The 144,179-nt window shown below is 40.1% G+C and overlaps 1 protein-coding gene across 3 annotated transcripts; it reads left to right on the top strand.

Annotated features, from left to right (window-relative positions):
• The first annotated feature begins 16,679 nt into the window (after positions 1-16,679).
• LOC127419116 (nociceptin receptor-like) lies at positions 16,680-102,600 on the top strand. Of its 3 annotated transcripts, XM_051660254.1 has the most exons (5): positions 16,680-16,791; positions 84,502-84,826; positions 88,085-88,109; positions 88,821-88,826; positions 101,744-102,600. In XM_051660254.1, exons 1-5 carry the CDS (start codon positions 16,733-16,735, stop codon positions 102,265-102,267), a joined length of 939 nt encoding a protein of 312 aa, XP_051516214.1. In that variant the 5' UTR covers positions 16,680-16,732; the 3' UTR covers positions 102,268-102,600. The 3 variants fall into 3 exon arrangements, with proteins under 3 accessions (XP_051516214.1, XP_051516213.1, XP_051516215.1); XM_051660253.1 differs by lacking the exons at positions 88,085-88,109; positions 88,821-88,826 and having other exon boundaries at positions 84,502-84,854; XM_051660255.1 differs by lacking the exons at positions 88,085-88,109; positions 88,821-88,826 and having other exon boundaries at positions 16,694-16,776; positions 84,502-84,854.
• Positions 102,601-144,179: the final 41,579 nt, after the last annotated feature.

The raw sequence follows: 144,179 nt of genomic DNA on the forward strand, positions 1-144,179 counted from the left end.
GAGCCCGTGACGTAGCTCCCTAGGGACGTCACTTAAGCGATATCAGCCAAAAAATTGGTGTTATTGTATAAGGGCTTCAGACCACGTGACTCTCAGACATGTCCCATAGCGATTACGCAGCATCTCGTTCCCACTCAGGGAACCAGGGTTACGTTCCACGGAACCGAGACATTTTGTTCTATTGTGTTTGAAGGAAATAAATGCATTTTGACAGGAAATAAGTATATAGAGAATCAAATTTCAGCACTTTTAATATCTGAGATTAATCACAATTAACTATGAAAAATCATTAGATTAATCGCGATTACATTTTTGTTATCTATTGACAGCACTAATATATATACTGTATGTGGTGGGAAAGACCGTTGTCTCCCTGTATAGTTCTCCCAGAGTGTTTGTTTTACTACACCCTTTTAGTATTAGGTTGGTTTGGGTACCCAATCCGCATGCACCGTGGGTGTATTAGGGCGTTTACTTGCTACCTGGAAACGTGTCACTGTCCGATTACCGGTGCCGCTTTCTGGTATCACATGTTTCCACACTAAAGGTATGTTGTGTTAGGCTGACTTTCTTCCCTCTGTGTGTACATGTATGTATATTCATGTGTGGTTAACGTTAGCTTCTCTGTTATAGTAGAATTCATTCATGCATATGTTGCATTGTAGTAGCTGAGTGCCATCAGTTGACTGCTGCCTTCCTCCAGGGTGTTTCTGCTACCCATGTTGTGTGTTTGTAGATGAACTAATGACTGCATCTCCGCCATTTCGGTATGTATAATTTACTGGGGTGATTTGAGAGGTTTGTGATTTCAGCCTTTGGCATTTTGTAATGTCTGTTTGTCTTATTTTAGGCAAATAAACCTGCTGCTGGTGTTGTGTTTATGGATGAATTAATGACTGCATCTCCATCTCTGCAAATAAACCTGTTGCCTTCTTCCAGCTCATTTATGTTGTTCATGCTGTGTGTTTTGCTGATGCACTAATGAATACGTCTCAGTTTTCTCTGCAAATACACCTGTATTCCAGTGTGTATCTGTGGCACTAAAGCTTCAGGGCTGACCCTGTAATGCTGCTGTTTTGTTTCTTCCCATTTTTTTATCTTTTTGTTTGTTTTTGAAATTGCTGCTTGAGTTGCATTTTTGAATTTAGCGTTTTCATTACTCTGTCGCTGCCTGTGCTTTGTTTTCTTTGTTTTTGTTTTTATCTTGCTTTATTATTTCTGTTTGGCCTAAAATGTATATTGGTTTGGCTTAACAATGTTTTGGAGTAAGTCTCTTGCCTGTTTTTTTTTTTTTTTTTTAAACAGGATAGTCTCAATCTTTTCCTTCCCAATACTAATATTTGAGTGTTTATGATCTTAAGTTGAAGGTTTGTGTGTCTTGTCGTTTTTTGGTTCTGATCCATTTTACTGTGGCCAGCGCTTTGTTTATTATTGGAGTTTTCCTTTTTGTTATAGTTTTTTATTAATTTGTTTCTTTTGTGTTTAGTTTTTTTGTGTGTGTGTTTCTTTAGGAGCCCCAGGCCAAAAGTGTGGGGGGGGGGGGGGGGGGGTTTAGCTGTTCCTGTTTACGTTGGTGGTTCCCCCTGTCACCAGGCTTGGAGAGTAACATATTACTTGTAACAGCATTAGGTAATCAGGATACAAACGTTAGGTAACTGTAATCCGTTACAGTTACATAAAAAAACATCATAATCAGATTGCGGTTACATAAAAAAAAATTGGGATTACTGTCAGGATTACAAGTTTTAATTTAATTTCTGACAAAAGACATAAAGTGATACAGACAGCTGTTTGATTAGAGAGAGAGATGTTTAGATGTGCGTTCTCTTCGGGTTCTCTCTCATGACTCACTTGATTCAGGAGCGTCTCCAACTGTCGCATGCGCAAATAACACCTGTCTCACATCAGCACTCTACTCTCAAGGCAAACAGCTGCTTCATTGCGATGGCCACAGAAGAACATGCATTATGTTCTTGGAAATTTCGACATTATTCACTCTTTAAAAGAGAAAAGCGAAACAAAATTAAAGTTCAACGGAATTTTTGCCTTCCAGCTGTGAAGATGCTCTCATTATCCAAAGACCTGAGAATTTGAAGGTAATAAGAGCCACACAGAAATCACATTAGTTAGGTTAGCTAAAATGTGTTACTATTTAAATATGTTAAAATGAATTAGCCTTAGTGCTCAAAGAAATCCGTGGCCCTCATCATTTGGCGGGAGCAGGAATAGCTGCCAATAATGACACGATTTGCGCATCATTGCTGGTGCAGCATAGAGATCCTCTGGTTTGCATGGTTGCAAATGTGAACTGTACTATATTAGCCAGGACGTCCTGTATGTTGTTCTGTTCCATATTGAACTGAAAAACAACCCCTGGGCCAGGTGAATGGTACTTAAACCTTCATTATTTAAGAAAAAAAAAGTTTTGAATACAACACCAATACAAAAATCAACTGAAAAAATACCCCTGGTAAACCTTTCTCTCCTTTTTCACCTCTCATGATTTTGCATCCCTGATCATTATTAACAAATCCAAATTGTACATATAAATGCCAAATTAATTGAAAATGTGTTTTAAGTTCTTAGGAAACAAAGTTAAATGACGAATTTATCTGATTTTGGTAAATTATTGTTGAGAACATTTCAAATGTCTGGGTGAGGGAGACATTCTGGCAAATGTAACATGTTCAACTCTTATAGTAATTAGGAATACGTAATTGAAAAGATGCACTAAAAGTTTAAATCTGTTAAGATCTATTCTTTAAAACTAGATTTTGTTTTCAAAATCACCTTCTATTTCACTTGTGTTCATGTGTGCGAGTGTGGTGATTGCATATTTTTTCAGGGGGAACATTTAGCTTGTAGCTAGCTTGCCCACTACTGGTAAGCCTTGGCCCCTTTAATATAATTTGTTTTGGTTATATTTTGTAATAATTTGTAGCGTGCCATTCAGCTGCTTCTGGCCAGTTGTTCCAACACATACCCTGTGGGTTGGTTGTATTTTTAACTAACTTTACATGTGCCTTTTTTCTGATATATTTACTGCCTTGTGTAAGCTAATAAATAATTATTTATTTTGTATCCACACCTCCTGCCTTTTGTTGTTGGGAAAACTTGAACCTGTGTGCCTTTTTTTGGGTTAACATTTTCCAGTATGGCATAGTCTGCTTCCATTTTATTAAATAAATCTCAAAGATTTGTGTTGTGACTTCTATATCCCTTGTTACCTCTGGCTAAATTTGGCGTAGTCAGCAAGATTTTCCCACACCTGGGTTGAGGTGTGGATGTACAGTAAGTATATTTTCTTGTTTGTATAGTGGATGCAGGCCAGTAATTGCATTGTGGTGTTTGTGTGTTTTTTCTCTCTTTAAATTCTTTCATTTTTTGTGTGTGTGTTTGGTGTTAGAAACAAAATAGCAGCGTACTTCCGTGGGCATGGAAAGCCTGTGTACCCCCCCTGGATCACTCTTGTGGTGGCCTCCTCACTAGGTGGTACGTCCCGCTACGTTTTGTGGTTTATGGAGGAGGAATTACAGGAATTGAGGGATATTGTAATTCAGCTAAGGGCAGATAATGATAAGATGCGGCAAGAACAAGCACGAGTTGGTTCGCCAGGTCCTACAGCAGGTCTGGCTAGTGCCCCTTCGGTAGTTTACGCATGTGTGTTGACTACCGTCAGTTGAATGCCAAAACCAGAAAAGATGCATTCCCTTTGCCCCGTATTGATGTGTTGCTGGACGCATTGACGGGGGCCCGCTGGTTTTCCACTGTGGATTTTGCCAGTTGGTATAATCAGGTCTCCGACCGCTTTTTGCATCCCATTCAGCCTATTCGAATGGAATTGGATGATGTTTAGGCTCTGCAATGCCACCTCTACATACCATCGACTGATGGAACAGTTGTTTGGTGACCAGCAGTGCCAGTCACTTCTCCTGTATTGGATTATATTGTTGTGTTTTCATCTTCAAAAGTGCAGCATTTGGAGAGGTTGGAGTTTGTCTTGAGCTGTATGGAGTGGGTTGAGGGGGGGGGCCTTGAGGCTAAATTGGAAAAATTAGCATTTGTCCGGCCAGCCGAAGGCAGCGAGCTGGGCAGCCCAACACAGCTCTGTGGTGCCGAGCTTTGCGGAAGTCAGATGATGGAGGGGATTATTGTCTGTAAATACCACTCACTTATTACCCAACAGGTACTGCCTAAACTTCTCAGTCATTTTCATGGAACTATAGTTGGAGGTGAGATACAGTATCTGGGCCATATTATCTCATCCAACGGTGTTGCAACAGACCCTAGCAAAATTGAGGCTTCAGTGGTGTCTTCCCTCCACTGTCACAGAGTTACATTCCTTTCTCGGCTTTGTCAGCTACTACCGGTGCTTTGTGGAGGGATTTGCCAAATTGGCTGCCCCTCTGCATCTGCAAGTGTTTGCTGGTGATAAATCTAAGATGAAGAAGTGAACGGGGGTGAGTTTTGCCCATGCCAGAAGAGTTTTGAGGGGTTTATGGGGAAGCATGCCACTGCCCTGGTACTCGCCTATGCCAATTTCACCAAGCCTTTTGTCCTGGGGGTGGACGCGAGCCACAGAGGATTGGGTGCAGTCCTCTCCCAGGAGCAGGAGGGTGTGACCGGTTGCATATGCTAGTCACAGTCTTAGGCCCACTGAGCACAATATGTCCAAGTATAGTTCCATGAAAATTACTGAGAAGTTTAGGGAGTACCTGTTGGGGAATAAGTCAGTGGTATTTACAGACAATAATCTCCTCTTTCATCTGACTTCCGCAAAGCTCGGTGCCACATAGAAGCATTGGGCTGCCCAGCTCACTGCCTTCAACTTCAAGATCAGGTACCACTCAGGGAGGAGCAAAAGAAATGCAGATGCACTCTTGTGATGGGATCCACATGACCCAGTTGAAATGGAGGGTCTGGTTCCAAACACTGCATTTCCTGTGCCCTTTCAGCAGTTGGTAGGGGTGGACCCCATAGTACAAGTGACTCAGTGTGAGGTCACCATGTTGCCTGGTTATTCTGTTGGTGAGTTGGGTTTGTTGCAGCCAGCTGACCCTGTCATTAATGAAGTTCTGGTGTTTTGGAGGTGGAAGACCCGACCAGAGCCAGATGAATGATGGCAGATGTCTAGGTCAGCCTTGACGCTGCTCCGCCAGTGGGATTGTCTGGTAGAGAGAGATGAAACTCTTTACCATAGAGTCTTGCGTCCCAATGGGAAAGAGAAGGTTTTTCAGTTGGTATTGCCTGCTGAGCGCACCACTGAGCTGGTTCAGCAGCAGTGCTATTGGCCAGGCTTGTCGTTGAAAATGGTGCCAACAGTTGTGCCAACAGGTGTCAGCCACAGATACGCAGCCACTTGCTCGAGGGTTTATGGACAATCTGCTGGCTTCAAGGCCGGACGAGATCTTGGCCATTGATTTTACAGTGTTGGAACATTCTAGCTCTGGTGTTGAAAATGTGATTGTGATGACTGATGTTTTCAGCAAATATACTCTTGCTGTTCCAACTCGGGACCAGTGAGCAGAGACCGTGACATAGATTCTGGTGATGGAATGGTTTTATAATTGTTGCATGCCAGGCTATATATATCTATATCTATATCTATATCTATCATATATATATATATATATATATATATATATATATATATATATATATATATATATATATAGTACTGTGCAAAAGTTTTAGGCACTTGGGAAAAATGTTGCATAGTGAGGATGTCTTCAAAAATAATGCCATAAATAGTTTTCATTTATCAATTAACATCAAAAAATGTCCAGTAAACAATATTTGGTGTGACCACCTTTGCCTTCAAAACAGCACCAATTCTCCTAGCTACACCTGGATACAGTTTTCTTGGTTTTTGGCAGATAGGATGTTCCAAGCTTCTTGGAGAATTTGCCCCAGTTCTGTTTCGGCCGTCTCTTCTTGCAATCCCAGACTGACTCAGTATTCAGTGGGGTGCTCTGTGGAGACCATTCTTCTATTCTATTTTATTCTATTCTATTCTATTCTATTCTATTCTATTTGCAAAAGAAATGTTAGGGAGTCTAAAATGTATATTTCCTATTGACACACTAAAGCTGAAAATGTAAATAACCATCTTAAGACAAATGTTTTTGTGAAGCATCTTATGTGCCTAAAACTTTTACACAGTACTATATATATATATATATACAGGGTTGGGGAGTAACGGAATACATGTAATGGGATTACGTATTTAAAATACAAAATATAAGTAACTGTATTCCACTAAAGTTACAATTGAAATCATTGATAATTAGAATACAGTTACATTCAAAAAGTATTTTGATTACTGAAGAGATTATTTTGCATTTTATTGTCATTTGTTTCATTTAATATTTTGTTCTTTATATGTATAAAAATGTATACATATAAATGATGCGATCCAAAGTGCATTTGAACAGCGGTGAAACACTTTCTTATGATGTGTTACATTCATACGAGCAGACAAAGAAGTAAGTTTGAAGTAAGTTCGGAGCAGAAGAAATAGAAATAAACCTTGTGTAAATTGTCAGCTTTACGCTAAGCTAAAATGTTATTTCTAGCCATTTTACATGCACATGTTAACAGGCACGATCATATTTTTTTATCAAGAAAATTCAAGTTGGATCATAATTTCTTTTTTTCTAGTAAGAGCTTTGATATTAGGGCAAAAATTGCATTCTTGATAATAATTTTTGTATTGTTTTCCTATAAAAATATAAAGAAATCCTAAAAACAAGTTCAATTTGATTTATCTTCTTTTAGAAACAACACTGCATTAGATATTTAGGTTTTTCAGATAATGTACTTTGTTTTTATAGTCAAAACAAGTGAAAAAAATCTACCAGTGCTGAAGAAGTAATCCAAAGTATTTAGGATACGTTACTGACCTTGAGTAATCTAACGGAATACGTTACAAATTATATTTTACAGAATGTATTCTGTAATCTGTAGTGAAAAAGTAACCCTCCCAACCCTGTATGTATATATATATATATATATATATATATATATATATATATATATATATATATATATATATATATATTACACTGCTGCCAAAAGTTTGGAAAAATGTACAGATTTTGCTCTTATGTAATGAAATTGGTACTTTTATTCACCAAAGTGGCGTTCAACTGATCACAATATATAGAAAAATATACAATTGAAAAAAAAAATAATCAGAACTTCTTAAACTACTTCAAAGAGTTCTCCTAAAAAATCCTCCACATGCAGCAATGACAGCTTTGCAGATCCTTGGCATTCTAGCTGTCAGTTTGTCCAAATACTCAGGTGACATTTCACCCCACGCTTCCTGTAGCACTTGCCATAGATGTGGCTGTCTTGTCGGGCACTTCTCACGCACCTTACAGTCTAGCTGATCCCACAAAAGCTCAATGGGGTTAAGATCCATAACACTCTTTTCCAATTATCTGTTGTCCAATGTCTGTGTTTCTTTGCCCACTCTAACCTTTTCTTTTTGTTTTTCTGTTTCAAAAGTGGCTTTTTCTTTGCAATTCTTCCCATAAGGCCTGCACCCCTGAGTCTTCTCTTTACTGTTGTACATGAAACTGTTGTTGAGCAGGTAGAATTCAATGAAGCTGTCAGTTGAGGACATTTGAGGCATCTATTTCTCAAACTAGAGACTCTGATGCATTTATCCTCTTGTTTAGTTGTACATCTGGCCTTCCACATCTCTTTCTGTCCTTGTTAGAGCCAGTTGTCCTTTGTCTTTGAAGACTGTAGTGTACACCTTTGTATGAAATCTTCAGTTTTTTGGCAATTTCAAGCATTGTTTCATTCCTCAAACAATGATTGACTAATGAGTTTCTAGAGAAAGCTGTTTCTTTTTTTGCCATTTTTGACCTAATATTGACCTTAAAACATGCCAGTCTATTGCATATTGTGGTAACTCAAAAACAAACACAAATTCAATGTTAAGCCTCATTTAACGAACCAATTCGCTTTCAACTGTGTTTGGTATAATGGAAAGTGATTTTTTTCTAGTACCAAACTTAGCATGATTACTCAAGGTTAAGGTGTGGGAGTGATGGCTACTGGAAATGAGGCCTGTCTAGATTTGATCAAAAATTACTTTTTTCAAATAGTGATTGTGCTGTTTTTTACATCAGTAATGTCCTGACTATACTTTGTGATCAGTTGAATGCCACTTTGGTGAATTATAGTACCAATTTCTTTCTAAATCAGCAAAATCTGCTGACTTTTAGCTGGCAGTATGTGTGTGTGTGTGTTATTAATATATATATATATATATATATATATATATATATATATATATATATATATATATATATATATTAATAACACGCGCACACACACATAATCACGCACACATACATACATTTATAATTATTTGAATATTTTTGTATTGTTTATATTGAATTATCTTTATCTGGGGGCCTTTCTCTGCAAATAAATGTGATTAAATAAATTATTTATCCAGCGTCATGTAATAAATTTGATTACAAATTGTGATTGATTGACAGCCCTACTATTCATATATATATTATAGAGACCTATGGGTTTGAAATGACATGAGGGAGAAAAACTAACCAGTTTAAAACACTTTCTCAAAACACCAAAAACACCTATATGTAAGCCATGTTTTGGTTGAGTCACCTGAAAATGCGAAAACTGCAAACATTGTGGCTGTGTGGCACTTTCAAATTCACATTGCTCTGTTTGTTTGAGCTTCCTAACGCTCTATACACAGCAAAATTGGTTCAACCAATGGCGTGCGTTTGGGTTGTCACAACTGTACCTGTGTTCTGACCAAGGCAAAACCTGTTTGAAAACAGTCTTTATTTCTGCAATTACGTTTGCAGAACTTCTTGAAGGACATTGAGTATCAAGTTAATTTGCTCCGGAGGGGGAAAAAAATCATGTTATCGCTATTTATATCTTCTTCTGCCTTAAATTATTCATCTATCAGAAGCGGCATCTTTAATTCTAGCTGTATAAATTATATAAAAGACCGATAAGGGCATGAATTAATTATGAAGTGAATTCTCAAACCTTAACTTTATCGGTTAATAGATCTGAATAGTCTCGAGATATTGTTTTGTTGCTGCTAAGGGATTTTATCACATAGATTGTCAGTACAATTGAGAGAGAGAAGATGAAAAAGAGAATGAAACAAAGAGAGAGGATTGATCTTTTGAAGGCTGAGATAAAATGTTCCTCTGTCTTTGAGGATGGAGGGTTGAAGGAGATGACTCTCCATCTCCATTTCAGAGTCCCTATTTCTCCATTAATTACTCTTGCCTTTTTCTAGCTTCTGTAGGCACTCCATACCACCATCCCTTCCCTTATCCCCCCAATTACCATAAACTGCTGACATACTTGTGTACATCTCCATTCCAAAGCATTTTCTTCAGTTCTTTTAGAAATGACCAGACAGCAGTAATGCATTTCTGGAAAATAGTGGTCTATGGGTGCATCTCAATAAGCTCCCTAGTTCAGTGGTCAGGACACTGACCAGGAAGTCTGTCATTTCTAGTGCTGTCTCAATCGCAAAATCGTTCCTGTGCACTGAAATATTTGCTCCTAAAAATTCCCAGAATGCACCGTAAAAACCAGGGAGCATAGTTACTCACTATGTTCCCCTTACCAGAAACGTCATCATGTCTTCTGAAGTGTTTCAATGAAGATGAGCACAAGTTTAAAACTGTAAAGTCAAAGCCTTAATTTCTCTTTAAAAGTTATGTTGTTTGTATATATTGCACCCTAATACCATGACATGGAAAGCATTAGATTGTGTTAAATGTTCAACCTCGTAATCATGTCGCAGATATTGAGTCATCAGTGTCAATGTTCAGTGGATGAACACCCTTGCCATTGCCCAAATGCAGGTTTCACGACATAGGGAGCTAGGGAGATTGAGACTCACCCTAAGACTTCTTAAAGTCAACATTAAATCAAAATTGACCCTGTTTACTCTTTTAATATATGTTCCTTTTCTTATTTTAAATGATTCATTGGTGCATGCAATTCAAAATGAAACAAATTTGCTCCTCTAAAATGACTTTCCTTTTCAGGTGACATCACCAAGCCCTTGTTTTTCATATACTCCCCTCTAAGCACCTGCCATATAGATTCTGTTTCAAAATCTAGTGAGCTGCCTCTGGAGGCAGCACTTTAAAGCTTCTAATGCGAAGGCTGTTCCAAAAGGTAGATCTCTTAATTATGCTGCCTCCTAAAATATCTCATTTTGGCCAAATTCTAAGGTATCTTCATATGTATCCTTCTCCAAGTACTTGATCCCAGAAAGTACCGTGATGAGCTTGGTGAGAGAATCTTAATTTCACTTAAGATGCTGCCATAGAAGGTAGCTGCATATGTAGGCAGGAGACAGCAAAGCAGCTCACCTATGGAGACCATTTTTCACCATCCAATCAATTCCCTTTTCAGCTGAATATTGCGTTTCACTCATTATTATTCTGATTTTCTTTAATACGCTTCAGGACCAAGGACAGCGACCAACCAGACAGTTATTCAGTCACTTTTATTTATTTATTATTATTATTATTATTATTATACACAAGCAGTGGATGAAAAAAAAAAAAAAAGCACGTCAAAGTACAACATTTTAGAGAGCAGACCAGTCTCTTAGACATTGCTTTCTTTTATAGTGCTTTACTTATTTCTTTAACACAACTCGCCATTGTGCGAGAAACAGCTTAAGAAAGAAATAATTCACGTTAATGCGACGACATTAATGCACCAAGTACTCTGAGCCTCCGACGCATGTTTCCGTTGGACATAATAAAACAAGAACGAGCCAAGGCGTACGTCCCTGGTGAGCGTGACGCTTTGTGTTCAAGTAACAACGCTGTGATTTATCACCGGTGCATGATACCTGAGCACCAGCACCCCCTGTAGCCAGCACTCCCACTCATACCCACGTTTAAACACTGTTTACTCAGTACTGCAACACGACTGAAACATTTAAGTATCACTGACTTTCAGCTGAGAATGCATTTGTGCTGTAGCTGATGGTGAGATGAGAAAACAAGTCTGCATGCTGAGCTGCATATCATTGACATATAGGCACGCGATTTTACCTTCAAACAGTAGCAGATTTCCGTGACAGATCAGAAATCTGTAGCACTGTGAAGTATTTTTGAAAATAATTATCAGAAATGACACTTGATCACAGAGACCAAATCGCCATATTTCACAGAGTTTAAAGAGACATTTTTCAAGTGTCATCCAAAAGTTGAACATACAGTCACTCTCCATTACTGACACCTGTTCAGACGCGCGCACACCACTGACACCTACGCGCGCCACCGCTGCGTAACGTTTGGGTAAGGAGAGGGAGGGATGGAGGGAGAGAGATAGATAGATTGCACCCTTAATTACCATGAAAGGGAAAGAATTAGATTTGTTAAAAGAAGGTTAAAAATGCACTCCTTTATATTTTTATTTCTTTATGTCATTTATCTTGCATAATAACACTGTACGTTTGAATATCGAATTGAAAATGAACACAGCGATGTTGCTGATGAATACCAGCTGTGTTTAAATGTTCAACCTCGTAATCATGTCGCAGATATTGAGTCATCAGTGTCAATGTTCAGTGGATGAACACCCTTGCCATTGCCCAAATGCAGGTTTCACGACATAGGGAGCTAGGGAGATTGAGACTCACCCTAAGACTTCTTAAAGTCAACATTAAATCAAAATTGACCCTGTTTACTCTTTTAATATATGTTCCTTTTCTTATTTTAAATGATTCATTGGTGCATGCAATTCAAAATGAAACAAATTTGCTCCTCTAAAATGACTTTCCTTTTCAGGTGACATCACCAAGCCCTTGTTTTTCATATACTCCCCTCTAAGCACCTGCCATATAGATTCTGTTTCAAAATCTAGTGAGCTGCCTCTGGAGGCAGCACTTTAAAGCTTCTAATGCGAAGGCTGTTCCAAAAGGTAGATCTCTTAATTATGCTGCCTCCTAAAATATCTCATTTTGGCCAAATTCTAAGGTATCTTCATATGTATCCTTCTCCAAGTACTTGATCCCAGAAAGTACCGTGATGAGCTTGGTGAGAGAATCTTAATTTCACTTAAGATGCTGCCATAGAAGGTAGCTGCATATGTAGGCAGGAGACAGCAAAGCAGCTCACCTATGGAGACCATTTTTCACCATCCAATCAATTCCCTTTTCAGCTGAATATTGCGTTTCACTCAGAATCATGTCACAGTTTTTTTGAAGCCATGTCACAGAAGACAGTGCATTGGTGACAAATCAACTTTTCTATCCAATAAAGGTAAAACACCAACAAATAGCATAAAAAAATAAACGATGACATAAAATCACTCTTAATGTTCCAGGTTCAATACAAGTCAAGCTCAATCGACAGCATTTGCAGCATAGTGTTGATTACCACAAAAGTTATTTTCCGTCCCTTCTTTTCTTAAAAAAAAATAAAATTAAAAAATTAAAAATAAAAAAGCAAAAATTGAGGTTACAGTGAAGCACTTACAATGGAAATGAATGGGGACAATGAAAGTGAATGTGGCCAATTTTTGGAGGGTTTAAACACAGAAATGTGAATCTTATAATCTGATAAAAGGTCTTGCATAATCACACCCTTGCACCATCGCTCTCTCAACATTCCCATAACGTTCCTCTTTCTCCATCTTTCAGCATCTTTGCACCCTGTTTTTAGAGATATGTTGTAGCACTTAACCTGCACTGTTTCCTCACATACATTATTGGTCATTTTTTTGTTCTCACTGTGTCACTCCCAGCCATTACTCTTATCAGTCATCTTCTCTCCACAGACTTCCTCTCTCTACCTCTCATTTCAACTCCTCAATGCTCCATCACCTTCTCTTCACCCCTACACACCCCATAATTCTTTCTCTGTTTCTGATTTTTAGGCATCCCACTAAACCCATGCTTCTCGCTTCACAATTAAGAGCCATACATAAAATTGTCCTGAAAATATTTGGAAATTTAAGTTATAGTTACAAATTTATAAATGTAATTGCATTAGATTACAAAACATCACACCAAATGGCAACTATTTGAAGGAAATATGGCACAGTCACACTTTACAAGAAGAACATTTCACAAAAAAAATACTTTCGTAGGTATAAAAGGACAAGTAGAAGTATTCAGACACTTTTTGGTTTGTCGAATGTTAGTGGAACATATCCATAGTTAATGTGAATAATGACACCTGTTTGAACTTGAGGAGAACAGACTTCATACAGGTGCATCCACTAAAAATCACCTTGGGACCAGTTGGTTTAAAAGTATTTAATGAAGTTAATTTTGAGTAAAGGTCTAGTATCGGTCACTTGACACTTGGTTTGATATTTTGTTATTTAATCAATGACATTCAGACAAGTCTGACTTAAGTGTCCAAATACTGTTTAGGGCCACTGTACATACATTGACAAACAGGTGTTGGACAATACCTGAAATATGGGCTCAATTTGTCAAGTGGCACACAAAGGTCTCTGTTATGTTTTTATTTTTATTTTTTATTTTTTATTTTTATTATTGTTTTTTTGTTTTTTGAGAATTGTTATACTGTATATTGCATGTAAAGATAAAAAAAAAAATAAATAAAAAAAAAATATCCACCTTTGTTATTACTTTAATAAAAGTGTCTCATATTGCAGAATATTGCAGCTTTTGCAAAGTTTCAGCTAAAAGTTGGCATGGTAACCAAAGGCTTGCAATGCATATATTGCATTTCTCTGTGTTTTTGTTTCAAACTACAAATAATAAACCACTACATATTGGTTATCTAATATATTGTATGAAGGGAAAACACTGAAATCTTCTTACAGCTAAGTCTGCAAATAAGGTCAGCAAGTATGGGTTAACTAAAGGTTAACTCGACTATTTAAAAGTGTGAATGGGACATGGAAACATGGTTCCCTGTGGAGAAGAATAACTTTACAGTGCAACTGTATGATGCACTACAGTACATGAGTACAGCAATATGGCTGCTTTTTAATAAAGAGCCTTGTGCAAGAGAATGTGTGGTGAAAATAATTTATTGATTAAGGAGTTACAAAAGCTGTGTGTAAAGGGATATATAGCTTATCTGAAACCTATTAAGTGAATCTTTATCATATTTAGGGGGACTGATTCAACATTGGGCCTGATGCCTAAGTGTACACAAGTGAGAAGAACAAAAGATATAATAGCACATGATACCATGCCAGGTTTTGCCGGACAGATTTCATTAACATTTGAATGATGCAACATTTTTACATTATTATTCATGTATATATTCAAAGTGACATTTATAAATCAAACACCATTTGCTATATATAAGAAGATAACAGTGATCAAATAAATCCAAGCAGATCATGCTGCTAATTTCCTGGCTTGTAAATGCATAGCAGGCTATTTCACATCTAGCAGGTCTCATCAACAGGGATTCCATAATGTGTGAAGCATTGCAATATTGGTAGTCTAAGAATATAGGCTGGGTTATTTCCATGAGCTAACATAGTAAATCGAGGTCTAGAGTCACAGTTTTATCCTTGGTTTAATAATCTGACATTATTTGGCCTTTTTGAGATGGTTAGAAATTGACAATAACTATTCTACCATTAGCCTTGGCAATGTATAATGCACTATTATTTGTATATGTTTGTCAAAATACATTTGATATGCTTGTGGATTTCAAATATTTATATTAATTTGATTTATTTTTATACACAAAGTTATTTTTTTTATTTTTTTATTTTTTGTAATAAAAGGTTTCCTGCAATTGCTGAATCAGCCTGAATACTAATATAAATATGAATAAATAATGTTTATAGTATTCATTAATCAATATTAAATAATTATTATTTAATTATATGTTTGACTTCAGTAACTTTTGACTTGAGATAGTTTGTCTGATTTTCTTTAATACGCTTCAGGACCAAGGACAGCGACCAACCAGACAGTTATTCAGTCACTTTTATTTATTTATTATTATTATTATTATTATTATACACAAGCAGTGGATGAAAAAAAAAAAAAAAGCACGTCAAAGTACAACATTTTAGAGAGCAGACCAGTCTCTTAGACATTGCTTTCTTTTATAGTGCTTTACTTATTTCTTTAACACAACTCGCCATTGTGCGAGAAACAGCTTAAGAAAGAAATAATTCACGTTAATGCGACGACATTAATGCACCAAGTACTCTGAGCCTCCGACGCATGTTTCCGTTGGACATAATAAAACAAGAACGAGCCAAGGCGTACGTCCCTGGTGAGCGTGACGCTTTGTGTTCAAGTAACAACGCTGTGATTTATCACCGGTGCATGATACCTGAGCACCAGCACCCCCTGTAGCCAGCACTCCCACTCATACCCACGTTTAAACACTGTTTACTCAGTACTGCAACACGACTGAAACATTTAAGTATCACTGACTTTCAGCTGAGAATGCATTTGTGCTGTAGCTGATGGTGAGATGAGAAAACAAGTCTGCATGCTGAGCTGCATATCATTGACATATAGGCACGCGATTTTACCTTCAAACAGTAGCAGATTTCCGTGACAGATCAGAAATCTGTAGCACTGTGAAGTATTTTTGAAAATAATTATCAGAAATGACACTTGATCACAGAGACCAAATCGCCATATTTCACAGAGTTTAAAGAGACATTTTTCAAGTGTCATCCAAAAGTTGAACATACAGTCACTCTCCATTACTGACACCTGTTCAGACGCGCGCACACCACTGACACCTACGCGCGCCACCGCTGCGTAACGTTTGGGTAAGGAGAGGGAGGGATGGAGGGAGAGAGATAGATAGATAGAGAGAGAGAGAGAGAGAGAGAGAGAGAGAGAGAGAGAGAGAGAGAGAGAGAGAGAGAGAGAGAGATGTAAGTTGCTACTGAAGATTTGCAACAACAGGCAAGTCCTTTACCGCAACTCCCCCTCCCATTGCGCTCCCACAGAATAGAAAAAAGCACATTTCTCTTCTGCCTGAGATATACAGTAATCTGAATATCTCTCAGCTGTCGGAAACACTGTGCTCTGAGCCTGTTTTAAACAGAAAAGAACATTGGCAACAGAGAATTCCTCGCTCGCTCACAGCAGTCGGACGCGGCACTGCAAACACACAGAAGCGACCGACCGGGATTTGGAGAATTTCTCCGAACAGCGGTATGTGATGCTCTATTTGAACGCGTTTGCTGCAGCTCAGGTAGAGATGATTGTTTACTTTTTTGCCTTGCCCGGTGTGGTCATTCAGTACTAAGTAATTTGTAAATGTTTTCTGCATAGCCAAACTGTCAGATGTTTTTCATGCGCAAACTGTTGACAGTACAGTAGATGATTTAGTATGCGCGTGAGATTTTGCTCGCACGCTACTTAGCACTGAAATCCAACATTTGCATCATCAAGTGTATCTGCAAATTTGCATTTATGTGACATTTATTCTCGAGATGAAACCTGTAGTCAGTGGAATTAATATTTTCTGGACTGCCTGTTGTCATTTGAGTTACACCGCATGTAGAGTGGACTACGCGTTTGTTTACGTGTTGTTGTTGTGTTTGTTTTTCGGTAGTTGTAATCATGGAGTTCCCAAATGATTCCGCCGGCTTTGCTGACCCTGGACACTTCCGTCTGTACAACGAGTCCCTGTTCCAGAGCAACTTGAGCGCCACTGACGGGACCGACAGCTTCTTCCCCCAGGGCGTCAAGATCACCATAGTCGTGGTCTACATGATTGTCTGCGTGGTAGGGCTTGTGGGAAACTGCTTGGTCATGTACGTCATCATCAGGTAAGATCACCTGGCAAGTTAAACATGATGGAATGGTATTATTTAGCAATAAAGCAAATGTTTGTAGAGTCTATGTGTTCAGAATAGGACCCTGCACTACTGTGGATGTCTTTTTGAGGCCCATGAGGAAGACTCTTCACATGGTAACATGCCACACAATGCAGTTCGACAGAAGACCGCTGGGTCATGACCTTGGGGCACAGTGACTGAAGTGTTTATTTACAACAGTGAACAATTCAGTTCCCAAAGTGTTTTTTCTTTTCTTTTCTTTTGTTTACACTGTTGTCCTGATTTGGAGAGAAAACTGGATGAATAACATGCCTTAAGAAACCTTAATATATTATTATAAGTCATTCCATATAAAGTTAAGGCTAAACTGTATGTTTTCTGTCTGCTATCACACTTTACTACTTAAATGGCAGAAGAAAGTTACAATCAAATTATTAGCACAATGTGGGAGCACATTTAATGTGATCATCATATTCTTGCAATTGTAACGGGAGCCAGCTGGTATGTGATAGCTGTATGGTATGTGTAAACCTCACTCCCCTGGCCTCAAGAGGCGCACTAGCGACTGACACTAGAAGCTGTATCCTTAAGTCTCCTCATTAGTGCGCCCGCCTCCCATGCCGGAGACGCCGGTTTGGATCCGGTTCAGAGCGGGTCGAGCAGGACTGGCTACACAATGACTAGCAGGCAGGGTCAGAGATTTAGGGGGACTCTGGGCAAAATATGGCACTAAAAATGTAAAAAAGAAAAAATATTCCCCAGAAATTCAAAATGTGGGTGAAAAAATGTCCTTGTTATGATTTTTTTTTTTTTACATTTTTTTATTTTTTTTATTTTTTTACATCTGATATAGTTCTTAATTTCCTAATATAGTCTTAGTTGTACATACTGGGGCATAAAATATGAATTGATGTTGATTTAATTCTTAGGGTAAGAGGTAATAACAATAATTTGTACTATTTGTAATAAAGAATAGGTTAAATTGAAGTATTTCACATAAACGGATGAGATACAGTTTATTTTAAATGGTTAGAAAAAATCTCCCCCAATAAAGGTAAAAAAAGGTAAATATTTGCCTCAAATATATTGGGGGCAAATATTGCCCCTTTATGTAAAAGTTAATTTCACTGCTAGCAGGTGAAATGTGTCATTTAAACATGTTTATCTTATTGTACCTTAAAGGCATAGTTCACCCAAAATGGAAAATTATCTCATTATTTACTTACCCTCATGATGCTTCAAACCCATATAACATTCTTGCTAAAATAGAACACAGAAAAATTCAGTCACCATTCACTTTCTTTGAAAAAATAAATAAAAAAAATAAAATAAAGATGCAATGAAAGTGAACAGTGACTGAGACTAAGTAGCATACTGCTTAGCATCTTTTGTGTTCCTCAGAAGATTTAGGGCCACTGTATCATATGGGTTTCATTTTTAGGTGAACTATCCATTAAATAAACCATTTATAGGTTGAGTATACTTTCAACATTTCAACACTGGGTTGACCAATCAGCAGCAGTCACCAGCAAACCCCCAATGTACTACCACACAGCACACTTTGATCACTATCGACTGTGCATTCTCACTCTTTCTGTTTGTTTTCATGATTTCACTCAATTAACTCTTCTGTACCTTATCATAACCCCATCCCACCAGTTTGTTTCTTAATTTATGTCTTTTATACCAAAACACATGCCCACCCCCACTTCAGTTTAATTGTGTGAGAAGAGACAATAGTGGTAGATCTTTTAAACTAATTGTGGCATATTGTCTCTGTTTTCCAAAGTTAATGCTTTTCTGTTCCCCCCATTTTCTCACTTCATGTGTCATCTGTAACTGTCAAGACTATTCATTCCATCATCCCTTCATATTATCTATCCCAATACCTACTCAGTTTTTGAACCATGGAGGCCATTGCAAGTTTGTAACTTAGTAATTCTTAATGATGGCTTCAAACACTCAGAACCAAAATGATTTAGTTGTATGTCTAATAATCACATTTAATGTGAGCCGAAACTTTGCTAAACTGTTAACAGGCAGAATACAAACATCTGCCCAAAAATCATTTATGCAAGGTCACATGTAGCCAAATTATTTAAGTCCAATAGTTTTTGTTTAGTAATTCCATATACAGTATTTAATTGCCTTGCTCAGACAGTCGGTGACTTAGAATGCTTTGTTAAGCACCATAACATCACAGATAATAATCTGAGAGAGTTTTAGAAATTAAGTTAAAATTTAATGGATACAATGCTTATTTATGTAGAAATTTAATCATAAGTAAAAAAATAAATAAATAAAAATAAAAATAATAATAATAAAATGGACATTTAAAAATGCATTAACGTTCAAATGCTGTATCAGAAGCCATTTATATTCTTTAAAACAACTGCCTAACTGCACACAGAGGATTGTAATATGAGCAGCAAAAAGGTTGCAACTTTGTTGCCTTCAAAAATCAACCAGATGAAGGCATCTTAGTAGACAAGATGTTATGCAAACATTAAATTCAGACATGCTTTGATTCTGTCTGCAATTGTCACATTAAGGAGCCAGGGCCGTAACCACAATAGACATTTCGAATTGAAATTGTGTAATGCACAGTGTGTGATTTGTAATGTCTTTTGAATTTGTGCATGTAAAACATTAATGGAGCAGTTTTTGGATGCGTGCATATTGTTAATTAATTGAATGAATGTGGCTATCTAGCTTTTAGAAAATTCACATGACAAACAGTAGAAAGTGATCCATAAAGCTCAAAGTAGGAGCATTATCACCCTCAGATGTGAACTAGAACACGGTAGGACCTGTGGCTTTGACTCTATTCTGTTTATAGATTGTGGCAAGGACAGTGTCCTATATTTTAACGAAAATATTTTTGCAAATAATTTACAATAAATTTGAGCTTTTATAGTTTCTAAACTTTTCTTAACAAATTGCTTTATAATGTTTTGTTAATAATGACTTTTGGATAACAATCTCCTAAGAGTTTTCTTTCAAAAGAGACCAGGGTTCATGGACTTTGGGAATGTCCTTGTGAGGTCTGTGCTCAAAAAGGGAGCCACCAGTTAAAAGAGTATTTCACCTAAAAATAGAAAATTCTGTAATTTACTTAGCCATATGTTATTCCAAATCATATGCTTTTATTTATTTTTCTTGGAACAGAGATATTTTACACTCTATTACATAGAATAACACTTTATAGTGTGTAGAAGCTGCCAAGCTTAAAAAAGGACAAATACTATAAAGCACTACTAGTAAAGGTGCAGTGTAAATACACCATAAAAGTAGTTCATATGACTTGTGCACTAGATATTTAAAGTTTTCTGAGGCCATACAGCAGCTTTGAGTTGTACGGAGTACTTTTATTATGTTTGTTGTTGTTGTTAACAGTTTTTATTTATTCCAAATAGCAAAATAAATAGACATGACAGAATATACGGAATCAAGTTATATGGGATTATAACCCTTCCCCCGAACATCCAGTGGTCAATTATTAATTTACAATGACACAATAGACAATAAATCAACTGAAAATATTTAGAAACATAAAAAAAAAAAACATAAAAAGTATACCTTCAAATACAAAAAACAATAAGGTTGGAACCTATACATTCAAAACTACATGTCTCTCTTCACTTCCCCTCCCTGAGAGCCTTCTAAAAATGCTAAAAAGCTGCCTCATTTCTTGTTAAACAAAACCATGTTGCCTAGCCTTCTATCTGACATCTCCTCAAATGCCGCTACCCTGCCCATCTCCATGCACCACTCCCGAAATGAGGGTGCACCAGCCATCTTCCATCCCCTCAGAATGATCTGTCTACCAACCATGACACTGGTTAGGACCCAATTTCTTATGTATTTATCCCTTATACTAACAACCGCCTCATCGCCTAAAATACAGAGTCTGGGGAAAAATTAAATTTGAGTGACAATACGTCACACATAAACTCTGAACCCTTAACCAGAATTCTTGGATCTTAACACACCACCAAAAAACACGAGTTGTGTCCCCATCTTCTGATTGGCATCACCATCAGGTGGGTGTGTCTTTAAGACCAAGCCTATACAATCTAGAAGGGGTCCAATAGAATCGATGTAGAATCTTGAATTGCATAAAGCGCACCCTTGCATCTCTAGATGCAAACTTGATGTTTTTTTAGAATCCTAGCCCTCACTCCTTCCTCCAATACCAAGTTTAAATCTTTCTCCCATAATCTCTTGAGAAAAGTTAAAGCTCCGTCCCCCAGACACTGAATTAGCAGGGAGTAATACACTGATGCCTCATGGCCTTTTCCAAAAGCAGTAATCACCACCACCAGAGTATCTGCCACTCTAGGGGGGTGTATACTACACTAAAAAATAGTACAAAGCAGGTGGCGCAGCTGTATGTACCTGAAGAATTGACACCTGGGAATCCCAAAATGCTAAACCATATTTTCAAAGGATCTCAACACTCCATTCTCATATAGGTCACCGAGCATATTAATCTCCCTCACAATCCATTCTGTCCAGCAGAAAGGGGACTTATTAATACATAATTTGGGGTTCAGCCATATGCTTGAAGCACCATTTAAATAAATGTCTGAATTAAATACTCTGGACACTTTTGTCCATATCGCGTACAAATGCGAGATAACAGGGAGAAACTTAACTTCTCCGGTTAGTTTGATAAAAATGGCTTTACAATAGCGAAATAGGGGCAAGAACTTCCTGTTCAATACGAAACCAGGGAGGGGCTCTCTCAGGTGGAAGCGACCGATGAGCCAAATGTCTGAGACCGAATGCATAATAATAAAACAAAATCTTGGGTAGGCCTAGCCCACCTTTGTCAATTGGCCTATGTAACTTATTGAAGTGTAATCTGGGACATTTACCATTCTAAATGAAAGATTTCGCTATGCCATCAAAGTGCTTGAAATAAGAGAGGGGGACATCTATAGGGAGAGATTGTAGCAGGTAGTTGAATTTTGGAATACAATTAATTTTAATAACATTAACCTTCCCAGTCATAGATAAATGTAATGGGGGAACAAACAGTTATGATAGATGTTGCCACATGAAGTAAATTTATTTTTTAGTTTAATATTTCCTCAGTGTACCTCTGTATACTGCCTAAGAAGGCATCAGCTTTCGGGACACAGCCTTAAACTGTCCATCTGTTTGTGCCTGATTGTCCAGTAATGATGCTGTTATGCACATTGCACTCAGTGATGTACAAGAGAGTAATCATTCTTCAGCATCAGCTTCCTGCTCTGTCCTGAGTCTTCAGGCCTTCACCCACTCAGGCCCAGCTCACCCACCTTCTCCATCTGCCAGCATGTGTGTAGGCCACAAATGTGTTTACTGTCCCTCCCTCACCAAATGGAAGTGTATGATTATGAACCCAATGTATGATTGCTTGTGCTTGGATGACTGCCTTCCTATTTGATGATTTTTAGCAGTGAAGGTTGAGCTCTGTTCTCTCCTTTCCTTTTATTGCTTTGTCCTCCACTTGCATGTTCTGTAGTGTGTGAATCAATCATGTGCATGTGTTTGTGTGTAGGAATGTGGATGTAAGTGGTTTACTACAGTAATGCTAGACCTGCGTTTTTACCAATGTAGCCAATCAGAACAATCGACCCATTGTGGGTGGAAGGGAAACAGTACAGTGTATCCATCATTCTAATAAGTTTGTGTTGTATTGGCCTAAATGCTGCTTCTCTGTAGATCAGCTCCACTTTCTAAACTTCATCATTCCTGAAGAGGTTGTGATTATACACATGTTCTTCTTATGGTTGTCTGATTTCAATAAGTTCCATGTTTCAGCTCTGTTTATGTTCAGGTGGAGCATGATCAACATTGTCTGATATGAGGTCATGGTTAAGATAGATTAGACATCTAGCCATCTAGACATAGGTTTTGGGTGTAACTGGAGAAAGTAGCTGGATGGCTGGTTATTTCCATTACAAGTCAGTGATTCCAAACCATGAGTATACGTAGCACGTTCCAGGGTTTACTTGGCAAGATTTAGACTTCGCTAACATAGTCTTCTGACATGTTGCAAGAATATATTGTATATGAGATGGCACAAGCGTTAAGCTTGGCTTAAACAAAAAGGTACAACTTTTGTTCCAATAGAGACCAACTAGTCAACAAACAAAATGTCAGAATTCAATCAAGCTCAAATGAAAGTGAGAGGAAGCTACTCTGAGAATAAATTATTTACTCACAATATAGATGTTTTTTTTTATTTTAATTTTTTTTATTTTATTTATTTATTTAAAGTGAATCATTGAAAAAATAGACACTGTAAGAATATTAATGACAATGCTAAAGATATCCAATATAATATTAGTTAAAAGTAACACATTTCTGTTATGGTGTTAAGAATAGTGTGCTTATGAATGGGCATTAGAAGAGAGTTCTCTTCCAGTTGACTCAGCTTAGGCCTGTCAGATCGATACAGCAACTATAATGAATTCATGCACGCTCACTGGACTGAGGACAGTACATTAAAAGAAAGAATTAATATGAAGCTGCATAACAGCATTAGCACTGCCCTGCTGATGCTTGCACAATTATTACTTGACTGTTGGGATGCTTTGTGGCTTATGTCAAGTCACCCTGAGCATGAGGGCTCTGGTTTTGGTGTCAGGCCCTCTGTGTTTTGTGTGCCATTTCTTTCTGCATAAAATGATTCTAATATAATCGGACTGCCCTCTATGAGATCAAATATTTATGCAATTTCACCATTATCCCGAGCCACGAAAGAAGGAGCCCATGATACAAATGAAAGAAAATGGCTCACACTGCATTCGGACAGGGAATCACATACAACAGATCAAATGGGAGGAGCCCTTGGCATGATTGTGTTGGAGGAGTCTGCAATGCCCTACCACAGGGGTCACCCCCGCAGTCTGACAGGATTGATCCGAATGGATGTGACCGGGTGCCCCGTAAGACGCAATGTGGGGGGCCTCACTGCATCCGAAACCGGGGAGTACTCGCTGCGCTTCCAAGGGGGAGCCCATGATACGAATAAACATGAGTTAGCTAGCATGCATTCAAACGGGAGAACCCCCAGAGAGTGTTTAGGTGATGAAATTCGCTTGCGGAGGCAGCCTCGCACAGGGAATGGAGTAGGCAAGATTAAAATGGTAGAAGGGAGGGGGATAAAGTGAAGAAGGGAATGGGTCTGGAGTGGGGATCTCCAGTGAAGGCAGCCTCACGTGGGAATCCGCTGTAGTGGCCCGTGGATGGGAAGGAGTAGTGGGATGGATTTTGGCAGAGAGAATAGGTTGCGTTGAAAAACTAAGGCATCTGGAACATATGTGAGGCAATGTCAGGATATGTGCTTGCATGGGCATTTGTGATATGTGCGGGCTGAATCATTGGGCGCGGGACCGCACAGCTTTCACGTTCTTCGTGCATACCGCCACCTACTGTTTGGGGCTGGTCAAAAGTGGAGATTTATTGTAAAAAATGACTTAAATATTGATCTGGTGAGTAAATGATGACAGAATTTTCATTTCTGGATGAACAATATCTCTTATATGCAGAGACAACTGTAAGTAAGGCATTAGGTTGATTTCACAAACTCTGTGACACTATCAAAACATTTTTCTGTCTGTTTGCCCATCCAGTCTCAAACAGCAACATTGGCTCAACCAGTTGTGTGAGATTTGTGTGGGACTTTTTCCAGCCAAGCACTGATTGTTTTTGTGATTTACCTTTTTCTGGACCCTAAAGTCTTTTATCTCTTTTGTCTATACAGTATGTGATAGTTTCAGAGATTCTCATTTGCTACATAAATCTTTAAAAAAAAATAAAAAAAATAAAAATAAAAAAAATTAAATGGTAGATCAAAACTCAATACCTGAAACTTGATATTTTATCTACACACAATGTAGAAACAACAACATTATATTTCATATATAATCTGGCCATATTTAGGTTCAAATCATGCCCGTTACTTTATGCTTGGGAAGACAGTAGCTATTAAAAGGTCTTTAATAAAAAGTTTTACTGTGAGTCTAAAAATGTCTTTATTTGACATCACTGACTGTCTCTTAACCAAAAAACAAAAAACATCTGATTTGTTAAGCCCAGAGACATTTACGGTGCTCTGATCAGTTGTCTTGGGTCTCAGAACATTTATTAAGTTTGTTTTCATGCAGATATACCCTGCTAGAATACATTCAAAAAGTCTTAATTGAATAGTAGAACATTTTTCTAAGACATTTAATGTCTTTAATTCAGATTAAGTCAGTTTCATTGAGCCAACATAATTTAGATGGATTAGGCCAAATTTAATATAGTAGTTTTAACTCAACTTTGTTAGGTTCGTCAAACTCAATTTACTATGGATTATTTAATACAATCTCTAAAAAAAAAAAAATTTTTTTTTTTTTTTGAATCATTAGTATATAATAGCTATATAATAGCAACTTCTTATGGAGCTAAGCAGCAAATGAATCAAGTGTCACTCAATGAAAGTGTAAATCCATCCTTAACCTAAGCACAAGCGCCATTCTTCACCACAAAACTCCAGCATAACAGACTCTCTTTTTAAATACCAATATAACAGAACATGAAATCTCTTCCTATTCATATCTTGATCAAAATGCATAAAATAACACTTAATTTTAACACCTTTTCTACCTATCCAGTCTCATGCAAAATATGCTGGGAGATGGAAATCTCCTGCCCAGTTTCATTAATGCTGCAATTAACACCTGCAAAAGTATTCACCTAGTAATAATGGATTAAGTAGCTTCATATTAAACGCACTGAAATCAAGATGTGACAATATGTTTGAGAATTGTGTTGCTTTAGTTCATTTTTATTAAGTTGATTAAACAAGCAGCTTTTTTTTTTTTTTTTTTTTTTTTTAGGGTACAATGATAATCTGCATTAAAGGCAGTTTAATTTAAGTTCTGCCAGTTCATGAAATTCATTCGATGCCACACATGAAAGGCCATCAGTGCAGCCATGTCAGTGAATTTCACCTACATCCATGAATTTGAATTAATTTCCTGAATTTGGCTGAAAATTCAGCAAGTCAAGTTACTATAGATACTGTTAAGATACTGTTAAACTGTGTTTGCATTAGCTTAAGTGAGTGGACAGAGCCATGGGTCTTGGCTCAGACGTTCAGTTCAGACCAATTCAGTGCAAGCGGTTCAAGTTGAATGCACAGCACCATGCTCCTTGCACGATCTGTGTCCTTGAGTTAGCTGATTCTATAGAATCTAAACACCTCACAGTCACTGAGGTCATCATTATGTTAAAGATGCTGAGAAACACATCTATGCATGTGTGCCTAACCCTCTCAACCATGGCAATGCTATACATGAAGATCAATATAAAGGATTCAGGTCCTTCAAAAGTTTCAGTTCACATTACCTCAGCTCTGGTAATGGTGAAACTACACATTTGACCTTGTGAATTCCCAGTTGAATATAAAATGATTCTGCTGGTGTAGGAGGTCTTGAGTGGCTTGGGTACTGCTCACATTTTCTGCATTCCCATGATGTGTGGCTGCTCCTCAGCTTCTTATGGCCCCAGAATCTCATGCATGGTGCTGAATACCAAAGATACTGTATGCAGTGCTTTGAAGCCCTGAGGAGTGACCTAAAACTCCACCAGTGGACCTCCCCCAAAGAAGTCCTAATATCTGGAGAGAGGTATCCATCAGCATTCCCATTTGTCTTTGCTAATGGGGTCTCAGCTCTGGACAAGTTGTTGCCAATCACCTGAGCCACAAATGCCATAAAAAACAATTAATCTGGAGTCCCAGGAAAATGATGGCCTGACAGTGCTGACTGGCTGATGCAATCAGAAGAACACACACAGCACCAAGGATTTCATTAGTTCAGGATAGTTTATCCTGTGTGAAGTACATATGCCTCCACCATTACAATAACCAAACCAAATTCTACATCTCTCTTTTAATCCATGTCTGCATTAAACAGCCTATTATAATTTTTTTAATAAAAATTTGAAAGGTAAAACAATAATGAGGCACAAAACAGTCATAAATATACACACAACAAAAATGTAAAAGGTAAAATTCAAAAATATCAAAACATTGTTAAGGCCAATAATATTGTTAAATTGTATAGATTTACAACATTTAAAACAGATGTGACTACACAGCAAAATATTGCAGGGAGATATGTCACCATGAGTGTTAAAATGAACACTTTCCAGATGAACATACAGGTCCATCTTTGATAATGTTCAATGAACACTGTATTAGTATAAAACTGAAACACTCCAGGTGTTGAAAAATTTATATTTGTATGTGTAAACATTAAAATTCAGTGGTGTTCCATCGTAAACACACAGGGTATTGATTTTAATGCTGTTGATATGTAAATATTGTACATATTTTTTCTCTTAATATTGAAACAGTAACGTAGATGATATTTCAAATGTAAACCAAGTGAATTATCAACAAGGACAAAAGTGACAATCAGAATGAGAATGACTTGAGAATGGCATTTATTAAACAATACATGTCTTCCTTTAAGTCTCCATTGACATCTTAACATCTTAAAATAAAAAATAAAAACATTTTAAATGCTGCAACAATTTAACGTGTCATCCTTCAAATCACCCATAACATTAAAACATTGTATGGTTTGAAAATACACATTAATACTGATAAAGCATACAGTGTCCTTTGAACTCATCAATAAAACATCTCTGTTAAGTACAGAAAAACTAAACTTTTCAAACAAGTTAATTTTTTGTAACTATGTATAAAAAAATCCAATTGGATCCAAAATCTATTGGATGTCTGTATATCAAATACAAAAACATTTCTTAATTTGTCCTTGTTCACTATCCATACATTTTGAGATGGTTTGTCATTTAATGTGAATGCATGGACATGTTCAATAAAATTTGACTCAACAATTTCAACAATATTAGAGCACACAATAAGACCAACCCTGTACTCTACTCCAGAGCATTTAACCCACTTTGTATGTCAGATTTCAGTTTGAGCATCAAGCAGAATTCTGAAATCTCCTCAAAATGTTCCAAACACAGAAGCTTGTGCACCTTCACTGGTCCAGATTCCATAGATTTGTAACTCAAACATTCCCAGTGATATGCCACAGCAATTTTTTTTTTTTTTTTTTTTTTTTTGCCAGAGATACAGTCAAATTCTTAAAGATCTTTACACAGTTCTTGAAGAATTTATGTTTGGCCTCGAACCTCATTGACCAAACATGTAACAAGGGACCAATTCTTCGAATACAGTGAGGATAATGTAACATAAAATGATGCTTTGGAATTAAGTTTTTTGATGGGTAGAGCTCATTAAACAGCTGGTGATGATCTTTAATAAGGTGTTTCAAATACACAGTCATACCCTCTGTGACTGATTGTGAAAACACTATATTAATTATCTGCAAAAGCAACAGTAACAAGTACCAATGCAGGTTTCCCTGAGGGATAAAATCAACAAACATCAACGGTATGTTTGTGATAAAACAAAGAGTCTGGGTAGCATTTAATCCAATCCCGTTACCATCACAGTCCAAGTTTATTTTCGTTGGCCGATTAGCTCGCTCCATGTAGCCATAGTTAAAGGCATAGACTATTAAGCAGGCTTTCTTTTGAAATTAAATTGCTTTGCACAATGTAATCAAAAAGAAGTTTAATTTCATATTGACCCACACCCTCTAAAATATCATGCATAATATTGAAAGCAAAGCTTTTTTGATATATTAAAATATGAGAGTGTATTAAGTATGCTGTTGCACTTAACTCCATGTGAAGATGTCAGTATTGGTTCCGCTAAAAGCTCAGCATAATGTTCCTCATTTAGAATCTTTGTTCTCAATGTCAACCATGGATCACCTTCTGAAAAAACTTCTCAGACAAAACTTTGTCTATCAAACATTAAAGCAAATGGCAGAAGTAGTTTGCACTAAATGACTCAAAACCAAGAACTGTGTGCATTCCCAAATTATCACCGGTGACTTGTGCAAGCGTACCCCTTACAGGCATCTCACAGAAAGGAACAATCATTCCTGCGGTCTCTAAAATTGTAACATTGTCCACTAAAGATTTCAGTATGGCATCTATGGCATACTTTTTTCTTGTGAATGAAACAAACACACTAGATGAATCGAGTCAAATTTACCTTTGGGGGAAGGTTTCTAAGAATGAACTTCATACACCCAAGTTTATGAATGCCTTGCTTTGGCACTAAGGGGTCAGCGGTTTCAAAGTCATCGGAATAAAGCTGAATTTGTAGAGCAAATCTTTGACTGGAAAACAAAGGGTGATTTTTAAAATAGGCCCCATCACAGAAATTTTCAAGCATGTCACTTTGAGTACAGTCCTGGATGAAATTGCATACATCAGAGTTCTTACAAATAAACTCTAAAGTTTTCAATATTGGAATGTACAGTATATGAATTTATCATTAACTGGGATTTGTTCATATGTTCCTGTGTGTCTGTCCCTCTTTGTGTCATACCTGATGCATAAAGGCACCTCAACCGGCTGCAGATCAGAATCAGAATTAGCTTTAATGTCAAGTGTGCTCACGTACACAAGGATATACAGGTGCATCTCAATAAATTAGAATGTCGTGGAAAAGTTCATTTATTTCAGTAATTCAACTCAAATTGTGAAACTCGTGTATTAAATAAATTCAATGCACACAGACTGAAGTAGTTTAAGTCTTTGGTTCTTTTAATTGTGATGATTTTGGCTCACATTTAACAAAAACCCACCAATTCACTATCTCAAAAAATTAGAATATGGTGATATGCCAATCAGCTAATCAACTCAAAACACCTACAAAGGTTTCCTGAGCCTTCAAAATGGTCTCTCAGTTTGGTTCACTAGGCTACACAATCATGGGGAAGACTGCTGATCTGACAGTTATCCAGAAGACAATCATTGACACCCTTCACAAGGAGGGTAAGCCACAAACATTCATTGCCAAAGAAGCTGGCTGTTCACAGAGTGCTGTATCCAAGCATGTTAACAGAAAGTTGAGTGGAAGGAAAAAGTGTGGAAGAAAAAGATGCACAACCAACCGAGAGAACCGCAGCCTTATGAGGATTGTCAAGCAAAATCGATTCAAGAATTTGGGTGAACTTCACAAGGAATGGACTGAGGCTGGGGTCAAGGCATCAAGAGCCACCACACACAGACGTGTCAAGGAATTTGGCTACAGTTGTCGTATTCCTCTTGTTAAGCCACTCCTGAACCACAGACAACGTCAGAGGCGTCTTACCTGGGCTAAGGAGAAGAAGAACTGGACTGTTGCCCAGTGGTCCAAAGTCCTCTTTTCAGATCAGAGCAAGTTTTGTATTTCATTTGGAAACCAAGGTCCTAGAGTCTGGAGGAAGGGTGGAGAAGCTCATAGCCCAAGTTGCTTGAAGTCCAGTGTTAAGTTTCCACAGTCTGTGATGATTTGGGGTGCAATGTCATCTGCTGGTGTTGGTCCATTGTGTTTTTTGAAAACCAAAGTCACTGCACCCGTTTACCAAGACATTTTGGAGCACTTCATGCTTCCTTCTGCTGACCAGCTTTTTAAAGATGCTGATTTCATTTTCCAGCAGGATTTGGCACCTGCCCACACTGCCAAAAGCACCAAAAGTTGGTTAAATGACCATGGTGTTGGTGTGCTTGACTGGCCAGCAATCTCACCAGACCTGAACCCCATAGAGAATCTATGGGGTATTGTCAAGAGGAAAATGAGAAACAAGAGACCAAAAAATGCAGATGAGCTGAAGGCCACTTTCAAAGAAACCTGGGCTTCCATAGCACCTCAGCAGTGCCACAAACTGATCACCTCCATGCCACGCCGAATTGAGGCAGTAATTAAAGCAAAAAGGAGCCCCTACCAAGTATTGAGTACATAATGAACATACTTTCCAGAAGGCCAACAATTCACTAAAAATGTTAGTTTTTATTGGTCTTATGATGTATTCTAATTTTTTGAGATAGTGAATTGGTGGGTTTTTGTTAAATGTGAGCCAAAATCATCACAATTAAAAGAACCAAAGACTTAAACTACTTCAGTCTGTGTGCACTGAATTTATTTAATACACAAGTTTCACAATTTGAGTTGAAATACTGAAATAAATGAACTTTTCCACGACATTCTAATTTATTGAGATGCACCTGTATATTTATAAAAATAATGGTAGGGTGTGTGGGGTCCAGAGTGATTCTACCTGCACGTTTCCTCACTCTGGAGATGTTCAGGTCTTGGAGGGTGGGCAGGGGGGCACCAGTTATCCTCTCAGCAGTCCTAACTGTCCGTTGTAGTTTCCTTCTGTCTGATTTGGTGGCTGAACCAAACCAGACAGTTATATATATACACAGGACAGACTCAGCGACGGCTGAGTAGAACTGAGTCAGCAGCTCCAGTGGCAGGTTGAACCTATACCCCACTTGCTATTGAAATACTTCTTTAATTTCCTGTCTGTATTTAGATCACTGAATGGATTATTAACATTTTCAAACACATTTTCCAAACTTGCTCTGAAAGGATTGTCTTTTGGAACGATGCTCAGGACTCTGTCCTTGAAGTTACACTGCAAATCAGTTGTGAAATCTTCTAGGCTTTCTATTGTTGAAGAAATGACAATATTTGGGACGTTGCTTGCCAGTAACTTTGAAACAATTGATGCACACATATCCAGGCTTTGAAATTAGGTTGTAGGTTGTTGTGGGCTATCAGATGTCTCATATATATGGTCAACATTTGCCACATCTGTAAAAGGAAACTCTGGAGCCAGTGCCTGATGGCTTGGTACTGCATCCTCATCTGTCTTATCCTCATCTCCACAATAAATATTATTTAAGTGCTTCCGAAAACCAGAATAGGTCCTAAACTGCAGCGACTTGCAAACAAAACATCTCATCATCGTGGACTTGTTACACTCAATAACAGTTTAACAGTTTTGCTCTTAACTCTCTGACTTGTGATTGGCTGGATGTGCTAGGATGGATTTTGTAGACTGTTGTCTGGATAAAGGTGAACATGTTACTGAGAGATGAGTCATATTCTGCACCGAAGACAAAAAAAGCTAATCAAATGCTCCAAGTGAAGTACTTGCTTGACAGGGTATGAGATTCTTGTTGACCACAATGTAGTTCTTGAGCACACCTGTTTTGGTCTGTCCAGTGGCCAGAAGAAAGGGCTGCCTGTCTTCCACCTCTGAGAGATGGTCCTCCAAACTTCTGCAGGACCAAACAATCAAACAACTTTTTTTTTTTCTTTCTTAAATGCCATGAAAAATTCTGTCATGCAACATTTAGTACCATTACATAATGACGTTTGCCACCAATGTAAAACTTTAAGGCCTACATTTTTGGAAGAACAAATGAAGACTTTAAAACTTGAAAAAAACTTGAAAAATAAAATAAAATAAAAACAAAATACAATAAAAATATAACAACAACCTGTGATTGTGTTAGGCAGGCCTCTCTGATACTACACACACAATCCCCCTTTTGGGTATACAGTAAATCACGTTTTTGTATCATTCACATATTATTTAAAAGAGGAACTGATCATAAGTGAAACTTTTCAAACTTCAGAAGGCGACCAACAGCATCTCTCACACTGATCTTAGCTGCTCTCTTTCTTCTAGAGGGTTGGGGTGCAAGGAGGTGCAACAGTAGAAGCAGGGAGGCTATGTCACCATCCCATCCTATATTGACAGGACACATTAAACAGATAAAAAAAAAAAAAAAAACCTTCAGTATTCATACATATGTGACAAATTAAATTGATAGCACTATTATAGCACATTCATGAGCAGTGTCAAGCACCTTGAACTTCGTTATCACTGTCAGTGTTGTTTTTCTCAGCAGATTTTAGCAGCTGTAGCAGGAATGCTGATGGAGTTAGAGTTTTTGCCTCCCTAATCACATTCTCTTTGAAGGAAATACTCCACAAACCTGGATGATGTTTCCAGGCCAGATATCAAAGCAAAGTCTTGCTGGATCTAAAGAAAATAAAAACAGCTTTCAGGAAAATGTTTTGTGCCAACATGATTAAGTTGGGTACCAAATGATGACAGAAGAAATTAGCACTGGTAACATTTAGATCCAAAATACTTTAAAAAATGTAGAGTCAGTTTTGTTTCCACAGTAAAATCACACAAATAAAAGAAGATAAAAGCTGTTGTAAATCCCTCTCTGACACTCTGAAGGGGATGTCAAATCTTCTTTTCTGTCTGGCTGTCTATTCTAAGCAAGGGCTATTCTACATTACGTGAAGGTTGCAGCAGAGAAGCTAAGATCCAATAGCTTGGTTAATGAAGTCAGCTTGCATGAATACTCACCAGTCCCTAGGTGTCCAGGAATCGAGGGAATATTTGGAAGATGGATGTAGACTTATTTGGGTCCTTCACAAACTCCTGATGGTACTGAAAGGTTTCTTTCATCTTCCAGAAGATGATGTCATGATCAGTGCTGTGTTTTAACAGTGAGATCACCTCCTGGCAATCATCGCCTTAGCTGAAATGTAAGGCAGACAGTTTCTTCCGTAGAAGGACCACGACTCGCTTCCTTTGACCTAGAGAGTGTTTTACAACTGATGTGCCTTTGAACTGTTTTCAGATGATTCATAATGAAACCCATGCCCTTCTGTGCATCATAGTATTGTTCCTGTTAAAGAGACGATTTTGGGTAAAATTAATTAATACGTGATTCAAATTTAAGTACCCTTTTAGATAAAAATAAAATAAAATTTGAAAATAGATTCAGGCTACTTTTTTTTTGTTGTTGTTGCTTCTATTGTGGTGTGATGTGATAATAGATGCAGTTCAGCTCCAACCTACCCTAAACCACTTGATCAACATCTAAGCAGAAATACTTACATAGCCTGTCTTCCTTTCATGGTCTTTCAAGTTCAGAAATAGTGTTACAATGCCAAGGGCATACATTAAATCTTTCTTGTTGATCTGAGTGGTATCCTTCTGCAATAATAACAAAATCCACCATGAAACTAAAAAACTACTTAAAGCAATTCTCAAAAATTATAATTCTCTCATAATTTACTCCCTTATGCAGTCTCAAATTCTATATGACTTTCTTTCTTATAGAGAACACAAACTAATCTATTTTTAAAGATGTATGATGCATTTATATATATACAATGCAAGACAATAGGGTCCAAAACTTTCAAGCACCAAAAAGGGCATAAAAGTATTAAAAGTAATAAAAGCATAAAGGTAATCCATACGAATAAAGTGGCTCTGGGCATGTACAGCACTCTGCGCATGCATAAAGTTTACAGAAGAGTAATTGAGCTTCTCTCGTGCACATGCCAAGAAGACTGTAGATATCAAGATTTACAGTGAATAAGAAGCAACATTTTGGTCTGTTTCTCACCCCAAACTGATTGAATAGCTTCATTTTGGTCTGTTTCTCACCCCAAACTGATTGGATAGCTTCAGAAGACATTGGTTAATCCCCTGGAGTATGGATTTCTTTTATGCTGCCTTTATATGCTTTGGAGCTTGAAAATTTTGAACTGTATGACTTGCATTGTATGGACATAAATGCATCATTCATCTATAAAAAAAAAATTCTTCTTTATGTTCTGCAAATTAAAGAAAGTCATCCAAATGTGTTGACATAACAGTGATTAAATTAGAGAATCGTCATTTTTGGGTGAACTATTCCTTTAACATTGGTTGAACAGATTGCTAAACATCATGATCTTAAGAAAACCAACTGTAACATTATAGAGGAATATGGACCTAAAATGTTTTTACATTAAAGCACACTATATTGACACAGCTTACTCTTCTTGTTCAGTCATGTGTGCAACCAAAATATTAATCATGACCTTCCTTTTGGATGTCGACGGATTATCAGTGTCTTTATACTGCTGCATCACTTCTATAACTCCAGGTTTGAACTTTAGGATGTCTTTAATCGTCAAAATAGTGTTGTCAATACCAAAATGTTAGCTATGGTTATAGAACAGCATTAATTGTTAAACACCACAACATTTTCCTTAACAAATCATGGCTAGATGTATTCAAAACATTTTAACCCGTAACCTTAAAATAAATACATTGAATTTTCTTCCATTTAAAGGTGAACACTTAAAAGTGCATTAAAGAATAGAAATTATATGAATAGTACTTCTAAAAAATTTATTTAAAATTATGTATACTCACACATGAAAAGTACAGTCATATCAGCAGCTTTATAAAAGCTTTGTTTTATTTTGTATGAAGCTGGGCTGCCTCGTGGGGGCCACTTTATGGTTTAAGCTAACAGCTAAAGAACACACACATTAACTTATTTATATTATTTCAAATGGAACCAACTGGGTTACTGTATATCCCTTGTCCTAACAACCTCTTTTGCACGCGCCGGGTCTCTTTGAAGGGCAGGAATTAGTTTTGTTGTATTTATTGCATTCAATAAAGGTTGAAAACTTGCTGACAAACTTTCCATCAGTCAGAATATGGGGACAGCTGATGTGCAGATGATGCATATATATATATAAAAATATGTCACTCACAACCAAACACCTGTGCATTCAAACAAAACTGCAATTTTAAAATAAAGATCAAATAAGTGTCAATATAATTATCATCATTAGTATGTATTGTAGTAAAACACATGCCCTTTTCAGCAACAAGCTCAGGAAATACATCCACATCCACCTCTGTAGATGTGTCATCTATTTCTGTAACAGGTGTCCATTCTGAAATGGCAAATTTTTTGCTGTAAAACAATAATTTTATTACTACTGCATTCTAAAAACAAGTATGTATCTACAAAAATTGTAATTAACCTTGATGACTGTGACATCAAGAAAGTATATTGGTACAACTATAATGACTTCTTCACAAAGCCAAATAATAATGTCACTTTATGTACTGTTAGGGTTAAGAAGTATCTTTTATGAGCATGTAAAATAGTACTATGTTGCTCTAATGTAACAGAGCTATATATTCAAAGTAATTTGTGCATTTACTATACTGTATAGCCTCAAACACAGACTTACCTACGGTGACAAACTTCATAAAGCATGACTCCTTGAGTTGTATATATTTTCTTGTGTCTCTGTATTGTGTTCTTGCATTCACAGTCCAACCTGTGAAAATTAAACTAACCTGAATGGCATTAAATTGAATAAAAAGGACACATAAAAACAAATTAGACAAATACATAAACATTATAATTACTTAAAACACATAGGCTTACTGTGTTGTTGTTGTGGCGAGCAGGGTGGGGCTGAGCAGTGTCTGGGCAGAGTGAGGCTGGGTAGATAAGTGGTGAATGAGTTCCACCTGTGTGCCACACCGGTCTTGCGTTCCAGTGAGGGGCAGCAGGAGTATTTAAGGAGAGGAGACAGTGGCAGACGGAGAGAGAGAGAGACGCATGAAGCTGTGTGTGTGTGTGTTCGGCATGTCTGCGGGGAAGCAGCACGTGAAGTTGTTTTATGTTATGTTTAAGAAATAAATGTCTATGTGTTTGTCAAGCCGGTCCCAGCTTCCTCCTTTCCCATGCATTCCTTGAATCATTACACTGGTGCCGAAACCCGGGAAGGAGGAAGGATACGCTGTCGTGGAGTCCTCGCTGCTGCCATACGCCGGGAAGCAGAGGAGCCGCTGCCGTCCACCAGGAGAAGGAGGAGCCATTGCCATCCACCAGGGGACAGAGGAGTCGCTGCCATCTGCCAGGAACCAGAGGAACCACTGCCATCCGCTAGGAAGTGGAGGAGCCGTTGCCGTCAGCCAGGGGACAGAGGAATCGCTGCTGTCTGCCGGGAGGTGGAGGAACTTGTGAGTGGAATTGCAAAAGATGAATGGAGAGGTTGTCGGCTGTCCCTTATTTTTGCCGAAATGAAGACGTCCCAGTACAGGGAGGCCTATTTACCCATATTTAATGGCGAAATGCAAGAGCGGGAACTGATTGTGTCACATATTGAAGCGGCCAAATGATTAAGCTTTTTATAAAAGTTGGGAACCCTATTAAAGATTATTACTTCAAAGGACAATTGAGCTAAAATATTAACTCTCCAAATCCCATCTTGTCCTCCCACATAGTAACGCATAATGTCAGTCTCAGAATTTAACACATCATAATCTCATAAACATGATTGAAAAAAAAAAAAACAATGGAAAAAAGGAACAAGTTGGGCACTTACGTCTGACATCTCCGTCGTCCTCCATTAAATAATTGAGCAGCCATATCGCCATAGTTCCATTTATGTTATTCCATAGTTTTGATGACTTTGCTATTATTCTAAAATGTCAAAAAAATAAAAATAAAATAAAAATATATAATAAAGAATGAGTAAGTGTTTCAAAACTTTTGACCAGTAGTGAGTATATATATATATATATATATATATATATATATATATATATATATATATATATATATATATATATTTATTTATTTATTTATACCACAGGTCTGTTGAATGCTTGATTCTGATTGGTTGACGGACATTCTAAGGTGTCCAATTATTTTCCAGTAAACACACGACTGTGAAGTAGTTCCAGGTCTTGACCACATAACAGTTCCATATCACTTCGCCAAATGATTTCAGTTATTTCAATGAGCCCTACAGGCTTCCACAACAACAAAAAAAAACAAAAACAATTACAACAAAGACATTGGTTAAGTACATCGGATAAGAATGACAAATAATATCCATAATATCCTAAATTTATTTCAATTTCAATTGAAAAGCGTCCTTGGGCTCCCTCTCTCTCTCCCTCTCTCTCTCTCCCTCTCTCACTATCTCTCTCTCTCTCTCTCTCTCTCTCTTTCGCTCTCGTCTCACCCACACGCACATATACACCATACATACTACCACAGCAAAATAACAAATAATGCCATATAAACAAAGACATTGGTTAAAGTAAATTGGTTAAGAACGTCAAACAATGTCTATTATATCCTGCTACATTTATTTCAATTTTGGTTGAAAAGCTCCCTCGTCTCCCCCAAACTTACACACGCTCACACACATACATACGCACACACACACACACACACACACACACACACACACACACACACACAGACTCGTGTCCTGACCAACAAATAGAGCCACACCCCCCGCAACTTGATCAATACAACAGTTTCTATTATCCGAAATAACTTTTAATGTGTGAAACTTTTTATGTTTAAATTTATTTCAACCTAATCAGCCTCACATAGCTATAGCTATAATGGAAAGCACCGTGCTACCCCTCCCCCTCTCTCTCAGTCAAACACACACACACACGCCGAAAAGCAGTGCATCCTTCGTTGCTAGTTCTAAAGTGACGTTTTCGAACTAGCAACGAAGGCTTGAGCTGTATCAAAGCTAGCGCATTGTGACCACATTACCATCTCGGTTACCACAACGCATGTGATTAATTTAAAATGTTTAATGCGTTAATTTTTCTTAATTGTATGCTTGCCAAGGCATGTACCAATTTGACATTAGATTTATTCAGCTCGGTGTGAGTTTTAAACACTGTTAGAGGGCGGCGCCTTTGCGATGTGTTTAGTGAGGACATTACACTCGTATGCACACTAAAAACAAACACACATCAGCGAGTCCGTGCCAATGATCAAGTGCTGGAGAAATTTCTTTTATTAAACTGATACCGAAGGGACTTCGCGGGACTTCACTGAAGTCCTTCACATGTTTATGTAAGTCAGCATTTTTCACATAAGCATGTCAGTTCTTACAAGCCTGCTGTGCAGCTAGTTTTTCTCCCTGTTGACGCTCCACTCATATTTAATTTAATTTCAATTTTGTACCCATTGCCGCCAAGCTTTTGAAGTGTCAGCTACTGATCACCGGACAGTTGATGATTATCTTTATATTGGAAGTACCATCGCTAAATATAGTTAGAGGATAGTGAAAATTTACTTTGGAGGGTAGAATTCACAAATTTATTCTAATTTAAAACTTTATGATTAGTGCTGTTTTCTGACCTCTTTCTCTGTCTATGTTCGTCTCATTGTCTATTACTTAATTAGAGTTATGCATGGGCAGACATAAATAATACCAACCTTTTCATTATGATTAAAAAGAGACTTTCTTCTCTATCAGTATGTAGTTACTTTGTATTTTGCAGACACTTTTATCTAAACTGTCTTCTGCTTTTCAGTGCAAGGTGGATGGTATTTTCAAAGGACGTATACAGTTGGCATTATTAGTTTTGCATGATTGCTTCTAGTAAATCAAACTTGCACATTTGATTTACTGTGTAATATGCATGTTCTGATTTAAAAAGTTTAATTTCAAGTCATGGTTTTGTGGATTGTTTCAATTGAATTGTGAATTCCTTTGCACAACAATTCATTAGCTGTGATCAAAGTGGCTCGGCTAAAAAAAGAAAAAAAATATACATATATATATATATATATATATATATATATATATATATATATATATATATATATATACATATCATTATTTACTCACCCTTTTGTGTTTTCATATCTGCATGACCTTCGAATGTGGAAGTGAATTGCAAGTAACATATTGGTGAGATGGTGAGACTAACATTATGCCTAACATAATCTTTTGTGTTCCATGGAAGAAAGAAAGTCATAGGGGTTTAGAACAAAATTAAGCTGATTACATGATGATAGAATTTTATTTTTGGGTGAACTATTCCTGTAAGCCATTTGCTTGATTCTGAATATTTACGTAGGTTAATGTATAATAATTGTGAAAGTTTAAACAATAACACTCACCCTGGCTGAAACTATATAAATAAATGACAGAGCAGTGGTAAGTCATTTGTTCCAAAAAGAAAAAGGCAAGTCACTTAACATCTGCTCCATCACTGATTCATCCTTCTAGAAAGGAGACAGAACAGACAGAACAAATTGTGGGCAAAGTGGCGTGCATGAAGGGAGATGACTGCTGCATGACTTGTAGCAGATGAGGATGAAAGTGTTAGTTGCTTAACAAAAACTGTGATGTGTTTGGCCTTAAACTTAACCACTCTTATGCAGCCATGTATTGCCCACAGACCAAGCCTCGGGTGTTAATGGATGCGTAAATGTGTTGCTATATAGGAATTTACATTGGCAGTAAATGTAAAAATTGTTCACTAGCTGATATGTAACTTTAAAGGAATAGTTCATCCAAAAATGTTTCTGTCATAATTTACATTATGTCCCTCATGTTGTTCCAAACCTGTATGGTTTTCTTTATTTCATGTTTGGCAGAAAGTCAAAGCTGTTATTTTCCATTCAATGAAAGCATGCAATATTCAACAGAGTAGCCCAAATGACTCATGCACTATTTTCACAGTCTTCTGAAGCCATATCATAACAGATCCGGATATGTGCAAATCTGAATGATACTTGAGATCTAAGGTGGAGGGGGAAGATTTTTAGCAAATATCGACTTGGCTTCAGGCTATCGTATGGCTTCAGAAGACTTAATAAAAAAGAATATTATAATATATTTTCTTATCAAAAAGAATATACAGGTGCATCTCAATAAATTAGAATGTCCTGGAAAAGTTCATTTATTTCAGTAATTCAACTCAAATTGTGAAACTTGTGTATTAAATAAATTCAGTGCACACAGACTGAAATAGTTTAAGTCTTTGGTTCTTTTAATTGTGATGATTTTGGCTCACATTTAACAAAAACCCACCAATTCACTATCTCAAAAAATTAGAATACATCATAAGACCAATAAAAACTAACATTTTTAGTGAATTGTTGGCCTTCTGGAAAGTATGTTCATTTACTGTTTATGTACTCAATACTTGGTAGGGGCTCCTTTTGCTTTAATTACTGCCTCAATTCGGCGTGGCATGGAGGTGATCAGTTTGTGGCACTGCTAAGGTGGTATGGAAGCCCAGGTTTCTTTGACAGTGGCCTTCAGCTCATCTGCATTTTTTTGGTCTCTTGTTTCTCATTTTCCTCTTGACAATACCCCATAGATTCTCTATGGGGTTCAGGTCTGGTGAGTTTGCTGGCCAGTCAAGCACACCAACACCATGGTCATTTAACCAACTTTTGGTGCTTTTGGCAGTGTGGGCAGGTGCCAAATCCTGCTGGAAAATGAAATCAGCATCTTTAAAAAGCTGGTCAGCAGAAGGAAGCATGAAGTGCTCCAAAATGTCTTGGTAAACGGGTGCAGTGACTTTGGTTTTCAAAAAACACAATGGACCAACACCAGCAGATGACATTGCACCCCAAATCATCACAGACTGTGGAAACTTAACACTGGACTTCAAGCAACTTGGGCTATGAGCTTCTCCACCCTTCCTCCAGACTCTAGGACCTTGGTTTCCAAATGAAATACAAAACTTGCTCTGATCTGAAAAGAGGACTTTGGACCACTGGGCAACAGTCCAGTTCTTCTTCTCCTTAGCCCAGGTAAGACGCCTCTGACGTTGTCTGTGGTTCAGGAGTGTCTTAACAAGAGGAATATGACAGCTGTAGCCAAATTCCTTGACATGTCTGTGTGTGGTGGCTCTTGATGCCTTGACCCCAGCCTCAGTCCATTCCTTGTGAAGTTCACCCAAATTCTTGAATCGATTTTGCTTGACAATCCTCATAAGGCTGCGGTTCTCTCGGTTGGTTGTGCATCTTTTTCTTCCACACTTTTTCCTTCCACTCAACTTTCTGTTAACATGCTTGGATACAGCACTCTGTGAACAGCCAGCTTCTTTGGCAATGAATGTTTGTGGCTTACCCTCCTTGTGAAGGGTGTCAATGATTGTCTTCTGGACAACTGTCAGATCAGCAGTCTTCCCCATGATTGTGTAGCCTAGTGAACCAAACTGAGAGACCATTTTGAAGGCTCAGGAAACCTTTGCAGGTGTTTTGAGTTGATTAGCTGATTGGTATGTCACCATATTCTAATTTTTTGAGATAGTGAATTGGTGGGTTTTTGTTAAATGTGAGCCAAAATCATCACAATTAAAAGAACCAAAGACTTAAACTACTTCAGTCTGTGTGCATTGAATTTATTTAATACACGAGTTTCACAATTTGAGTTGAATTACTGAAATAAATGAACTTTTCCACGACATTCTAATTTATTGAGATGCACCTGTAGTGCGTGAGTCATATGGACTAATTCTGTTGTACATTTCTGGTGCTTTTTCATCCTTTTTGGAGCTTGACAAGTCACTGCATGCTTTCTTAAAAGAGCAACTTGGACATCTTGCCAAACAAGTTTTGTATTCCGTGAAAGAAAGAAAATCTTACAGGTTTGGAACAATATGGGGTGAGTACATTTATTTTTTTTGGTGAACCATTCTTTGAATTGTACAATACTCTTCAACCGAATGCCACGTCTAACCATGGCACTCTCTTTTGGTTGGATAATCTGTTCATACCGTATAGTAAGAAAGAATGTTATGTTGTGACATTTTAAGTAATACCAAGATATAGAAAGTCTGATTTTTTTTTTTTTTTCATTATGTATCCAGGAGTGTTGATTATTCATGTTTTTGAGATGTTATAGACATTACAGCTGATTTTTTCATACAGCTGAATAAATAATTCTGATTAAAAGTAATGGCCATCACTGCCAATTATGTTAAAATAAAATTTTGCATTATAAAATTCTGAATTTATGTACTGATTGTCATTGTTCCATGTCTGCCAAAATGGTGAGTGGTCCAAACATCATCTACAGCCTGAAAATGAACTTTTGGTCAGAGATAGGAGTAAATGCACTTGGCTGCATAGAAAGCTATAGGATGCACCCTTGCTCCCTTGCTCCCTATTTAGTAAATGATGTAACCTCCAGTATGCTGTCTGTCTGCACTGGTCTCAGAACAGTTTGAAATGCACCATATTTTCATCCTAACTCCATATAAAGCTTCTGAAAGCAACATATTGCAGCTTTTGCATGAATACATATATTCCCAATGTGAAAATGTAAAGTAAATATATAGGAATGCATTTACTAATGTTAATGAATAGAACTATATTGTATAGTGATAACAAAATAAAATATAACTAAATTTATATTAAAATGAGATGAAATGACCCACAGATTTTATTAATTTAAATTATGCATTGCGCATAGCAAATCTAAAATAGCGAGTCCTCACATGAGGCCACAGGGTCGTACGAGCTTAAGATGGCTACATTTACTTTCTTCAATTAGAATTTCCCTATGTCAAACCTGAATCAAAAGCACGGCACTTTTATAGTCTTTTATAATTGTTTCTGCCTAATTCCCCCCATGCTTTTTTTAGCATACGGACAGAATGCTGGAAATGCCTTCATACAGGTGTATGAACTGATAATGCAGAGTTTGCCAGAAATGCAGAGGCAATCACACAAACACTTTAATGTGCTTGGCAGACAGCAAGTTGTGATTCACAGGTTCTTGCCAAATGAGAGATGTGTAGAATTACGCAATCATGCTGTTGTTCTGTTTAGAAGTGTAAATAATTAATTATGAACAGGCAGGGCATAATTCAATTTACTCCCCTCTGCGTTTCTTTAGAGCTGTGCATTCATATTTTCCAGGCTGTTTGTTTTTTTAATTCACTGGATGTGTTTTGCTTGTATTAAAGATGCCACAGGTTAACTGCTTGTGCATAGTCCTTAGGCAATTATTCTGAAATCAAAACTCAGTGAAACTCACTCCTGCAGACTAAATGAACAGCCCCTTTTTACATTGATAAAGCCTGGGTGTAAGGAATCCCAAATCTATTAGGGGATAAAAACGTATGATGTCTTTTACTGTTATTCATTTTTGACATTTCTATGTTATTTATTAAAGCAATAATCCTCGAGATACCATGCATTTCAGTGATTGTTCCATGATTTAGGGGTGTTACACCATATTGATTATGCCCATACAGTTTTAATTGAGTTGTTTGTGTTGCTCCATTCTCATGTCCTTTTCCATGGATAATCCTCTCTGGGCCTGCTGGGTATTAGCTGAACCACTGGCAGAGACTGACAAAAAAAAAAAAATAATAATAATAATTGTTTTGTTTTTGATGATATTTAATCAAAGCAGAAGATTTACAAAAGCAGTGATGAGATTCACCCAGCAGTACACAAAATGTGTAAGGACACAACAAATGTGCTAACTCCTAGTTGTCATTACCATGCTAAAGACACCATTCAAACAGTGTGCTTTGCTTAATGTAATGTTCCAACTGAATTGAGCTGACAGTCATTGTGTGAATGTGATATCTCTCCAGTTCATGTATGGCACTTTTCCACTGCACGTTACGGTTCGACTCGAATCGACTCTGCTCGCTTTACTTTTCTGAGCTTGCTTTTCCACTGCAGTTTAGTGCAGCCTCAATTTGGGTGGGATTATAGGCTGATCGTCATAGTTGCGTCGCTCCATCCAACTCTCGTTGGATCCTTTCCTCGGCCACTAACGAGAGGAACGTCTGCACCTCCTTTATTGACCATGGCGTGGTTTTGCGTACAGCCATTACTTTTTACAATTCGAAATTCACATGGACAAATGATACTTCTATCTCTGTTGCTAACTTTAAAACGAGCGGGTTGATGTCCCGTGTCGCAAATCTAGTGACGCGGGTAGTGACAATTCTCTCTGACCAATCAGTGATCTGCAGGGTTTTGACATCACATTTAGTATCGGCTCGGCTTGCTTGGAACCTTGACTGAGGTGGAACTAAAAAAAGTACCAGATAACAGGTACTATCCACAGTGGAAAACCCCCAAAAAGCAAGCAGAGTCGAGTCGAGTCGAGCCATACCGTGCAGTGGAAAAGCCCCATTAGTCTGGACTGAGATGATTAATGGGGTCCTCAAAGACTGTCTCTCATGTGGCCTGATGAGGGCTCAGACTATTACCCAGGTTAAATGCCTTGATATATTTATAATAGGGCAGTCAATCGTTTACATTTTTAAATCAAATTAATCACAATTAATCACATATAATAAATATTTGCTGAATTTAAAAAAAAAGATTCTGCAATTTAATGATGCTGTGTCAAGTTAAATGTAGTTTGAAACTTAAAAAAAAGGGGTCTCGAGACCCCTGCATTCTGCTTCGCCCAGCTGTCTTTTGCTATGTTCACACCGCAGCTGAATGTGGCCCAAATCAGATTTTTTTCACTCACATGTGACATAGATCTTTTAATTGGATGACAATGTGAACAGCCACAAGCACTTTGAATCTGACATTCAGCCAGGTCAGATTTAATGTGAATCTTTACATCAATATAACCCAGATTCATCACTTGCACGTGCAATATGCATGTTCTGATTTTAAAAGTTTAATTTCATTTACTTCTTCATGTTTGAGAATGAATTAGGAAGTATTACGAAATGCAAAATTCGACCTTCTGAAGTGTCAGACCACTGTCTATTAGAACTAGTAGTAAATATAGGAATAGAAAGAAGAAAATCATTGTGGAGATTTAATAATTAATTATTAGATGACAGAGACAATAAAGAGAAAATAAGGAAAATTATAAAACAATATATTGAAATAAACGATAATGGGGAAGTAATCCCCATGATCATTTGGGAAGGGGCTAAGGCAGTTATACATGGTGAAAATATAGCAATTACAGCATATAAAAAGAAACAGAGAGATAAAGCAATAATGCAAATAGAAAAAAACACTAGATGTTTAGAATTTAGACATAAGACAAGTGGAAATGAGACAATATTGAAAAGATTAAAAGAAGAAATGAGCAAATTAGATCAATTATTATCTGAGAGAATCTACAAAACCTTGATATTTACTAAATCAGAATCATGATAGTGGTCCAAAAGCCCAAAAGTTACTAGCATACAAATTAAGAAAGCAAATAAAAAAGGCAACCGTAGTAAGAGTTAAAAATGAGAATGGGGAAAGTATTGTTAAATAAGAGTTAGTGGTGGAGGAATTTGTTAATTATTATAAAACATTACACACACCGGAAAATTAAAAATTTATTTACCTGAAATGACAGGTGAACAAAATAGAGAGCCTATTAAACCAATAACAGAATAAGAATTAAAATTAGCCGTAATGAATTTGAAAAATGGAAAATGTCTGGGTAGTGATGGCTTTACAAATGAATATTATAAAGAGTTTATGCAAGATCTTATACTGAGTCTTTGTAAAGCCTTTAATTGGGCATTAGAAAATTATGAATATGCTATTTACAATAATACATAAGGAAGGAAACAATCCAGAAGAATGTGCATACAGCCCAATATCTTTATAAAACACATATCAAAAGTTGTTCACATCAATTATCGCTAGCAGACTGAACAATGTAATAGCATATTTTATTAATCCAGACCAGTCAGGATATGTGACCAATAGGTTATTGAAGGATAATGTGAGACGTACTCTAAATATTCAATCAATCAATCAATTTATTTTTATATAGCACATTTAAAAACAACTTTGTTGACCAAAGTGCTTCACAATCAAGAATCTAGAAACAGTTAATAGATTAAGAATGATGGAAACATCTCCACACATAACATACATATAAACAATATAAATGCAACAGAAAAAAACTATATATTAAGAAGGACAGTGTGTGTGCATATAACTCCAGCTTAAGATTCCCTAAATTCAAAAGCAAGAGAAAAGAGATCAGTTCCCTGTCTGTCACTCACTCGATGTTGTGTCGATGTAGTGACACTAGGGGTTCGATCTTGAGAGCCCCAATCACCTTTGCTTAAAATAGAAAAGACCAATGAAAATTGGCGAGTGGAATTTGTGTGCCACTCTCCGCCCCGGACATACGGGTATAAAAGGAGATGGTGTGCATCACTCATTCAGATTTTTTCTTCGGAACCGAATGCATGTATTGTGTTCGTCCTCTCACCATTTGCTTACGCTGCTGGATTTTACAGCGCATATCAGTGGTCACCCTCGCACGGTCAAGTGTTGTGCTTCTCCTGGGCGCTTCGGTGGCTGAGACCGCGGGTGCTAAAAGAGTATATTCAAAAGCATATATTTCCTTCTAAAAGAGCTCGCGCAAACGCTTGCCGTCTTTTTAAAGATGTCCTTCCGTGTTTGCGCTACTGGATGTGGCCGTTATCTCTCCCCTCCGGACAGCCATGAAATCTGTCTCAGGTGCTTGGGGCACCAGCACGCCGGGGCAGATTGCGAGTACATGCCCATCAGAACGTTGCGGTCGTGGCTCACTTCCTTCTTCTTGATGCAAGGAGCCACCGCGGCTGCTCCCCAACCCGCTCCGTCCTGGGCTAATGCTCAGCCGGCCGGGTCGGCAAGCACCGCGGTTGATCTGGATGTGGATATGGGAGCGTTTTCACTGGCTCAACCCCATGGACCTCCCATCCCCCAGCATGCTCGTTCTATCTGGAAGAGCTGTCAAGCGATACAGACGGTCCACCTCAGGGCAGATTTAATGTGTCGTTCGTGGCTCGCGACGAGGATGAGCTTTTGGTTGCAGCATCAGAGGGTGGGCTTCTGCTATTGAAGCGGGCGAATCTTCTGAGCTCAGGATGAGGCAGACACTGAGATGGCAGCCGTGCTTGCTCGGGCGGCTGCGAATATCAGGCTGAAGTGGAGCCCTCCACCCTGCCCTGAGCGTTTGCGGCTGGATGATTAGTTTCTGGGCCTTTCTTCCCGGAAGTGCACGAGGAGCTAACGAAATCGTGGAAGGCACCTTTAAAAAAAAAAAGCTACCTGGACATGCTTCATGGGCTCGTCCATCCTAACTACCCTCGGAGTGGCTAAGGGATATGTCGAGCTCCCTCAGGTGGAGTGCGCCATGGCGGTGCATTTATGCCCGCAGGGCAGAGCCACCTGGTGCGACAACCAAGGCTACCTTCCAAGGCCTGTAAGTTCTCTTCCTCATTAATAACGAAGGCTTACAAGCCTGCAGGTTAAGCCGCTTCTGCCCTGCACGCCATGGCCATCCTGCAGGTCCACCAGGCCAAGGCACTGAAAGATCTGCTCGAGGGTAGAACTGACCCAGGGCTGATGCAGGAACTCTGTACTGTGACCGACCTTGTCTTCCGGGCGACGAAAGTCATGGCGTGCGCCCTGGGCTGGACGATCTCCACGTCTGGCTCCTGGATGGGATGCGGAATACCTAGCGGGTCTTCTGCCAGCGGTGGTAAGCACGATCACTCAGGCCATAGCCCCCTCTACGAGGCGGCTGTATGCCTTGAAGTGCCGTCTTTTCACTAACTGGTGTTCTTCCCGTGGGGAAGACCCACAGAGATGCACTGTCGGGTCTGTGCTGTCTTTTCTTCAGGAAGGGCTGGAGAGACGGCTGTCTCCCTCTACCCTAAAAGTGTACGTGGCTGCCATAGCAGCTCACCACGATACACTGGACAGCAGTCCCTCACGACAGTGTGACCTGATCAACAGGTTACTCAAAGGCATGAGGAGATTGAATCCTCCTAGTATCCCCTCTTGGGATCTCTCTGTGGTCCTACCTGCCCTACAGGGAGCTCTGTTTGAGCCCCTGGAGCAGGCCAAGCTCAGCACTCCATCTGAAGATGGCCCTCCTGGAGGCGCTCACTTCCATCAAGAGGGTGGGGGACCTGCAGGCGCTCTCTGTTACCAGCGAATTCCTGGATTTAGGGCCGGCACACTCTCACACGATCTTGAGACCCCTGCCCGGTTACATGCCCAAAGTTCCCACCACTCCTTTTCGGGACCAGGTGGTGAACCTGCCAACACTCCCTTCAGAGGAGAAAGACCCGGCCTTGTCATTGCTGTGTCCAGTTTGTGCCCTGCGCATCTATCTGGACCGCACGCAGAGCTTTAGATGCTCGTAGCAGCTCTTTGTCTGTTTTGGAGGACAGCAGAAGAGGAAAGCTGTCTCCAAGCAGAGGTTTGTCCATCGGATTGTGGATGCCATTTCTCTCTTATACCAGTCTCAGGACTTGCCATGCCCCTTGGGAGTCTGGGCGCACTCCACTAGAGGCGTTGCATCGTCCTGGGCACTGGCAAGGGGGGCCTCTCTAGCAGACATATGCAGAGCTGCGGGTTGGGCTACACCCAATACCTTTGCGAGGTTTTATAACCTATACATAGACCCAGTTTCGACACAAGTGTTACGCGGTAACAGCAGGTAGACCGGGCGGCCAGTTGGGTGTATCGCTTGCATTGTGCCTTTCCTCTTTTTCAAAGGTGATAATGTGTGCCTTTTGTCCACAACAGTTCCCCGTACTGGTGAACTCCGAACGCCTCTTTAATACTGTCCAGTGATGAACTCGGCAGAGGAGTAACGCCACCAGGCCCAGTACTCGTGGTATTCCCCTTTTCAGGTGAGCCCGTGTGCTTGGGCTCAGTGCTCCATGCGTGGTGATTCCCCATTGGTAATCCCATGTGATGAGTTTCCACTGTTCGGTTTCCCCATTAGGTGAAACCTGTGTCTCCCCTCGTCAGAGCTTTCTCTGTCTCGGCCACTGTGCTGTGTACCCTCTCTGTAGATAGGGTCCTCCTGTGGTATCATTCCATATGTGTACTTCCCCGTTGGTTCCTGGAGAGGGAAGAGCACTTCCCAGCGCTATTCTAGAAAGTGCTCGGCGGGAGAATGCTTAACAGCAAATTTAGAAAGGCACCGCCGGTAGCCTACTTGGGTTAGTGCCCTCTCCCCCCTTAACAGGACTAGGGAGACGCCTTACCTAACTTGCTGGAAGATCATGACATGGTTGAGCGCTCACTGCGAGGGAGGGAACAAGACGTTGTGTCCCTCCTGCCGTGGCGCTGAACCGGCCGCTGACATGGCCGGGACTCTCTATTGGCTCCTCAGCATAAATCTGAATGAGTGATGCACACCATCTCCTTTAATACCGTATGTCTGTGGCGGAGAGTGGCATGCAAATTCCACTTGCCAATTTTCATTGGCCTTTTCTTTTTTAAGCAAAGGTGATTGGGGCTCTCAAGATCGAACCCCTAGTGTCACTACATCGACACAACGTCTCGTTCCCTCCATCAGGGAACAGAGGTTACAACAGTAACCAAGACGTTTTCAATTGAGACTTGAAGACCTCAACAGATTTGATAGAATATTATAGAACACGCATGTAAAACTCAGGAACAAGTATTGTTATTGACTTTAGATGCGGAAAAAGCCTTTGATAGGCTTGCATGGCCATTTATTTTTGAAACGTGTCGAAAATCTGGCTTTCTTGAAAAGTTTGTGGGTTGGTTAAAAATTATGTTTAACAAACCAGAAGCAAGAATAAGAGTCAATGGGACTATATCAAATGTGTTTAATTCATATAGAGGGACTCGGCAGGGAGACCCATTGTCGCCCATGATCTTTATTTTATGTATGGAGCCTTAGCTAAATTAATTATAAGTGATAAGCAAATAAAAGGAGTAGTTATAGACGTGACAAATATAAATCAATCTCTTATTAATAATAGACATTATTCGGCAATATAGTACAGTGTCAGGATATAAATTAGATTAACCAAAATCAGAGAGTATGATTTTGGCCAGAGATAAATTAAAATGGGATAAAAAAAGAAATAAAGTATCTTGGTATAAGTATACTACAAAGTCTATCAGAATTATACAAATATAAATATGAAGTAGTAGAAAATCAACTTAAGGAAGATTTAAAACGATGGCGTTTAATTCCCCTGACCCTTACAAAACAAATAGAAACTGTAAAAATGTATATCCTCCCTAGGTTTATTTTCCTTTTTCAAAATCTACCAGCTAGCATATCAAAACCCATTTTTAAACAATGGGATAAACTAATTTGTAAATATGTATGGGATAATAGGAAACATAGAATTAGTCTTAAAATTCTTAAGTTATCATAAAAGGCTTGGAGGTCTCAGACTCCCAAATTTAACCCTAATCTTCTGTTTGGATATTTTTTGACCCCTTTTGAACTTTGCTTCTTTAAAAAAAAAAAAAAAAAAAACATGGTTCCCTTCATCTCAGTGGGATGAGGTTTGATGACTTTTCCTACATTTACTATCTATACACACACACACACACACACACACACACACACACACAATCTGGCCTAGATTCTGTTGGTGTAGTGGTGTGAAAAAAAGTAACACTAACGGTGTTCGGGATCAAATTTGACCCCCTAATGGAAATGAATGGGTGAGATGATAAAACCGTGATTTATTTTTTATTTTGTATTATTTGTCAAATAAAATCAATAAATCAGCCACAATGCAGAACACACACACACAAATGAAGGGGTGATACTATAAAACATCCAGAATGCAGAACTCACATGCTCACACACACTCTCTCTCTCTCTCTCTCTCTCTCTCTCTCACACACACACACACACACACAGGAATGAAAAGGTGAGACTATAACAGATAGCATTTTGCATAGAATTTTTCAAATAAAATCATCCACAAATGCAAAACACACACAGAAATGAAGGGTTGGGACCATAACACATCCACAGTGAAGAAAACACACACATACACATGTTGGTGCGGCTATACTTATGAGGACTTTCCATAGACATAATGATTTTTATACTGTACGAACTATATATTCTATCCCCTAACCCTACCCCTAAACCTAACCCTCACAAAACTTTTTGCATTTTTACATTAAAAAAAAACTACAAAAAAAAACCATTGTTTAGTATGTTTTTTAAGCGATTTGAATAATGGAGACACTAGAAATGTCCGTATAAACCACATTTATAGCATAATACCATTGTAATTACCAGTTTGTAACCTAAAAAAATGTCCTCGTAAACCACCCAAACCCGCTCACACACACAGACAGAAATGAAAGCATGAGACCAATACACATCCACAATGAAGAACACACACACACACACACACACACACACACACACACACACACACACACACACACACACACACACACGTTTATTGCTGTTGGCTTTATTGAACTTTTTTTTATTAATTTCTTCTGTTGAGTTATTGAATTGGAATGTTTGAAATAAATAATAGGTAAATAAAATGTAATGTAGCATCACTGCAAAAACTGACACTTCAAAACCAAAAAAAAAAAAAAAAAAAAAAAAAAAAAGCTAAACTTTGACAAAAATTATGATTTTTTTTAAATGTCTTTGATATTGTCTAAACATATATCTAAATGCAAAACTAGTCATAAGATCTGAAAACAAAAATTTGTTTGCTACAATTTGCTACAGGCAAATGAGTCCATCCAACTGCATCCAACTGCTGGTTGTATGTTGTAATTTCATGTCTAAAGTTTTTTCTTTTTCTTTTTTCTCTCCAACAGATGGCAGTAATCTGCCCCAATGCATGACAATACAGTGGCATGCAAAAATTTGGGCACCCCTAATCAAAATTTCTGTTGCTGTGAATAGCTAAGCGAGCAAAAGATGGCCTGATTTCCAAAAGGCTTAAAGTTAAAGATGACATTTTTCTTTAATATTTTAAGCATTTTTACTTTTTTACAGTTTCAAAATAAAAAAAAAAAATAAAAAAAGGAAAAGGGCCCGAAGCAAAAGTTTGGGCACCTTGCATGGTCAGTACTTATTAATACCCCCTGGCAAGTATCACAGCTTGTAAAAGCTTTTTGTAGCCAGCTAAGTGTCTTTCAGTTTTTGTTTGGGGGATTTTCGCCCATTCTTCCTTGCAAAAGGCTTCTAGTTCTTTGAGATTCTTGGGCCGTCTTGCATGCACTGCTCTTTTGAGGTCTATCCACAGATTTTCGATGATGTGTAGGTCAGGGGACTCTGAGGGCCATGGCAAAACCTTCAGCTTGCGCCTCTTGAGGTAGTCCATTGTGGATTTTGAAGTGTGTTTAGGATCATTATCCTGTTGTAGAAGCAATCCTCTTTTCATCTTCAGCTTTTTTACAGATGGTGTGATGTTTGCTTCCAGAATTTGCTGGTATTTAATTGAATCCATTCTTTCCTCTACCAGTGAAATGTTCCCCTGTGCCACTGGCATCAACACAAGCCCAAAGCATGATCTGTCCACCCCCGTGCTTAACAGTTGGAGAGGTGTTCATTTAATGAAATTCTGAACCCTTTTTTCTCCAAACATACCTTTGCTCATTGCGGCCAAAAAGTTATATTTTAACTTCATCAGTCTGCAGGACTTGTTTCCAAAATGCATCAGGCTTGTTTAGATGTTCATTTGCAAACTTCTGACACTGAAATTTGTGGTGAGGATGCAGGAAAGGTTTTCTTCTCATGACTCTTCCATGAAGGTCATATTTGTGCAGGTGTCGCTGCACAGTAGAACAGTGTACCACTACTCCAGAGTCTGCTAAATCTTCCTTAATGTCTTTTGCAGTCAAACAGGGATTTTGATTTGCCTTTCTAGCAATCCTACGAGGAGTTCTCTCTGAAAGTTTTCTTGGTCTTCCAGACCTCAACTTGAACTCCACCATTCCTGTTAACTGCCATTTCTTAATTACATTACGAACTGAGGAAACGGCTACCGGAAAACACTTTGCTATCTTCTTATAGCCTTCTCCTGCTTTGTGGGCATCAACTATTTTAATTTTCAGAGTGCTAGGCAGCTGCTTAGAGGAGCCCATGGCTGCTGATTGTTGGGACAAGATTTGAGGAGTCAGAGTATGTATAAAGCTTTGAAATTTGCATCACCTAGCCTTTCCAAACGATGATTGTGAACAAGCCATAGCCCTAACAAGCTAATTAAGGTCTGAGGCCTTGGTAAAAGTTATCTGAGAGCTCAAATCTCTTGGGGTGCCCAAAATTTTGCATGGTGCTCCTTTCCTTTTTTCACTCTAAAATTGTACAAAATAAAAATAATACACTAATATTGCTTAAAATGTTGAAAAGAATGTTTCATCTTTAACTTTATGCCATTTGGAGATCAGTTCATCTTCTACTCACTTAACTATTCACAGCAACAGAAATTTTGACCTGGGGTGCCCAAATTATGCATGACACTGTATGTCCCTGAATAAAATTGTGACGTATTTAAAGTGTTAAAGTAAATTTAAAACCAAAAGTTCTTATTGTATATAAAGATTAATTGTGTTGTTTAGTAATTTAGAGGTAAATAAGGTAAAAACAAAATACCACAAACCCCCTCAAAAACTTCACAACTTACAAAAACAAATTCATGATTTTGGTACAAATTGCACTCTTAGTGTGTGGGGTCAAAATTGACCCCTAACACACAGCAGGTAAACCCTTAATGAACAGAATACAAGGGTTAATAAATTACTGTAAAGCTGCCCAAATTCAGCTTATACTGATTTGGATGAATGAAGAATCAAAAGTGAAATGGAGGAAGATGGAAATTTATCAAATGGAGGAACCTACATGTATATCTTTGTTCTTACCCAAACAGAGTAATACATTTAAATTAATAGAGAATGTTTGTATTTATAGTATTAATAGTAATTTTAGAATGTGGGTAGAAATAAGTAAAAATAGTAAAATTAAGAAAGATATAGTTCATTTACAAGAAATTGCTAAAGGTCCTGATTTCATGCCAAATAGTTTAGATAATACATTCAAGTTTTGGGCAGACAGAGGTATGAAAAGATATCATCAATTGTTCACTGAAAAAGGAATGGATTCTTTTTCAGACTTATCAAAAAAGTATGATTCCAAATATTTTTTATTATTATTTACAGGTAAGAAGCTGTTTATTAAGAAAATCTCTCTCTCTTTGATGTATGATTTGTATATTGTCTTTTGTAAAAATATGTAAACATAAAGAGTATTAAAAAAAAGAGGTAGATTTAGTCTATGTAATTCCAGTCTTTGCTCATGTCACACATGCAGAAAACAATTTCTTTATTTCTCAAACTGTATCAAAACACAAATGCAAGCAAGTCAATGGAAATCTCAAATGTTTATAGAAAACAACTCTTTCCTTACAAAACTCTTACCTAACTTATCTCTATAGATCCAGTGTTTTAATGCTGAGGTAGACTGCTCCATCTTCACCTGGCTGGCTAATAGCAAGTATCAGTTCTGAGTGCAATACCACAACCCTCCCCCTACCCATCTCTTCTGAAAACACTCAAAGATTTACCGAACGTATATCATCGGTGTGCTGATTTAGAATGAAAAATGTAAACAATTGAAAAATGAGAATGATGACCAATAAATTATTAACAATTTACTGCCATTGCCTTGTTAATATTTAATCATGTAATCTGTAAAAAAGTAACTGTAGTCAGATTATGAGTATTTTAAAATTTAATGTAATCCAATAACAAGTTCATGATTTTTGTAATCTGATTATGTACTACATATAACATGTAATCCATTACTACCCAGCACTGCATGTATGTATGTATGTATGTATAATATATATATTATATATACGTTTCCAATTCAGGTAAAAAATAATAATAATAATAATAATAATAATAATAATATTTAATTATACATATTAAAATAATGAACACTTCTGGGTTTGTTATACGTATACTCAGAGAGTGTTATATGCATGCGGGTCAGTTAACGAGCATCGGTTTCTCAGAGCAGTGTCTGATATGGGCTACATTTGAAATGTTGTGTGAACAACCTTACAATAAAATCAGAAAGCAGAAAGCAGAAAATCAGATTTGGGACACATTCAGCTGTGGTGTGAATGCAGCTTTTGATGATCAGCTGTCAGTTTGTTGACTGCACAGCTGTGTGTTGTTGTAAAGCTTGAATGGCACTTACTGCCCCCTGCTGACTTAGAATTGAAAAAATTGAGGTGCCACTACGAGCTTGAATTGCACCGTTGGTAGGTACTGTGACATGATTAATTGCGATATTTTTAATGCATTATTTTTAATATACTTAATAACACTGAATCAGCGCGTTGAATTGACAACCATAATTTATAATGAATCCACCGTCGTTATATAATTTAGTCACTGTATGCATCATCCATTCATTCCGACTGTGTGTTTTTTATTATTTATAATTTGTTCTGTACATGTCAAGGTAAAGTTAAACAAGTGAACAATGTTTAACTGATTTCTCTCTCTTGGAATAGGACCTTACATGCCTCAGGGGTGCATGCATTGATTTAAATGTGCGTTTGCATTATTTCTGGTTCATTATGTTCTTTTTCAATTTCTTGTTCTCTAAAGCATCTTTCTCAAGGACAGACGCACACTGATGGATCATTATTTGTATGTGTGTGTAGTAATATGAATTGGTTAAGACACATTCAGTCTTTTCCATTTTCTATAAGCGTCCTTGTAAATTTACCTTATAAAACCATCTGCACAGTGGCTTAACAGACAGTTACTTTTAGCTTTGAATTGGATGATCACTTTCAGTTCTGAATAGGACAATCATCTGTATTCTATAGGGGTGAAAAATTTACATGATCACTACTTCAGCAGAAGATTAGGGAGAGGAGTGAGACAGTGATTTTCTCTTTTTGTTCTCTTTTTGTTTCTCATGTTGAACGGGTTCCATTTGATGCTCGGCTGTGTAAAACAAAAAACCCCTTTCAAAAATGTTCCATCATATTGTCAAGGTCCCGTCACTCTCTCAGTCTGGGTTTTTGTCAGACAGGACCAAAATGATAGCATCATCATCCCATATCTGTCTTGTGTTTCGTTGTCTGTCTTTGTGTGAGCGCACTGTTTCAGTTGTATTCCCTGCCGTGCGTTCTTCTGTCTGTCGTGTTTCATGTCTGGAGTATCTGTCTGGTTCGGTTTCAGTCTGTGTCAGGATCCGGACACTCATGCTCCATGTCTGTCTGTTATTGATGTGGGTGCATCGTGCTTATATCATCTTGGCAGCATACACTCACGTCAATAGTTTGTCTGTCTCTCGCAAACACGGATGCGCCTCGAGTTGTGCACCCCGGGTCGCGAGTTGTCTTCATGTTGTGCTTAGGTTCGGTCACTTCGGTCTAAGGTGTCGGGTGTGTGTTTGGCCAAACTCTCGCACAGGTGTCCTTTCTTGTTTTTGCTGCCTGTTGTGTGCATCGTGTGGCATTTGCCTAGCGATGTACGCTCAGGTTTCATTTAGTGTGAGAATGTGTGGCATCACTTTGTTTGGCATTGCTACGCATTCTCTCGTCTTGTTTGTTGGCATGGGCATATATTGCCTTATTGTCTTGGCGATTTGCGTTCATGCCATTCGGGTGTTTGTTGTCTTGTGAGAGCACATGGCTTTGTTTTGTTTCTGGATCGGCGCATTTCATACCCCACCTCCTTGTTTGCTTATTATTAGTTCATTTGCCTCACCTGTCCCCTGTTAACCCGTTTTATTTCTCTCCCTATTTTAGCCTCCTTGTATGTGCTGTCCAGTGCCAGTTCATCCTGTTTCCAGTCTTGTGTGCTTACGTGTTCCAGTCGGTCAGTGTGATCAAGTTGGTCTTGTGTGTCTTTGATCTTGTCTCAAGTCAGTCCTGTTCCCAGTTCATTCCCCCATCCCTGCCTGGTCCGGTTGGTCCTGGGTCAAGTTTTTCTCCAGCCTGAATTATATTATTCGCCTACGGGGTAGTTTATGTTTGTTTTTCCCCCTTGTGGGAGTTTTGGTTTGTGTTTTTGCCCTTTTTGTTTCAAATAAATTCTCTTTTATTTCTTAAACTGCGTCTGGGTCCTGTCCCTGCATTCCTTGACACGTATATGGTGTAAGAGTCTTGCTGAGAGCAATTTTTATTAAAATGTATTGTCTTGGATGTTGGTAATCAGAACAAGTTATCCATCATTCATGAATTAAGCTGTTTTTTTGCCTGCTGAGAAGGAGTGACAGTACAATTTAACAAATAACTGCATCATTCATATCACACTTTGGCCTTTATGTCATGTGTGTATGCTTTAGCCACGCTGACCGCCAGAACTTTGACTTATGACACATAGTAACCATATGTTAAGATTTAAGATGACTCTTTTACTTTAGTATTACAGCTTTAGCCAATACAATTAGATTACCATATTCTGAAACATTCAAAAACACCAATTTGCACAGAACCTTTGTTGAGGCTTGAGTTAACACAAACACTTATGCTTACACTTTATTTTTCACACACCAAAGGAGATGGTCAGATCTTGCACATTTCTGCTAATAATTTTCTTCTAGACACTAAATACCTTTTCAACTTTACATTTATAGTTATTTAGCTGGAACTCACCTGTTCAGCTCTTAACTTGTACTTAATGACTACATGAAATGTCTTGATGAGCACAGTTTTCTTTCCTGTGTTGACATATTTCCTATTTAAACAGGAAGTTCAGGTGGGATATCGAAGTGCCTGTTTTTGTTAAAAAGTCACTAATAGTGATCCATGATTGCTACTTGCTATAGATTGTTGTCGGAAGTAGGTGGCATGCTCATTCTGGAGAGCACTTTATTGGACAAAAATGTACTCTATATTTCATGTGATTTTTTTTTTTATTTTTATTTGGTAACACTTTCTATGAAGCCCATATTTATAATGCATTGTAAAGTCATTATAATGCATTAGTAATGTCTTATAAAACACCTTATAATATGTTATAACTTAATAACTAACTTTAATACTGCTTAAAATAATAGATTAAAAAAAATAATATAAATGTTGATTTCATTGCAGTGATTTGGTCATGGTGAATGCTGGGGAGTGCAGAAAAGGGTTTGATCCGGAGGCAGGGTGGGGTCTGTCGATCGAATCTCATTATCACATGAAACCATTGTTACTGTAGTAAAACCAAGGTTATTTTTTCTAAGGTAAGGTTAAGGTTAGGTTTAGGGGTAGGGGTTAATGTAGTGTCTGTGGGACTCTAAATAAACACAATAAACACACTGCAGTGATGCCCATACTGTATGTTAGTATTTAAATATGGGTGCAAATAGTATTTGACACTATTTGCACCAGGGTGCAATTAGAATCTACCATTATTTGCACCAGGGCTGGGGTGCAAATAATATCTGCCACTATTTGCACTAGGGTGTAAATAGCATATACCATTATTTGCACCAGGGTGCAAATAGTATCTGCCTTAAATTTATTAGCTTCTGCTGTGTTAAAATGGATGTTGCTTGTGTTATAATGCATTATGCTTTTAAGTATCACTATGAATAGGGGAAGTCTTATAATGTATTATAACTGTTGTTATAATTATCTATGAGAAGTTATAACTTATTATAAGGTGTATTATGATACATTATGAATTCAGTATAATGCATGTATAATGCCTTTACAATGCATTATTAATATGGGCTTCATAGAAAGTGTTACCTTTTATTATTATTATTTTTTTTTACATTTATATTTGTATATTCATAACTCTTCTGAGTCCAGTCTGAGTCCATTTTCCCAGAAGAGAAAGAATGTAAATATGTATATCTGGGTATTTGGTACATAATATGTCCATTATATATATATATATATATATATATATATATATATATATATATATATATATATATATATATATATATAATTTTTTTATTTATTTTTTTTAATCAAAGATTTTTAAATGAATGTGTAAGTGTAAGTTTATTTCAGGTGCTGTGACTAATCACCATTTAAGATTTTCAGCAATTTCAATCACCTTTTTGATTTTCCTAGTTCATTTGAAATTATATCTGCAGTGTGACAAATGCATTTTTAGTAGTCCAAATATTCAATGTAGTCTCTCAGTTAATATGAGGCTATAAAAACTACTTGCATAATAACTATAATACAATTTTAGATGAGGTATAGCATGCCACACTTTAGGACATTCGCTAAAGTTTTTTCTGTAAATGTTTATAGGAACACAAACATATAAATTAGGTGGAACCAAAGCCAACTGAAATGGACCAAAAGCCACAGAACTTTGTGTTTTAATTATTTCTTCCTAGGAGCACAAACTGAACCTGGTAAATCTCTGAGACAGATATGCTGAGAGTCTCCACAGAAACACTCCTCTCTGCAAATGACACACAAATACTCTTACCGGCACTAAATAATGCTGCCGCTCTATTAAGATTTGAGATATTACTCTGCAGAAGATGAAATTAAATTCTGGCAACCTCCATCCTTACCTTTATGACTTTTGTGGCTGCAAGACATAAAAATGATACAATTTACATAAATAAATCATGATACATGGCAGTTCAACACCACCGACTCTAGAAGCATGTGGCAGGGAATTAATATCATCACGGACTTCAAAAGGAATAAAAACTCCACTGTGAACACTGCTGCCTCTCTCCCGGATGAGCTTAATACTTTTTATGCTCGTTTCAAGGGAAATAACACCGCCCTCATGGAGAGAGCTCTCGTGGCCGAAGCTACAGAGGTTAGTTCACTTTCCGTCTCTGTAGCGGATGTAATCCGATCCTTCCGACGGGTAAATATCCGTAAAGCCGTGGGTCCAGACAGCATTCCGGACCACGTCATCAGAGCATACGCGTATCAATTGGCTGATGTTTTTACGGTCAATTTCAACCTTTCCCTCTCCTTGTCTGTAGTCCCCACATGCTTTAAAACGTCCATCATTGTGCCTGTACCAAAGCAATCTAAAATCACTTGCTTAAATGATTGGCATCCTGTTGCTCTGACCCCCATCATCAGCAAATGCTTTGAGAGACTAATCAGAGATTACATCTGCTCTGTGCTGCCTGCCTCACTGGACTCACTGCAGTTTGCTTAACACAACAACCGCTCCACTGATTATGCCATTGCATCTACACTACACACTGCTCTCTCCCACCTGGAAAAAAGGAACACATACACTATATTGCCAAAAGTATTCGCTCATCTGCCTTTAGACGCATATGAACTTAAGTGACATCCCATTCTTAATCCATAGGGTTTAATATGACGTCGGCCCACCCTTTGCAGCTATAACAGCTTCAACTCTTCTGGGAAGGCTTTCCACAAGATTTAGGAGTGTGTTTATGGGAATTTTTGACCATTCTTCCAGAAGCGCATTTGTGAGGTCAGACACTGATGTTGGACGAGAAGGCCTGGCTCACAGTCTTCACTCTAATTCATCCCAAAGGTGCTCTATCGGGTTGAGGTCAGGACTCTGTGCAGGCCAGTCAAGTTCTTCCACACCAAACTTGCTCATCCATGTCTTTATTGATCTTGCTTTGTGCACTGGTGCGCAGTCATGTTGGAACAGGAAGGGGCCATCCCCAAACTGTTCCCACAAAGTTGGGAGCATGGAATTGTCCAAAATCTCTTGGTATGCTGAAGCATTCAGAGTTCCTTTCACTGGAACTAAGGGGCCAAGCCCAGCTCCTGAAAAACAACCCCACACCATAATCCCCCTCCACCAAACTTCACAGTTGGCACAATGCAGTCAGACAAGTACCGTTCTCCTGGCAACCGCCAAACCCAGACTCGTCCATCAGATTGCCAGATGGAGAAGCGTGATTCGTCACTCCAGAGAACGCGTCTCCACTGCTCTAGAGTCCAGTGGCGGCGTGCTTTACACCAATGCATCCGACGCTTTGCATTGCACTTGGTGATGTATAGCTTGGATGCAGCTGCTCGGCCATGGAAACCCATTCCATGAAGCTCTCTACGCACTGTTCTTGAGCTAATCTGAAGGCCACATGAACTTTGGAGGTCTGTAGCGATTGACTCTGCAGAAAGTTGGCGACCTCTGCGCACTATGCGCCTCAGCATCTGCTGACCCCGCTCTGTCATTTTACGTGGCCTACCACTTCGTGGCTGAGTTGCTGTCATTCCCAATCGTTTCCACTTTGTTATAATACCACTGACAGTTGACTGTGGAATATTTAGTAGCGAGGAAATGTCACGACTGGACTTGTTGCACAGGTGGCATCCTATCACAGTACCATGCTGGAATTCACTGAGCTCCTGAGAGCAGCCCATTCTTTCACAAATGTTTGTAGAAGCAGTCTGCATGCCTAGGTGCTTCATTTTATACACCTGTGGCCATGGAAGTGATTGGAACACCTGAATTCATTTATTTGGATGGGTGAGTGAATACTTTTGGCAATATAGTGTATGTGAGAATGCTGTTTGTAGACTACAGCTCAGCATTCAACACCATAGTGCCCTCCAAGTTTGATATGAAACTCTGGGCTCTGGGCTTAAACAGCTCGCTGTGCAGCTGGATCCTGGACTTCCTGTCAGGTAGATGTCAGGTGATTAGAATGGGCAGCAATATTTCCTCATCACTGACCCTCAACACTGGAGCCCCGAAGGGCTGTGTTCTCAGCCCACTCCTGTATTCCCTGTATACACATGACTGTGTGGCAATACACAGCTCCAATGTCATCATTAAGTTTGCTGATGATATGACGGTGGTAGGTCTGATCACTGACAATGATGAAACAGCCTACAGAGAGGAGGTGCACACTCTGACATGTTGGTGTCAGGAGCACAACCTCTCCCTCAACATCAGCAAGACCAAGGAGCTTGTGGTGGACTTCAGGAGAAAAGAAAGAGAACACAGCCCCATCACCATCAATAGAGCACCGGTGGAGAGAGTCAGCAGCTTCAAGTTCCTCGGTGTACACATCACTGAGGAACTCACATGGTCCGTCCACACTGAGGCCATTGTGATGAAGGCTCATCACTGCCTCTTCTTCCAGAGATGGCTGAGGAAATTTGGATTGAACCACCACATCCTCACACAGTTCTACACCAGCACTGTAGAGAGCATCCTGACTGGCTGCATCACCGCCTGGTACAGCAACAGCACTGCCATCAACCGCAAAGCACTGAAAAGAGTGGTGCAAACTTCCAGGCACATCATTGGAGGTGAGCTTCCCTCCCTCCAGGGCATCTACACCTTGAGGTGTGTGAAAAAAACTCAGAGGATCATCAGAGACTCCAGCCACCTGAGCCATGGGCTGCTCTCACTGCTACCATCAGGCAGGCGGTATTTCAGCATCAGGACCCGCACCAGCCAACTCCATGACAGCTTCTTCCCCCAAGCAATCAGACTTTTGAACTCTTGATCTCTCACAATCAGTATACATCAGCACTGCACTTTATTAATCTCACACTAGACTGTCATAAATTATATTCTCTCTTAACAACACACTGGCAACTGACTATCAGCCAACAGCCTGAATGTCAATACAGCACAATACAACCTTCTGTATATTTTATATATAGTATTTTTTATTGTGTGTATGTGCATTATATATTGTGTGTATTATATACTGTACATTGTTTTTTTTTTTATTTTATTTTTTTATTTATTTATCACACATTATACATTTGCACATATACAGTGAAATTCTTTTTTTTCACATATCCCAGCTAAGCTGGAGTCAGAGTGCAGGGTCAGCCATGTAACGGCACCCCTGGAGCAGATAGGGTCAAGGGCCTTGCTCAAGGGCCCAACAGTGGCATCTCGGCAGTGTTGGGGCTTGAACCCCCGACCTTCTGATCAGTAACCCAGAGCCTTAACTGCTGAGCCACAACTGCCCCCCTTGTATATTATTATTTGTATATTGTGTTGTGTGGAATTATGTGTATATTAGATATGCAAATTGTATTGTGTAAATCTGATGTTTATTGTAAATTGGTATATGTCTCATCACTGTCATGACTGCTATGTTGCTCGGTACTGCACCCAAGATTTTCACCCACTGTTGTACTTGTGTATATGGTTGAGTGACAACAAAGTGATTTGATTTTGATTTTTATCATGTAATATTTATACAATACCACAAATCAAGTGATTATTCATTACTTTTCCCTGCACAGATATCAAAACTATGGAAAAACTATTGTAGGGGAATACAGCTTGGGCCCGTAGACCAGTAGTTTTGGAATGAGGACCAGGAGTCAAGGTTTCAATCAATTAGTTGAAGATTTTACTGAAGAAAGTTGTTTGCAAAATCAAATGGCAGACATCAGCAGTACAAAAGCCTCTGAGTTCATAGACAGGAGAAACTCATGCAAAATTACAAACTGAACTCAGATCCAAAAACATTAATACTTATAGTTATTTACAGCATCAAGTTGACATCAATGCTATAGTCTTCTAGGATTCTAATTTGATACAAGCATAGATAACTATAGAACACTTCTGAACATGGACATCTTGTACATCGTATATCTCATTGACTATTTGCATGACACTTAAGTTCTGTTTATAGGCTCCAATGGTCTGAGTCGGGTCGTAGGCCACAGACAGTCCTCCCTTTATGGTCACCCATAGGTCTCTGATGTCCAGTTGTCCAACTCTAGACTGCTATTCTAAATCCACTGGACTCCTGAAACAGAAATACTTGGAAAAACGTCCTGGTTACTTGCATAACCTCCGTTCCCTGATTGAGGGAACGAGATGTTGTGTCGATGTAGTGACACTAGGGGTCACTCTTGGGAGCCCGAGACACCTCTGGTCTTTGATAAAAGGCCAATGAAAATAGGCAAATGGTATTTGCATGCCACTCCCCCGGACATACGGGTATAAAAGGAGCTGGTATGCAACCACTCATTCAGGTTTTATGCTGAGGAGCCGAGACAAGGTCTGGCCATTTCAGCGGGTAGTTCAGCGTTGTGGCAGGAGGGACAAAACGTCTCGTTCCCTCCATCAGGGAAAGGAGGTTACGCAAGTAACCAGGACGTTCACTATCTGTCACTCACTCGACGTTGTGTCGATGTAGTGACACTAGGGGTCTCTATACGAAATGCCACAACTGGCTGAACTGTGTTACGTGAACTGGTGGTGTGTGATGGGCAGACCACTGTGTGCCTCGTAGCCAGAGCACCAGGCCGACACGTAACCTCCCCCAACATACTTATGAGTGTCGAACGGCCCTTTGGGGACAAGTCGACTACCCAAAAGATAGAGACAGACTAACCCAGTCATGGACTCTTTTCCCCTTCTTTTTTCCACTCCCTAAAAAAGAAGGGGGATTATCCAGCTGGGCCGTCAGGTCTAGTCAGGGGGTGTCCCTCCCAAGGGGAGGACACCGTGGAGACCACACCTCGCCCAAAGAGAGGGGGGGATATTTAAGTGGAAAAAATACATCTCAAGGTAGATTCTACCCAACGGGGGAAGAGTTACTACAAACATGGAGATCCTTGGGCAGAGGGGCTCTGCCCAAGGAAGACACAGTTTGCCAACAGGGAAACAAATTAGCGGAAGATATATATCGCATGGGGTTACCTTAAAGGGAACTGCCACATGCGGAGCACCTACCCCAGAACAGCGCTCTTAGTTAGCACGTGTACTGGGCCGGCAGCGAGTCTCTCCAAAAACTCGACTGTCACAGGGCTCGGAGGAAGTCAACCAGGGAACATAGTTTGTGAACACTATTGGGAATTAATGGCATGTCTACAGCTCAGAAGAGGTGGAAGGCACTATGTGCAAGCAATACACCCGGCCGGCTATCCCGGGCTTATCCGCTTGTATTGCGTGCCACTACCTGGGATGAAACCGGTTCCACCCAGAGGTTGTAGAACCTTGCAAAGGTGTTGGGTGTTGCCCAGCCTGCTGCTCTGCCAATGTCTGTTAGAGAGGCACCCCTGGCCAGGGCCCAGGAGGCCGCTACACCCCTGGTAGAATGGGCTCATAGCCCTACCAGGCACGGCATGTCCTGGGAATGATATGCCATAGCTATGGCGTCAATGAGCCAGTGGGCGTTCCTCTGCTTGGAGACAGTGCTTCCTTTCCACTGTACACCAAAGCAGAGAAAGAGCTACTCAGAGATCCTAAAGCTCTGCGTGTGATCCAAATAGCTGTGTAAAGTGCGCACCGGACACAGAAACGACAGGGCTGGGTCTGCCTCCTCCTGGGGCAGCGCTCGCATGTTCACCACCTGATCCCTAAAAGGGGTCGTGGGAACCTTGGGCACATAACCCGGTCGGGGTCTCAGGATCACATGAGAGTAGCCCGGACCAAACTCCAGGCACGTTTCACTGACAGAGAACACTTGCAGGTCTCCTACCCTCTTGATGGAAGTGAGCGCAGTCAGGAGGGCAGTCTTCAAGGAGAGTGCCTTAAGCTCAGGTGACTGCAAAGGCACAAATGGGGCTTTCTGTAGACCCTGAAGAACTACAGAAAGGTCCAATGAGGGAACGAGGTGCGGTCTGGAGGGATTCAGCCTCCTGGTGCCTCTCAGGAACCTGATGATCAGGTCATGCTTCCCTAAGGACTTACCGTCGACTGTGTCATGGTGTGCTGCTATGGCGGCAATGTACACCTTCAAGGTGGAAGTGGACAGCCTCCCTTCCAACCTCTCCTGCAGGAAGGAAAGCACTGATCTGACTGCGCATCTCTGGGGGGTCTTCCCATCGGGAAGAACACCACTTAGCGAACAGACACCACTTAAAGGCATACAGGCACCTCATAGAGGAGGCCCTAGCCTGAGTGATCATGTCTACTACCACGGGTGGTAGACCGCTTAGGACTTGCGCATCCCGTCCAGGGGCCAGACATGGAGATTCCAGAGGTCTGGTCATGGGTGCCAGATGGTGCCCCTTCCCTGAGAAAGAAGGTCCTTCCTAAGGGGAATTCGCCGGGGGGGGGGGGGCTGTCGCGAGGAGTGTGAGGTCTGAGAACCAAGTCTTGGTGGGCCAGTAGGGTGCTACTAAGATGACCTGCTCCTCGTCCTCCCTGACCTTGCACAGAGTCTGTGCAAGTAGGATCACTGGGGGAAATGCATATTTGCGCAGGCCAGGGGGCCAGCTGTATGACAGTGCGTCTTTGCCGAGGGGGGCCTCGGTCAGGGCGTACCAGAGCGGGCAGTGGGAGGATTCTTGGGAGGCGAACAGGTCCACCTGTGCCTGTCCGAATCGACTCCAAATCAGCTGGACCACCTGAGGGTGGAGTCTCCTCTCTCCCCTGAGGGTAGCCTGCCGTGAAAGCGCATCCGCTGTAGTGTTGAGGTTGCCCAGGATGTGAGTGGCTCGCAGTGACTTGAAGTGCTGCTGGCTCCAGAGGAGGAGACGGTGGGCGAGTTGTGACATACAACGAGAGCGCAGACCGCCTTGGCGGTTGACATATGCAACCGTTGCCGTGTTGTCTGTCCGAACTAACACGTACTTGCCCTGGATCAATGGCCAAAACCTCCGCAGGGCGAGCAGAATTGCCAACAACTTGAGGCAGTTGATGTGCCAATGCAGTCGCGGGCCATCCAAAAGCCGGTGGCTGCGTGCCCATTGCAAACAGCGCCCCAGCCCGCTTTGGAGGCGTCAGTCGTGATCACGACGCACCTGGAGACCAGTGCTAGGGGAACACCTGCCCGTAGAAATGAGAGGTCGGTACAAGGACTGAAAAGACGGTGACAGACTGGCGTTATGCCTCGTGATGTGTCCCGCGGCGCCATGCCCATCTCGGGACTCGAGTCTGAAACCAGTGCTGAAGCGGTCTCATATGCATCAACCCGAGCGGGGTGGCTACCGCTGAGGATGCCATATGCCTCAGGAGCCTCTGAAAAAGTTTCAGTGGAACCGCTGTTTTGAACGCCTTCAAACAGGCCAGCACCGACTGAGCATGCTCGTTCGTGAGGTGCGCTGTCAAAGAGACTGAGTCCAACTCCAAACCGAGGAAAGAGATGCTCTGAACCGGGAGGAGCTTGCTCTTTTCCCAGTTGACCCGAAGCCCTTGTCGGCTGAGGTGTGAGAGCACTAAGTCCCTGTGTGCGCACAACATGTCTCGAGAGTGAGCTAGGATTAGCCAGTCATCGAGACAAATCAAACAAAAAGGCAACAAAAGATTCTCCACCAGGCCCTCCACTGGGGGATGGAGTGGTCTTCTTACCAGCTCCAGATGAGTGTGTTTCTTCGTCCCTGGGTCGCCCGTCTCAGGGGTGCTTTGACAACCTCCGTGGGTTCTTAGCGGCCGACTGTGAGATGGGTGGCGTCTGCTTCCTGCGGTGGCGGTGCTCTGCGGGCATAGGTGCACCGTGAGCACCTTATCCACCAGGGGAATCACCGTATAGCCCCTGGCCACCCTGCCATCGAGAGTAGTGAGGGCGGGGGAACTGAGGAATCGGGACCAGGCAGTAAAAGGTACCCCCCATGATTTCATCAGCTCCTCGTGCACTTCTGGGAAGAAAGGCACTGGAGTGGAGCGTGGCTGCTTTGAGTGGCGCCGCGAGCCCAGGAACCAATCATCGAGCCACAAGGGTTCAGGGTAGAGTGGAGGGTCCCACTCTAGTCCGACGCTCGCGGTCGCCCAGGAAAGCATGTCCATCATCTCTGCATCAGCCTGTGACTGGACAATCGTCCCCGAAGGGGGGAGCCCAGCTGAGGCTTCTGCATCCGACTGGACAAGCCCGCTCTCCGATGCTGCGCTCGAGAGCTCATCATCTTCGTGGGCCCGAACAAGAGGCCAGACTCGCCGTGAGATGAGCGGCGGACTCATCCGGAAGCCCGCAGTGCTCCCAGTGCTTGCCGCGCTGGCCTCATACCCGTAGGTAGAAGGACCGATGCGGGGAGCCACAAGCAAGGTGCGACTGCAACATTGCCATGGTCATGTTCTCACAGTGAGAACATGAACCATCCATGAACACTGCCTCCGTGTGGATCACGCCCAGACACGAAAGACAGTGATCATGACCATCCGAAGTTGAGAGATAACAACTGCAACCAGGAATAACACACAATCGGAAAGGCATTTTTAAAAAGACACGTCTTTAAAAAGATGTTCCGTGTGTGCCGCTCTTTTAGAGAAATAGACTTTTTTAGAGAAATAAACTCAGGGGCGTTCTCTGCAGTGCACCAGTGCAGAGGAGGGAGAAGCCACTGAAATGCACCGTCAGATCCAGCAGAGGTGAATGAACAGTAGAAATTCAGCTCAATGAGCATGACCGTTCAGCTCCGAAGAGAAAATCTGAATGAGTGGTTGCATACCAGCTCCTTTTATACCCATATGTCTGGGGGAGTGGCATGCAAATACCACTCACCAATTTGCATTGGCCTTTTATCAAAGACTACAAAGCTTCTGTTGGATGCTGGCCTTATCCTGTTGGAAATTAAATCATAGAGATAACTATACTTTCTCTCAGGAGAGCTGAAGTAGTATTCTTATTACTATTACTATTCTTATAGGGTTATGAAGGCACTAGAGATGCGGCCTACATGACCTAGGCCTCTTGGTCAGCAGACACATTGTTGCCTAAGGCAGATATGGAATGGTCTCAAACTGCTTGTACGAGCATGAAACTACAGAGAACATATATATATATATATATATATATATATATATATATATATATATATCCCACTTTGGCATGCCCAATTCCCAATGCGCTCTATATACTCGTGGTGCCATAGTGACTCGCCTCAATCTGGGTGACAGAGGACGAATCTCAGAGGACGAATCTCAGTTGCCTCCACGTCTGAGACTGTCAATCCGTGCATCTTATCATGTGGCTTGTTGAGCGTGTTACCATGGAGACCTAGCATGTGTGGAGGCTTCACACTATTCTCTGCGGCATCCACGCTCAACTTAACACGCACCCCACCGAGAACGAGAACCACATTATAGTGACCATGAGGAGGTTAACCCAGCGTGACTCTACCCACCCTAGCAACAGGGCCAATTGGTTGCTTAGGAAGCCTGACTGGAGTCACTCAGCACGCCGTGGATTCAAACTTGCGACTCCAGGTGTGGTAGTCAGCGTCTTTACTTGCTGAGCTACCCAGGCCATATATTAAGAGACTATAATAATGAATCATTTGCTCACAAGAATATGACATGTGTGTTAAAATGTTGTATACATAATTAGTTCCACTAAAATCATTCAGTGAATCACATTAAGTTAAATGCTGATCAGTTTAGATTTAATTTGCTCAAAGGCTACAGTTGAAGTCAGAAAGTTACCTTAGCCAAATATATTTAAACTCAGTTTTTCACAATTCCTGACATTTAATCATAGAAAACATTCCCTGTCTTAGGTCAGTTAGGATCACTACTTTATTTTAATAATGTGAAATGTCAGAATAATAGTAGAGAGAATTATTTATTTCAGCATTTATTTATTTTATCACGTTCCCAGTGGGTCAGAAGTTTACATACACTTTATTAGTGTATGGTAGCATTGCCTTTAAATTGTTTATCTTGGATCAAAACGTTTTGGGTAGCCTTCCACAAGCTCACAATAAGTTGCTGGAATTTTGGCCCATTCCTCCAGACAGAACTGGTGTAACTGAGTCAGGTTTGTAGGCCTCCTTGATGAATGTATTGTTTGTAGCTTATTCACAAAATCAAGTTTAAGTTAAAAGAAGTAATCTGACTATACTTTAGACCTACACTACCATTTAAAAGTTTTAGATCAGTAAGATATTTTAATGTTTTTAAAAGAAGTCTCTTCTGCTCACCAAGGCTGCATTTATATAAAATATAAATCTAAACATTCATATTATTTTTATATCATATTACATATCATTTATATCATAGAGCATACAATTTAAATACCTGCTTTAGCCGAAACAACATTTAAATGTAATTAAAACTTGCCTATTAGGACATATTTCAAATTTCAATACTCTGAATACTGGCTGGCAAGTCTGGAAATAGTCCAACTAGTAAAATATGTACATATTTATATAAAATAGCATGTCAACTAATGTAAGTAAAGACTTACTCATCCGAATTGTATCCTCGATTAGATCAAGTCGCTCTTCAATATGCAAACCCGCTCTTCTTCGGAGGAAAATGTGAACTCTTCATCACTATCCAGGACCATCTGTAGAGATTCCTCACCTGTGTAGCGTGCCATCTTCCAAACGCGCAGGAAAGTGAATGAATCTGACGATGAATTTGATGCTTTTTAAGGCATTGTTTGGGGTGTTTACCATTTGCATTGATCGCCTCAGCACATTACTGTATGAATAGCACCCTTTGCGTGTGGGTGGGATCACATTAGCGATAATTAGCTGAGCCAGGAGAAACTGTACATCTCTTTAGTTTCATACAGATTAAATTGCAGGAGAATATTTGTTTTAAATTTGAATTGTTTTTTTTTTAAAGTAGACATTTTAAGCTTTCTGTAGACATATGTTTCATGTTTGTGTGCTAAGTATTCGCTGAGTTTCAGTTCATTTTTGTGACGCGTTTCAGAAAGATGCTCACGGAGACAGAAACGGCTGAAAGCACACCCTGTTTATTTTCTTTATTTTACAAAAGCACAAGGTTTTGTTGTCATTGTGAGTGTACACAAATAAAAGTAGACCCTTTATAGTCTCTAATGATGTCTTACACTTATCTGTACACCCACAAATGGAGTATTTTAAGTTGTTTCTGCTGTTATGAGGAAAAAATCCAGCAGGACGCGCCAGCTCATCCGTTGACCCCTGAGGGTTAAATGCTACATTTGTTAGCATTTCTTGTAAAAATACCTTAACCTCATTAAAAACATTGATAAGGCATGTAATCGTGCATTTATTGGAATTATGCTTCATCTGTCAAAGCGTTTCTAACTGTTTTCTTGTTAAGCTGTAGAAACGTGATGTAGCTCCTCTTAAGCTCCCAAGGGAAAATTCCTCAATGACATCATATCCACCTTTTCACTCACAACAGTATGAACTTGTATGAATGTAACACATCTTAAGAAAGTGTTTCACTGCTGTTCGAAAGCTCCTCAGATTGCATCATTTATATGGATAAATCTTTTCCAACTGAATAGTCTAAACATTAAATGAAACAAATGACAATAAAATGCAAAGTAATCACTTCAGTAATCAAAATACTTTCTGAATGTAACTGTATTCTGATTACCAATGGTTTAAACTGTAACTAGTGGAATACAGTTACTAATATTTTGTATTTTATAAAAAAAAAAAAAAAAAAAAATTATCCCCTTTTCTCCCAATGTTGGAATGCCCAATTCCCACTACTTTAGTAGGTCCTTGTGGTGGTACGGTTACTCACCTCAATCTGGGTGGTGGAGGACAAGTCTCAGTTGCCTCCGCTTCTGAGACCGTCAGTCCACGCATCTTATCACATGGCTCAATGTGCATGACACTGCGGAGTCACAACATGTGGAGGCTCATGCTAAACTCTGTGATCCATGCACAATTTACCATGCAACCCATTGAGAAAAAGAACCACTTAAACATGACCACGAGGAGGTTTCCCCATGTGACTCTACCCTCCTTAGCAACCGGGCCAATTTGGTTGCTTAGGAGAACTGGCTGGCTCAGCACACCCTGGATTTGAACTCATGACTCCAGGGGTGGTAGTCAGCGTCAATACTCGCTTTTTTTTTTTCACATTTTAGAATAATAGTAAAGCCATCACAACTACGGAATAATAGAAATGGAAATATGGGAATTATGTTGTGACTAAAAAAATCCTAAATAAATAAAACTATGTTATATTTTAGCATCTTCAAAGTGACCTCACTTTGCCTAGATTTTGCAGAAATGTACTGTTGGCATTTTCTCAACCAACTTCTTGAGGTATCACCCTGGGATGCTTTTTAAACTGTATTGAAGTAGTTCCCATCTATATGCTGGGTACTTAGTGGCTGCTTTTCTTAATTATTCGGTCCAAGTCATCCATTTCAAAAAAACAAATTTCTTTTTTTTAAATAACATTTTAGTTTTGTAATTAAATAAATTAATATGTTGGCACTAGTATATTTTTGTCTACAAAACTAATTTCAAACTTTTAAGCATACGCCTTCAGATCAAAAGGTATTTAAGATCATGAGAAACATTTTAGGCAAGTGACCCCAAACTTTTGAACGGTAGTATATATATATATATATATATATATATATATATATATATATATATATATATATATATATATATACAGTACTGGGCAAAAGTCTTAGGCACATAAGATGCTTCACAAAAAAAATTGTCTTAAGATGGTTATTTATATTTTCAGCTTTAGTGTGTCAATAGGAAATATATATTTTTGACTAGAATAGAACAGAAGAGAAGAACAGGAAGCCCTGCAACAGATGGCATGGTCCCCACAGAGCCCCCCACTGAATATTGAGTCAGTCTGGGATTGCAAAAAGAGACAGAAGCAATTGAGACAGCCGAAATAGATAGAAGAACTGTGGCAAATTCTCCAAGATGCTTGGAACATCCTATCTACCAACAACCAAGAAAACTGTATCCAGGTGAACCTAGGAGAACTGGTGCTGTTTTAAAGGCAAAGGTGGTCAAACCAAATATTTATTTAGCTTTGTATATGTTTACTGGACTTTGAATGATGTTAATTGATATATGAAATCTATTTGTGGCATTATTTTTGAAGACATCCTCACTATGCAACATTTTTCCCAAGTGCCTAAAACTTTTGTACAGTACTGTATATATATTAAAATGTTCCCTTTTGTTTGCAAAAAGAGTTGTAGACACTTCTTACATGTGTTAATCTTTGATACAAGGATATGTATACATTAGGCATGTAAAGAAACACAAATTTTACTATACGATACGATACGATGCAAAGCCTCAATATACGATACAATACTTTTTTTTTTTTTAAAACAGCGCTCACAAATTTTTCACTCAAACGGATTCAAGGATTCAACATATTTTTATTTTTTTATTTTTTATAAATGACTCAACAGTGTCTGACATTGGCAACAAAAAGTAGAGCTCTATAATAAAGTAACTTACACAACAGCATTGCATTTATTTTGATTGTAATGAGAAAAATTTATACGAACTCACAATTTTCATGTTTTTCTTGAGAAAAATTAGTTTGTCTACACTCAAGTCATTTATATTTGTATAACACTTTTCACAATACACATCGTTTCAAATCAGCTTTATAGAAAATCATGCCTTGTTGTCTGAAAGCCCCCAGAGAGCAAGCTAAAGTGACTGTAGAAAGAAAAAAACGTTCAGTTAATTAGTGGTGAAAAAACAAAACAAAACACTCGAGAGGAACCTGACCTCTGGTTTTACGATACATGTACTGTACATAATCCAATATTATTTAGAGGCTTGAACAATCAGCACATGTAATTTTTTTCTGGCCTCTTCTGCTGGTTTCACATTGCATGTAAACTGTACCGGTGTTATTACTGGCTTATAACATGTGTGCAAGTGTTGTGCTCATACCTGTTTACATTTCGACGTCAAGTCTCATGTAATCACGGGTTTCTTACACTGTCAGATTTTTGAATTAGCTTGTTTTTTTTACTTATGATTATCTTGCTCAGTGTCTGGGAGAGGTGGCTGCTAAATTTGCTGCTGCTGTTTCTGCATCACAAATCAACTGATTTGCACGGTGATGTCGGCATAAATAAAATGACATGTTTGATATACTGTAGCGTCGGGACATGACACCATTGTTTGACAATTCAACAAGCTGTAACGCTACAATCAACTTGCCATTTGCCAACGATCTTCTTGCCTCTGTACTGTAGATCTGCTGCTCTGTTTTCCTGTGAGCGCTCAGCACCGCCTCTCTGGGGAGGAGCCTGTTTCACAGCTCTCAGTGTTGCGCTGCTTGGTTTTAATTACACTATGTGTTTGTTTATGTATCATACAATACATATGGTATTGTATAGTGAGTGTTGTATCATACGATACAATACGATACAATATATTTTTACACCCCTAGTCAGGGGCGGATTTACGATTTCTGAGGTCCCAAGCACCCGACCAACCCGGGGCCCCATTTTGAAAAGTTTTGCTTAAAAAATTACATTAAATTTATTTTAAATCATAATTTTTAATTCATCCTATCAACCGTTGTAGCCAAATATATTAAAAAAATGTATGAAATAAAAATCTAGTTAAAGACAATTAATCCATTTTTTCCAGTTTTTCCACAATACAGTGATAAAAAAAAAGCAATATTTACCTACATATATTTTTTACAAACTTTTTATATTTTTTATTTTGTGAACAGGGTATGCAAAACCTACTACTTCACCCAGTAAAACTTTGGTAATAATAAAAACTTTTTTAAATAATAAAATGTATTAATAATATATCCCAACATTTATTTATTGTTGTCCAGTTTGTCATTATAATATGATACAGTATTATTATTACTTTGAGGATTTGTTGTATACAATAGTAATATATTCCTGTCTAATTTACTTTACTTTCACCTGGATCTTATATTCTGACACTAAGTCTGTATTTTATGTTAGCATCTAGGCAACACTTGTAACAGAATTTAAACTGTCAACATACAAGATCTGGCGGCCCCTCAGCACATTAGAGCAGAAGAAAAAAAAATTGCCGTTTATCAAGCACTGAAACTTTGCTTGTTGCAGAAAAATCTGAAATAATGTTAAACATTGTAACAGTCACCTCTTTGCAACCTGAACTTGTTCAGAATGTTCAAACTTTTTGACACCTGCGCTAAAAACAATCTAGACACAGCGCAACGAATGAAGCCGAACGCAGGTATCTTGACATGCATTTTTGAAACCTGAAGCTCTTATTAACTTGGCACAGTGTCTAAAAATGTGCCGGTCCTGCTTGAGACACTGAAGAAACAGTGAGACGTGGTGCAGCAGACAAGGACGTTCGTCCAGCGCATGTTTACACAGGAAAACAATGAAAAAACAGAGCAGACGCACGTTTGATGTCAACGGCCCCTAATTCATCCATTCGCGTATCTGTGAGTGAGAACGCATGGTCGAAACAAGTTTGCACGGCCTATATATTTTTTCATAAATTACAAACCCGAACCCAACTTGAAAAACTGACCCGTCACGACCCGGCGGCTTCTAACATGAACCGCGCGCATGTACCCAGCACAACATACCATTCCTACTTCCCCCAACTTCCGGGGCCCCATGCAATTGCGTGGTTTGCATGGTGGTTAAAACTGCTACTGCCCCTAGTATACATGCCATAAAATCAGTGGACATTTCATTAAAACTCTTCTGGTGTTTTCCAGTGGACTTTTTAATAACAGGATCAAGTGGGCAGATTCAATTCATATTAAACTTTATTGTCAAGAGAAACTTAACTGGACACTGCCAATGCATTGTTAGACACTATACATACAGATAGAAAACATATTGAATGCTGAAATTTAAAATCTCAAAACCATTATTTTCTCTGGCTGCCGTTCAGTCTCTACAAGTATACCTGGCTGCAGTTTGCTAAATGGCCACGCCCTTCAGTCTCTATCACGCATACGCTGGGTCTCACTTGGATGGTTTCACTTTTGAAATGGGTTCAGATAAAAGTGAGAGAGTGTTTTCGGGTGATACGAAGAGATACGGCAGCTTGCTCATATCTCTTGCACGCCTTGTTCAGTAAATCCACTCCCGTTTTTATTGTACCTGGGACATGAGTCGCGTGTAACGGATAAGCATGCACTGCTCCACACAATCAGTTTCTGTGTTAGGATGTGCAGTTGAGTCGAGCGTGTACCTCCTGAAAATGTATACAGTATACATGTATGCCTGTTTTTGCCACAGAAAGAGGGGGAAAACATTAGTGAAGTTTCGCCCATTGTACAAAAGTGCTGGGTTTTTTTCCTGGCAGGCAGCAGATGGCCTAACCCCGCCCCAAACCTGTAAGGCTGTAGCCTGCCAGAAACAACTTGGGACACCTTTCTCCTATCGCATGATGTGACTATGTCTTAGAATTTTGCCTATGAAAAGGTATCTTTGAAGGCAGCAAAACTATGCTGGCTACCTTTTGGAAAAGCTATAGGGTCGGTAGCGTACCTATACACTGGTTTAAAATGATGCTGTCTAGGTAGGCAGTTTACTAGGTCTTGGAAAAGAGCTATAGTGTGAATTTTCCTGATGTTAAGAAAAGAGAGCTGTAGGGTTTCTGCTACATCAAGAGATCAGACTAAAACCGACATTACAATATAACACTTAAGTACTCATTTTTAACAGGCTAAGAACCCTGAAGCTCATTCTGGTGATTTTTGCTTCCTGATTAGCCTCTCCCTGTAATTCCCATTTTAGCAGAAGTTAATAATCTGAGACCAGCCCATGCAATATATATATATTGTCTGTTTTTTTTTTTTTTTTTTTTTTTTTTTGAATAAGCTGATTTTTGGTAGTATATTGGTGTGGTTGTTAATGTGCTCATTGCTACACATCAGTTTGGTCTATCTATCTCTTCACATTTACTCAGTTTGTTAAATACACTCAGATATTTTTTGGTAATTAGTTTTACTGAGGAGATATTGAACTGTGTCATCTGAACAGTACAATGCTGTGATTAAAATATTAAAGGATTAATGAGCCTCATTATGAGCCCAATATAAGAAAATTACCCTTAGCTTGACAAAGTCACTGATTGCACAAAGTGTTTACTGTTCACTAAATACAAAATTTCAGTAAAAACAGGGTGTTGTTTTCACTTGCTGGTTATGCTTGTCATAATAAACCAACGGGGGTTAATAAGCACCATGCGAATATTACTGATTGGGGTACAGCTTCATAATTAAGGTTATGAAGTCCAATGAAATTATTATTACTGGTGTCATTTCACAGCAGTGTATATAGCTGTCAGTACATCTATCCTATACAGCTTTAAATAATAAAATGCTGTTTGTGTGAGATTGTGATAAAAGTAAAAAAACAAAAAACAAAAAAAAAAAAACATTTCCACCACTTCCTGGGAGGATCAGCATGTAATTTAATAATGTCATAGTTAAAGAAATGTTTTGGCATTGTTTACTGCTGGAACTACAGACTTTGGGGATAAATCACTAAACAGTTATGCCACATTTGTGTACAGTATTTCAGCACAAAATCCTGCGTCTAATTCACTATTCACCCATAATCCAGTTTAACCAGGCTCTGAGTATTTAAATTAAGTAACTGTCATTTTTTTTTAGTGCAAACAGGACTCCTTTCAGTGTAAATTAGGCTCATATTAGATTGCACCTTGTTTACAAAGCTCAGAGCTATTTTCCTGGTGCATATTTATATATATATATATATATATATATATATATATATATATAATGATATGTTTGTTTCTAGTGATCATGACAGCAATAATTCATCAGATGATTCATTGCTACACAACAATAAAGGATGCATATCGCTCTGTCTCTAGAGCAGCTTTGGGACTCTCTGATCACTGTCTGGTAAATCTTCTTCTGACCTATAGGCAGAACTAAAATAAGCTAAACCTGTAGTAAAGACTGTAAAGAGATAGACCAGTGAAGCAGAGCTGAAACTACAAACCTTCTTTGACTGCACTGATTGGAGTGTATTTGAGGCTGCAGACACCAATCTGGACAAGCTCACAGATACTGTGATATATCAGTTTCTGTGAGGACATGTGCATTCCTACTAAGACTTATTTAACATACAACAATGACAAACCATGGTTAACAGCAAAACTCAGGCAGACCAAAGAGGATGCTTACAGAAGTGAGGATAAAATCTTGTATAATCATGCCAGGAACACACTGAATAAGTAAATCAGAGTGGCTAAAATAAGCTATTCTGGTAAGCTGAAAAACAAGTTCCCTGTCTGTCACTCACTCGAAGTTGTGTCGATGTAGTGACACTAGGGGTTCAATCTTGAAAGCCCCAATCACCTTTGCTTAACCTTCTGGGGTCTGAGGGTGTTTTGGGCCCTGGGTAAGTTTGGACATGCCTTGACATTTGTGCTTTTTTCAGTTGCTTAAAAACATATTAATGGCTAAAGTCTGATAACACTGTATTCAGCACAAACCGGGCTACAATAATATGTGAACAACATGTATGTACATGTTTGTATTTTTGAGAAAATAACGTTTATGTGTGGTTTTTGAAAAAACACACATTTTAAGTCACTGAAATAAGGCCATATAACACATACTAAACATTTGTTCACAAGACTTTTGAGAACTGCATCTTGTAGCCTAGAGTTTTTGCTACAAAAATGATGTGAAAACCAACCTGATCACTCATTCATAAAAAACAATATAGTCATTTAACTTTTGTAAGACACTTTTAGTGTTAGAAAGGCCATATGCGAGGAGGCGTGGATGATCATGAATATTGATGTGATTCACACCTGAGGACCCCTCCCCTGAGAGAGAATGAATGTGAGGAGACTTAATGATTGAATGTATTGTTTGTAGCTTATTCACAAAATCAAGTTTAAGTTAAAAGAAATTTTCTTTACATAAAGACTTTACTTAAAAATGTTAGACCTACACTACCATTTAAGTTTTAGATCTGTAAGATTTTTTAAAATGTTTTTAAAAGAAGTCTCTTCTGCTTACCAAGGCTGCATTTATTTGATCCAAAATACAGCAAAAACAGTGATATTGTGAAATATTTAAACAATTTAAAATAACTTTTCTATTTAAATATACTGTAAAATGCAATTTATTCCTCCCATGCCCCAGCACGCTCGTTCTGTCCGGACGAGCTGTTGAGCGATGCAGGCGGTCTGCCTTAGGGTGGGTTTAATGTGTCGTTCGTGGCTCACGATGAGGATTATCTTTCTGTCGCGGCATCAGAGGGTGGGCTTCTGCTATCGAAAGCGGAAGAATCTTCTGAGCTCCCGCCCACGGGCGGTAGAGTATAGGATGAGGCGGACGCAGAGATGGCAGCCATGCTTGCCCGGGCGGCTGCGAACATTGGGCTGAAGTGGAAACCTCCACCCTGCCGTGAGCATTCGTGGCTGGATGATTGGTTTCTGGGCTTGGAGCGTGACTTGCGGCCTTTCTTCCTGGAACTGCACGAGGAGCTAACGGAGTCGTGGAAGGCACCTTTTACTACCCGTACACGCTTCGCGGGCTCGTCCACTTTGAATACCCTCGACGGCGGAGTGGCTAAGGGATATGTCGAGCTCCCCCAGGTAGAGCGTTCTATAGTGGTGCATTTATTCCCACAGGGCGCAGCCACCTGGCGTTACTGACCAAGGCTCCCTTCCAAGGCCTGTAAGTTCTCTTCCTCTTTAATGACGAAGGCTTACCAGGCTGCAGGTCAGGCCGCTTTCACCATGCATGCCATGGCCATCATGCAGGTCCACCAGGCCAAGGCGCTAAAAGGTCTGCACGAGGGTAGGACCGACCCAGGTCTGATGCAGGAACTGCACACTGCGACCGACCTCGCCTTACATGTGACGTACGTCCTGGGCTGGACGATGTCCACACTTGTGGTCCAAGAGTGGTACCTGTGGTTTAACCTTGCGGAGATACGAGATGCCGAGAAAGTCTGCTTTCTTGATGCACCCATCTCCTAAGGGGGGCTTTTTGGTGACACCATCGAGGATTTTGCCCATCAGTTCTCGACGGTGAGGAAGCAGACTGAGGCAATTAAACACATCCTACTGCAGCGCGACCCGGCCGCCTTCAGGCCACCGAGGTCCCGCACCCCATCTGCTTCTCACCAGAGCCGTTCCCCTGCAGTGCTGGCCCCGGCTCCTGTACCATCTGAGCCTGCACGCCGGCCTCAGAGAAAAAGATCCTCCCACGGGAAGTCGGCTCCACCTGCCCATCAGCCAGCCCCCAAGAACCACAGATGGGCTTCAAGGCGGTCCTGACATGGCCCGCCCAGGGATGAGGTGACCACTCCTGACCGGTCTGACCGGTCTGGCATCTCTCCAGCCCCATCATCACCCCTGGGCCAACACATGGTGAGTATAACATCGCTGAGTGCCCTCTGGGCCTTGGCACCCACATGGTCAATAATAGAGCAGTTTCCTCATTCCCTGGGCCAGCGCACTTGCAACAGCCAGGCACTGGAAGTCTTTTCGGTCAATCAGGCGAACGCGAGTACTTCCCGTTCCCTCATTCTCTGTCGAGATACAGCCGGCGAACAGGTAAGTGTGCTGGTCTCTGGGGCCGCTCGCCTGCCCCAGTCACCGTTGTGGGCTTGCGGAGAAGCACGTCCCCCCTGGGCTGTCTTCCAGGTGGGGCGCCTTCTCTGCCTTGCCGTGAACCAACGGTAAGTCCAGTCATCCCCCTGATACCGCTGTCACGGAGACTGGATGCCTGGTTAGAGCTCTCTAGCCCCTCACAGTGGCTCATTAGGACGATTCGCCTGATGTTGAATGAGGAGGTTGAGCACCACTCTGATGTGTTGAACATGTTCATCATGGGAAGAAGAGTATATCAGAATGTCATCGATGTAGACAGTAACCCATTTGCCAATTAGATCACGAAAAATGTCTTTAATAAAGGCTTGAAAGACAGAAGGACTGTTGGAAAATCCGAAAGGCATCACCTGGTATTTGTAGTGGCCAGTGTGTGTAGAAAAGGCAGACTTCCATTCATCCCCCTCCCGAATGCGGATAAAATTGTAGGCATTACGAAGATCCAGTTTGGAGAAGATTTTGGCACATCGTAACTGCTCTAATGCTGCTGGTACCAGAGGGAGAGGATAGCAATATTTGATGGTGACTGTGTTCAGGCCTTGGTAGTCAATGCATGGATGAAGGCCCCCGTCCTTCTTCATACGACGAAGAAACCAGCAGAAGCAGGAGATGTGGATGGTCGAATTAACCCTCTTTCTAGGGACTCCGATATGTACTCCTCCATAGCTTTAGTTTCAGGTGAATATAAGGGGTATATTTGTCTGGAGGAGAGGTGCCAGGCAGAAGGTCAATGGCACAGTCACAGGAACGGTGAGGAGGAAGTTGCATAGCCTTTGATTTGCTGAAATCCTCCTGGAGATCTGAATAATAATGTGGTAGGATCGACATCTCCTTCTCAGTGAGGATAGTCGTGGTGCTTACAGGAGGGAGGGAGATGGGTTCAGGAAGTTTGAGGCAAGACTGGAAAAAGGAAGCACTCCAGCGAGTGATTTGTCCATCTCTCCACTAAATCTCAGGGTTGTGAAGTCTCAGCCATGGCAGGCCAAGAACAATCAGGTTCTTAGGAGGGTGAGTGACTAGGAATTGAATCTCCTCATGATGAAGGAGCCCAACTTGAAGACGAATGGGTCGGGTGATCTGTTGAATCTTACCAGAGCCCAGAGGTCATTTGTCTAGTGCCGATACATGTAAAGGAGGGACACAGGGGTCAAAAGACAGATTTAGATTCGTACATGCAGAGTAACAGAAACTTCAAACTGTTCTATAAGTATTAGGTTTGAAAGTTCCAAACTCACTGCCGCATCCCCCTTCCTAGGGGGTTGAGTAGGGCAGGCAGCCAGTAAATGTCCCGACTGTCCGCAATAGATACATAATCTCTCCCGGAGACAGCGTCTTCGATCTTCGGAGGAGAGAGAAGGAAGACCCACTTGCATGGGCTCGTGATAACTGGTTGCAGTGATGTCAGAGTGAAGTGTCTGTAGAGGGCTGAATGGAGGACGGGCTTTGTTCAGGTTATTCAAGCGAATGGCTAATTTGATGAATTCATCAAGAGATTTCCCCTCCTCACGACATGCTAGTTCAGCTTGAAGATCAGGATTTAACCCCTTACGGAACAACAGTTTCAAAGTGTCCTCCACCCACACAGTCTGCACTGCTAGCGTGCAAAAGGATAAAGAGAATTCAGCAGCAGACCTCTTCCCCTGTTTTAAACACAATAGAAGTTCAACCGTGTCCTTATCACCCTCAGAGTGTTCAAAAACCTCACGTAAACGAGCTAGGAAGTGAGACAAAGAGCATTATAAAATGTTCTCACGACTTCATACTGCAGTAGCCCAGTCTTGTGCCTTTTCTGACAGCAGTGATACAATAAAGGAAACACGAGCTTCATCATTGAGATACATTTGAGGTAGTTGAGAGAGAAAAAGCTCACATTGCAAGAGAAGTCCAAGACACTGACTGGGTGATCTATAAAGCTTCTCAGAAAGCGAGAGTCGAGGATTAACAATAGCTGTAGAGTGCGATGTGCTTCTGGCAGAGTTGTTAGTGGAACCCCCATCGGAGATACTCGTGGTTTTGGCTGCATGGATTTAAAGAGTTCTTCTGCGATAGAGGTGAGCTTGCACAGCTGCTGATGGTGACTGGTAAGCATTGCTGCTTGCACAGTAACAAGCTTGTGTAACTGTTGGAAGGCTGCTGGATCTTGGTTGGGCAAAGTCTTCTGTAGCGAAGACGCCGGGGCAATAATGTTAAGATTCATATGCAGTTTATTAAAAGTATAAACAGTACAACAAAGTAGCAAATCAAAGGATAAACAAAAAGCAGGCAAGGATTCGGTACACAGGAAGACAGTCTAAGAAAGGCAAACCAAGTAAATCCGAGAGACAGAGGGGTAAACTAGTAAACAGGCAATAGGTCCAAAAACACACAAGCAGGCTGGTAAATACGATGAACAGGTAATGGTAAATAACAGTAATGGTAAATAACGTGCAGAATTGCAGACTAGGCAGAACAAGGCTTCGCACAGAATGCGTATAAACAGGGAACTTAAATAGACAGAGATAATGTGAAACAGGTGGGTGAGTAATCAGTCTGAGTGGAGAGTTATGGGAAATGTAGTTCATGAAGGAAGGGTTAGTACTCTGGAGATGACGACCTCTGGCGGCATTCAGGAGAGATAGCAGGCACTGCCGGTGTAACAGTTTTATTGCGTATATCTATATATACTTATATTTTCTATTCACTTTTTATTTTTATTCAATTTTTTTATATATTTTTTTAATTATTACTCTAACTTTATTAAATTATTACTTTGTTGTTGTATTGTTGGTGCACTGGAAGCTTCTGTCACCAAGACAAATTCCTTGTATGTGTAAGCATACTTGGCAATAAAGCTCATTCTGATTCTAATATGTATATATATATATATATATATAGAGAGAGAGAGAGAGAGAGAGAGAGAGAGAGAGAGAGAGAGAGAGAGAGATTTCTATGTTTGGGCCGTCAACTGATTTGAATAATTCCTTAGTGAATCAGTGCTAAAACAGCACAGACAGCATGTGGAAATGAACAACGCTATCATTCTGTGAAATTCATTTTTAGTCAATTCCTCTTTGATGGTTATCTTCTCTGATGAGTTTGTGGTGATGATTTAAATGGCTCTATAGGCATGCGTGACTCTGGACTTAGAGGAGGATGTTTTCTTCACTTGTCCTTCATCGTGTTAACTCTGTCTGGCTCCCGCTTTTTTTATAACAGCCTGAAAAAAGAGAGCAGAGGAGAGGAAAAAAACATCATCTCATTTACTAATGATGCTATATTAGAAGAGATAGGGAGAGAGATAGAGAGAAAGAGGTCGACAATGGTGGTAATTTGGAATATTTGGAAATTGCAAAAATAATGGTTTAGAAACACTGGAATAGATTGGGGCCGGCCCGTCCTATGGGTGATATAGATGGCCCCTAGGGCCCCGATTTACTTGGGGGGCTACACTTACCACACTTTTTCAGATTATCCTCACAAATTCTCACCTGTTGAACCAGTTTGAAAAAAGGAATTTATTGGTCTTTATTGTTAAATGTCAGTTTCATTACAGAGATCTTACTGGACAGAGATTTTGAAGAATGACTTTTTATTAATTACTTTGTATTACAAAAAGTTGGCACTGTAATTTCAATCCACACTCAAAGTGTCTAATTGTAGCATTTAGAAAGTTCATTCATAATTTTGATGTCTAACATTGGCACTGCAACTTGCACTCAAAATAAACATCTGATTTCAACATTTTCAACAAGAGTTCATTTTAATTGTGATTTACAGACTGTAAATGTCAGTGTTAAAAACGAACTGCATAGTTTGGTCTTTCACAATTAAATTTCCACAAAATTGGTTCTTTGATGTTATACTCAGTGGAGGTGCATCTGTCTTGAATAATCCGATCATTGGTACATCACTACGTATGCTATCAACCTTTCGTTTTATTCTACCAACACAAAACAGCTGCCTGACAAATAATTCCCACTTTTCATGCCTTGTCATGGCAGTTCTTTGCTCATATGTGTAATTGTTTATGAATCTTGGTGCATTCGCACAGTGGGGATCACCGATTCAAGCTTTCAAAAAAAGAGATTGCAGACAAAACATTGAAAAGTGAAGCAGGTTTGATGTGAAATGGCATTCTTGAGAAGGGCCCAAGGGATCGATTTCATATAGGTGCAACCAGTTAGCATTTTCACAAATACTGACTGGATTTTATCAGGATAAATGTGTTGATTTATATTTGTATTATCTCTCTCCGTCTCTTTCCCAGATATACCAAGATGAAGACAGCTACCAACATTTATATATTTAACCTGGCACTGGCTGATGCCCTGGTTCTAGCAACGCTTCCATTCCAGGGCACTGATGTATTCCTTGGCTTCTGGCCCTTCGGCAATGCCCTGTGTAAAGCTGTGGTCTCCATTGACTATTATAACATGTTCACCAGTGTGTTCACCCTCACCGTGATGAGCATGGATCGATATGTGGCAGTGTGCCACCCGGTAAAAGCCCTGGACATGAGGACGCCCCACAAGGCCAAGGTGGTCAATATCTGCGTGTGGGTCCTGGCTTCTGCCATTGGTGTCCCGGCTATGGTACTTGGAGACGTGGAGGATGACAATGGTGAGCATGTGTCTTTTTGTGCACAATGTTTTCGTTATCATTCATCAAAATCAAATGATTTGCTTTGCCTTCCTTTTTTGGAAGATGGCATCTAGGCCAGGAAACTTGTTAATCAAAACCCAAATAGCCATTTAGGCATTATTTATAGGGCTGTTCAGATCGAACAAGTTCTTACACTTCAAAAAATTTACAATGCAATGCAAAACACAGTGTTTTTAACAATTTAAGTTCTTTTTAAATTGACACAGTGTCTCATAAACGTGGCGCTCCTGTGCGAGACGCTGAAAACACAGTGGAAAGCGGTGCAATGGTCAATGATCTCTGTCTAGGACACGTTTACAAAGGAAAATATTTGAAAAACAGCGCAGATGGACGCAAAAACGCGTTCAGTGTAAATGGCCCCTTTTGGCTACTGTTGCAGATAATCTGGCCTTTCTAAAATTGTGCCAATAATTAATGCAGTAATATAATGCCAGTTAATGTCAATGTAATATATTTGCATATAATAGAAATTATAGCAAATAAAGATGGATTTCAAAAAGAAGCGTGATCATTGGGATACTTTGAGATACTTTCAAGGGTGAACTTGACATTCAGATTTTATGTACTGGTCAAAAAGCTCCTTAAAAGTGGTGTTTCGGAGACAAATATTCACAATCGACTGCAAACTTGTTTTCATGCATGGCTTCATTCTGGTATTCAACACTTACTTTTTACGATCCAATCAACTTCTGATGGATAAAATCAAGTGCCGCCCTACTTTTTTTGTCTCGTTGAACACCCTGTTTCACTTGGAAATACTGTATGTCACATTATGAAAGTAAAATAGGTTGCAAATGCTGATTCATGTTGACTTTACTGTTAAAGATCAGCTCACTTGCAGAAAATGTGTGAATAATCACAATAGCTCTCAGAACTGTCAGTGAATATAAAACATTTTTGCAGCTTTCAAATAGGAGCAGCCCTTTTTACCATCACAGGAAATAATAGCACACAAAATAATAAATAACTACACCTGGGACCAACAACAAACAACAACTGTACTGTTAGGGGTCTTTAGAAAGCACACCCAAAGCATTTCAATGTTGTGTTAGTCATTTTGCAGTTATTGGATCCATTGAAATTAATTGCTCAGCACAGTCTTTTGAAAGCAAAACCATGGGTGACCCAGAAAGCCCTTTCCTCCCTGTGGCTTTGAGCTCTTGATAATCATAACATTTTCTAATTGAACAAGGTGTCTTTTTTGTGTGTGTGTGTGTGTGTGTGTGATGAAAATGTTTGATGGTTTAATTGTATTAGTGGGAAACAGGGTTAACACCATAAAGAGCTATGAGTATAAGTATATATAAGTGTGTGTGTGTGTGTGTGTGTGTGTGTGTGTGCTTGTGTGCACACGTGTGTCTTTATGGGATTGCATTTGTATGGGGGATTCTTTTGAAAACATATCAAGTCACATTTGCCCCAAAATCAAAAGAACACAATGAGAAACGTCCTGGTTACTTTCGTAACCTCCGATACCTAATGGAGGGAACGAGACAATGTGTCGATGTAGTGACACTAGGGGTCACTCTTGGGAGCCCTAAACACCTCTGCTTTTTGAAAAAAGGCCAATGGGAATTGGCGAGTGGAATTTGCATGCCACTTCCCCGGACATACGGGTATAAAAGGAGCTGGTATGCAACCACTCATTCAGGTTTTGTGCTGAGGTTTCGAGACAAGGTCCCAGCCATTTCAGTGGGTAGTTCAGTGTTGTGTCAAGAGGGACACAATGTCTCGTTCCCTCCATCAGGGAACAGAGGTTACGAAAGTAACCAGGACGTTCCCTATCTGTCACTTACTTGACGTTGTGTCGATGTAGTAACACTAGAGGTCCCTATACAAAACGCAACAACTAGCTGAACTGTGTTACGTGGACTGGCGGTGCGAGATGGGCAGACCGCTGTGTGCCTCGGAGGCAGTGCACCAGGCCACCACGTAAACCTCCCCCAATGCTCTTATGAGTGTCGAATGGTCCCTTGGGAACAAGTCGACTGCCCAACAAATAGGGACAGGCTAACCCAGCCATGGCTTTTTTCTCCCCAAAAAGAGTGGAATTTTGTTTACCAGCTGGGGGCCATAAGTGTCCACGTTGGGGTGGTGTCACTCCCAGGGGGAAGACACCACAGAGACCACTGGGGGCGGGGCGGGGGGGGGGGGGGGGGCATTTTGACTGGAAATACATCACATGGTCTTACCGAGTCTTGTTGGAAGTATGTCATGTTGAGAAGTCCCATGGTAGGTCCTACCCAATGGGGGAGGAGTTCTACAAACACGGTGACCAGGGCAGAGGAACCTCTGCCCAAGGAAGATGCAGTTTACCGACAGGGAAACGATTTAGCAGAAGATATATCACATGGGGTCACCTATGGGGAACCAGCGCATGTGGAGCACCTACCCCAGTACAGGGCTTAGTTAGCACATGTACTGGGCCGTCAGCGAGTTTCTCCACAAACTCTTCTGCCACAGGGCTAAGGAGGAAAATCATCCAGGGATCAAAACTTGTGAACACGACTGTGAGACAAAAGCGCATGTCTTCACCTCATGGGAGGGGAAAGGTGCTATGCGCAAGTGGTACACCAGGCCAGCTGTCCCGGAACTTACCGGCTTGTGCCTGACATCACACAGGACGAAACCGGCTCAACCCGGAGATTATAGAACCTCGCAAAGGTGTTGGGTGTTTCCCAGCCCGCTGCTCTGCAGATGTCTGCCAAAGAGGCACCACTGGTCAGGGCCCAGGAGGCCACTACACTCCTAGTAGAGTGGGCTCGTAACCCCATGAGGGGCGGCATGTCCTGAGCGTGATATGCCATCACGATGGCGTCAACGATCCAGTGGGCGATCCTCTGCTTGGAGACAGCCCTTCCTTTCCTCTGTCCACCAAAGCAGACAAAGAGCTGCTCGGAGCTTCTAAAGCTCTGCGTGTGATCCAAATAGATGCGTAAAGCACACACTGGACACAGCAACGCCAAAGCTGGGTCTGTCTCCTCCTGGGGCAGTGCTTGCGGGTTCACCACCTGATCCATAAAAGGGTTCATGGGAACCTTAGGCACATAGCCCAGTCGGGGTCTCAGGATCACGTGAGAGTAACCCGGACCGAACTCCAGGCACGATTCGCTGAAAGAGAATGCTTGCAGGTCCCCTACCCTCTTGATGAATGTGAGCACAGTCAGGAGGGCAGTCTTCAAAGAGAGTTCTTAAGCTCAACTTACTCCAGGGGTTCAAAGGGAGCTCCCCGTTGACCCCGAAGGACTACAGAGAGGTCCCACGAGGGGATGAGGCACGGTCTGGAGGGATTCAACCACCTAGCGCCTCTCAGTAACCTGATGATCAAGTTGTGCTTCCCCAAATACTTACCATCCACTGCATCGTGATGTGCCGAAATGGCAGCTACATACACCATCAAGGTGGAGGGGGACAGCTGTCCCTCCAGCCTCTCCTGCAGGAAGGAAATCACCAATCCGACTGTGCATCTCTGGGGGTCTTCGCGTCAGGAAGAATACCACTTAGTGTACAGATGCCACTTCAAGTCATACAGGCACCGCGTAGAGGGAGCCCTAGCCTGAGTGATCATGTCTACCACCACGGGTGGTAGGCCACTTAGGTCTTCCGCATCCCGTCCAAGGGCCAGATGTGGAGATTCCAGAGGTCTGGTCACGGGTGTCAGATGGTGCCCCATCCCTGAGAAAGAAGGTCCTTCCTCAGGGGAATTTGCCAGGGGGGCTGTCGCGAGGAGCATGAGGTCCAAGAACCATGTCTGGGTGGCCAGTAGGGTGCTACTAGGATGACCTGCTCCTCGTCCTCCCTGACCTTGCACAGGGTCTGTGCAAGTAGGCTCACTGGGGGAAACGTGTATTTGCGTAATCCCGGGGGCCAGCTGTGTGCTAGCGCATCTATACCGAGGGGTGCCTCGGTCAGGCCGTACCAAAGTAGGCAGTGGGAGGATTCCCGGGAAGCAAACAGGTCTACCTGTGGTCTACCAGGTAGTCCAGCTGACTTGAAACTCCAAGTCATCAATGCACTTACCTGGCTCCTGACGCCCACCATAAGATTGGTCGAGGAGGTGGGAGGAGGAATATCATCCCCGGAGTCCATCGTAACCAACCCGGTGTGGGCATGTCTGTGTCACAGCTGGGCATGCAGGGGCAGGGGGTCCACTGCTGGAGTGCTGAACCGAAATGGGATGGTGGACGGCAGTCGTGACCTCAATGGTGACGCTGAACAGGGTAACCTGGGAGATGGGGGCGTCAAGGAACCGTGCCTTGTCAGCCTCTCTCATGTCGACCAGGTTGAGCCAAAGGTGGCATTCCTGGACCACCAGGGTGGATATCACCTGGCGGGCACAAGTGCACCGCGAGCACCTTATCCACCTGGGGGATCACCAAATACCCCTTGGCCGCCCCACCATCGAGGGTATTGAGAGCGGGTGAGCTGAAAGATCGGGATCGGGTAGTAAAAGGTGCCGCCCATGATCATGTCAGCTCCTCATGCACTTCCGGGAAGAAAGGAACCGGGGCGTGGCGGGGTGCGGCCGTGAGCGGCACTCTGGGCCCAGGAATAAATCATCAAGCCGCGAGGGTTCAGGGGAGAGTGGAGGGTTCCACTCTAGCCTGACTCTCGCGGCTGCCTAGGAAAGCATGTCCGTCATCTCCGCGTCGGCCTGAGACTGGGCGACCATACCCGAAGGAGGAAGCCCAGCCGAAGTCTCAGTGTCAGAGTGGATGAGCCCACTCTCCAATGCCGCACTCGATAACTCACTGTCATCTCAGGCCCCGAATAAGAGGTCAAACTCACCCTGAGACAAGCCGGTGGTCTCATACGAGAGCCCGACCGGGGCAAGCGAGCGTGCTGAGGAATGGGTGGTCCGTAGGGGGTTACCCGGCGGAGGTGGTCCCATTGGAGTCCCCAAATCGCCCCAAGTGCTAACCGACGCGGCCGCATACCTGTAGGTAGAAGGACCGAGGCGGGGAGCCGCTGGGGTGGCTTGCTTTCTTACGAAGGCAAACCGCGACCGCAACGTTGCCATGGTCATGTTCTCGCAATGAGGACAAGACCCATCCATGAAAGAAGTCTCTGCATGGGCAGTGCCCAGACACGTAAGACAGCGATCGTGGCCATCAGAAGCAGAGAGATAACGACCACAACCAGGAATAACACACAAATGGAAAGGCATCTTTAAAAAGACGTTCCGTGTGTGCCGCTCTTTTAGAATTGAAAATATACTCTTTTTTTAGAATATACCCTTTTTGTTTGTTCTGCCAGGGGCGTTCTCTGCACTCCATGGGTGCAGAGGGGGAGAAGCCGCTGAAATGCGCCATAAAATCCAGCAGTTTGAGGTTAATTGAATTCAGTGCACTGAATGCAATCGCTTGGCTCCGAAGAGAAAATCTGAATGAGTGGTTGCATACCAGCTCCTTTTATACCCGTATGTCCGGGGTAGTGGCATGCAAATTCCACTCGCCAGTTCCATTGGCATTTTTTCAAAAAGCAGAGGTGTTTAGGGCTTCCAAGAGTGACCCCTAGTGTCACTACATCGACACAACGTCGAGTGAGTGACAGATAGGGAACTATATTTTGCATAAGGAAATAAAATCCTATTTTAGGACCATTTTGTTTTTTTTGTTTTTGTTTTTTTTCTTCTTTTTTTTTGTTTTTTTTTTTGCAAAAGTTTTATTTATTTATTTATTAGTAATTATTCTCAGTGGCAATTTTCATTAGCTTCTTATTTAGTATTTTTATGTAAATCACCATAAATTAAACTAGTGCTACCATGATGTATAAATGCCATTTAAATAATATGCCATGCTTCCTTTTCTCTGAGTCAAATTTAATGTTTTTATATTTGTCTTATGATTTCAGGTGAAATATTACCCGGACATGTTTTTGACAGGTTTTATGAGATTCACCCACATCTGTTCACAACCAATAAATGTGTGTGTGACTGATTGTTTATAATTGTGTGTTTGTGTGACACCTGGCCATGGTCCTGCAACTCTGCTGTGCCCTCAGCAACATCTCTTAAACAGCCTCTCCTCTTTCATAATCCATTATTCATGAGCTTAATAGATCCTGTGGAATAATGGATAAGCCCATTTAGCTCAATGTAAAAGACCTTCTCTGACAGGGCCATTTCTAGGCATAGGTGAACTAGGCGGTCGCCTAGGGCGCCACGAGCTGCGGGGGGGGTGTTGCCAATGGGGGTGGGGGTGGGGGTTGCTAATGGGGGGGTTGCCAGCGAGGAGGCTGCCATGCCAACACCAGCCCTCAACCCCCATTGGGATCTCGCCTAGGGTGCCAAAATTGTCAGAAACGGCCCTGTTCTCTGATCTCTGGTTTCCTTCTTGTGAAGTCATTGCCACTAAACCAACACATTTTAAATAGGACACAGTCTATAAATGCAGATTAATTCTGTACATGATGCCTTATAAATGGACCTGTGCATAGATTTGTGCATATTGTGGTAAGGTAGTTTGCATACAAAACTACAATATGCACAAATCTCTGCAAAGATTTATTTGATATTGTTATTATTGATATTACTTGATATTGATACAGTACAACTAGATTTGCTTTATTAGTGTTTTATAAGAGCCATACTGGTTGACCACTAATTGTGAGTTTGAATCTTGCTAAACTAACAACTTTATAAATGAACAAATGCTGTGATTATTTTTATAATTTTAGCTAAAACTATTAGGACACACATAGTCCAGTTTGGACAATCAGTATCCCTCCCGGCATAATGTTCAGACAGTTTTCTTTCATAACATTCTGTTCCTCTTTCTCCTCTCCTTCACCACCAGGCTGCAACATATTTATTTATTCATCAGTTCATGTAAGTTGTGTTCTACTGCCTTTGAAACTGCAGGGAGATACAAAACAAAACATATCTGTTTTGAGGATGAGAGAGATTTAGACATGGAGGGGTGTGGGAAAATAAGTCGGTAAACAAATGTCCAGCCAATAGGGCTGTTAAGTCTATGTTTAACTTCTCAAACAAGCTGTTCCACCTCAAAATAGGAGTTCTGCATGGTTCGTTTTGCACCTGGGTCTGCGGGCTCCTGGCCCTCAACGTGGTGTATTGCTCAATCAGGATCTATGAATACAGGTGCATCTCAATAAATTAGAATGTCGTGGAAAAGTTCATTTATTTCAGTAATTCAACTCAAATTGTGAAACTCGTGTATTAAATAAATTCAGTGCACACAGACTGAAGTAGTTTAAGTCTTTGGTTCTTTTAATTGTGATGATTTTGGCTCACATTTAACAAAAACCCGCCAATTCACTATCTCAAAAAATTAGAATATGGTGATATGCCAATCAGCTAATCAACTCAAAACACCTACAAAGGTTTCCTGAGCCTTCAAAATGGTCTCTCAGTTTGGTTCACTAGGCTACACAATCATGGGGAAGACTGCTGATCTGACAGTTATCCAGAAGACAATCATTGACACCCTTCACAAGGAGGGTAAGCCACAAACATTCATTGCCAAAGAAGCCGGCTGTTCACAGAGTGCTGTATCCAAGCATGTTAACAGAAAGTTGAGTGGAAGGAAAAAGTGTGGAAGAAAAAGATGCACAACCAACCGAGAGAACCGCAGCCTTATGAGGATTGTCAAGCAAAATCGATTCAAGAATTTGGGTGAACTTCACAAGGAATGGACTGAGGCTGGGGTCAAGGCATCAAGAGCCACCACACACAGACGTGTCAAGGAATTTGGCTACAGTTGTCATATTCCTCTTGTTAAGCCACTCCTGAACCACAGACAACGTCAGAGGCGTCTTACCTGGGCTAAGGAGAAGAAGAACTGGACTGTTGCCCAGTGGTCCAAAGTCCTCTTTTCAGATCAGAGCAAGTTTTGTATTTCATTTGGAAACCAAGGTCCTAGAGTCTGGAGGAAGGGTGGAGAAGCTCATAGCCCAAGTTGCTTGAAGTCCAGTGTTAAGTTTCCACAGTCTGTGATGATTTGGGGTGCAATGTCATCTGCTGGTGTTGGTCCATTGTGTTTTTTGAAAACAAAAGTCACTGCACCCGTTTACCAAGACATTTTGGAGCACTTCATGCTTCCTTCTGCTGACCAGCTTTTTAAAGATGCTGATTTCATTTTCCAGCAGGATTTGGCACCTGCCCACACTGCCAAAAGCACCAAAAGTTGGTTAAATGACCATGGTGTTGGTGTGCTCGACTGGCCAACAAACTCACCAGACCTGAACCCCATAGAGAATCTATGGGGTATTGTCAAGAGGAAAATGAGAAACAAGAGACCAAAAAAATGCAGATGAGCTGAAGGCCACTGTCAAAGAAACCTGGGCTTCCATACCACCTCAGCAGTGCCACAAACTGATCACCTCCATGCCACGCCGAATTGAGGCAGTAATTAAAGCAAAAAGGAGCCCCTACCAAGTATTGAGTACATAATGAACATACTTTCCAGAAGGCCAACAATTCACTAAAAATGTTCTTTTTTTATTTGTTTTTTTTTTATTGGTCTTATGATGTATTCTAATTTTTTGAGATAGTGAATTGGTGGGTTTTTGTTAAATGTGAGCCAAAATCATCACAATTAAAAGAACCAAAGACTTAAACTACTTCAGTCTGTGTGCACTGAATTTATTTAATACACGAGTTTCACAATTTGAGTTGAAATACTGAAATAAATGAACTTTTCCACGACATTCTAATTTATTGAGATGCACCTGTATATGGGGGCCCTCCATGTGGTTGTGTATGGGCACCTCAGTTGTCCTGAGTACTGGAGCTGGGCCATGGCAGCAGGGAATAATCAAATATTCCCTCATGTGCACTCAGTGTTAAAGCTGAATCTCAACACCAAGTAGCCACTTATAGGAGGCACCAGGAAGTGTGGAGAATACTGGACAACCAGAGATACTGCCATGCTCCTTGGAGCTGAGGGCAGGGTCCCTCGGCTCAGGCCAGGGACCTGAGCACGATTAATGAGGAGGTGGGTGCTTTGCCCTGTTGGGTCCACGTAGACATCTGCTTATCAGATGCCATTATTAAGAGAGGCAACCAATAATAAATACTGCTACTATTACTACTATTAATATTAATATAATCAGTATAATTATTTATATATCATTATTATTATTATTACTATTAGTATGATTTTTTTCTATCACAATAATTAATTATTATTATTATTATTATTATTATTATTATTTATTTTCATTTGTAAAAAAAAAAAAATAAAACAAAAAAAAAATTCCATTGAAAAATGTCATCCTGTATATCACAAATCATTGATTTATTTACAGTGCGCCCTTAAACACTCTTCTAATATGAAATGAACCTACTGTCATTTGTATGCTTTACTCCACATATTCTTTGTTACACATTAAGTAGAAGCCATGTTATGAAACTCAGAGTATGCAGATGCCCTGGTATGAATCTCTTTTGCATGCTGTTTGACATTTTGTTGCATTGTCTATGCATATGGATGAAGTATGGATCAGTTTTAATGTGACCTTCATACAGTACAACAACAAAAAATAATGAAAAAATTTAATATAATACAAAATAAATAATGAAAAAATCAACCTCTGGGACATGCAATTGCATTTATTGTCCCATTTATTATATAATATTAAAATAATATTCTATTAAACTGTTATTCTTCTAGAATGTAAAAGGCAGAGTTGATCGACATTTCAAATAAAGTGTTATGTAAATGCTCAGTAAGGTTTGGTGCTGTCATAGGAAATGACATAAGGACATTGACATTGTTAGTTTATTGAATTTTGCCTTTTGAAATGAAATATTATAATTTTTTTTTTTTTTTTTTTTTTTTTTTTTGTGTATATGTTCTGCTTAGAGCAAAATACTGGCTGTTTGAAGAATGGTCCGGTTACAGAGCATTGTGCTTCTGAGGAGTTGGTGTATTGGCTAGGTCAGATACATTTTGAATGCAATCAAAAGGATTAACAGCAAGCAGACTGAAGCTCCAAGGCCTCACTCTCTAAAATAAAATAAAATAAAATAAAATAAATAAAAAAATCTGGTAGGAACTTTGAAAGAGTTTAAAGGAATTCAGTGGATTTGAGCATGGCACATTCAGAGTAACGTTAGTCTCAAGTGTAAAGCACTTATGAAAATCGCAAGTCTTCAAACAGATTGCCTGACTGAAACACAACTCCAGGAGTCAGGGTGCACAGGTTTTTATCAGTAAAAAAAAAAAAAAAGAAAGTGTTTAAAAAAGTAAAATAAATATAAATCATTTAAATATGCTACGTTTAATCCAATTTTCCTGAGAGTGCTTATTTTAAGGGCAATTTTCGTGCCAGCGCAAAGGGCGTGAGTGGGAGTATTTCCGCTAACTGTGGGTGTATGCATGCAAACTGTGGGTGTATTGTATGATAAGTGAAAATTAGCTATTTTCCTGAGAAATAGGTAATTGCACTATAGTCGCTTCAAAAGCAGTTTCCAGCGCTAGGTCTATATTCAGTTCCTGCATTTGCAGTTTGGAGATTCCACCAGCTGGTAATAAAGTTCATGTCTAAACTCTAAAATATAGTGGAACATCAAATTAAGTCCCTGACAATCAGAGTTCTAGCCGTCTTATGAAACAAAACAAAATAATAATAATAATAATAATAATTATGAGATTTGTGCTAAACTTTCAGTGGTCATGGTTTATTGCGCTTCCCTATTACAGAACAATTCGGATAAAGTATAATTTACGTGCACAGTGCCAGCGCTAAAAGCAAAACAAGACGTTCTCTACAAGCGCTTTTCATGTGGAGTTCAAAATGGCATGAATCATGTGAATGCAACTTCACGACTGCTGTAGCAAAAGAATAGCAATGATTAATATTGTGGAGGATGATGGTTTAAGAGATTTAATGCCCATTTCAATGAATGCTCAACCTATGAGGACTAGTTCTTTCAATTAGTCAACCTTCCACTTACACTTTGGGAAACATTTAACTTGAATTGGTGCTATTTTAGTGAATTTCTGTCTTTATACTGTGGAATACTTTGTTTGTAAAATCTAAAAAATAACATTATTGTTTCACAATATTTTCTTATGAATTAACAATGCATTTTGACAGGAAAATAAATACTGTATATATACAGTAGAATAAAATCTAAGCACTTTAACAATCTGCAATTAATCACGATTAATTATGAAAAATCATGCGATTAATCACAATCAAATGTTTTAATTGACTGACAGCACTAGTCTGAACTAACCTGAATACATTAGGGTTACACCAACAAAAGTAATTTTTAAAGAATAGATCAGGTAGAAATAGCTCCTTATGGTCACGATTGCAGGTTACCACTTTTTACAGTGTATATTTACAAGCAGAACTGCATATACCACTTTGTTTTCTGTATGTAAAATATTAAACATTGATTTCTTTTGGACAGACATAAATCACAAATTCCAGTGTTTTTTTGAACAGCTGTTCATAGAGGTTTTTTCTTTTCTTTTTTCACACTTTTGTAATATCTTATTATGATACTGTAATATGCTATTGTAATATCCTCTATTTCAGATACTCTATGCCTGCCTCCAAAACAAAACAAAAACAAAGCCGGTTGCATGAAGCCGGTTTTAGTGGCTACACAGGGGTGCGTTTACCAAAACTATCGTTAGCCAACTATGGTCGCAAGTTCCATCGATACCAACAAAGTTCAACAATTTGGTGTTTCCTGAAACCGTAGTTCCACTACAGCTATCCACAGCTATCCACCTATGGTTAGAAGCATAGTTCCTTGTTAGTTTGTGGTGTCGACGTCATTGATTTTGTCACAGCTGGGGTGTGTTCTATTCAGACTTATCACCCCTATGCCTATTGCTTTCAAAGACTTCACCATCCACTCTGAGAGCTTTGAAAGTCTTGAAGTTGTGGTGCTCAAAGTTATTTTTATTGGAAATTCAGTTTGAAACAATCTTCCAGCGTGACTGTCATAATTGTTCTCCCTTCGAAGTACCCTCCGAAGGCATTATTTATGACATTTGGAACACAGGATTGGCTTCGTTTTCGCATAGAAAAGGTGAGTTTATTTGCAAGCAGATATATTTGTTACAACATTTTTCAAAGAGATTTTTCACATATGGCTATGTAAAACACAACATGCATGTTAATGGTATTCACTGATATAAAAAGTTATCTGTACTGTACATACAGTATATGCAACATATATGCAGTACTTTGAGTATAGTGTCAGAAAAGCGCTAAGTGTAAAATTCATACATTTACATATTTCAAAATATTACATTTTCATATATGCAAAACATTATTACCCAAATCACAGTGTAATTTTATATAGCCAATATGCCCAAATAAATGAACAATAATTGTAGAAATATACTGTACATGTATGGCCATATATCTGATTTCTGTATGGGATAGCATGTCTTTGTATGTGGTTTTGTGTTTATTGTAAGGTGTTCACAGAAGTAGAATATAATACAATATGGAATATTCTCAATAGGCTATGTTATAGAAAACAAATGTATACTTCTTGTTTGCAGTTGTCTTTCAATTAATGTTTGTAGGGGGTAAAAAAGTTATGTCAGTCAGATGAAATAATAGAAAATACATTAACCAAATTGTAATCAAAAATGAAAAAGTAACCAAACGTTTTCTGAATTAAATGTTCTCTGACTTCTGCTCCTGCAAGATGCATTCTGCCTTGATGTGGGTTCAGTGGATCATCATCATCAGTAGCAGCAATATCTTCATCATCATCAGCACCAGCATGACCCCCTATTCCTCCTCAGGAAGTTGAACAAAGTTCCGTGACTGCAATGTTGTAACTGGATTTTTTGAGGAGTTTTGGGGAAAGTCAGTATGGTGTTCATAATCTGTAATAGCAAAGGTGTTACTGCTTTCACAGCATTGCTGACCAAAGACATGCTGAGCCACAGGCCATCACCAACCACCTCCATAAAACTTCCCACAGCACAATAATGCAGTGCAGCTAGGAACTGCACTGCTGGACATAAGGCATAGTTTCTTCTTGTGGCCCTCTGAAGGTGTGGTTTCACAACCTGCAGAAATTCAAGGATCTTGGTCCTTGGAATCCAGAATTTTCTTAGGATGATGTCATCAGATAGAGGTTCAAGTGGGGAGAAATTTGTCCTTATGTATATACACTACCTGACTTCTGACTTGTGTGCTCAAGCTGTAGGATTCTTTGTAAAGCCGGCATTGTTGAGCATTTGATACACAAATAGATACTGTATTTGTTAGGAGAGTCATTAATACACCTGCTACTGATGCACCTGAGGAATGGATAGAAACACCTTGGTGGCTAATAATCATCTAAATTAACTAGCTAAATGTGAGTGTTTCATCAATGATTTGTGACAGTAATAGGGCACAGCTTAATTTGATTATCAAACTATTGTATTCATCTGTTAATGGGTTTTAGGTTTTAAAATAGGCTGCATTCATGCTGTTTTTTTTTTTTTTTTCCATAGTTTTCATGCTGTGGCTTGGGAAAAATGAGAAGGCTTCTCTTTAGAATTGTCTGAAGATTTAAATAAAGGATGTGTTTTGTGTCATGTTTGGCTTATATTATCATGGCTATTATCTTGTGTATTGAGAAATCTTGATATCTTGACATAGCTAGCTTTAGTTACTTGACTGTTGTAGTGTGTGATGGTGGGTCATCACTGCAAAACAATAAAGGTTTGTATTTCATTCCATACATAGGATTCTTAATCACACTTACAGTATATAATTTATTAATGATATTATTCTGGTAGTTGATCATGAAGTAATGACATTGCATGACATGATTCACACAATAATTGCTTACATTTGATCTGGCATTCCAATGCTTCTGTGATGCACCAAGTCACAAGTATCACCTATTATGTGCTCATTTCTACTGAATGAATGAATTCCCAGTGTATTAGAAAAGCACTAACTCAAAACACATGTTAAAATAATGAGTATTTTTGGTCATCAAATGGGATATTATATTTTGTATTTAAATTCAGATTGTGAAGGTTTTAACTTCTCTGTCACTGAAAAGCAAGTTGAAAGTCATATGTTTGTTGCCATGCAGCACCAAACAGCTTCACCATGGCCCCATTTGCCAGACCCAGCCTGTATCTTTCACTCCAATATATTTATTTCTATATCTTTCATTGTGTCAGGAATAAAAGTTGCATTCTTATTGTTTTTGAAAAGTGTGCATATGTATGTTCTCAAGTGTGGTAAAGTGAGGTAAGAGGGAAACCCCTCTATTGCAGCTCAATGCTGCAAGAGGTCGTGATGAAAACAAACACACCAGCAACAGAGGGGCATGTGAAAATAAAGCGAAACAAAGGAGAACAGAAAATAACAGAAGTAGTCCTCAGATGCCATGTTCGTTATTTACAGCTGCGTCACGTGGAAATTACATTGTTGTGGAGCTGCTTACTAACCAAACCGCTTGTATAGCCTACTGTAGTAAAGAGTAAACTTACAAAGTGTATATAAATGTAAATGTCTATTTCGTGTCTTAAGCATTTATTTATTTATTTATTTATTTTACAATAAACGGCATTCCGTCCATGTAAATGAGCTTTTATAATTTGATATCCATTCAATCTCTGCAGAAGTTATTACTCCGCCCCCTGAGTAACGTCATTAACAACAGCTCCACATTGTTGAACCAACGTGGTTTGAATAATGGATGTGTGACATAGGTACTAGGGTTTCGGGAAACTAGCTAGTTAGTTTCTCTAACGATGCATCATACTCTGATGGTTCAGCAGTGAGTTACATCGTTGAACGGGAAACGCACCCCTGGTTTTTTTCTGGGTTACAGATTGCAAAGAGATACTGAATCAATCAGCTGTGAGTAAAGTGACATCTCTGAAGTCACTGCCCTATCTCTAGATCCAAATTAAATTGCGCTTCACAGGGAAATATATTTAATTAATTTAGATGTATATATTAATATTAAATAGGCTATATTAGATCTACATATTAGATATTATAAGATGGTTTATTTGAGAAATTGGATAACCTTGTATCTTTTGACCAGCACTTTAAAAATGTATTATTAAGTTTGGAATAGAAACCAATTTCAGATGTGATCATGTTGGATCAAGGTGGACCAGATTTTATGCCACAAGTCAATGGTCTAGCTATGAGAGGCTAGACCCCAGGTAACATCTATAATCCAATTGCCAGCTTTTCAGGCAAGGCATGACTTCAGCCAAGACAAATGTGAAAAAGCACCTCTTGGCACTAACGACTGACAGCTGCTTCATGTGAGTGTGGATATAGCACTCGGAAAGTCCTGATTCACACATCTCAGGGAACGGACAGGCTTTTCATGTTATCAGAGGTTGGCTGTCAAAAATGTCAAGAGGAGTGGCAGGGAGAAAATGATTAACTGTGAAAAACAACATTTTCTCTAAAGGGCATGTTGAATCTCTTAAAAAAACTCAATATTGTGGAAGGGCACTCAGTAAGGGATTTACGCACAGTAGATTTGATGACAGATTGATTGAAATATTGCAGATATTTTCTGATAGGTTTTTCATATTTTGCATATTTACTGTCAACTGGCACTGGACATGTGAATAGCACAGCATTTGAATATTTATTGAAAATCTCCTGAACATTTTTAACATGAAAGACAGTGATTTGTGGGGCATAAGATTTCAAACTCTGTGTTGTATTCAGTCGCCTTAAATGACAAGGTAGATTTTTTTAATTTATTTTTTTTACATTTATTATTCAAATGTCAGTCAGTCTATTGAATCAATTCATTTGTTCCAATAAACTTCAATCTATGCGGTGGTATTGCTGCTCATCTGGAATGTTGATCCATTAAATTGAAACAGCATTCAATGGAGTAAAGTTTTGACTTTACAGTTGAGGTTCTGGCTTTGGCCTCCTTCCTGCTTGACTTGCAGTTTCAGAAAAAAGTATGTGAACCCTTTGATTTTTCTTGGATTTCTGCATAAATCAGTCATTCAATTTGATTTGATATTTAATGAAAAAACACAGTCTGCTTAAATGGAGAAAAAAAAAAAAACAACAACAATGGGTTAAATAAAAGTTAAGCTTAACCGACAACATGTGTGGCATAATGTTGTTTACCAAAAAAAAAAAAAAAAAGAATTTCGACTTCTCCCTCTGTTAATGTTTTTTTTATTGTTTTATTTTTCAGCAAAAATCAGCTTTACACCGAGGCTCTTGCAGTAGAAGTCAATGTGGCCAATCCATAAATGTTAAAATATTCAATGTTTCAAAAGTATACAGTATGCCCAAGATGTGAACAATATGAGTGTTAACATGCTTTTAGTGTGATAAAATTGCTTACAAACGTTTCCTGTGTAGTTATATCAAATTTTACAACTTTGTTTCCTTGACGACGTAATATTGTAAACCCTAAAACGATCTGTAAAAACTTAAACAAAAAAGATTTAAACAACTTTACAGCAAGTTTTAACAAAATAATGAATGTGTGCTTTTATAAAATTATAAGCATTTATACCTTTAAACCCTCCAAATATTGGCCCCATTCACTCACTGTAACCTCAATTTTTGCTCTTTTTTTTTTTTTCAAACAAAAGGAGGTACAAGTCTTTTTTTTTGTTTTTTTTTGTTTTGTGGTAATAAACATTGTGCCACAAAAGCTGTCAATTGAGCTTAACTTGTACCCAAAATATTCCTTTAATTCAGAGAAGCCTTGACCTATAAAAAACAATAACACAGTTTGAGTTCTTCTTCTTTTTTTTGCCCTTCACAAGAAGCGGAGTTCACATACTTCTTGCTGCAACTGAAGTCCATCATACCAACCCCAAATATCCTCTTTTTGATTATAAGTTTTATTGTTCTCTCCCCTCCCCCTCCCCCACCCCTCCCCTCAGGCATTGAGTGCATCTTGGTTCTGCCAGATCCTCGCAGTTACTGGGACCCTGTGTTTGGCACCTGTGTTTTCCTACTCTCCTTCCTGGTTCCCGTGGCAATCATCAGTGTGTGCTACAGTCTGATGGTAAAACGCCTCCGCAGTGTTCGCATCCTATCGGGGTCCAAAGAAAAGGATCGCAACCTTCGGCGCATCACCCGCATGGTGCTTGTGGTAGTTGCAGCTTTTGTCGTTTGCTGGACACCCATCCAGATTATGGCCCTTGCGCAGTCACTGGGCTTTAACTTGGGCAGTGTCCAAACAGTGGTCTTCATGCATTTCTGCATCGCCCTGGGTTACGTCAACAGTAGCCTCAACCCGGTTCTCTATGCTTTCCTTGACGAAAACTTCAAGCGTTGCTTCCGTGATTTCTGCCACCCCTCACCATTTGGTCTGGATGCGCAGCAGTCGGGCCGCATGCGCAACATTGCACGCGAGGTGGCCTACAACTGCAAGACTGCAGATGGGAACAGTAACCCCGCATGACTAGGCGTGGAGCTGCCCCTGGTCAGCCCCGAGCCACAACCCAGTCCAGGGACAGGAAACTCAAACTCTGAGTTGACACAAATTACAACTCTCTAGCACCAAGTCACCTCCGCCAGGTAGGCGGGGGACATGGCTGGGCTAGGAGTGAGGGTGGAGTCAAGCTAAATGACACACCCTCTTAGGGACAAAGGGGCTCACTTTACAGTGTCTTAATTGGACTTGGATGTTATTGTCTACAGTTTTGTTCTTATTTGAGTTATTACACTTTGTTGTTCAGTGTTACAGGATTGTATAGATGCTTTTTATGTCATTCTTTACACAATCAATGTTTTTCTCGAGAGGTAAGACTGTAGGATTACATGGCCTTAAATATAAATCTGAATCTATGGATTAAGTGTACCAGTTCTTTTTTTGTGGTATTGCCAAGTGCTGGACTACTATATACACTATTATGTGTATAAAGAGTATATAGTATATGGACTGTACTATATATTATAAAACTGTACAGTTATGACACAAAAGCTGAAACTACAGAGACTTGTGAAGCCTGATTGTTATTTAAAAAGCAAAAGTTGCTATTTTTCTTGGTTCGACTGTACAAAAATCTAAAATATTTATATCATGTATGTTTGGTAGCACAGATTCAAGTAAAAAAATATTTGTAAAGAAATTAAGCAGTATTGCAAAATGCAGTGTTGCAATTGTGTTCTACTACATATGCGCATAAAACAAAGTTAATTACATTTGAGGCTTAGTGTTGTTGAAGATGTCAGTCAGCATTACCTCTAAAAAGATTTACTTTGAATGTTGTCTGCGCTGCTATCTTGCTTTGTTATAACATACAGACTCTTTTCAAAGAGAAAGACAACAAAGAGCCAGCACTGTCATGGGTTTACATCACAGACCACTGAATGTGAAAAGACTGTAAAGATGCCAAATGTATATATACAGTTGTGCTCAAAAGTTTGCATACCCTTGGAGAATTGGTAATAATATGTACCATTTTTAAAGAAAACATGAGTGAGCAGGCAAAACACATTTCTTTTATTTCTTATGGGATTCATATTCAACTGTAGGTTATAACAGAATGGCACAATCATAAAACAAAACATGGAAACAAAGAAAAAAATGAAATGACCCCTGTTCAAAAGTCTGCATACCCTTAGTTCTTAATACTGTGTATTGCCCCCTTTTGCATCAATGACAGCGTGCAGTCTTTTGTAATAGTTGTCTATGAGGACCCAAATTCTTGCAGGTGGTATAGCTGCCCATTCGTATTGGCAAAATGCATCCAGGTCATGTAAAGTCTTTGGTCGTCTTGCATGAACCCCACGTTTGAGATCTCCCCAGAGAGGCTCGATGATATTAAGGTCAGGAGACTGTGATGGCCACTCCAGAACCTTCACCTTTTTCTGCTGTAACCACTGGAGGGTCAACTTGACCTTGTGCTTAGGGTCATTGTCGTGCTGGAAAGTCCAAGAGCATCACATGCGCAACTTTCGTGCAGAAGAATGCAAATTGTCTGCCAGTATTTTCTGATAACATGGTACATTCATCATACCATCAATTTTCACAAGATTCCCCGTGCTATTAGAGCTCACACACCCCCAAAACATCAGTGAGCCACCACCATGCTTCACAGTGGGGATGGTATTCTTTTCACTATAGGCCTTGTTGCCCCTCTCCAAACATAGCACTTATGGTTGTGACCATAAAGCTCTATTTTGGTCTTGTCACTCCAAATTGCAGTGTGCCAGGAGCTGTGAGGCGTGTCAAGGTGTTGTCAGGCATACTGTAACCAGGCTTTTTTGGCATTGGCGCAGTAAAGGCTTCTTTCTGGCAACTCGACCATGCAGCTAATTTTTGTTCAAGGATCGTCGTATTGTGCTCCTTGAAACAACCACACCATCTTTTTCCAGAGCAGCCTGTATTTCTCCTGAGGTTACCTGTGGGTTTTTCTTTGTATCCTGAACAATTCTTCTGGCAGTTGTGGCTGAACTCTTTCTTGGTGTACCTGACCGTGGCTTGGTATCAAGAGATCCCCGAATTTTCCACTTCTTTATAAGTGATTGAACAGTACTGACTGGCATTTTCAAGGCTTTGGATATCTTTTTATATCCTTTTCCATCTATATATTATCTTGTTATGCAGGTCTTTTGACAGTTCTTTTCTGCTCCCCATGGCTCAGTATCTAGCCTGCTCAGTGCATCCACGTGAGAGCTAACAAACTCATTGACTATTTATACACAGACACTAATTGCAATTTAAAAAGCCACAGGTGTGGGAAATTAACCTTTAATTGCTATTTAAACCTGTGTGTGTCACCTTGTGTGTCTGTAACAAGGCCAAACATTCAAGGGAATTTAAACTTTTGATCAGGGCCATTTGGGTGATTTCTGTTATCATTATGATTTAAAAAGGAGCCAAACAACTATGTGATAATAAATGGCTTCATATGATCGCTATCCTTAAATAAAAGACAATTTTTTTTTTATTTTTTTTTTTTTTTTTTTTGCATGATCAGTCATATTTCAAAATCAATGTCAAAATTTCACAATTTCTGCCAGGGTATGCAAACTTTTGAGGACAACTCTCTCTCTCTCTCTCTCTCTCTCTCTCTCTCTCTCTCTCTCTCTCTCTCTCTCATATATATATATATATATATATATATATATATACATTGAAAGTGTCATTGAGTATAAAGATATTATACACTTATATGCTTCTTCTTGTACACTTTAACTTGGTATTGTAATTGTTTGTTGACTTGTTTACTTGCTGCATTCACTGGTTGACTATCTACTTGCATATTTATTTACTGGTGGGATCATATTGTGATTGAAATGCCATGTAGTGCTATGGATGTTTACAGAGCCTATATGGAAATCTTTTTTTTTCTCCTCTGCACTTATTAAAGAGCAGTTATTAAAAGGCACCTCTGTGGCTTTCTCACAATTTAGTCAAATTGTTTAATTGGAAAATGTTGTCATTATTTACTCAACCTTCTGTCATTCCAAATCTGTATGTTGTACTTTTGATGAACATTCATGCAGCTATTTTCCAACAACAATTTATATTGAGTAGGTCTGTAAAGCTCCAAAAAGGACTAAATAAACACCATAATAGTCAATATAGCTTATGCGCCATATTCCAAGTCTTCCGAAGCCAACAGATTAAAATGTAAGTACTTATTCACTTAAATCTTCCCCTCCTCTGCAGCTTTCAAATGTCATTCTCGATTCGACATATTCAAACTGCCGTGGCTATGCTCGCTTATCACACATGTGATCGCACAATGGCGTATGGCATCGATGTCAAATTTGACACACTTTATTTTTTTTATTTTTTTTTAACACTAATGCAGAGATGTCAGAACTTCAGTGGATTGGGAGGATTAGCAGTGAATAGCAACTTAAATTTTGCTCAGATCATATGGCTTCAGAAAACTCAGAACATAGTGCACAGTCATATAGTCTTTCATAGTGCTTTTAATGTTTTTTGTTTGTTTGTTTTTTTGGAGCTTGACAGACGTGGTCACTTTGAACTCTTGTATGGAAAAAAGCTGCATGAAGATCTGTAGAGAAAAAATGTGTATGGGTTTGGAACAGCATTGGGCTAAGTAAATAATGACATAATTTTGATTTTAGGGTGAACTATTCCTCTATTGTAAGTAAGGGCAATGAAGAACTGCATATCTTTGGTATTTACATATACATGTATGCAGTAACATATATCGTGAAAACTGGATGAAATCAGGCTTTCCAATAGGGTGAAAATAACATGCTTCTTTTTTTTTTTTTTCATCTTTGAAAAGATGTAATGTTCTCAGAATGATGGAATGCTATATTTCTCACCAAAAATTTATAAATGCATGGCATTTCAAGTAAGTGGCACACCAATAGCTCTGCTCCACATGCCAGGAATAATTTAAATTTTTTCTCCATTAGAGAATACAGAACCTTGAATGTCAACATTTTCCTTAAGATTACCAGGTTTTAGTCTTCAATATATCTTTACTGGTTAGTGGATTGTTTCTCTGGTGAAAAGTGTCTGCTTATCAATATAGTTGTGAGGACACTACTTTAACTCTCCAATTCGTTCACCACATTTTGATACCAAAAACTTTTGAGATGACAGCCCATATCCTTAACCGTTCCGTCCTCTTTCAATCTCTGCAGATTCATAGTGAAAACAGGTGCAGCTAGCTAGTTCATATATTATTTACATAATGCCAGCTCAGCTCCTTACACTGTTGCTGCCTTGTACTCAGTCAGCTTTGTATGTATGTTTGATGCATCATATCATATACATCATATACAGTATAGGAGCTTTAATGCAGCAACAAGCTAGGTTTTGATACACATCATACAATAAAACAAATATATATATTTATATATATATATTTATTTTTTTTACCGGCAAAAGAGATTTTTTTATTTTGCCCTTGCAGGTTAAAACAGCTTTTTTTTAGACAGCTGTAATGGATTTCAGCCCATACGTTTGCTCAAGTGCTAACTGAAAATCAAACAATCACAATCCTAAAATGAGACATAGGCCCAACTCCAGAAAGCACCCACTCCTGTTGCATTTCATCAGTATTTGATGTTTTCATTTCCATTGTCATGGCAACACAATTTCTCAGCCTTGTTTTATTTCCCATTGCAGTAGCATACGGACTTGGGCAAATGCTTTAGAAATATTTAAGTCTGTGATATAAGAGATTAAATTAAAAGTAGGTATCAGCTGTTTTTCTAAAGCTCGTGTTGATCTAAGAGCACACACCTTTTTTGTTAACATATTCAGAACATGAGTCTCAGAGGGATCAAGGCTTGATCAGTTTAGAATCTGCACTATATGACCAAAAGTACGTGAACATTAGAACACCACATCCATGTGTGCATGTTAAAGGAAGAGTTCACATTAAAAATGAAAATTCTGTCATAATTTTCTCACCCTTATGTCATTCCAAACCCGTATGTCTTTCTTTCTTATGTGGAACAAAAAAGGAGACATTTTAATGAAGATGCACCGCCAAATTTTCCATGCAGTTGCAGTGGATAGTGCCTCACTTTTAACCTCCTGAGACCCGAGCGTGACTGCTGTACTTTTTCCATTTCCCTAATTGATTTGTAACTAGTAGCACCTATTATATATATATATATATATATATATATATATATATATATATATAGATAGATAGATAGATAGATAGATAGATATAGATATAGATATATATACACATTTTATTATTATTATTTTATAGTTTTCCTGAAAATGGATGTCCTCACATGTGGACAGTGGGACTAAGATTTTTTTTTTTTCTTCATAAAATTGTTTATGATTCCAGGAGTGTTGGTTATTCATGTTTTTGAGACGTTACAGACATTACAGCAAATTTTCTGTAAAGCTGAACAAATACTTCTTATTCAAAGTAATGGCCAGCATCATCCAATCACTGCCAACCATGTTAAAATTAAATTTTGCATTATAAATTCTGAATCTAACTATTGATTAACATTGTCCCATGCCTGCCAAACATCATAGTCCATACATCATCTGCAGCCTGAAACTGAATTTTTGATCGGATGTTAGCAGAGAACCCCTTTATGACCTGTTCACGCACTCTTGATCTTGCAGAATCATTATGGAGATAACAAGCAACCTTCACTAATGCTTCAGTAAGAAGCTTGCATCTGGCCACCTGCCTCACTTCAGTGAGTAATTATATCATGTTCATGCAAGACAGTGTTTGTGGGGAGCTCTACGGTTGTGTGGAATTGAAACTCTTCAGGGCAATTTTTTTATACAGTGCCTTTAAAAGGTACAGTATGCAGACACTTCTGAACATTTAAGTCACACTTAAAAAAAAAAAAAGCTGAATGTCATTGCATGATACACAAAATATGACACCAAGTGTCATCTGCAAAGCGCTTGTTTTAGGTTTTAAATCCTCACACACCTATTTTTGTGATTTATTTTTCCCTTGAAAAGTATTTGTACTATCTTTATTTAAAATAAATTACAATTGGTTAGGTATTTTGTTATCTAATGCAAATACATTCATGCATGATTAAGTGTGGCTTTTTAAGCCACACTTGATTAAGTGTCTAAATTCTTTTTGGGGTCATCATATGTAAGATCTGTAGCCGCAAATATCTGTTCGTCACTATAATTATTCTCTCTCTCTCTCTCCCTCTCTCTCTCTCTCTCTCTCTCTCTCTCACACACACACACACACACACACACACACACACACACACATTATCTATCTGATGTACTTTGATGATGTGTAGATTGTTCCCACCAGGGTTACAATCTAAACGCCCACATGATATCAACATCAAACCCTCTGCTCCAGCAAGCACCAAGCACCATTATGCTCGCATGCCATATGCACGCACAAATAGACATATACGCTATGGATTAGAGCATGATAATTTGCTTATCTGGTCTGCTGTGATATTAAAGGCTAAAATGTGAAATGTTGCCCAGATTCACATCACACTGCAATTTGTCAGTTAGCAGTAATAGGTCTGATATTTCCATTTCCTTGTTTAAGTCTTTTCCATCCACATTTTTTTTTTGAATGTCGAGTTTTAATGAGTCTTTTGGATTACAGTATTAAGCATGCATGTATGTACACACACACATAAACACAAAATGTCATGTCTGAAGCCATATTTCCCATTGCTCATTACCTAGCATTGTTGTAGTCAAGACCACCTAAACCGAGACCAAGTCAAGACCAAGACTTTGAGGGGTTGAGACCAAGTCGAGACCAAGACCAAAGCAGTGCGAGACCGAGTCAAGACCAAGACCAGACCAGTGCGAGTCCCACACTGCATGACACACTTACAATAAAATTTGAACACAACCACAGGCACTCCTCAAATTGATCTGAAAGATCCACATTCCCATAAAAATGCCCACAGAAAACAAATGAAGATTCCTCTTCATTCACCTCTTTTATTGTCATATGTGTGTGTGTGTGTGTGTGTGTGTGTATCAGTGTACCATGAGAAATGTCTTGAAAAAATAATCAAACGGCATTGCAGAGGTGAATTTTATGCGTGTGAATTTTCCTTTTTTTCTATGAGCAAACAAATACAAACATTTACATTTATTCATTTGGCAGACACTTTTATCCAAAGCGATTTACAAAAGAGGAAAACATAAGCGAATCATCTTAGGAGACAGTGGTATGAAAAGTGCTGTATTACAAAGTATCACTAGCATCATAATAGTATTCAAAACATTTTTTTTTTTTAATGACTGTTTAAGTGTTCATGGAAAAGATGTGTTTTTAGTCATTTTTTGAAGACAGAGAGTGAGTCAGCTTCACGGATGGAGTTGGGAAGGTCGTTCCACCAACGTGGTACGATGAAGCTGAAAGTCCGGGAAAGTGTTTTGGTGCCTCTTTGTGTTGGTACAACAAGGCGATGTTTCTTAGCCGACCGCAGGATTCTAGTGGGCGCGTAGCTCTGCATAAATGATTTTAGGTATGCTGGAGCAGACCCAGTGACTGTTCTGTATGCCAGCATCAGAGCCTTGAATTTGATACGTGCATCAACCAGCAGCCAGTGGAGAGAGACAAGGAGTGGTGTAACATGTGCTCTCTTTGGTTCATTAAAGACCAGACGTGCTGCTGCATTCTGGATCATTTGGAGGGGTCTGATTGCACATGCAGGGAGGCCTGGAATGAGAGTGTTACAGTAATCCAGTCTAGTTATGACAAGTGACTTGACAAGCAGTTGTGTGGCATGTTCAGAGAGGAAGGGTCTTATCCTCTTGATATTGTAGAGTGTAAATCTACATGATCTTGTGGTCTTTGAGATGTGGTCTGTGAAATTTAATCTGTTGTCGATGGTTACCCCTAGATTTCTGACCGATTTGGAAGGCGTTACTGTAGTTGCACCCAGCTGCACAGTGATGTTGTGTTCAACAGCAGGGTTGGCTGGAAAGACAAGGAGTTCAGTCTTGGCTGGGTTGAGTTGCAGGTGGTGCGCCTTCATCCAGGCCGAGATGTCCGCCAGGCAGGCAGAAATTCGAGCAGTCACTGTGGTGTCATTGGGCTGGAAAGACAAGTAGAGTTGCGTGTCATCAGCGTAGCAGTGGTAAGAGAAACCATGTGCCTGAATGATGGGTCCCAGTGATGTTGTGTATATAGAGAAGAGAAGTGGCCCAAGCACTGATCCCTGAGGTACCCCAGTAATTATCTGATGTGGCTTGGATACCTCACCTCTCCAGGCTACCTTGAAGGACATACCTGAGAGATAGGAATTAAACCAGTCAAGCACAGTTCCTGTGATGCCCAGCGAGGAGAGGGTAGAGAGTAAGATCTGATGGTTGACTGTGTCAAAGGCTGCAGAAAGGTCCAGCAGAATCAGGACTGATGATCTGGATTCAGCTTTCGCCCGTCTCAGCGACTCAGTGACAGTCAGCAGGGCAGTCTCGGTGGAGTGTCCACTTTTAAAACCTGACTGATTGTCATCCAGCAGCTTGTTCTGTGAGTGATAGGCAGAGATTTGTTTGAAAACTGCCCTTTCAAGTGTTTTTGCCATGAATGGGATGAGAGAGACTGGTCTGTAGTGTTCTATTTGTGTGGGATTAAGTGCGGGTTTCTTCAGCAGCGGGGTTACTCAAGCCTGCTTAAATTTAGTGGGAAATGTGCCTGTAAGTAGAGATGTGTTAATTATGTGTGTGAGTGCAGGTAGGATGGATGGAGAAATGGCCTGGAGAAGGTGAGAAGGAATGGGGTCAAGGGAGCAGGTGGTGGGGTGGTTGGAGAGGAGGAGTTTAGAGATCTCAGTGTCAGTCAGAGGAGAGAACATAGAGACAGAAGAGTTGCATACAGGAGACAGGTGTTTGACAAGGTGTGGTGCTGAGAATGTATTGCTGATGGTTGTAACCTTATTAGTAAAAAATATGGCGAAGATGTCTGCTGTCAGTGATGTGTCAGGCAGTGGAGGGGGAGGGCAGAGAAGTGTGTTGAATGTTCTAAAAAGCTGCGAGTGTCTGTGGTGCTGTTGATCTTGTTCTGGTAATAGGAGGTTTTTGCAGATTTAACGTTATCTGAAAAAGTTGCAAGCAGGGACTGATATTTACCTAGATCTGCTGGATCTTTAGATTTCCGCCATCTCCTCTCAGCTGCCCTGAGGTCAGTCCGATGTTCACGAAGGACGTCAGACAGCCAGGGGCTGGGTGGTGTGGCACGTGCTGGCCTAGAGGAGATAGGACAGATGTTGTCTAGACAGGTTGTTAAAGTAGAGCTTAGTGTGTCTGTGGCAGTGTTTACATTAAGCGTGGTAAATAAATTTTGTGTAGGAAGAGAGGTAGAGACAGCAGTGGAAAGGCGAGAGGGTGAGAGAGGGAACAAACACCAAGGAGCTGAAATCAACTTAACCATCTTTATTCAACACTCCTTTTCCAAGTTTTACCATCCACCTAAAACAATACAAATTTTGTGCAAGCATCGCATCAGGTTTTCTGGATGACTCTTCTCCTAGAACCATCATTAAAGGTGCAGTATGTAAGATTCAGAAACCCTTGTTATTAATGACACCTGTGGCCGTTAAGTGAACTGAAGCCAGCTACCTGTTGCTCGTGCTCGCGCTCGTGCACACACTCCATAGGGACACGAGCGAGCATCCAAAACAGTGTTGTGACATACAAAGAGACTGAACGTGATTCACTGGCATCATGCTGACAGATGAGGTAGCATAATTAAAATGACAAAGTTATGATTGTTTTACTACAAACTTTGAGAATGAACTAAAACTACTTATCAGCTAACATAGCATACTGCTACACACATACAGCTACATACTACCGAACTATACAAGACAGTTTACTGTTGCACTGCACTGTTATGTTGTACTGTTGTATGTTTTGTATGTCATATGTTGTACTACGAATAAGAAACCAGCCTATTTGCTTAAATTTATCCTGTATACCTGACTTTAGTATAAAGAGAAAATTGTTGAAATTATTTGAAAGTTACGAAGCAAGGTAGCTTGCAATTCGTCAGCGTTAGCAGGCAAAATCAAGTTAGCTAAAATTACACAGATTAATCCTTATGGCACTATATTTCACATGCTTTGCAGTTATGTATGCTTACCTGTCCAATAAGAAGAATGCCAATTCAGGGTCGGTTTTGATCCCTAAAACCAGTTTTAATACCCAAAACCGAATGAAGGTCCCTCCAGGAATCAAATGCTCTGCCAATGTTCACTCCAGTTTTCGCTCGACCACAATCACCTTCTATTACTGAGGCAAGGATCTCGGGAGCTTGCATAAACGCCACATCCATTGAATTTTCCCGGCAAAACCGATCCACTCCCTTCGCATGAAAATCAGTCTACAGGCTTTAATAGGCAACCTAGGAAGTCCGGGAAGGGCACATTTTTTAAGTTGCGTTACAAGCCGTTCACACATTGGCAATTTTGAATGAAAATTGTTACATATTGCACCTTTAAGTACAGAATATATCAAACGATTATTCAGTACACAAGTCTTCACTTTTATCTGTATTTTCTTAAACAATATAATAACTTTCAGAGTTGAATGGAATGCAGCAAGAGGCAGATTGCTAATGTTAGCTAGCTAGCTTTGCTAGCATCACTTACACTTAGCTTAGCTGTAGATTTGTTCTTGCAAATTAATTCTTGCAACAGCACATACATTTTAGATTATTTATTTATTTATTTATTTACTGTATTTTCTGGAAATAAAGTCGCACCTGACTATAAGATGCAGCGGGTCAAAATCGTGTTGTTGATAGAGAGTGAAAAAAAACATAAGTCGCACTGACAGAGGTTGGATCCAGCAGGCACTAGGACCCGAGAGCAGCTGCCCGGCCTCCATTCACTGGTTCAGATGTCAAACGCGCTCAGTGAAGATGACAGTACCTCAGAATCTACACATCATATCACAGTGTTTTTTGACTTGTTTAAAATACAAAAATTTGCTTTTAGTAATCGCATGTAACAGTTTCTCATATTCTTGTTATGTTTCATGAGAGAAAAGCGACAAGTAAACCACATCTGTTCATAACATCTGTAACTATGCTGTGCACAAATAAACAGTTTTTAGTCTGTGAGTAAAACAATACACATGTTGTATTCTATTCATTCATTTGGTTCACTGACTGAATGTTTTTACTACAAGTGTGATGATGAAGCATCATTTTGTGGGTATGTGAGGAGTTGTGTTTGACAGCGGATTAGAGTTTGTTAGAACAATGTTATGATGGACAAAATATTTAAACTGGTTGCATAAAATACTTTGTAATGGAAAATATACTGAATTGGTGGTTAAAAAAAACAGTTTTTATTTATTTTGAGGAATTTTATCATTTTCCATGGCACACCTGACAATCTTTCTCGGCACACTAGTGGGCACAGTGGTTGGGAAACACTGGTTTAGGTAGCCAAATTGTATTACAGAAGATTTGGCTGACATCTCTCAGACAGCCACAGTTTGTTCACCTGTCTCCTGCATTCACTTTCTTGGAGTGCGTGTGAAAGGGGGTGGGGAGGGGTGACAGCCGTGAACAGTAACAAAAATTTCAAATTAGAAACTAGTCAAGTTATTGCTTGTATTTGAAGCAGGAAGTTTTACATCCAATCAGAGTAATGATGTTAACAAATAAATCAGACAATGCACAGGCAATTTAGTGATATCCCTGCAGTTGTGGTCTTGACCGGTCTTGAAATAAAATTCCGAGTCCTCTTTGTCTGAGACCGAGACAAGACCGAGTAAAAATGCGTTCGATTCCAAGATGAGACCGAGACCTTCAAAAAGTGGTCTCGAGACCAAGACCAATCTCGAGTACTACAATACGGTTACCTAGTAATAACCTGTGCAATGTGCTGCAGCCATCTCTGTCTGGCTGCCTTTCTGTCTGTCTCATTTCAGTATTACCTATTGATTTGCATTTTTTCCCCTAAAGTTCAAAGAAAGACCTCATTCGAACTCAGTGCAATTTGACAGACTCATTCAAATGTTCTGAGGGTAGAAAAAAGGTGTTTTCACAGTTAGTGTTCAAGGAAAAGTGAGTCAAGAAGACAGTAGGTATAATTACAAAAATATTTTTATACATTGTGGATAGGCTTGGGATTGGTTCCTTTTTCACACATCGATAATCAGAAAATGTTCCCGATGATTATCAATCTATGTCAGCTTTTTTTTCCCGACATAAATAGGGCTGCTCTTTGCACAATATTTTTTGTCTTTTCGTACATATTTCTCAACACAACTTTAGGAAAGTGTGACCGGCAGGGAAACTTAAAGGAGGTCGCACACCAGACACATCTGGCAGACGACATGGCCTGTTCTAAAATTTTAAACAGTTATTTTCAATGCAGGTACAGACACCACCACTCTGCATCTGGTGACAGTGCCCAGCTACAACTCTGGAGGCTACTCAAAATTCTGCAGCGCCTTTGCAACTTTCATTAAATTCGACCCAAATAATTATCAAAGGACATAGATTATTTACTCTAGCCATCACTGGATGATATATTGTGTATATGTATGTTTTTATATAACCTAAACAATGTATTTTCAGTTACAAGTGTGTCTTTTTATGGTTTGACAGCTTGAATGAAACCTTTTCAAGGCTATACAGATAAATTGCATAATAAATGTTGCCATTTTTAAACATTCAGTCTGTGCTGTGACATCAGTTTCATACGAAAACTAACCTACTAACTCATCAATGTTGTTAATTCTTGAAGAAGTACAAAATCCTTTGTAACTTTAGTGTGTATGGTGACTAAATTCACAACTTTGGACTGTCATCTGCATCGCATCGACACGTCCTGTGTGTGATACCTGTGCTTTGTCCTACCCTCGTCTGGTGTGCGAACGACTTCAGTTAATTTAATATATCATCCCCTTGTGGTCTTCTAAAACTATTATGCCAGACTACATTAAATGGAAGGCCAACTGACAGTGAGTTGGAAAGCACACAAATAAGGCTTCTAATTTAAATGTTGGTTAATGTTAATATATGGATGTCTAAAAAAAACATGTTGTGAAAATAACATATCAATCAATAATCAATGTATCAAATATTTATGACATTCCAAATTGTGAAATAAATTATGAATTAGGGCATTTTATGTTTTTGATTAAAATAAGTATGAATATACATTTATTAAGCATTTATAACATGTAACTTAAAATGCTCACTATTTGACAAGTATTGTATGAAAGTTGCCCTTTTTATACATGTTGCTATAACTGCATATAAATGATTTACAATGTATTTGTAATTACTTATTAGTCATTAATGAACCTCTTCTTAAACCTTTCAATAAGGGAACATTAATGTGAAGAGTGACTAAAAGAAGTTTAGCCTATGGGTTTTCAATGATAAAACAAAATTAGACAAAGTGTATTCAGATACTTTGTTTATCAGACGTTATTGGAACATGTCCACGGTTACTGTGATTAATTACACCGTGGTTACTCTGCTAGGACACCCGTGTGAACTTGAAGGGAACTGACTATATACAGTCACTGAAATTACCTTGGGAGTAGTTGGTTAAACATATTTGCAAAAATGGCTTAGAAAAGTAAAGTTAGTTAGAAAAGATCTAGCATAATTTGCTAGCAGATGCCACTTGGTTTGATGTCACTTTGCTTAAATTAGTTCACATATACTAGTCTAGTCAGAAAAGAGTTAATAATGTTGACATATTATAAAGATGTATAATTTGTCAACATTATGAACAATTTTGAATAGCACACTATATTGTAAATGTGAACTAATTTAAGCAAAGTAAAGTCAAACCCATGGGGGGGTCAATGAGCATCAACAGGTTAAATGTCCAAATACTTTTTGGGGCCACTGTACAGTGCATGACAAGCACTTACAATAACAAAAGAAGTCAAATGTTTCACTATGATATCCCTCTCATCATCCTGCTGAAAGCCCGCAAGGGTGTTTTAGACCCATGTTGAAAGGAGAGAACATCGCTCCCAAACACATTATTTCACGGCCTTTTTTTTTTGTAATTTCTTTGGGATTTAATTGAGGTTGCCAAACTAGACTGGATTGACAGTTTGCCTGTTGACTATAATTTTTAGGATACATTTAGCTCAGACCTTTAAATGACCGTATGGGAAGCAAACCACGCGGAGATGTAAAAGCCATCACTCCTTCCTCCGAGCACAGCTCTGATAGTCTGTTTTTCCCTACTTCTTTTTCCTCAGCTTTTTCTGAACAATGCTCCATGTTTGCACTTATTGCCCAATGTCAACTTACTGCCAGCTAGGACCCTGTCTCACCCAGCCTTGGCATGCTTTTCCCCTCAGGTGTCCCTGCTATACAATTTCCAAGTGACAGAAATGTCAAAGCAGAAGGTCACAGAGCTTTTCTCCTTGATTTTGACAAGCTTTAACGACCTCCGGCAGGGAGGAATAACAGGGATGGTTTGCGGTAAAAATTAAGTGATGAGACTCTAAAGGCTAATGACTTTGGTCACAGACTTGAGGTGCAAAGATGTGTTTTGAGACTTAGTTCTTCTGCACACGTCTGAGTTTCCACACTAAGGTCTTAAAATGGCATCCACAAACTTCTGAATATGTGAAAAACACTTTTGAAGATGATTAACTTTTCCTTTGCAACAGTACATCTCTTGTAAAAAATAAAATCCTTAAGCATTCCATTTGGAATTTCTAACATTATTTAATCAGAACAAATCTTAAACGGAGTTACTATTTGCACTAGGTGTGAATAGCACCTGCCAAAAATTGAGGCTACTCCAGTAGTATGAAATTGATAGGTCATTCATGAAAGATTCATTCATTCAACAACGAGTTGTCTCAGAGAGTGATTTTTCTTTCTTTTTTTTTTTTTCTTTTAGGCTGTGCATGAACAAAATCCATGTTTTATTCATTTGATATGTAACAGCTGCAAAGGCTCTGCATATGAAACAGAAATTAGTTTGTACTTCCAACCTGCCTTAAATACAAGCAGTTCCCTGTCCCCACTCGACGTTGTGTCGATGTAGTGACACTAGGGGTCACTTTTAGGAGCCCCAAACACCTCTGATCTTTGAGAAAAGCCAATGGGAATTGGCGAGTGGAATTTGCATGCCACTCCCCCGGACATACGGGTATAAAAGGAGCTGGCTCGCAACCACTCATTCAGATTTTCTCTTCGGAGCTGAGCGGTTGTGTATTCACTGAGCTGAATTCCCCCGCTGTCTCATTCACTTCTACAAGCTGTTGGATTTACGGTGCATTACAGCAGCTTCTCCCCTCTTGCACCAGTGGAGTGCAGAGAACGCCCCTGGGCGCTTCGACGGATTAAAAGAGTATATTCTTCCCTGAAAGAGTATATTTTCCTCTAAAAGAGTGGCACTCACGGAGAGCGTCTTTTTAAAGATGTCTTTCTGTTTGTGTATAATTCCTGGTTGCGGTCATTATCTCTTCGCTTCCGACGGCCACGATCGCTGTCTTACATGCTTGGGCACTGCCCACGTGGAGACAGCGTTCGTAGATGGCTCATGTCCTCACTGCGAGAACATGACCATGGCAATGTTGTGGTCGTGGCTTTCCTTCCTCAGAGGGAAAGCCACCCCAGCGGCTCCCCGCCGCGGTCCTTGTGCCTATGGTTTAGAGGCCGCGTCAGTTAGCACTGGGAGCAATTTGGGGACCCATGAGCCGGCGGTCTCATCCTGGAACTCGACCGGGGCGAACAAGCGTGCTGGGGAATGGGAGGTCCGCGGGGGCATATCGCGGTCTTGTTCGGGGCTCGTGAAGAGGATGAGTTGTCGATAGCAGCATCGGAGAGCGGGCTCATCCAGTCGGACGCTGAGGACTCAGCTGGGCTTCCACCTTTGGGTGTGGTCACCGAGTCGCAGGCTGATGTGGAGCTGGCGGCCATGCTTGCCCGGGCAGCTTCGAGCGTTGGGCTGGAGTGGAACACTCCACTCCCCCCTGAACCCTTGCGGCTTAATGATTGGTTCCTGGGCCCAGAGCGCCTTTCACGGCCGTGCTCTGCTCCGGTCCCTTTCTTCCCAGAGGTGCATGAGGAGCTTACGAGGACATGGCAGGCACCTCTCACTGCCTGGACCTGGTCTCTCAGCTCCTCCGGTCTCACTACCCTCGATGGTGGGGCTGCCAGGGGGTACTCGGCAATTCCCCAGGTGGAAAAGGCGTTCGCGGTGCGCCTGTGCCCGCAGAGCGCCGCCACCTGGCGGAGCCGCCCGAGACTCCCATCCAGGGCCTTTAGGTTCATGTCGTCTTTGGCAGCTAAGGCCTACATTGCCGCTGGACAGGTAGCCTCCGCCCTGCACGCCATGGCTCTCCTGCAAGTGCACCAAGTCAAGGTGGCAGGAGCTGTGATTGGCAACTGATCTCACTATCCAGGTGACAAAGGTCACGGCACGGACTCTCGGGCAGGCGATGTCCACCCTCGTGGTCCAGGAACGCCACCTTTGGCTCAATCTGGTCGAGATGAAGGAGGCTGACGAGGCACGGTTCCTTGACGCCCCCATCTTCCAGGCTGGCCTATTCGGTGACACCGTCGAGTACTTTGCCCAGCAGTTCTCGGTGGTTAAGAAGCAGACAGAGGCTATTCAGCACATCCTGCCTCGGCGCGGTTCATGACCCCGCACCCCATCTTCTCGTCGCCAAGGGTGTCCCCCTGCCGCAACAACACCGGCTCGTTGTGGGCCACTCACATCCCGGGCGGTTCACACTCAGGGGAGAGTGGAGACTCCAACCCCAGGTGGTCCAGCTGATTTGGAGTCGATTCGGTCAAGCGCAGGTAGACCTGTTCGCTTCTTGGGAATCCTCCCACTGTCCGCTCTGGTATGCCCTGACTGAGGCTACCCTCGGCACAGATGCACAAGTATGCGTTCCCCCCAGTGAGCCTACAGATGCTGTGCAAGGTCTGGGAGGATGAGGAGCAGGTCTTCCTAGTAGCACCTTACTGGCCCACCCAGACTTGGTTCTCGGACCTCACACTCCTCACGACAGTACCGCTTGCACATAGCGCCTTTCCCCTCCTGGAGGTGAAGACGTGCACTTTTTACCCCCAGTCATGTTCACAAAGTCGTGGACCCTGGATGTCCTTCCTTCTTAGCCCTGTGGTAGGCGATTTTGTGGAGAAACTCATTGCCGGCCCAGTACATGTGCTAATTTGGCCCTGTACTGGGGTAGGTGCTCCACATGCGCTGGTTACCCGTTTGTAACCCCGTGTGATGTATCTTCCGCGAAATGGTTCCCCCATTGATGAACCCGCATCTTCCTTGGTCAGAGGACCCTCTGTTCCTAGTCACCATGTCTGTAGAGCTCCTCCCCCCCAGGTAGGACCTACCATGGGGACTTCTCCACATGCGACACTGCCGACAAGACTCGGTAAGACCATGTGATGTATTTCAACACAATTTCCTCCCCTTTGGGCAGGGTGTGGTCTCTGTGGCGTCTTCCCCTTGGGAGCAACACCCCCCGATGCGGACACTTATGGCCCCCAGTCGATAAACGATTTCCACTCATTTTTTTGGGAGAAAAAAGAGGAGAAGAGGCCACGGCTGGGCTAGCCTGTCCCCACTTTTTTGCAGTCGACTTGCCCCCGAGGTGCAGGGGACCGTACAACGCTCGTAGGGGCATTGGGGGAGGTTACTTGACGGCCGGGTGTGCTGGCTATGAGGCACGTAAGGGTCTGCCCATCTCACACCACCAGTCCACGTAACACAGTTCAGCTAGTTGTGGCGTTTCGTATATCGACTCAACGTCGAGTGAGTGACAGATAGGGAACGTCTTGGTTACTTTCGTAACCTCCGTTCCCTGATGGAGGGAATGAGACATTGTGTCCCTCCTGCCACAACACTGAACTACCCTCTGAAATGGCCGGGACTTTCTCTCGGCTCCTCAGCACAAAACCTGATGAGTGGTTGCGAGCCAGCCCCTTTTATACCCGTATATCTGGGGGAGTGGCATGCAAATTCCACTCGCCAATTCCCATTGGCCTTTTCTCAAAGATCAGAGGTGTTTGGGGCTCCCAAGAGTGACACCTAGTGTCGCTACATCGACACAATGTCTCGTTCCCTCCATCAGGGAACAGAGGTTACGAAAGTAACCAAGACATTAGTTAGGTTTGATTTTTGCCCTTACAGTTCCACAAAGCATTTCTGGTCTGGTTTAGCTTTTTTATTTCTTGCAATTTTGTAACTTTGTGAATATATATATATATATATATATATATATATATATATATATATATATATATATATATATATTACCGTTCAAAAGTTTGGGGTCACTTGCCTGAAATGTTTCTCATGATCTTAAAAACCTTTTGATCTGAAGCTGTATGCTTAAATGTTTGAAATTAGTTTTATAGACAAAAATATAACTGTGCCAACATATTAATTTATTTCATTACAAAACTAAAATGTTATTAATGTTTATTTATTTATTTTTTATTTTTTTTAAATGGATGACTTGGACCGAATAATTAAGAAAATCAGCCAAAAGTATATTTATGCAAAATCTAGGCAAAGTGTAGCCACTTTGAAGATGCTAAAATATAACATAGTTTTGATCTATTTTGGATTTTTTTAGTCACAACATAATTCCCATATTTCCATTTCTATTATTCCATAGTTGTGATGACTTTACTATTATTCTAAAATGTGAAAAAAATAAATAAATAAATAAATAAAAAACATAAGTTATTATAATTATAGTTAATGCTTTAAACATTATCTGTATGACAGAAAAAATCTAATTCATAAAGCAAGATGCCTTAAATTCATTCCTAGTCCTTAACTGTTTATAATAGATTTACAACTTGTATTTTCTCTTCAGAAAACATTATAGACCACAAAAGCTACAAGGAAATGCCATATTATTTACTTGACTGAACTGATTTTGAATAAACTTTGATTTCTTTTTACGTCATTATGTATCCATCCACTTCTGTCCTTATTTGTTGTGAATTATAGACTCAAACTAAGTATGCCTTGCAAAATTTACTTTTTGAATTTACTGATAGTTCTCTAAGACCATTTAACAGACCTCTACTACTTTAATTTCACATTTGGCGAACATATTTTGAACACACTCCATGCATTAAAGGAATATTCCGGGTTCAATACAAGTTAAGCTAAATCGACAGCATTCGAGGCATAATGTTGATTAACATAAAAATGTATTACAACTCGACCCTCGTTTTCTTAAAAAAAAAAAAAAAAAATAATAAAAAGAGCAAAAATCAAGGTTACAGTGTGGCACTTTCAATGGAAGTGAATGTGGCCAATTTTTGGAGGGTTTAAACAGAAATTTGAAGCGTATAATTTTCTAAAAGCACTTGCATTAATTCTTCTGTTAAAACTCATCTATTATTTAAGCTGTAAAGTTAAATTAAATTTTTTAGAGGTTTGTCATTTTAGGGTTTGTTGACAGTACATCGTCATGGTGACAAAGTTGCAAAATTGGCTATAACTTTACACAGAAGAGATTAGTAGGTGATTTTATGACAATAAAATCATGTTTACATGCATAATGTTTACATCTTGTGGCTATACTTTTGAAAAAGTGGGTATTTTAATTTTCAAAAATTGGCCCCCCATTCACTTCCATTGCAAGTACCTCAACTGTAACCCAGATTTTTGCTTTTTTAAAGAAAAGGAGGGATGAGTCAAAATAAATTTTTGTGTTAATCAATATTGTGCCACACATGCTGCCAATTGAGCTTAACCTGTACTGAACCTGTAATATTCCTTTAAATACATTGTAACCAAGTGGAGAAATTCCATGTAATTTAACTCTAATCATAAATTGGACATGGCCCCTTTAAGACCTGAGTTTTGTGACACCTGCTTTCCGGCACTCTCTCGTATCAGAGACAGAAGAGATTACGTGGTGCAGGAGAGCTCCCAGTTTTGTTCATCGGTTGAGAATTATTTGGGTAAATAAAAATTCTACACAAAATGTTATTAAATTGCATTAAATATGTGTTCACAAGAGCCATATGTTAAAACTGAGTGTTTGTTATGGGTTATTTTTGAAGGATGTATATGGATTGCATGTGTGCAGTTTAACCACGTTTTTGCACATGCAGGACTGGGTATTCAAATTTAGTATTAATTATATTATAACGTCCGACTTGAAACTGTAGCCATACAATCTCCATCTCGCTGGACGAGTTGAGATTACTCTGTGTTCAACCGAACACTCTAACGGATCCGAAGGAGACCGCCAAGCAATTCGCATCTTCATCCGTTTGCCTACAGAAATGAAAAGATTAAAGATTTCTCTTCCATCTTCAATCAAGTCGACATTTCTGAGTTCTCTGCCAGCCCGCCGAGAATCAACAGCCGTACCGCCTGCCGACAGAGCGAGGAAACGGCCTCCCGTCATCACCCGAGCCTCAAGGAACTGGGTCAGAGTTAAAGGACGGAGGAAAACACATTCTACCTGTGTCCTCATGCGATTCAAGTAAGAGGTTTACGTCTGGGCAGAGATAGAATATTATAGTGTGCTGTTCTTGTGTTTCAAGGTTTTTGCTTGTATAGTTTACGGACCGCCATGTCCGCTCATTATTAATACTCAGGGTATTCATTATCATGATTTTGTTTTGCTGTATTGTGGTCCAACCAAATTGGACTGTTGTGCAATTTCGCCATCGCGGGGTAAACTGAGTTCATCCATTAAATAGTCAAAGTACGCAGGACTGTTTACGAGCTGTCCACCGTGTCTCTGAGCGATGAACTAACAGCAGCTTTCTCTCCCACGATCGTGAAATCGGCTTTAGGGCTGTCACTTTTCTCTCTCTCTCTTGCACTAACCACACACACACACACACACACACACACACAGGCACACGACTCCTGGCACACATTTTGGCTCGTAGATACTGTAGCTTAAATGCTAAAGTCCAGCTTTGTCCCTAAGCTATCGTACAAGCGGATACACGCGGTAACTGGTAGACGCCAGTCGCCATTGACTGGTTTCTCTCCGCCCCCATTCATGGTCATATTCCCTGGCCGAAAGTCTCGCATGACATACTCTCCACGAGAGTCACGTCCGCCATTTTGTGCGCGTCCCTCCTTACACACACACACACACTGTCACACACACACCTTATGTGTTATAGGATTATTTTTATTTCCACATCTAATCATATCACTGTTTGGTTTGTAGTTGTAAGTCGGAAGTTTATTGACTGCATTGTATTAATTATTAATTGATATTACTGCATAAATAAACTTTGTTTATATTACAAAGAGAAGTGTTTTGGTTTGTTTTGCATACGCCTGTGTCATGCTGACGGGATGTCAGTGCTCGGATTCAAACCTTCATTCATTGTTTTTTTTCCGGAAAATATTCTTCGGATGTCGATTTTCCTAAGAAAACAATCTAATATGGAGACTGTTTTACTATTTGGTTATTAGTCCCTGATTTCAGGGTGGTGCCCCGTCAATGTTAATCCTTATTAATATTCTATTGATTTTTGATAATTAATAATTATCTTTGATGATTGAATTTGAATGATCAATAAGCTAGTGTTAATTTTAATTAATGTTTCATCGATGTTAACAATTAACGATTATCTTTGATAATTGTTAATTTAAAGGATTTAAAAAAGCTAACATTGATTCTCATCAATGTTCTATTGATTTTAATAATTATCTTTGATAATTATTAATTATTGCTAATAACCAAACTTGCTCCTAAACGTAACACACTACATTTACTGGAGCCCCATATGAGGTTTTAATGAGTTAGATTCAATTCAATATTCAAATATTTATTATTATCTACAGAAATAATTATTAATTATTTCTGATAGTAACACTGATCTAAACAACCAGTAAAGCCCTACATATACAGGTGCATCTCAATAAATTAGAATGTCATGGAAAAGTTCATTTATTTCAGTAATTCAACTCAAATTGTGAAACTCATGTATTAAATAAATTCAATGCACACAGACTGAAGTAGTTTAAGTCTTTGGTTCTTTTAATTGTGATGATTTTGGCTCACATTTAACAAAAACCCACCAATTCACTATCTCAACAAATTAGAATACATCATAAGACCAAAAAAAAAAAAAAAACATTTTTAGTGAATTGTTGGCCTTCTGGAAAGTATGTTCATTTACTGTATATGTGCTCAATACTTGGTAGGGGCTCCTTTTGCTTTAATTACTGCCTCAATTCGGCGTGGCATGGAGGTGATCAGTTTGTGGCACTGCTGAGGTGGTATGGAAGCCCAGGTTTCTTTGACAGTGGCCTTCAGCTCATCTACATTTTTTGGTCTCTTGTTTCTCATTTTCCTCTTGACAATACCCCATAGATTCTCTATGGGGTTCAGGTCTGGTGAGTTTGCTGGCCAGTCAAGCACACCAACACCATGGTCATTTAACCAACTTTTGGTGCTTTTGGCAGTGAGGGCAGGTGCCAAATCCTGCTGGAAAATGAAATCAGCATCTTTAAAAAGCTGGTCAGCAGAAGGAAGCATGAAGTGCTCCAAAATTTCTTGGTAAACGGGTGCAGTGACTTTTGTTTTCAAAAAACACAATGGACCAACACCAGCAGATGACATTGCACCCCAAATCATCACAGACTGTGGAAACTTAAAACTGGACTTCAAGCAACTTGGGCTATGAGCTTCTCCACCCTTCCTCCAGACTCTAGGACCTTGGTTTCCAAATGAAATACAAAATGTTTGTGGCTTACCCTCCTTGTGAAGGGTGTCAATGATTGTCTTCTGGACAACTGTCAGATCAGCAGTCTTCCCCATGATTGTGTAGCCTAGTGAACCAAACTGAGAGACCATTTTGAAGGCTCAGGAAACCTTTGCAGGTGTTTTGAGTTGATTAGCTGATTGGCATGTCACCATATTCTAATTTGTTGAGATAGTGAATTGGTGGGTTTTTGTTAAATGTGAGCCAAAATCATCACAATTAAAAGAACCAAAGACTTAAACTACTTCAGTCTGTGTGCATTGAATTTATTTAATACACGAGTTTCACAATTTGAGTTGAATTACTGAAATAAATGAACTTTTCCACGACATTCTAATTTATTGAGATGCACCTGTATGTCCTTAACCCTCTGGGGTCTGAGGGTGTTTTGGGCCCTGGAGAAGTTTTGACATGCCTTGACATTTGTGCTTTTTTCAGTTGCTTAAAAACATATTAATGGTCTGATAACACTGTATTCAGCACAAACTGGCTACAATAATATGTGAGCAACATGTATGTACATGTTTGTATTTTTGAGAAAATAACATTTATGTATGGTTTTTGAAAAAAACTACAATTTTAAGTCACTGAAATAAGGCCATATAACACATACTAAACATTTGTTCACAAGACTGTTGAGAACTTGATCTTGTAGCCTAGAGTTTTTGCTACAAAATGATGTGAAAACCATCCTGATCACTCATTCATACAAAACAATATAGTCATTTGACTTTTGTAAGACACTTTTAGTGTTAGAAATGCCATATGCGAGGAGGCGTGAATGATCGTGAATACTGATGTGATTTACACCTGAGGAGACAAAGACCCCTCCCCTGGGAACAGAATAAAATGTAATATCTGATATAGGGCATATACACAATATATATATAAAAAAAAAATCAGGATTCTTTGATGAATAGAAAGTTCAAAATAACAGCATTTATCTGAAATAGGAAAATTTTGTAACATTATAAATGTCTTTACTGCCACTTTTGATCAATATGATGCATCCTTGCTGAATAAAAGTATTAATTTCTTTCCAAAAAAAATAAAAGAATTATTAATAATTATTACTGACCCCAAACTTTTGAATGGTAGTGTATAATGTTACAAAAGTTTTCTATTTCAGATAAATGCTGTTATTTTGAACTTTCTATTCATCAAACAATCCTGAAAAAAATTGTACACAACTTTTTTAAACATTGATAATAATAAATGTTTCTTGAGCAGCAAATCAGCATATTAGAATGATTTCTGAAGGATCATGTGACACTGAAGACTGGAGTAATGATGCTGAAAATTCAGCTTTACATTTTAAAATATTATATATATATACATTTTTAAAGAAAACATGAGTGAGCAGGCAAAACACATTTCTTTTATTTCTTATGGGATTCATATTCAACTGTAGGTTATAACAGAATGGCACAATCATAAAACAAAACATGGCAGCAAATAAAAAAAATTGAAATGACCCCTGTTCAAAAGTCTGCATACCCTTAGTTCTTAATAATGTGTATTGCCACCTTTAGCATCAATGACAGCGTGCAGTCTTTTGTAATAGTTGTCTATGAGGCCCCAAATTCTTGCAGGTGGTATAGCTGCCCATTCGTCTTGGCAAAATGCCTCCAGGTCATACAAAGTCTTTGGTCATCTTGCATGAACCGCAGGTTTAAGATTTCCCCAGAGTGGCTCGATGATATTAAGGTCAGGAGACTGTGATTGCCACTCCAGATCCTTCACCTTTTTCTGCTGTAACCACTGGATGGTCAACTTGGCCTTGTGCTTAGAGTCATTGTCATGCCGGAAAGTCCAAGAGCGTCCCATGCGCAGCTTTCGTGCAGAAGAATGCAAATTGTCTGCCAGTATTTTCTGATAACATGCTGCATTCATCTTGCCATCAATTTTCACAAGATTCCCCGTGCCTTTAGAGCTCACACACCCCCAAAACATCAGTGAGCCACCACCATGCTTCACAGTGGGGATGGTATGTTTTTCACTATAGGCCTTGTTGACCCCTCTCCAAACATAGCGTTTATGGTTGTGACCATAAAGCTCTATTTGGTCTCGTCACTCCAAATTACAGTGTGCCAGAAGCTGTGAGGCTTGTCAAGGTGTTGTCATTTGTGGCACTGGCGCAGTTAAGGCTTCTTTCTGGTAACTCAACCATGCAGCTCATTTTTGTTCAAGTATCAACGTATTGTACTCCTTGAAATAACCACACCATCTTTTTCCAGAGCAGCCTGTATTTCTCCTGAGGTTACCTGTGGGTTTTTCTTTGTATCCTGAACAATTCTTCTGGCAGTTGTGGCTGAAATCTTTCTTTGTGTACCTGACCTTGGCTTGGTATCAAGAGATCCCCGGATTTTCCACTTCTTAATAAGTGATTGAACAGTACTGACTGGCATTTTCAAGGCTTTGGATATCTTTTTATATCCTTTTCCATCTTTATAAAGTTCCATTACCTTGTTACGCAGGTCTTTTGACAGTTCTTTTCTGCTCCCCATGGCTCAGTATCTAGCCTGCTCAGTGCATCCACGTGAGAGCTAACAAACTCATTGACTATTTATACACAGACACTAATTGCAATTTAAAAAGCCACAGGTGTGGGAAATTAAACTTTAATTGCCATTTAAACCTGTGTGTGTCACCTTGTGTGTCTGTAACAAGGCCAAACATTCAAGGATATGTAAACTTTTGATCAGGGCCATTTGGGTGATTTCTGTTATCATTATGATTTAAAAAGGAGCCAAACAACTATTTGATGATAAATGGCTTCATATGATCATTATCCTTATATAAAAGACTGTTTTTTCCATAAACAGTTATCCAAACACTGGTATGGCACGAACAGCAGGTGAGTAAACTTCAAACAATGAACAGATGATCAGAACACTCACGACAGTCTTTTGGTCTTTGTAGGATATGTTGCAACACAGAGGAACAGAATACGTTGCTGGAGGAATACTCAGAGGATGAAACACGTAGTAATCACAGGAACAGGAACACAAACGACAAGGTAAGAATATCAACAGGTAAGTATCAAAGGGTTAGGGAGTCCGAAGTCTTTATGGGAACATTGACGAGAACAGACAGTGAATGAGAGTGTGAGCGGGGTTTATATACAGCCTATGACTGGTGTTCTGATGATGTGCAGGTGCGGGTAATTAAAACTCAGGGGAGAGTGAGCGCAGTGGATCCGTGACAGATAAATTTTAACGTCTGCATTACATAAGCTTATTCATTTGCAGCCAAATTACATGTTAGCTTAATTGATGGATCATCTCAATTGTGACGCGAACGACTGGGGTTCAAGTCCTGGAGAACATTCAAGTCAACACGCTAGCCGAAAGACTAAAAAAAGCATAACACTATTGATTAGGTTTAGATTTAAGGTTTTGGGTAGGGGTATTGGTTTTGATGATAGAGCAGTAACCTTTAAAACGTCATCTGTTTTTCATCTTACTTTTACTTTAATGGCACCATTGGTTAGGATTAGGTTTAAGGTTTATAGTAGGGAGGTTTGTTTTGTTTTTTTAAAACTGGATAGAGCATTAACCTTAGAACCTCATCTGTTTGGGAGAACATTTATTTAAAATTTAAAATATGATTTAAAAAGTTGCCACACTCACTTAATTTTTTAAGAAATCAGGCTGTTTATCAGGCACAAAAACAAATGTAAACACTAAAACGAGCAATTGAGTAAAAAATATTGTGCTAAACAGCAGCATTAGCTAAATATATTATTTTGTTAATTAATTATTGAAATAAATATTATTTGTTATTTAATGATATTATTTTGTATATCACTACAAAAAAGACATAAAATACAGAGCAGACGTCAACTGAATCAGTGAATCTTTTTTTTTTTTTCCTTAAACCAATTCATTTAAATAAACCATCCAAATGAACCAACTCACAACAATGAATTGGACTTCCCAGTGTGTCATATGAGTGACAGAGAGAAGGTTGGGGCTTATTCATGAAACATGAGCAGAACAAATTTCAATGTAAATACGTAAAACCATTCTTCCATAAATTAATTCAATGGGACAATTTACATATGAATGGAATTATGTTTTGCTCGTGTTTTATTAATAAGGCCCATTATGTGAGTGTGTTTGATTATTACCCCAGTTTGTGGTGACAGCAATACAATATTACATAATGTAGCAATGTAGCATCACGGTTTGTAAGGAATGGACCCAAACTCAGAGAGGCAACAATATGAAAACAAAACTACAACTGAACAATTCACTATGGATAAAAACACGAAAACAGAACCAAAAACTCTGCAAACAAAACAAACAAGAAAAGTGACTAAGAAACTGGAGAAGACTAGAACCAACCGACAGGGTAACACACACAAAACAATCTGGCACAGGACTGAACACGAGAGGAGCTTATATAGGAGAGAAAACAAGGAGGGTAAAAAGGAAGGCAGGTGCCTTCACAAAAGGTGCCCTTCACAAATCTAAAGGTGCCCTTCTGGTCAAGGGGAGATTTAAGCGGGCAGCAATTTCTGCAATTTCTCATCCCTCTCTCTCTCCATTTCCTTCAGCCCCTGTCCCTGCTAAGATATGTGCACGTCACTGCTCACACACACATGACACGATACAAGTGTCAGGATCCAGTCACAAAACGATACAAGCCAAGTGACAGGATCCTGACACTTTGACAAGACACAAGAACACATGGCTATGAAAACAAATCCAAAGCCATGTGTTCACACAAGACAAGAGAACAAAACATAGATGTCAGAATCCAGCTACAAAAAACTATAAACTAAACCAACTGAAGTGGCTGGATCCTAACAGCTTTGTCACAATGCACTGTTACTTGTTGGAAAAAAGTGACATGTTACTGGAAAAACTCCACTATACAAAACTTAAAGAAAAAGTACACCCAAAAATGTAAGTCAACTTTCAAGCTCCAAAAAGTACATAAAGACATCAAAAAGATAACAAGACTTGGAAAGTCTAATCCACATCTTCTGAAGAAATACGAGCGAGAACAGCGCTCTGTGTATTTATCAAGTGTGATAAAGTGTTACAATAAGACATTACGTTTTGGTCTGTTTCATTCCCCAAACTGATCGTATCACTTCAGATGACATGGATTATTAACCACTTGAGTCATATGGATTACCTTTATGCTACCTTTATGTCCATTTTGGAACATAAAAGTTTCAGACCACATTGACACATTGTATGGACAAACACACACACCATATACTCTTTAAAAAAAAAATCTTCATTTGTATTCCGTAGAAGAAAGTCATACAAGTTTGAGATGGCATGAAGGTGAGTAAATGATGAGAAAATCATCATTATCATTTTCAGTCATTTTCAATTATCAATTTAATTTTCAATTATCATTTTCTTTAAGTTAGTTAAGTCTCTACCATTAGTTAGTTACTCCCAAACACTGGTTTATTCACATAAATAATTATCGATTAGCTAATGTGCACATTAAAAAGTCAAACAACAAGAACAACAGATAAAGATGTTTAGAGGAAAAGTGGTTTGGAATGATAAAAGCAGTTTGTTGACTAATTGTGCTGTATTTGGGTCATGTGAGACAGGAGGCTGTTGTGCTGAGTGAAATTTCAGCTCAAATGGAACCACCAGCCCTTGGAGACACTTAAAATCACTCTCTTGCCTTTCACAATATCTCTCTTCCTCCAGGGGCTAAAAGATGACCCGAGGACAGTGCATGCCTCCTTTCTCACCTTTAACACTCTTGACTATTGATCCAGGTATGCAAGTGGTTTTCAACTGGTGGATCGTGACCCGTAAATGGGTCGCAAGTCTGTTCTGTTAGGGTCGCAGTCAGCAGGAAAAAACAAGGCTAAATGAAAATAATAACATGCATCTTACCATAAAATCGAAAATAGTTAGGATAACAAAACAAATGAGCTCATCAACTTTTTAAAGGAAGGACAAAATTATTTTGCTGTTGACCTCGAAAGGTAGTATGTCCAATCAAACTAATCAAAAACGTACGTATTTTGACGTAAATTAATTTGTCATTTGGTAGAAGCCAGCCAAATAAGGCAAATGCTAACATGGACAGGTTGTTTAGCATGCCATTATCCTTAAAAACCATGAACAAAACTAAACAAGCTGAAAGAAAACACGTGCAACGCAGACTGCATTTAATACAGGTTCACTTGCAATGAGGATAAATATGATTTGTGCCACAATGTGTTTTGTGTAACGAATAATAGGCATGCTGAATTTTACTAAAATACATTTGCAAGCAAAATTTGTTAATTTTCCTGTTCAGTCTAAGACATATTAAATGTGGAGTGTTTAATTTTTGCAATGTTAAAATGATTTCTCCTATGCTTGTTTAATATGCACAGACAACTTTAATAAGCCATTGGAGGAAACAAAATTGTTTGAAAAAACACATTTGAAATGACATTTGTTGACACTATTGGTACAGACATTACACGTTTTACCTTTAATCATTTTGCATATTGCTGGGCCTGTGCAGTTATGATCTGATATATATATATATATATATATATATATATATATATATATATATATATATATATATTATTTTTTTTTTTTTTTTTTATACAATAAACAATGTTGATGTGTGGTGGATCACCACTTAAAATACAATATAAAATCAGGGTCCTAATGCTAAACCAGTTGAGAAACACTTGTGTAAACCACATACTCCAGAAAGTATTCAAACCACCCATGCACAATATGTTTCGTTTGTGAACGAATCTGTCTTTTTGAACGAATCTTTTAAGTGAAAGAATCTTTTTCGTTCACCTCCATACATTGATTCATATTTCTCATTCTCTATTTCAAAGTCAATGAGCTCTATTTTTAAGTGTGAGACTGCTTTGGTGGCTTTTCATACCTGTAAGTACTGACTTTAGCATGATCCAATAATATTCGAGTGTGGGCTGTGAAGAAGCATATCACTGGTTTGACACGCTGAACAAGATGAATGTACTGGTAAACTCGTTTGCGAACAAAATTAATAAATCACTCAGTTATCTCATTCATGAATGAAGATCTGCTGACTGACTGAACGAGAGGAGGCATGTCATTCATTCAGTTCGGCATGTAAGTCAGTTGCGTTCAACAAGGAGAGACGGGGCTGAAATGTATTAAGACAAGTTTATAGGTATGCATAAAACATAATACCCAATTTATGAATGTGTAAAAATTACTGAAGACCATACAGTTAAAATGACATGAATTACAAATGGCAATGTTGTGCTTTTGTGCACATTGTAAGATGTTATTAGGCTTTTCCTGAACTTTTTCAGTCTTGGTAAAATTAAGTCCAGCATTTGACAAAATATAGAAAAAAATAAGACCTGCCATTTGTTGTGAAAATGGTTATGGTGTTTAAACTCTAATTTTAAAAGTGTCTTTGTACATTTGTAGACATGCAAATTCCATTTGTGTTGCTTTTAAAGTGCAAGACAATAGCATTGAAGTGCTGGCTTGTGAATGAGAATATCATTGATTTGACCAACTGAATGAATACACCCTTCACTGAACTAGTCAGTCATGTCACTCATTAACGAACTCAATGTACTGGTACACACGTTCATGAATGACATGAATGAATCAGTCATCATGAACAATCTTCTGACTGACAGAACGAGAGTAGGAGGCAAGTCGTTCGTTCAGTTCGGCGATCTCGTTCAACAAGAAAAGGGGCCACAATAATTATGAATAAAAGTGAGTGATGACCACCCATTACAATGACATAAGGACGTTATTGAAACTCACAACTATTGTTTAGGCTAGTATCGTTGTCTTTTTTGTATAGCTTGTACAAAAGTCATGCTCAGCAGTTCACAATATGATAGATATGCTTTGTTGTCATTTGTGGGAAAACACTTATGATGCTTAAACCCTCTGCAGTGCTCTTAGTAGATCTGAAGACACATACATTTTAATAAAGGATAATTAGACTTGTTCTGGTCATGAATGACTGCTTTTTGTTCAATGCAATTACTTATAAACCATCCACAGGCGCAAAGGCGTAATTTGCTGAAATGGTCAATTAATGAATCAATGAACGAATCTGAACAAATCTTTTTAGTGAACGAATTCAAAAGACTCAAGCCAATCAAAATCTCCACCACTAAAAAGCCTAATGTAAAATAGTATTCAATGGAAGAATGTTTTCAACCCAGTTAGCTAGAATCTCCTCAGGTGGCGCACACAATGGTAAATAAACAACGGCACAAAACCACACTCATGGTTGGTTTTAACCAGTCATCGACGCTCTTCGACTCACAGAGTTCTCCCAAGTCAAGAATTTCAGGGATGTGTGTGAACAGGTGAAATATCCCAGAATGAACACCTTAGCAGAACAAAACCTTAAGTGCATTTTGTCCTAATTTTTAGGTGAACCTGTTCACCCAGAAAGTAGCCAATAGGTAAAACCCCATGTCAATTTTTTTATATGTCATTGGCAGTGCTGTGTAGTAACAGATTACATGTAATCTGTATTATGTAATCAGATTACTGAAATCACTACTTGTAATAGGACTAAAGTTACTTTTTTACAGATTACATGATTAAATATTAACAAGGCAACAGCAGTAAATTGTTAATAATTTATTGATCATCTTAATCTTTCTCTTTTTTCAATCTTTTACATTTTTAATTCTAATTTAATTTAATGTTCGGTAAATCTTCGAGTGTTTTCAGAATTGAGGGGGAGGGTTGTGAATATTGCACTCAGAACTGATACTCTAAGTTTGCATGTATTTTTTTTTTTTTACTTTACATCGCAAATCTAACCAACTCAAGCACATTTTTTCAGTTATTATTTGATTATTATTATTATCACTCTGTGTTATATAGCCATGTGTCGCAATGTTTTTGGAAGGGTTTTGTTCATCAAACGCATTAAAATGCACAAATACACATCATTTCATATTCAGTTGGATTAGCACAGCAAAGTTACTTTTAGTTTCTTAAATTGTTTTTGTAGTCGGCTTCAAAAATGTATGTGAATGCACTTTTGGTGTAGTGATAACTTTGAGACGATTTTGTGACGCTGATTTACAAATATAACTGATCTTATCTCTTACCACACATTCATGCCATTTGTAAAATGGCGAAATTGCATAACCACATTTGTGTTAACGTGTCCCGAGAACCTGTCCATAATTTTAGAAATGCCTGTTAAACTCAACCATATTTGAGTCTGTCAGTTATGGAGGGCCTAGACCTCTATCATCAGCATCAAGGGGAAAACATCAAAATATGAATTTTTTTCTGAATTTGTGGACATAAGAACCACAACGATTAAACCATGCAGAATAGGGTTGAAAGTAATCCAAAAGTAATAAAGTAATTGGATTAGATTACCCCAAAAATGTAATCTACGTCATTTGTAATCAGTACCTGATTACGATTCACAAGTAATCCGCCCAGCACTGACCATTGGCCTCTGAGGCTTTTATTTGGATGTTTTGAGATCAGTATGTGGTCAGTGTTATGCTAATCCTTTGATTGGATGGCCATACTGCTCTTTGCTTAGTGTTTTGTCAATTGATTAGCATATGTCATTACCAGATTGCTTTGTCATCTATGTTTGTAGTCCATATACATATTTGTAGCCTGTTTGTGGTTCATGTTTGTTTATGTGTGAGATTTTGTGTTTGTAGTTCAAGGTTGGAGAACACTTATCACAGGGGTAATCACTAGCACACCAGCAACGGCGAGAGAGGAGTAGACTATTTTGGCTACATGGCATGACATGGAAACGTCATGGTTACTTTCATAACCTCCGTTCCCTGATGGAGGGAACGAGACGTTGTGTCGATGTAGTGACACTAGGGGTCACTCTTGGGAGCCCGAGACACCTCTGGTCTTTGATAAAAGGCGAGTGGTATTTGCATGCCACTCCCCCGGACATACGGGTATAAAAGGAGTTGGCATGCAACCACTCATTCAGGTTTTATGCTGAGGAGCTGAGACAAGGTCCGGCCATTTCAGCGGCAAGTTCAGCGTTGTGGCAGGAGGGACAAAACGTCTCGTTCCCTCCATCAGGGAACGGAGGTTACGAAAGTAACCATGACGTTCCCTATCTGTCACTCACTTGACGTTGTGTCGATGTAGTGACACTAGGGGTCCCTATACAAAACGCCGCAACTGGCTGAACTGTGTTACGTGAACTGGCGGTGTGTGATGGGTAGACAACTGTGTGCCTTGTAGCCAGCGCACCAGGCCAACACGTAACCTCCCCCAACATAGTTATGAGTGTCAAACAGCCCTTTGGGGACAAGTCGACTACCCAAAAGATAGAGACAGGCTAGCCCAGTCGTGGCCTCTTTTCCCCTTCTTTTTTTTCACTCCCTAAAAAAAAGGGGGATTATCCGACTGGGCCGACCAGGTCTAGTCAGGGGGTGTCCCTCCCAAGGGGAGGACACCACGGAGACCACACCTTGCCCAGAGGGGGGGGCATATTTAAGTGGAAAATACGTCACATGGTCTTGCCGATCATGTGGAGAAGTCTCATGGTAGATCCTACCCAAAGGGGGAGGAGTTACTACAAACATGGAGACTGTGGCAGAGGGGGCTCTGCCCAAGGAAGATGCAGTTTGCCAACAGGGAAACAAATTAGCGGAAGATACACATCGCATGGTGTTTCCTTACAGGGAACCGCCACATGTGGAGCACCTACCCCAGAACAGGGCTCTTAGTTAGCATGTGTACAAGGCTGGCAGCGAGTCTCTCCGAACACTCGACTGCCACAGGGCTCGGAGGAAGTCAACCAGGGAACATAGTTTGTGAACACTACTTGGAATTAATGGCGAACATCTTCAGCTCAGAGGAGGTGAAAGGCACTATGTGCAAGCGATACACCCGGCCGGCTATCCCGGGCTTATCTGCTTTTATTGCGTGCCACTTCCCGGGACGAAACCGGTTCCACCCGGAGGTTGTAGAACCTCGCAAGGTGTTGGGTGTTGCCCACCCAGCCCATTCTACCAGGGGTGTAACGGCCTGCTGGGCCCAGCAGGCCGCTACACCCCTGGTAGAATGGGCTCGTAGCCCTACCGGAGGTGGCACGTCCTGGGCGTGATATGCCATAGCTATGGCCTCAATGAGCCAGTGGGTGATCCTCTGCTTGGAGAGAGCGCTTCCTTTCCGCTGTGCACCAAAGCAGACAAAGAGCTGCTCAGAGAGTCTCCACTCTCCCCTGAGGGTAACCTGCCATGACAGCATGTCCACTGCAGTGTTGATGTCGCCCGGGATGTGAGTGGTTCGCAGCGACTTGAGGTGCTGCTGACTCCAGAGGAGGAGACAGTGGGCGAGTTGTGACATACAACGAGAGCGCAGACCGCCTTGGCGGTTGACATATGCTACCGTTGCCGTGTTGTCTGTCCGAACTAACATGTGCTTGCCCTGGATCAACAGCCGGAACCTCCGCTGGGCGAGCAGAATTGCCAGCAACTCGAGGCAGTTGATGTGCCAATGCAGCCGCGGGCCCGTCCATAAACCGGCGGCTGCGTGCCCGTTGCAAACAGCTCTCCAGCCCGTTTTGGAGGTGTCTGTCATGACCACGACGCGCCTGGTGACCTGTTCTTGGGGAACGCCTGCCCGTAGAAATGTGAGGTCGGTCCAAGGGCTGAAGAGGCGGTGACAGACTGGCGTGATGACCACGCGATGTGTCCCGCGGCGCCATGCCCATCTCGGGACTCGAGTCTGAAGCCAGTGCTGAAGCGGTCTCATATGCATCAACCTGAGCGGGGTGGCCACTGCTGAGGATGCCATATGCCCCAGGAGCCTATGAAAAAATTTCAGTGGAACCGCTGTTTTCTGTTTGAATGCCTTCAAATAGGTCAGCACCGACTGTGCGCACTCGTTTGTGAGGTGCGCCGTTAACGTCACTGAGTCCAATTCCAAACCGAGAAAAGAGATGCTCTGAACCGGGAGGAGCTTGCTCTTTTCCCAGTTGACCTGAAGCCCTAGTCGGCTGAGGTGCGAGAGCACCAGGTTCCTGTGTGCACACAACACATCTCGAGAGCGAGCAAGGATTAGCCAACCGTCAGGATAGTTGAGGATGTGAATGCCCACTTCCCTTAGCGGGGCAAGGGCTGCCTCTGCGACCTTCGTGAAGACGCAAGGGAACAAGGACAGGCCGAAAGGGAGGACCTTGTACTGATACGCCCGACCCTTGAATGCAAACTGCAGGAAGGGTGTGTGTCGAGGTAGAATCGAGACGTGGAAGTACGCGTCCTTCAGGTCTACCGCCGCAAACCAATCTTGATGCCGAACGCTCGCTAGAGTGCGTCTTTGCGTCAGCATTTAGGACGGGAGTCTGTGTAAAGCCCGGTTCAGTACTCACAGGTCCAAGATTGGCCGCAACCCACCGCCTTTTTTCGGTACAATGAAGTAGGGGCTGTAAAACCCCTCCTTCATCTCGGCCGGAAGGACAATCTCGTCAGACTTACCGGCAGGTGGGGCCTCAGGTGCCACACCATGTCGTGGCTGTGCTGAGTTCAGGGACATCGAAGTACTCCTTGTGACCACCCCAGGAACAGCCTGGGACGGGGGAGGAAGAGGCCTGTCCTCGTGACCTGTGGAGACTGTCACATCGGGGGCGGATTTATGCCACAGATGGGTGCTCAGGGGCGGGGAGACCGCCGCTGGAGAGCCAAACCTGTCAAATAGAGTGGTGGACGGTGGTCGTAATGATGGCCATGCACACCGGATACGTGACCCAGGGAACAAGGAAACCGCTCTTGCTGAACTCTTGGGTACTGCAGCCACTGGGGCATGCAGCGCAATTAAATGCAAAGGTAACAAAAAATTCTCCTCCCGGCCCTCGACAGGGAGATGGAGTGGTCTGCTTTCCAGCTCCATAGCAGTGGGTTTCGTCGTCCCTGGGTCACCCATCTCAGGGGTGCTTCCAAGCCTTTCGCGGGTTCTTGGTGGGCCACGAGATGGGTGGTGTCTGCTTCCTGCAGTGGGCTTCATGCCGGGGCCGGAGCCGGTGCAGTCACCGCAGGGGGACGCCCTTGGCGACGAGCAGACGGGGTGCGGGATCTTAAGCCGCGCCGGGGCAGGATGTGCCAGATAACCTCCATCTGCTGCTTCACTGCTGAGAACTGCTGGGAAAAGTCCTCGGTGTCACCGGACTGGCCAACTTGGGAAATGGGAGCAACAAGGAACTGTGCCTTGTCGGCCTCTCCCTTCTCGACCAGGTTGAGCCAAAGGTGGCGCTCCTGGACCACCAAGGTGGACATCGCCCGCCCGAGAGACTGCGCCGTGACCTTCGTCGCCCGGAGAGCGAGGTCGGTCACCAAGCGCAGCTCCTGCATCAATCCTGGTGCGGAACTACCCTCGTGCAGTTCCTTTAGCGCCTTGGCAGACTTGCAGGAGAGCCATGGCATGCAGAGCGGAGGCGGTTTGTCCAGCAGCACCGTAGGCCTTGGCCGTCAGAGACTACATAAACCTACAGGCCTTGGACAGGTGCTTTGGGCACCCATGCCAGGTGGCTGCGCTCTGCGGGCATAGGTGCACCGTGAGCACATTTTTCCACCGGGGGCACTGCTGAATAGCCCTTGGCCGCCTCACCATCAAGGGTAGTGAGGGCGGGAAAGCTGAAAGATCGGGACCGGGCAGTAAAAAGTGCCTCCCATGACCTTGTCAGCTCTTCATGCACTTCCGGGAAGAAAGGAACAGGGGCAGGGCGTGGCTTTGAGCGGTGCCGTGAGCCCAGAAACCAATCATTGAGCTGCGAGGATTCAGGGGAGAACGGAGGGTTCCACTCTAGCCCGACGCTCGCGGCTGCCCAGGAAAACATGTCGTCATCTCCGTGTCAGCCTGTGACTGGGCGACCGCACCTGAAGGGAGGAGCCCAGCTGAGGTTTCTGCGTCTGACTGGATGAGCCCGCTCTCCGATGCTGCGTTTGAGAGCTCATCACTTTCACGTGCTCCTAATAAGAGGTCGAACTCGCCGTGAGATGAGCCGGCGGACTTATCCGGAAGCCCAATCGGGGAAGATGAGCGTGCTGGGGAATGGGAGGTCCGCGGGGGGATACCCGGCGGAGGCGGCCCCATTGGGGTCCCCAAATTGCCCCCAGTGTTAGCCGCGCTGGCCTCAAACTCGTAGGTAGAAGGACCGAGTCGGGGAGCCTCTAGGGTTGCTTGCTTTCTTACGAAGGTAAGCCTCGACCACATCGTTGCCATGGACATGTTCTCGCAATGAGTACATGACCCATCCACGAACGCTGTCTCTGTGTGAGCAGTGCCCAGACACGATAGACAGTGATCGTGACCGTCAGAAGGCAAGAGATAATGAGCGCAACCAGGAATAACACACAAAGGAAAGGCATCTTTAAAAAGACGTTCTGTGTGTGCTGCTCTTTTAGAGATATATATACTCTTTTAGAGCAATATACTCTTTTATTTCTGCCGAAGTGCCCAGGGGCATTCTCTGCAGTGCACCAGTGCAGAGGGGGGAGAAGCCACTGAAATGCGCCGTCAGATCCAGCAGAGGTGAATGAACAGTCGTGGGAATTCAGCTCAGTGAGCATGACCGTTCGGCTCCAAAGAGAAAATCTGAATGAGTGGTTGCATACCAGCTCCTTTTATACCCGTATGTCCAGGGGAGTGGCGTGCAAATACCACTCGCCAATTTTCATTGGCTTTTTATCAAAGACCAGAGGTGTCTCGGGCTCCCAAGAGTGACCCCTAGTGTCACTACATCGACACAATGTCGAGTGAGTGACAGATAGGGAACATGGTATGGCAGGATTCTGACTTGGCCATGGTAGGTGTGGATGCTGGCTCGAAGAGCAGAGGCGGGCCTGGACTGTGGAGCAGAGGCGGGCCTGGACCGTGGAGCAAAGGCTTGCTTGTGACATAGCATGGAGCAGTCTGGGGCTTGGCTGAGACATGGCATGGAGCAGACTGAAGCTTGGCTGTGACATGGCATGGAGCAGACTGAGGTTCGGCTGTGACATGGCATAAAGCAGACTGAGGCGTTATTGTGACAGGCTCAGGTGCTGCTGTGACATGGCATGGAGCAGGCTGAGGTGTGGCTGTGACATGGCATGGAGCAGGCTGAGGCGTGGCTGTGACATGGCATGGAGCTGACTCTGGCGTGGCTGTGACATGGCCTGGAGCTGACTCTGGCTTGGCTGTGACATGGCCTGGAGCTGACTCTGGCGTGGCTGTGACATGGCATGGAGCACACTGAGGATCCGGGGCAGAAGTTGGCACAAGCTCAGCGACCATGACGTGGAACTCTGTCTTGGCGGCCGTGACATGGAACTCAAGTCAAGTCGTTCATGTTTATGTTTTGTTTTGTTCACGTTTATAGTTAGGGTTTCTGGTTAAATGATTAAAAGAGAAAACTTAAACCCGCATTGTGGGGTTTAAAAATATAAATTAAACCTGGAAATAAAGTTTTAGGATTTTAGCAGGTGCGATTCACCGAAAAGGGCTAAATAGTCGATTGGCTTGTGATGCACGAATGGCTTGCACGCACAGCATGAATCTCATCACACTTTAATAGTGTTTAGCCTCCCATTTAGCTGATGAAAACACGCTGCGTGATCATAAGGAAGGATTACATCAATATGTAGATTGGAATGCAGGTGCAAAAAAACTTCATATAAATAAAATTGCCTGCTCCTCTCTTGCTGTTGCTTGCATGCTAGTGATTACCCCTTTGCATGATTTTGAAAAATGTATGATATAATATAATAAATATTTAAGATTCCACACAAATTCGTGATCAGTAATCAAATAAGCAAATTTGTGACATTAACTGGGATAACTCATTTTGTACAAAAGGACAGGTTTTCTTTCATTAAAGCATTTTCACAAGATGCTCTGTGAAAATTCACATGCAGGATCATGATATCATTTGTAATGAAAAATATACGATTAAAATCAGAAAAATGGACACAGTTTGCTGACCCCTCAATGATTATATTTGCTCCCTACAAACACAAATTGGCCTCATTCACATCTCGGTGTGGTAGTAGGACTGTCAGTCAGCAGAGCTGGTGTGGCTGCTAATTTACCTCCACAAAGACAGAGAAAGCGAGAGAGAGTGATGCACATGAATAAAAGAGCAGGAGGGCAGATCAAATTGACTGGTACGCCGCCTAAATCTCATAAAATCTGGATCACACAGCTCAAGCATTCCCATGAATAAAACATGGGAAAGTCTCAATGTGAAAATGGGAAATGTTCATCTTTATGAATAGTATTGTGGGCTCCGTCATATCACTCTCCAGCTGGCATTAAATGTTTGGAAGAAAGGGAGAGATGCAGTGGAGAGGAAGGAAATTATTGGGATGAGAAAAAGATGCGCCATCTGTGATACTGTTGTTTAAGCTTGATTTACCACTGGGGCTGGATCTTAACACAGAATTAATTTCAGAACTAGAACATACAGGATTATTTTACTTTAATATGTACAATTCACCATAACATGACCTAACATTTAAATTTACTACACCATAATCAGTCATAAAAACATCCATAAATAAGATCCACTAAAAAAGTAGCAAAAAGTACTGTGGTATTACCATGTTTTTGGACATTTTACCATTGTACGATCATGTTTTGTTTGTTTGTTTGTTTTTTACATGTACCATGTGTAGCGAATTTATATGTAAATAATTAATTAATTTGTTTATGAATCTTGGCCGCATTCGACCACCAATATATGTTGGAATTTGGTAGTTTAAATGTACAAGGGATGGGTTAAAGTGCCCACATACCCCCACCATTATATGTAGGGAAACAGTATGTGTGAGCTAGGAATTAAATTAAACAGTACCTATTCTACATTATTATGTAAGGAAATTTATAATGGAATTAGTTGTGTTCGACAACCATTATAAATTAGATAAATGACAAATAACTAGATTATTTGTCTTTATAAAATTCTGTAGCAAATTAGCTTAAAAGGGAATTATTTATAATTAATTATAACTGGTTATAATTAATAATAAATATTTAGATTAGATCTTAGAATTAACTGTAGCAGAATCGATATTACAATTACTTGATCTGACCGTCCAGCGAGCAGACAATATAATTATTTATCAATTCTAGGAAGATTACTTTCCTGGCCAAGGAACAATAGCCTTCCTACTTATACAGTGCTAGCAGTAGTTTAGCATGTAGCAAGGAGCAACATTCAGTGACTTTGAATTGTGAGCGGAACACAGAGACAATCAATTGTGAATATAAGGGATTTAATAAATGAAACTATAACTAACATACAAACAAACTAAGCAAAAACATACATATATAGAATGAAGGAAAGTAAGGAAAAGAGAGAGAGAAGAGCAGAGAATGGCAGTATTTCACGTCAGTTAACCACAACCTAAATGAGAATCATCAGAGGCACAATTCACCTTAAAAGGGGTTCAAACTTAAACACGCATCTAATCAGTTGTAAATGGTTACTTGCATTGGTTTGTTGCTGAATAAGAGTCTTGATGCGGTAGACGAGGTTCTCGACGATTTCTTTAGGAGTGAGTTGAAGAAGTCCACAGGAAATCCACAAAGTTACTTGAAGGTAAACACTGCCAGAAGGTTAAACTCAAGAGGAGAGTTTTTGGAGTGTGTTGGTCTCAAGAAGAAGAGTTTTTGAGCGATGATTAGTCTGCGCTCTGGAGTTTTGATAGTTCATTGCCGCACCCATTTTGTGGGTGGAGTGGCCAATCAGAGGCATGCATTTTGAGCGGGAGAAACATCCTTTGTCTCCGTTTATGGCCCATTCGCATTTTATTGCTGATCTGGACCGCTAGTGCAGCTTTTAATTCAAAACATAGTAAGAATTGTTCGATGCATTTCACGATCACATGGTGTACATTATTGTGTGAGAAATAAAGGGAAGATCATTTTGATACCAAGAAGGTAACCTCCAGACGATATTAAAGCAGAGATACACTCATACACTTGAATATAGGCATTTAACGTCTAACTAATACAAGTAAAGGGTTTTAACTAAGTTAATATGATAGGGGAATATACATACAACACATGCATATAGCAGATACATTTATAACTGCTTACTATGGCCTAAATAGAGAAAATGTCTTTAGGTGTGTGTGTGACGTGTATTGGAATTGGTGGAGACAGACAACTGCTCTGGTGCCTGGCACGGGGGGGGGGGGGGGGGTCACCCCCCTTTCTGTGGAATGTGTTTGAAGCTTGATGGAGACACTCCAGAGGCGACCTGTTTTAGCATCCTTTTGATAGTGATAAAGACCATCTGCAATTTAGCACCCATATAAATGTAAACGCGGAGGCCAGGTCAGTAATTTATATGCAAATGTCAAAAGGCTAAAAGGTTTTTTTTCAAACAAAGTGTAATTAGCCATCACTGATCTTACACAGACGTTACAATTCTCCACCATTAAAATCGTAATACAATGTCTTGTTGTATCCGCTCACAATTTCTATTGTAAGGAATTAGCTTTAATAAGGGAATTATGATTAATTCACTTATTGGAGTAATATTATTCTCATGGCTTATTAAAATAATATTACACATATTTAGGTACCACAGTCAAATTATCTTTGAATTCAGACAAACTTTATTGCTATTCTAAACATAAAACTAATCTAACACATACAACATGAAACAGGTTGGTGAGTAGTGACAGAATGTAAAATAAATGATTAATACAGAGAAAATGAACTTTATGGAGTTTGTTGACAATGCCTTAAGAACCATGTATCCTTCTTTGAGTCTACATCGATTTGCAATTGGATTACCCAAAGTATTTAACTAATACACCAGCACTTTGAGCAAAAGTCTTGAGATGTACTTGCGTGGCGTTGCGTTTCCTCGTGTTTCTTGGTTCTTTGGCGTTTGAAGAAAGTTTGTTCCATCAATGTTTTGGACTCTGTAATGATTGTTGATAGTTGTTGTCTCGATGGATGATGAAGTGGGCTTTGAAGCGAGGCCTTCGACGAGGAGGACTCGCGATTCCTGTTAGGTGTGTGAACCATAGAGCGTGTGTGGAGCAGAGAGTGTGTGGAGCAGAGAGTGAGAGGCTTCCTCGGGACTTTTGTGTCCCGAGTTTTCCCTGGACTCTACATAGCATGGAGGATCTGGAAGAAGCACAAGACAGGACCAAGAGAGGATTCCAAGAGAGCACTGAGAGACATGACATTCGTTGTCATCAACATTCTCTACGTAAACAAGCAAGCATTTA

This window comes from Myxocyprinus asiaticus, chromosome 28, assembly GCF_019703515.2.
Source record: "Myxocyprinus asiaticus isolate MX2 ecotype Aquarium Trade chromosome 28, UBuf_Myxa_2, whole genome shotgun sequence".
NCBI lineage: Eukaryota > Metazoa > Chordata > Actinopteri > Cypriniformes > Catostomidae > Myxocyprinus > Myxocyprinus asiaticus.

Coding starts and splice junctions, on each gene's coding strand:
- LOC127419116 (XM_051660254.1), top strand. CDS start 16,733: ATGATTGTCTGCGTGGTAGGGCTTGTGGGAAACTGCTTGGTCATGTAC. Junction 16,792..84,501: donor GTCATGTACGTCATCATCAG/GTAAGATCACCT, acceptor TCTCTTTCCCAG/ATATACCAAGATGAAGACAG. Junction 84,827..88,084: donor CCATTGGTGTCCCGGCTATG/GTACTTGGAGAC, acceptor CTTCAAAGAGAG/TTCTTAAGCTCAACTTACTC.